Source organism: Rhinoderma darwinii, chromosome 7 (assembly GCF_050947455.1).
Source record: "Rhinoderma darwinii isolate aRhiDar2 chromosome 7, aRhiDar2.hap1, whole genome shotgun sequence".
Taxonomy (NCBI): Eukaryota; Metazoa; Chordata; class Amphibia; order Anura; family Rhinodermatidae; genus Rhinoderma; species Rhinoderma darwinii.
Window position 1 is genome coordinate 237,992 of NC_134693.1, and position 144,179 is coordinate 382,170.

The 144,179-nt window shown below is 42.9% G+C and overlaps 1 protein-coding gene across 1 annotated transcript; it reads left to right on the forward strand.

The window, feature by feature from the left end:
* The first annotated feature begins 49,662 nt into the window (after window positions 1-49,662).
* Window positions 49,663-113,395, forward strand: MOB3C (MOB kinase activator 3C). Its single transcript, XM_075832049.1, has 5 exons — window positions 49,663-49,771; window positions 68,184-68,654; window positions 85,612-85,814; window positions 112,015-112,077; window positions 112,163-113,395. The coding sequence occupies exons 2-4, from the start codon at window positions 68,237-68,239 to the stop codon at window positions 112,042-112,044; spliced, it is 651 nt and encodes a 216-aa protein (XP_075688164.1). The 5' UTR covers window positions 49,663-49,771; window positions 68,184-68,236; the 3' UTR covers window positions 112,045-112,077; window positions 112,163-113,395.
* The last annotated feature ends 30,784 nt before the right edge of the window (window positions 113,396-144,179 follow it).

The following is a 144,179-nucleotide window of genomic DNA, read 5'->3' on the forward strand; positions in this document are numbered from 1 at the left end:
TTAGATATTAACCCTTCATCATCATAGACCTCCAGGAGTATTAGATATTAACCCTTCATCATCATAGACCTTCAGGAATATTAGATATTAACCCTTCATCACCATAGACCTCGAGGAGTATTAGGTATTAATCCTTCATCATAGACCTCCAGGAGTATTAGATATTAAGCCTTCATCATCATAGACCTCCAGGAGTATTAGATATTAAGCCTTCATCATCATAGACCTCCAGGAGTATTAGATATTAGCCCTTCATCATCATAGACCTCCAGGAGTATTAGATATTAACCCTTCATCACCATAGACCTCCAGGAGTATTAGATATTAACCCTTCATCATCATAGGTCTTCATGAGTATGAGATATTAACCCTTCATCATCATAGACCTCCAGGAGTATTAGACATTAACCCTTCATCATCATAGACCTCCAGGAGTATTAGGTATTAACCCTTCATCACCATAGACCTTCAGGAGTATAAGATATTATCCCTTCATCATCATAGACCTCCAGGAGTATTAGATATTAACCCTTCATCATCATAGACCTCCAGGAGTATTAGGTATTAACCCTTCATCATCATAGACCTCCAGGAGTACGAGACATTAACCCTTCATCATCATAGACCTCCAGGAGTATTAGAAATTAACCCTTCATCATCATAGACCTGGAGGAGTATTAGATATTAACCCTTCATCATCATAGACCTCCAGGAGTATTAGACATTAACCCTTCATCACCATAGACCTTCAGGAGTATTAGACATTAACCCTTCATCATCATAGACCTCCATGAGTATTAGATATTAACCCTTCATCATCATAGACCTCCAGGAGTATTAGATATTAACCCTTCATCATCATAGACCTCCAGGAGTATTAGATATTAACCCTTCATCACCATAGACATCCAGGAGCTTTAGGTATTAACCCTTCATCATCATAGACCTCCAGGAGTATTAGATATTAACCCTTCATCATCATAGAACTCCAGGAGTATTAGACATTAACGCTTCATCACCATAGACCTTCAGGAGTATTAGACATTAACCCTTCATCATCATAGACCTCCAGGAGTATAAGATATTAACCCTTCATCATCATAGACCTCCAGGAGTATTAGATATTAACCCTTCATCATCATAGACCTCCAGGACTATTAGATATTAACCCTTCATCACCATAGACATCCAGGAGTTTTAGGTACTAACCCTTCATTATCATAGACCTCCAGGAGTATTAGATATTAACCCTTCATCATCATAGACCTCCAGGAGTATTAGATATTAACCCTTCATCATCATAGACCTCCAGGAGTATTAGGTATTAACCCTTCATCATCATAGACCTCCAGGAGTATTAGGTATTAACCCTTCATCATCATAGACCTCCAGGAGTATTAGATATTAACCCTTCATTATCATAGACCTCTAGGAGTATTAGGTATTAACCCTTCATCATCATAGACCTCCAGGAGTATTAGATATTAACCCTTCATCACCATAGACCTCCAGGAGTATTATGTATTAACCCTTCATCACCATAGACCTCCAGGAGTATTAGATATTAACCCTTCATCACCATAGACCTCCAGGAGTATTAGGTATTAATCCTTCATCATCATAGACCTCCAGGAGTATTAGATATTAACCCTTCATCATCATAGACCTTCAGGAGTATTAGATATTAACCCTTCATCATCATAGTCCTCCAGGAGTATTAGATATTAAGCCTTCATCATCATAGACCTCCAGGAGTATTAGATATTAGCCCTTCATCATCATAGACCTCCAGGAGTATTAGATATTAACCCTTCATCATCATAGACCTCCAGGAGTATTAGACATTAACCCTTCATCATCATAGACCTCCAGGAGTATTAGATATTAACCCTTCATCACCATAGACCTTCAGGAGTATTAGATATTAACCCTTCATCACGATAGACCTTCAGGAGTATTAGATATTAACCCTTCATCACCATAGACCTACAGGAGTATTAGATATTAACCCTTCATCATCATAGACCTGCAGGAGTAATAGATATTAACCCTTCATCATCATAGACCTCCAGGAGTATTAGATATTAACCCTTCATCACCATAGACCTCGAGGAGTATTAGGTATTAATCCTTCATCATAGACCTCCAGGAGTATTAGATATTAACCCTTCATCATCATAGACCTTCAGGAGTATTAGATATTAACCCTTCATCATCATAGACCTCCAGGAGTATTAGATATTAACCCTTCATCATCATAGACCTTCAGGAGTATTAGATATTAACCCTTCATCATCATAGACCTCCAGGAGTATTAGGTATTAACCCTTCATCATCATAGACCTCCAGGAGTATTAGGTATTAACCCTTCATCATCATAGACCTCCAGGAGTATTAGATATTAACCCTTCATTATCATAGACCTCTAGGAGTATTAGGTATTAACCCTTCATCATCATAGACCTCCAGGAGTATTAGATATTAACCCTTCATCACCATAGACCTCCAGGAGTATTATGTATTAACCCTTCATCACCATAGACCTCCAGGAGTATTAGGTATTAACCCTTCATCACCATAGACCTCCAGGAGTATTAGATATTAACCCTTCATCATCATAGACCTCCAGGAGTATTAGATATTAACCCTTCATCACCATAGATATTCATGAGTATTAGATATTAACCCTTCATCATCAGAGACCTCCAGGAGTATTAGATATTAACCCTTCATCACCATAGACCTTCAGGAGTATTAGATATTAACCCGTCATCACCATAGACCTCCAGGAGTAATAGATATTAACCCTTCATCATCATAGACCTCCAGGGGTATTAGATATTAACCCTTCATCACCATAGATCTTCATGAGTATTAGATATTAACCCTTCATCACCATAGACCTCCAGGAGTATTAGACATTAACCCTTCATCGTCATAGACCTTCAGAAGTATTAGATATTAACCCGTCATCACCATAGACCTCCAGGAGTAATAGATATTAACCCTTCATCATCATAGACCTCCAGGGGTATTAGATATTAACCCTTCATCACCATAGACCTTCAGGAGTATTAGATATTAACCCTTCATCACCATAGACCTTCAGGAGTATTAGATATTAACCCTTCATCACCATAGACCTCCAGGAGTATTAGATATTAACCCTTCATCATCATAGACCTCCAGGAGTATTAGGTATTAATCCTTCATCATCATAGACCTCCAGGAGTATTAGATATTAACCCTTCATCATCATAGACCTTCAGGAGTATTAGATATTAACCCTTCATCATCATAGTCCTCCAGGAGTATTAGATATTAAGCCTTCATCATCATAGACCTCCAGGAGTATTAGATATTAGCCCTTCATCATCATAGACCTCCAGGAGTATTAGATATTAACCCTTCATCACCATAGACCTTCAGGAGTATTAGATATTAACCCTTCATCACCATAGACCTTCAGGAGTATTCGATATTAACCCTTCATCACCATAGACCTCCAGGAGTATTAGATATTAACCCTTCATCACCATAGACCTCCAGGAGTATTAGGTATTAATCCTTCATCATCATAGACCTCCAGGAGTATTAGATATTAACCCTTCATCATCATAGACCTTCAGGAGTATTAGATATAAACCCTTCATCATCATAGTCCTCCAGGAGTATTAGATATTAAGCCTTCATCATCATAGACCTCCAGGAGTATTAGATATTAGCCCTTCATCATCATAGACCTCCAGGAGTATTAGATATTAACCCTTCATCATCATAGACCTCCAGGAGTATTAGACATTAACCCTTCATCATCATAGACCTCCAGGAGTATTAGATATTAACCCTTCATCACCATAGACCTTCAGGAGTATTAGATATTAACCCTTCATCACGATAGACCTTCAGGAGTATTAGATATTAACCCTTCATCACCATAGACCTACAGGAGAATTAGATATTAACCCTTCATCATCATAGACCTGCAGGAGTAATAGATATTAACCCTTCATCATCATAGACCTCCAGGAGTATTAGATATTAACCCTTCATCACCATAGACCTCGAGGAGTATTAGGTATTAACCCTTCATCATCATAGACCTCCAGGAGTATTAGATATTAACCCTTCATTATCATAGACCTCTAGGAGTATTAGGTATTAACCCTTCATCATCATAGACCTCCAGGAGTATTAGATATTAACCCTTCATCACCATAGACCTCCAGGAGTATTATGTATTAACCCTTCATCACCATAGACCTCCAGGAGTATTAGGTATTAACCCTTCATCACCATAGACCTCCAGGAGTATTAGATATTAACCCTTCATCATCATAGACCTCCAGGAGTATTAGATATTAACCCTTCATCACCATAGATCTTCATGAGTATTAGATATTAACCCTTCATCATCAGAGACCTCCAGGAGTATTAGATATTAACCCTTCATCACCATAGACCTCCAGGAGTATTAGATATTAACCCTTCATCACCATAGACCTTCAGGAGAATTAGATATTAACCCTTCATCATCATAGACCTCCAGGAGTATTAGACATTAACCCTTCATCATCACAGACCTCCAGGAGTATTAGATATTAACCCTTCATCACCATAGACCTCCAGTAGTATTAGGTATTAACCCTTCATCATCATAGACCTCCAGGATTATTAGGTATTAACCCTTCATCATCATAGACCTCCAGGAGTATTAGATATTAACCCTTCATCATCATAGACCTCCAGGAGTATTAGATATTAACCCTTCATCATCATAGACCTCCAGGAGTATTAGATATTAACCCTTCATCATCATAGACCTCCAGGAGTATTAGATATTAACCCTACATCATCATAGACCTCCAGGAGTATTAGAAATTAACCCTTCATCATTATAGACCTTCAGGAAAATTAGATATTAACCTTTCATCATCATAGACCTCCAGGAGTATTAGATATTAACCCTTCATCATCATAGACCTCCAGGAGTATTAGGTATTAACCCTTCATCATCATATACCTCCAAGAGTATTAGATATTAACCCTTCATCATCATAGACCTCCAGGAGTATTAGATATTAACCCTCCATCATAATAGACCTTCTGGAGTATTAGATATTAACCCTTCATCATCATAGACCTCCAGGAGTATTAGATATTAACCCTTCATCACCATAGACCTCGAGGAGTATTAGGTATTAATCCTTCATCATAGACCTCCAGGAGTATTAGATATTAACCCTTCATCATCATAGACCTCCAGGAGTATTAGATATTAACCCTTCATCATCATAGACCTTCAGGAGTATTAGATATTAACCCTTCATCACCATAGACCTCGAGGAGTATTAGGTATTAATCCTTCATCATAGACCTCCAGGAGTATTAGATATTAACCCTTCATCATCATAGACCTCCAGGAGTATTAGATATTAACCCTTCATCATCATAGACCTTCAGGAGTATTAGATATTAACCCTTCATCACCATAGACCTCGAGGAGTATTAGGTATTAATCCTTCATCATAGACCTCCAGGAGTATTAGATATTAACCCTTCATCATCATAGACCTCCAGGAGTATTAGATATTAAGCCTTCATCATCATAGACCTCCAGGAGTATTAGATATTAGCCCTTCATCATCATAGACCTCCAGGAGTATTAGATATTAACCCTTCATCACCATAGACCTCCAGGAGTATTAGATATTAACCCTTCATCATCATAGGTCTTCATGAGTATGAGATATTAACCCTTCATCATCATAGACCTCCAGGAGTATTAGACATTAACCCTTCATCATCATAGACCTCCAGGAGTATTAGGTATTAACCCTTCATCACCATAGACCTTCAGGAGTATAAGATATTATCCCTTCATCATCATAGACCTCCAGGAGTATTAGATATTAACCCTTCATCATCATAGACCTCCAGGAGTATTAGGTATTAACCCTTCATCATCATAGACCTCCAGGAGTACGAGACATTAACCCTTCATCATCATAGACCTCCAGGAGTATTAGAAATTAACCCTTCATCATCATAGACCTGGAGGAGTATTAGATATTAACCCTTCATCATCATAGACCTCCAGGAGTATTAGACATTAACCCTTCATCACCATAGACCTTCAGGAGTATTAGACATTAACCCTTCATCATCATAGACCTCCATGAGTATTAGATATTAACCCTTCATCATCATAGACCTCCAGGAGTATTAGATATTAACCCTTCATCATCATAGACCTCCAGGAGTATTAGATATTAACCCTTCATCACCATAGACATCCAGGAGTTTTAGGTATTAACCCTTCATCATCATAGACCTCCAGGAGTATTAGGTATTAACCCTTCATCATCATAGACCTCCAGGAGTATTAGATATTAACCCTTCATCATCATAGAACTCCAGGAGTATTAGACATTAACGCTTCATCACCATAGACCTTCAGGAGTATTAGACATTAACCCTTCATCATCATAGACCTCCAGGAGTATAAGATATTAACCCTTCATCATCATAGACCTCCAGGAGTATTAGATATTAACCCTTCATCATCATAGACCTCCAGGACTATTAGATATTAACCCTTCATCACCATAGACATCCAGGAGTTTTAGGTACTAACCCTTCATTATCATAGACCTCCAGGAGTATTAGATATTAACCCTTCATCATCATAGACCTCCAGGAGTATTAGATATTAACCCTTCATCATCATAGACCTCCAGGAGTATTAGGTATTAACCCTTCATCACCATAGACCTCCAGGAGTATTAGGTATTAACCCTTCATCACCATAGACCTCCAGGAGTATTAGATATTAACCCTTCATCATCATAGACCTCCAGGAGTATTAGATATTAACCCTTCATCACCATAGATCTTCATGAGTATTAGATATTAACCCTTCATCATCAGAGACCTCCAGGAGTATTAGATATTAACCCTTCATCACCATAGACCTCCAGGAGTATTAGATATTAACCCTTCATCACCATAGACCTTCAGGAGAATTAGATATTAACCCTTCATCATCATAGACCTCCAGGAGTATTAGACATTAACCCTTCATCATCACAGACCTCCAGGAGTATTAGATATTAACCCTTCATCACCATAGACCTCCAGTAGTATTAGGTATTAACCCTTCATCATCATAGACCTCCAGGATTATTAGGTATTAACCCTTCATCATCATAGACCTCCAGGAGTATTAGATATTAACCCTTCATCATCATAGACCTCCAGGAGTATTAGATATTAACCCTTCATCATCATAGACCTCCAGGAGTATTAGATATTAACCCTTCATCATCATAGACCTCCAGGAGTATTAGATATTAACCCTACATCATCATAGACCTCCAGGAGTATTAGAAATTAACCCTTCATCATTATAGACCTTCAGGAAAATTAGATATTAACCTTTCATCATCATAGACCTCCAGGAGTATTAGATATTAACCCTTCATCATCATAGACCTCCAGGAGTATTAGGTATTAACCCTTCATCATCATAGACCTCCAAGAGTATTAGATATTAACCCTTCATCATCATAGACCTCCAGGAGTATTAGATATTAACCCTCCATCATAATAGACCTTCTGGAGTATTAGATATTAACCCTTCATCATCATAGACCTCCAGGAGTATTAGATATTAACCCTTCATCACCATAGACCTCCAGGAGTATTAGATATTAACCCTTCATCATCATAGACCTTCAGGAATATTAGGTATTAACCCTTCATCACCATAGACCTCCAGGAGTACGAGACATTAACCCTTCATCACCATAGACCTCCAGGAGTATTAGATATTAACCTTTCATCACCATAGACCTTCAGGAGTATTAGATATTAACCCTTCATAATCATAGACCTCCAGGATTATTAGGTATTAACCATTCATCACAATAAACCTCCAGGAGAATTAGATATTAACCCTTCATCATCATAGATCTTCATGAGTATTAGATATTAACCCTTCATCCCCATAGACCTCCAGGAGTATTAGATATTAACCCTTCATCATCATAGACCTCCAGGAGTATTAGATATTAACCCTTCATCATCATAGACCTCCAGGAGTACGAGACATTAACCCTTCATCATCATAGACCTGGAGGAGTATTAGAAATTAACCCTTCATCATCATAGACCTGGAGGAGTATTAGATATTAACCCTTCATCATCATAGACCTCCAGGAGTATTAGACATTAACCCTTCATCACCATAGACCTTCAGGAGTATTAGACATTAACCCTTCATCATCATAGACCTCCATGAGTATTAGATATTAACCCTTCATCATCATAGACCTCCAGGAGTATTAGATATTAACCCTTCATCATCATAGACCTCCAGGAGTATTAGATATTAACCCTTCATCACCATAGACATCCAGGAGTTTTAGGTATTAACCCTTCATCATCATAGACCTCCAGGAGTATTAGGTATTAACCCTTCATCATCATAGACCTCCAGGAGTATTAGATATTAACCCTTCATCATCATAGAACTCCAGGAGTATTAGACATTAAAGCTTCATCACCATAGACCTTCAGGAGTATTAGACATTAACCCTTCATCATCATAGACCTCCAGGAGTATTAGATATTAACCCTTCATCATCATAGACCTCCAGGAGTATTAGATATTAACCTTTCATCATCATAGACCTCCAGGACTATTAGATATTAACCCTTCATCACCATAGACATCCAGGAGTTTTAGGTACTAACCCTTCATTATCATAGACCTCCAGGAGTATTAGATATTAACCCTTCATCATCATAGACCTCCAGGAGTATTAGATATTAACCCTTCATCATCATAGACCTCCAGGAGTATTAGATATTAACCCTTCATCACCATAGACCTCCAGGAGTATTAGATATTAACCCTTCATCACCATAGACCTCCAGGAGTATTAGGTATTAACCATTCATCACAATAAACCTCCAGGAGAATTAGATATTAACCCTTCATCATCATAGATCTTCATGAGTATTAGATATTAACCCTTCATCATCATAGACCTCCAGGAGTATTAGACATTAACCCTTCATCATCATAGACCTCCGGGAGTATTAGGTATTAACCCTTCATCACCATAGACCTCCAGGAGTATTAGATATTAACCCTTCATCATCATAGACCTACAGGAGTATTAGATATTAACCCTTCATCATCATAGATCTTCATGAGTATTAGATATTAACCCATCATCATAGACCTCCAGGAGTATTAGGTATTAACCCTTCATCACCATAGACATCCAGGAGTATTAGATATTAACCCTACATCATCATAGACCTCCAGAAATATTAGATATTAACCCTTCATCATCATAGACCTCCAGGAGTATTAGAGATTAACCCTTCATCCCCATATACCTCCAGGAGTATTAGATATTAACCCTTCATCATATACCTCCAGGAGTATTAGGTATTAACCATTCATCACCATAAACCTCCAGGAGAATTAGATATTAACCCTTCATCATCATAGATCTTCATGAGTATTAGATATTAACCCTTCATCCCCATAGACCTCCAGGAGTATTAGATATTAACCCTTCATCATCATAGACCTTCAGGAGTATTAGGTATTAACACTTCATAACCATAGACCTCCAGGAGTATTAGATATTAACCCTTCATCATCATAGACCTACAGGAGTATTAGATATTTACCCTTCATCATCATAGATCTTCATGAGTATTAGATATTAACCCATCATCATAGACCTTCAGGAGTATTAGATATTAACCCTTCATCATCATAGACCTCCAGGAGTATTAGATATTAACCCTTCATCATCATAGACCTCCAGGAGTATTAGATATTAACCCTTCATCACCATAGACCTTAAGGAGTATTAGATATTAACTCTACATCATCATAGACCTCCAGGAGTATTAGATATTAACCCTTCATCATCATAGACCTCCAGGAGTATTAGATATTAACCTTTCATCATCATAGACCTCCAGGAGTATTAGATATTAACCCTTCATCATCATAGACCTTCAGGAGTATTAGATATTAACCTTTCATCATCATAGACCTCCAGGAGTATTAGATATTAACCCTTCATCATCATAGACCTCCAGGAGTATTAGGCATTAACCCTTCATCATCATAGACCTCCAGGAGTATTAGATATTAACCCTTCATCATCATAGACCTCCAGGAGTATTAGATATTAACCCTTCATCATCATAGACCTTCTGGAGTATTAGATATTAACCCTTCATCATCATAGACCTCCAGGAGTATTAGATATTAACCCTTCATCACCTTAGACCTCCAGGAGTATTAGATATTCATCCTTCATCATCATAGACCTTCAGGAGTATTAGGTATTAACCCTTCATCACCATAGACCTCCAGGAGTACGAGACATTAACCCTTCATCATCATAGACCTCCAGCAGTATTAGATATTAACCCTTCATCGCCATAGACCTCCAGGAGTATTAGATATTAACCCTTCATCACCATAGACCTTCAGGAGTATTAGATATTAACCCTTCATCATCATAGACCTCCAGGAGTATTAGGTATTAACCCTTCATCATTATAGACCTCCAGGAGAATTAGATATTAACCCTTCATCATCATAGATCTTCATGAGTATTAGATATTAACCCTTCATCATCATAGACCTCCAGGAGTATTAGACATTAACCCTTCATCATCATAGACCTCCGGGAGTATTAGGTATTAACCCTTCATCACCATAGACCTCCAGGAGTATTAGATATTAACCCTTCATCATCATAGACCTACAGGAGTATTAGATATTAACCCTTCATCATCATAGATCTTCATGAGTATTAGATATTAACCCATCATCATAGACCTCCAGGAGTATTAGGTATTAACCCTTCATCACCATAGACATCCAGGAGTATTAGATATTAACCCTACATCATCATAGACCTCCAGAAATATTAGATATTAACCCTTCATCATCATAGACCTCCAGGAGTATTAGAGATTAACCCTTCATCCCCATATACCTCCAGGAGTATTAGATATTAACCCTTCATCATCATAGACCTCCAGGAGTATTAGGTATTAACCCTTCATCCCCATAGACCTCCAGGAGTATTAGATATTAACCCTTCATCATCATAGACCTTCAGGAGTATTAGGTATTAACACTTCATCACCATAGACCTCCAGGAGTATTAGATATTAACCCTTCATCATCATAGACCTACAGGAGTATTAGATATTTACCCTTCATCATCATAGATCTTCATGAGTATTAGATATTAACCCATCATCATAGACCTTCAGGAGTATTAGATATTAACCCTTCATCATCATAGACCTCCAGGAGTATTAGATATTAACCCTTCATCATCATAGACCTCCAGGAGTATTAGATATTAACCCTTCATCACCATAGACCTTAAGGAGTATTAGATATTAACTCTACATCATCATAGACCTCCAGGAGTATTAGATATTAACCCTTCATCATCATAGACCTCCAGGAGTATTAGATATTAACCTTTCATCATCATAGACCTCCAGGAGTATTAGATATTAACCCTTCATCATCATAGACCTTCAGGAGTATTAGATATTAACCTTTCATCATCATAGACCTCCAGGAGTATTAGATATTAACCCTTCATCACCATAGACCTTAAGGAGTATTAGATATTAACTCTACATCATCATAGACCTCCAGGAGTATTAGATATTAACCCTTCATCATCATAGACCTCCAGGAGTATTAGATATTAACCTTTCATCATCATAGACCTCCAGGAGTATTAGATATTAACCCTTCATCATCATAGACCTCCAGGAGTATTAGGCATTAACCCTTCATCATCATAGACCTCCAGGAGTATTAGATATTAACCCTTCATCATCATAGACCTCCAGGAGTATTAGATATTAACCCTTCATCATCATAGACCTCCAGGAGTATTAGATATTAACCCTTCATCACCTTAGACCTCCAGGAGTATTAGATATTCATCCTTCATCATCATAGACCTTCAGGAGTATTAGGTATTAACCCTTCATCACCATAGACCTCCAGGAGTACGAGACATTAACCCTTCATCATCATAGACCTCCAGCAGTATTAGATATTAACCCTTCATCGCCATAGACCTCCAGGAGTATTAGATATTAACCCTTCATCACCATAGACCTTCAGGAGTATTAGATATTAACCCTTCATCATCATAGACCTCCAGGAGTATTAGGTATTAACCCTTCATCACCATAGACCTTCAGGAGAATTAGATATTAACCCTTCATCATCATAGACCTCCAGGAGTATTAGATATTAACCCTTCATCATCACAGACCTCCAGGAGTATTAGATATTAACCCTTCATCACCATAGACCTCCAGTAGTATTAGGTATTAACCCTTCATCATCATAGACCTCCAGGATTATTAGGTATTAACCCTTCATCATCATAGACCTCCAGGAGTATTAGATATTAACCCTTCATCATCATAGACCTCCAGGAGTATTAGATATTAACCCTTCATCATCATAGACCTCCAGGAGTATTAGATATTAACCCTTCATCATCATAGACCTCCAGGAGTTTTAGATATTAACCCTTCATCACCATAGACCTTCAGGAGTATTAGATATTAACCCTACATCATCATAGACCTCCAGGAGTATTAGAAATTAACCCTTCATCATTATAGACCTTCAGGAAAATTAGATATTAACCTTTCATCATCATAGACCTCCAGGAGTATTAGATATTAACCCTTCATCATCATAGACCTCCAGGAGTATTAGGTATTAACCCTTCATCATCATAGACCTCCAAGAGTATTAGATATTAACCCTTCATCATCATAGACCTCCAGGAGTATTAGATATTAACCCTCCATCATAATAGACCTTCTGGAGTATTAGATATTAACCCTTCATCATCATAGAACTCCAGGAGTATTAGATATTAACCCTTCATCACCATAGACCTTCAGGAGTATTAGATATTAACCCTTCATCATCATAGACCTCCAGGAGTATTAGGTATTAACCCTTCATCATCATAGACCTCCAGAATTAGATATTAACCCTTCATCATCATAGATCTTCATGAGTATTAGATATTAACCCTTCATCATCATAGACCTCCAGGAGTATTAGACATTAACCCTTCATCATCATAGACCTCCGGGAGTATTAGGTATTAACCCTTCATCACAATAGACCTCCAGGAGTATTAGATATTAACCCTTCATCATCATAGACCTACAGGAGTATTAGATATTAACCCTTCATCATCATAGATCTTCATGAGTATTAGATATTAACCCATCATCATAGACCTCCAGGAGTATTAGGTATTAACCCTTCATCACCATAGACATCCAGGAGTATTAGATATTAACCCTACATCATCATAGACCTCCAGAAATATTAGATATTAACCCTTCATCATCATAGACCTCCAGGAGTATTAGAGATTAACCCTTCATCCCCATATACCTCCAGGAGTATTAGATATTAACCCTTCATCATCATAGACCTCCAGGAGTATTAGGTATTAACCATTCATCACCATAAACCTCCAGGAGAATTAGATATTAACCCTTCATCATCAAAGATCTTCATGAGTATTAGATATTAACCCTTCATCCCCATAGACCTCCAGGAGTATTAGATATTAACCCTTCATCATCATAGACCTTCAGGAGTATTAGGTATTAACACTTCATCACCATAGACCTCCAGGAGTATTAGATATTAACCCTTCATCATCATAGACCTACAGGAGTATTAGATATTTACCCTTCATTATCATAGATCTTCATGAGTATTAGATATTAACCCATCATCATAGACCTTCAGGAGTATTAGATATTAACCCTTCATCATCATAGACCTCCAGGAGTATTAGATATTAACCCTTCATCATCATAGACCTCCAGGAGTATTAGATATTAACCCTTCATCACCATAGACCTTAAGGAGTATTAGATATTAACTCTACATCATCATAGACCTCCAGGAGTATTAGATATTAACCCTTCATCATCATAGACCTCCAGGAGTATTAGATATTAACCTTTCATCATCATAGACCTCCAGGAGTATTAGATATTAACCCTTCATCATCATAGACCTTCAGGAGTATTAGATATTAACCTTTCATCATCATAGACCTCCAGGAGTATTAGATATTAACCCTTCATCACCATAGACCTTAAGGAGTATTAGATATTAACTCTACATCATCATAGACCTCCAGGAGTATTAGATATTAACCCTTCATCATCATAGACCTCCAGGAGTATTAGATATTAACCTTTCATCATCATAGACCTCCAGGAGTATTAGATATTAACACTTCATCATCATAGACCTCCAGGAGTATTAGGCATTAACCCTTCATCATCATAGACCTCCAGGAGTATTAGATATTAACCCTTCATCATCATAGACCTCCAGGAGTATTAGATATTAACCCTTCATCATCATAGACCTTCTGGAGTATTAGATATTAACCCTTCATCATCATAGACCTCCAGGAGTATTAGATATTAACCCTTCATCACCTTAGACCTCCAGGAGAATTAGATATTAACCCTTCATCATCATAGATCTTCATGAGTATTAGATATTAACCCTTCATCCCAATAGACCTCCAGGAGTATTAGATATTAACCCTTCATCATCATAGACCTTCAGGAGTATTAGGTATTAACACTTCATCACCATAGACCTCCAGGAGTATTAGATATTAACCCTTCATCATCATAGACCTACAGGAGTATTAGATATTTACCCTTCATCATCATAGATCTTCATGAGTATTAGATATTACCCCATCATCATAGACCTTCAGGAGTATTAGATATTAACCCTTCATCATCATAGACCTCCAGGAGTATTAGGTATTAACCATTCATCACCATAAACCTCCAGGAGTTTTAGATATTAACCCTTCATCATCATAGATCTTCATGAGTATTAGAGATTAACCCTTCATCACCATAGACCTCCAGGAGTATTAGATATTAACCCTTCATCATCATAGACCTCCAGGAGTATTAGGTATTAACCCTTCATCATCATAGACCTCCAGGAGTATTAGGTATTAACCCTTCATCATCATAGACCTCCAGGAGTATTAGATATTAACCCTTCATTATCATAGACCTCTAGGAGTATTAGGTATTAACCCTTCATCATCATAGACCTCCAGGAGTATTATGTATTAACCCTTCATCACCATAGACCTCCAGGAGTATTAGATATTAACCCTTCATCATCATAGACCTCCAGGAGTATTAGATATTAACCCTTCATCACCATAGACCTCCAGGAGTATTAGATATTAACCCTTCATCACCATAGACCTTCAGGAGTATTAGATATTAACCCTTCATCATCATAGACCTCCAGGAGTATTAGGTATTAACCCTTCATCATCATAGACCTCCAGGAGAATTAGATATTAACCCTTCATCATCATAGATCTTCATGAGTATTAGATATTAACCCTTCATCCCAATAGACCTCCAGGAGTATTAGATATTAACCCTTCATCATCATAGACCTTCAGGAGTATTAGGTATTAACACTTCATCACCATAGACCTCCAGGAGTATTAGATATTAACCCTTCATCATCATAGACCTACAGGAGTATTAGATATTTACCCTTCATCATCATAGATCTTCATGAGTATTAGATATTACCCCATCATCATAGACCTTTAGGAGTATTAGGTATTAACCCATCATCACCATAGACCTGCAGGAGTATTAGATATTAACCCTTCATCATCATAGACCTACAGGAGTATTAGGTATTAACCCGTCATCATCATAGACCTTCAGGAGTATTAGATATTAACTCTACATCATCATAGACCTCCAGGAGTATTAGATATTAACCCTTCATCATCATAGACCTCCAGGAGTATTAGATATTAACCTTTCATCATCACAGACCTCCAGGAGTATTAGATATTAACCCTTCATCATCATAGACCTCCAGGAGTATTAGGCATTAACCCTTCATCATCATAGACCTCCAGGAGTATTAGATATTAACCCTTCATCATCATAGACCTCCAGGAGTATTAGATATTAACCCTTCATCATCATAGACCTTCTGGAGTATTAGATATTAACCTGTCATCATCATAGACCTCCAGGAGTATTAGATATTAACCCTTCATCACCATAGACCTCCAGGAGTATTAGATATTCACCCTTCATCATCATAGACCTTCAGGAGTATTAGGTATTAACCCTTTATCACCATAGACCTCCAGGAGTACGAGACATTAACCCTTCATCATCATAGACCTCCAGGAGTATTAGATATTAACCCTTCATCGCCATAGACCTCCAGGAGTATTAGATATTAACCCTTCAACACCATAGACCTTCAGGAGTATTAGATATTAACCCTTCATCATCATAGACCTCCAGGAGTATTAGGTATTAACCATTCATCACCATAAACCTCCAGGAGAATTAGATATTAACCCTTCATCATCATAGATCTTCATGAGTATTAGATATTAACCCATCATCATAGACCTTCAGGAGTATTAGATATTAACCCTTCATCATCATAAACCTCCAAGAGTATTAGATATTAACCCTTCATCATCATAGATCTTCATGAGTATTAGAGATTAATCCGTCATCACCATAGACCTCCATGAGTATTAGATATTAACCCTTTATCATCATAGACCTCCAGGAGTATTAGGTATTAACCCGTCATCATCATAGACCTTCAGGAGTATTAGATATTAACCCTTCATCACCATAGACCTTCAGGAGTATTAGATATGAACCTTTCAATATCATAGACCTCCAGGAGTATTAGATATTAACCCTTCATCATCATAGACCTCCAGGAGTATTAGGTGTTAACCCTTCATCATCATAGACCTCCAGCAGTATTAGATATTAACCCTTCATCATCATAGACAACCAGGAGTATTAGATATTAACCCTTCATCATCATAGACCTCCAGGAGTATTAGGTATTAACCCTTCATCATCATAGACCTCCAGGAGTATTAGATATTAACCCTTCATCCCCATTGACTTCCAGGAATATTAGATATTAACCCTTCATCATCATAGATCTTCATGAGTATTAGATATTAACCCTTCATCATCATAGACCTCCAGGAGTATTAGGTATTAACCCTTCATCATCATAGACCTCCAGGAGTATTAGATATTAACCCTTCATCCCCATTGAGTTCCAGGAATATTAGATATTAACCCTTCATCATCATAGATCTTCATGAGTATTAGATATTAACCCTTCATCATCATAGACCTCCAGGAGTATTAGACATTAACCCTTCATCATCATAGACCTCCAGGAGTATTAGGTATTAACCCTTCATCCCCATTGACTTCCAGGAATATTAGATATTAACCCTTCATCATCATAGATCTTCATGAGTATTAGATATTAACCCTTCATCATCATAGACCTCCAGGAGTATTAGGTATTAACCCTTCATCACCATAGACATCCAGGGGTATTAGATATTAACCCTTCAACATCATAGACCTCCAAGAGTATTAGATATTAACCCTTCATCATCATAGAACTCCAGGAGTATTAGAGATTAACCCTTCATCATCATAGACCTTCAGGAGTATTAGGTATTAACCCTTCATCATCATAGATCTTCAGGAGTATTAGATATTAACCTTCATCATCATAGACCTCCAGGAGTATTAGAAATTAACCCTTCATCATTATAGACCTTCAGGAAAATTAGATATTAACCTTTCATCATCATAGACCTCCAGGAGTATTTGATATTAACCCTTCATCATCATAGACCTCCAGGAGTATTAGGTATTAACCCTTCATCATCATAGAACTCCAGGAGTATTAGATATTAACCCTTCATCATCATAGACCTCCAGGAGTATTAGATATTAACCCTCCATCATAATAGACCTTCTGGAGTATTAGATATTAACCCTTCATCATCATAGACCTCCAGGAGTATTAGATATTAAACCTTCATCACCATAGACCTACAGGAGTATTAGATATTAACCCTTCATCATCATAGACCTTCAGGAGTATTAGGTATTAACCATTCATCACCATAAACCTCCAGGAGAATTAGATATTAACCCTTCATCATCATAGATCTTCATGAGTATTAGATATTAACCCATCATCATAGACCTTCAGGAGTATTAGATATTAACCCTTCATCATCATAAACCTCCAAGAGTATTAGATATTAACCCTTCATCATCATAGATCTTCATGAGTATTAGAGATTAATCCGTCATCACCATAGACCTCCATGAGTATTAGATATTAACCCTTTATCATCATAGACCTCCAGGAGTATTAGGTATTAACCCGTCATCATCATAGACCTTCAGGAGTATTAGATATTAACCCTTCATCACCATAGACCTTCAGGAGTATTAGATATGAACCTTTCAATATCATAGACCTCCAGGAGTATTAGATATTAACCCTTCATCATCATAGACCTCCAGGAGTATTAGGTGTTAACCCTTCATCATCATAGACCTCCAGCAGTATTAGATATTAACCCTTCATCATCATAGACAACCAGGAGTATTAGATATTAACCCTTCATCATCATAGACCTCCAGGAGTATTAGGTATTAACCCTTCATCATCATAGACCTCCAGGAGTATTAGATATTAACCCTTCATCCCCATTGACTTCCAGGAATATTAGATATTAACCCTTCATCATCATAGATCTTCATGAGTATTAGGTATTAACCCTTCATCATCATAGACCTCCAGGAGTATTAGATATTAACCCTTCATCCCCATTGAGTTCCAGGAATATTAGATATTAACCCTTCATCATCATAGATCTTCATGAGTATTAGATATTAACCCTTCATCATCATAGACCTCCAGGAGTATTAGACATTAACCCTTCATCATCATAGACCTCCAGGAGTATTAGGTATTAACCCTTCATCCCCATTGACTTCCAGGAATATTAGATATTAACCCTTCATCATCATAGATCTTCATGAGTATTAGATATTAACCCTTCATCATCATAGACCTCCAGGAGTATTAGGTATTAACCCTTCATCACCATAGACATCCAGGGGTATTAGATATTAACCCTTCAACATCATAGACCTCCAAGAGTATTAGATATTAACCCTTCATCATCATAGAACTCCAGGAGTATTAGAGATTAACCCTTCATCATCATAGACCTTCAGGAGTATTAGGTATTAACCCTTCATCATCATAGATCTTCAGGAGTATTAGATATTAACCTTCATCATCATAGACCTCCAGGAGTATTAGAAATTAACCCTTCATCATTATAGACCTTCAGGAAAATTAGATATTAACCTTTCATCATCATAGACCTCCAGGAGTATTTGATATTAACCCTTCATCATCATAGACCTCCAGGAGTATTAGGTATTAACCCTTCATCATCATAGAACTCCAGGAGTATTAGATATTAACCCTTCATCATCATAGACCTCCAGGAGTATTAGATATTAACCCTCCATCATAATAGACCTTCTGGAGTATTAGATATTAACCCTTCATCATCATAGACCTCCAGGAGTATTAGATATTAAACCTTCATCACCATAGACCTACAGGAGTATTAGATATTAACCCTTCATCATCATAGACCTTCAGGAGTATTAGGTATTAACCCTTCATCACCATAGACCTCCAGGAGTACGAGACATTAACCCTTCATCATCATAGACCTCCAGGAGTATTAGATATTAACCCTTCATCACCATAGACCTCCAGGAGTATTAGATATTAACCCTTCATCACCATAGACCTTCAGGAGTATTAGATATTAACCCTACATCATCATAGACCTCCAGGAGTATTAGAAATTAACCCTTCATCATTATAGACCTTCAGGAAAATTAGATATTAACCTTTCATCATCATAGACCTCCAGGAGTATTAGATATTAACCCTTCATCATCATAGACCTCCAGGAGTATTAGGTATTAACCCTTCATCATCATAGACCTCCAGGAGTATTAGATATTAACCCTTCATCATCATAGACCTCCAGGAGTATTAGATATTAACCCTCCATCATAATAGACCTTCTGGAGTATTAGATATTAACCCTTCATCATCATAGACCTCCAGGAGTATTAGATATTAACCCTTCATCACCATAGACCTCCAGGAGTATTAGATATTAACCCTACATCATCATAGACCTTCAGAAGTATTAGGTATTAACCCTTCATAACCATAGACCTTCAGGAGTACGAGACATTAACCCTTCATCATCATAGACCTCCAGGAGTATTAGATATTAACCCTTCATCACCATAGACCTCCAGGAGTATTAGATATTAACCTTTCATCACCATAGACCTTCAGGAGTATTAGATATTAACCCTTCATAATCATAGACCTCCAGGAGTATTAGGTATTAACCATTCATCACAATAAACCTCCAGGAGAATTAGATATTAACCCTTCATCATCATAGATCTTCATGAGTATTAGATATTAACCCTTCATCCCCATAGACCTCCAGGAGTATTAGATATTAACCCTTCATCATCATAGACCTCCAGGAGTATTAGATATTAACCCTTCATCACCATAGACCTTCAGGAGTATTAGATATTAACTCTACATCATCATAGACCTCCAGGAGTATAAGATATTAACCCTTCATCATCATAGACCTCCAGGAGTATTAGATATTAACCTTTCATCATCATAGTACTCCAGGAGTATTAGATATTAACCCTTCATCATCATAGACCTCCAGGAGTATTAGGCATTAACCCTTCATCATCATAGACCTCCAGGAGTATTAGATATTAACCCTTCATCATCATAGACCTCCAGGAGTATTAGATATTAACCCTTTATCATCATAGACCTCCAGGAGTATTAGATATTAACCCTTTATCATCATAGACCTTCTGGAGTATTAGATATTAACCTGTCATCATCATAGACCTCCAGGAGTATTAGATATTAACCCTTCATCATCATAGACCTTCAGGAGTATTAGGTATTAACCCTTCATCACCATAGACCTCCAGGAGTACGAGACATTAACCCTTCATCATCATAGACCTCCAGGAGTATCAGATATTAACCCTTCATCGCCATAGACCTCCAGGAGTATTAGATATTAACCCTTCATCACCATAGACCTTCAGGAGTATTAGATATTAACCCTTCATCATCATAGACCTCCAGGAGTATTAGGTATTAACCATTCATCACCATAAACCTCCAGGAGAATTAGATATTAACCCTTCATCATCATATATCTTCATGAGTATTAGATATTAACCCTTCATCCCCATAGACCTCCAGGAGTATTAGATATTAACCCTTCATCATCATAGACCTTCAGGAGTATTAGGTATTAACCCTTCATCACCATAGACCTCCAGGAGTACGAGACATTAACCCTTCATCGCCATAGACCTCCAGGTGTATTAGATATTAACCCTTCATCACCATAGACCTTCAGGAGTATTAGATATTAACCCTTCATCATCATAGACCTCCAGGAGTATTAGGTATTAACCATTCATCACCATAAACCTCCAGGAGAATTAGATATTAACCCTTCATCACCATAGACCTTCAGGAGTATTAGATATTAACTCTACATCATCATAGACCTCCAGGAGTATAAGATATTAACCCTTCATCATCATAGACCTCCAGGAGTATTAGATATTAACCTTTCATCATCATAGTACTCCAGGAGTATTAGATATTAACCCTTCATCATCATAGACCTCCAGGAGTATTAGGCATTAACCCTTCATCATCATAGACCTCCAGGAGTATTAGATATTAACCCTTCATCATCATAGACCTCCAGGAGTATTAGATATTAACCCTTTATCATCATAGACCTCCAGGAGTATTAGATATTAACCCTTTATCATCATAGACCTCCAGGAGTATTAGATATTAACCCTTTATCATCATAGACCTTCTGGAGTATTAGATATTAACCTGTCATCATCATAGACCTCCAGGAGTATTAGATATTAACCCTTCATCATCATAGACCTTCAGGAGTATTAGGTATTAACCCTTCATCACCATAGACCTCCAGGAGTACGAGACATTAACCCTTCATCATCATAGACCTCCAGGAGTATTAGATATTAACCCTTCATCGCCATAGACCTCCAGGAGTATTAGATATTAACCCTTCATCACCATAGACCTTCAGGAGTATTAGATATTAACCCTTCATCATCATAGACCTCCAGGAGTATTAGGTATTAACCATTCATCACCATAAACCTCCAGGAGAATTAGATATTAACCCTTCATCATCATATATCTTCATGAGTATTAGATATTAACCCTTCATCCCCATAGACCTCCAGGAGTATTAGATATTAACCCTTCATCATCATAGACCTTCAGGAGTATTAGGTATTAACCCTTCATCACCATAGACCTCCAGGAGTACGAGACATTAACCCTTCATCGCCATAGACCTCCAGGTGTATTAGATATTAACCCTTCATCACCATAGACCTTCAGGAGTATTAGATATTAACCCTTCATCATCATAGACCTCCAGGAGTATTAGGTATTAACCATTCATCACCATAAACCTCCAGGAGAATTAGATATTAACCCTTCATCATCATATATCTTCATGAGTATTAGATATTAACCCTTCATCCCCATAGACCTCCAGGAGTATTAGATATTAACCCTTCATCATCATAGACCTTTAGGAGTATTAGGTATTAACCCATCATCACCATAGACCTCCAGGAGTATTAGATGTTAACCCTTCATCATCATAGACCTACAGGAGTATTAGATATTAACCCTTCATCATCATAGATCTTCATGAGTATTAGATATTAACCCATCATCATAGACCTTCAGGAGTATTAGATATTAACCCTTCATCATCATAAACCTCCAAGAGTATTAGATATTAACCCTTCATCATCATAGATCTTCATGAGTATTAGAGATTAATCCGTCATCACCATAGACCTCCATGAGTATTAGATATTAACCCTTTATCATCATAGACCTCCAGGAGTATTAGGTATTAACCCGTCATCATCATAGACCTCCAGGAGTATTAGATATTAACCCTTCATCATCATAGACCTCCAGGAGTATTAGGTATTAACCCTTCATCATCATAGACCTCCAGGAGTATTAGGTATTAACCCTTCATCCCCATTGACTTCCAGGAATATTAGATATTAACCCTTCATCATCATAGATCTTCATGAGTATTAGATATTAACCCTTCATCATCATAGACCTCCAGGAGTATTAGGTATTAACCCTTCATCACCATAGACATCCAGGGGTATTAGATATTAACCCTTCAACATCATAGACCTCCAGGAGTATTAGATATTAACCCTTCATCATCATAGACCTCTAGGAGTATTAGAGATTAACCCTTCATCATCATAGACCTTCAGGAGTATTAGGTATTAACCCTTCATCATCATAGATCTTCAGGAGTATTAGATATTAACCTTCATCATCATAGACCTCCAGGAGTATTAGAAATTAACCCTTCATCATTATAGACCTTCAGGAAAATTAGATATTAACCTTTCATCATCATAGACCTCCAGGAGTATTAGATATTAACCCTTCATCATCATAGACCTCCAGGAGTATTAGGTATTAACCCTTCATCATCATAGACCTCCAGGAGTATTAGATATTAACCCTTCATCATCATAGACCTCCAGGAGTATTAGATATTAACCCTCCATCATAATAGACCTTCTGGAGTATTAGATATTAACCCTTCATCATCATAGACCTCCAGGAGTATTAGATATTAACCCTTCATCACCATAGACCTCCAGGAGTATTAGATATTAACCCTTCATCATCATAGACCTTCAGGAGTATTAGGTATTAACCCTTCATCACCATAGACCTCCAGGAGTACGAGACATTAACCCTTCATCATCATAGACCTCCAGGAGTATTAGATATTAACCCTTCATCACCATAGACCTCCAGGAGTATTAGATATTAACCTTTCATCACCATAGACCTTCAGGAGTATTAGATATTAACCCTTCATAATCATAGACCTCCAGGAGTATTAGGTATTAACCATTCATCACAATAAACCTCCAGGAGAATTAGATATTAACCCTTCATCATCATAGATCTTCATGAGTATTAGATATTAACCCTTCATCCCCATAGACCTCCAGGAGTATTAGATATTAACCCTTCATCATCATAGACCTCCAGGAGTATTAGATATTAACCCTTCATCACCATAGACCTTCAGGAGTATTAGATATTAACTCTACATCATCATAGACCTCCAGGAGTATTAGATATTAACCCTTCATCATCATAGACCTCCAGGAGTATTAGATATTAACCTTTAATCATCATAGACCTCCAGGAGTATTAGATATTAACCCTTCATCACCATAGACCTTCAGGAGTATTAGATATTAACTCTACATCATCATAGACCTCCAGGAGTATTAGATATTAACCCTTCATCATCATAGACCTCCAGGAGTATTAGATATTAACCCTTCATCATCATAGACCTCCAGGAGTATTAGATATTAACCCTTCATCATCATAGACCTCCAGGAGTATTAGATATTAACCCTTTATCATCATAGACCTTCTGGAGTATTAGATATTAACCTGTCATCATCATAGACCTCCAGGAGTACGAGACATTAACCCTTCATCATCATAGACCTCCAGGAGTATTAGATATTAACCCTTCATCGCCATAGACCTCCAGGAGTATTAGATATTAACCCTTCATCACCATAGACCTTCAGGAGTATTAGATATTAACCCTTCATCATCATAGACCTCCAGGAGTATTAGGTATTAACCATTCATCACCATAAACCTCCAGGAGAATTAGATATTAACCATTCATCATCATATATCTTCATGAGTATTAGATATTAACCCTTCATCCCCATAGACCTCCAGGAGTATTAGATATTAACCCTTCATCATCATAGACCTTTAGGAGTATTAGGTATTAACCCATCATCACCATAGACCTGCAGGAGTATTAGATATTAACCCTTCATCATCATAGACCTACAGGAGTATTAGATATTAACCCTTCATCATCATAGATCTTCATGAGTATTAGATATTAACCCATCATCATAGACCTTCAGGAGTATTAGATATTAACCCTTCATCATCATAAACCTCCAAGAGTATTAGATATTAACCCTTCATCATCATAGATCTTCATGAGTATTAGAGATTAATCCGTCATCACCATAGACCTCCATGAGTATTAGATATTAACCCTTTATCATCATAGACCTCCAGGAGTATTAGGTATTAACCCGTCATCATCATAGACCTTCAGGAGTATTAGATATTAACTCTACATCATCATAGACCTCCAGGAGTATTACATATTAACCCTTCATCATCATAGACCTCCAGGAGTATTAGATATTAACCTTTCATCATCATAGACCTCGAGGAGTATTAGATATTAACCCTTCATCATCATAGACCTCCAGGAGTATTAGGCATTAACCCTTCATCATCATAGACCTCCAGGAGTATTAGATATTAACCCTTCATCATCATAGACCTCCAGGAGTATTAGATATTAACCCTTCATCACCATAGACCTCCAGGAGTATTAGATATTCACCCTTCATCATCATAGACCTTCAGGAGTATTAGGTATTAACCCTTCATCACCATAGACCTCCAGGAGTACGAGACATTAACCCTTCATCATCATAGACCTCCAGGAGTATTAGATATTAACCCTTCATCGCCATAGACCTCCAGGAGTATTAGATATTAACCCTTCATCACCATAGACCTTCAGGAGTATTAGATATTAACCCTTCATCATCATAGACCACCAGGAGTATTAGGTATTAACCATTCATCACCATAAACCTCCAGGAGAATTAGATATTAACCCTTCATCATCATATATCTTCATGAGTATTAGATATTAACCCTTCATCCCCATAGACCTCCAGGAGTATTAGATATTAACCCTTCATCATCATAGACCTACAGGAGTATTAGATATTAACCCTTCATCATCATAGATCTTCATGAGTATTAGATATTAACCCATCATCATAGACCTTCAGGAGTATTAGATATTAACCCTTCATCATCATAAACCTCCAAGAGTATTAGATATTAACCCTTCATCATCATAGATCTTCATGAGTATTAGAGATTAATCCGTCATCACCATAGACCTCCATGAGTATTAGATATTAACCCTTTATCATCATAGACCTCCAGGAGTATTAGGTATTAACCCGTCATCATCATAGACCTTCAGGAGTATTAGATATTAACTCTACATCATCATAGACCTCCAGGAGTATTAGATATTAACCCTTCATCATCATAGACCTCCAGGAGTATTAGATATTAACCTTTCATCATCATAGACCTCCAGGAGTATTAGATATTAACCCTTCATCATCATAGACCTCCAGGAGTATTAGGCATTAACCCTTCATCATCATAGACCTCCAGGAGTATTAGATATTAACCCTTCATCATCATAGACCTCCAGGAGTATTAGATATTAACCCTTCATCATCATAGACCTTCTGGAGTATTAGATATTAACCTGTCATCATCATAGACCTCCAGGAGTATTAGATATTAACCCTTCATCACCATAGACCTCCAGGAGTATTAGATATTCACCCTTCATCATCATAGACCTTCAGGAGTATTAGGTATTAACCCTTCATCACCATAGACCTCCAGGAGTACGAGACATTAACCTTTCATCATCATAGACCTCCAGGAGTATTAGATATTAACCCTTCATCGCCATAGACCTCCAGGAGTATTAGATATTAACCCTTCATCACCATAGACCTTCAGGAGTATTAGATATTAACCCTTCATCATCATAGACCTCCAGGAGTATTAGGTATTAACCCTTCATCATCATAGACCTCCAGGAGTATTAGATATTAACCCTTCATCATCATAAACCTCCAAGAGTATTAGATATTAACCCTTCATCATCATAAACCTCCAAGAGTATTAGATATTAACCCTTAATCATCATAAACCTCCAAGAGTATTAGGTATTAACCTTTCAATATCATAGACCTCCAGGAGTATTAGATATTAACCCTTCATCATCATAGACCTCCAGGAGTATTAGGTGTTAACCCTTCATCATCATAGATCTTCATGAGTATTAGAGATTAATCCGTCATCACCATAGACCTCCATGAGTATTAGATATTAACCCTTTATCATCATAGACCTCCAGGAGTATTAGGTATTAACCCTTTATCATCATAGACCTCCAGGAGTATTAGGTATTAACCTTTCAATATCATAGACCTCCAGGAGTATTAGATATTAACCCTTCATCATCATAGACCTCCAGGAGTATTAGGTGTTAACTCTTCATCATCATAGACCTCCAGGAGTATTAGATATTAACCCTTCATCATCATAGACCTCCAGGAGTATTAGATATTAACCCTTCATCATCATAGACCGCCAGGAGTATTAGGTATTAACCCTTCATCATCATAGACCTCCAGGAGTATTAGATATTAACCCTTCATCATCATAAACCTCCAAGAGTATTAGATATTAACCCTTCATCATCATAAACCTCCAAGAGTATTAGATATTAACCCTTAATCATCATAAACCTCCAAGAGTATTAGGTATTAACCCTTCATCATCATAGACCTCCAGGAGTATTAGATATTAACCCTTCATCATCATAAACCTCCAAGAGTATTAGATATTAACCCTTCATCATCATAAACCTCCAAGAGTATTAGATATTAACCCTTCATCATCATAGACCTTCAGGAGTATTAGATATTAACTCTACATCATCATAGACCTCCAGGAGTATTAGATATTAACCCTTCATCATCATAGACCTCCAGGAGTATTAGATATTAACCTTTCATCATCATAGACCTCCAGGAGTATTAGATATTAACCCTTCATCATCATAGACCTCCAGGAGTATTAGGCATTAACCCTTCATCATCATAGACCTCCAGGAGTATTAGATATTAACCCTTCATCATCATAAACCTCCAGGAGTATTAGATATTAACCCTTCATCATCATAGACCTTCTGGAGTATTAGATATTAACCTGTCATCATCATAGACCTCCAGGAGTATTAGATATTAACCCTTCATCACCATAGACCTCCAGGAGTATTAGATATTCACCCTTCATCATCATAGACCTTCAGGAGTATTAGGTATTAACCCTTCATCACCATAGACCTCCAGGAGTACGAGACATTAACCATTCATCATCATAGACCTCCAGGAGTATTAGATATTAACCCTTCATCGCCATAGACCTCCAGGAGTATTAGATATTAACCCTTCATCACCATAGACCTTCAGGAGTATTAGATATTAACCCTTCATCATCATATATCTTCATGAGTATTAGATATTAACCCTTCATCCCCATAGACCTCCAGGAGTATTAGATATTAACCCTTCATCATCATAGACCTTTAGGAGTATTAGGTATTAACCCATCATCATAGACCGTCAGGAGTATTAGATATTAACCCTTCATCATCATAAACCTCCAAGAGTATTAGATATTAACCCTTCATCATCATAGATCTTCATGAGTATTAGAAATTAATCCGTCATCACCATAGACCTCCATGAGTATTAGATATTAACCCTTTATCATCATAGACCTCCAGGAGTATTAGGTATTAACCCGTCATCATCATAGACCTTCAAGAGTATTAGATATTAACCTTTCAATATCATAGACCTCCAGGAGTATTAGATATTAACCCTTCATCATCATAGACCTCCAGGAGTATTAGGTGTTAACCCTTCATCATCATAGACCTCCAGGAGTATTAGATATTAACCCTTCATCATCATAGACCTCCAGGAGTATTAGATATTAACCCTTCATCATCATAGACCTCCAGGAGTATTAGGTATTAACCCTTCATCATCATAGACTTCCAGGAGTATTAGATATTAACCCTTCATCATCATAGATCTTCATGAGTATTAGATATTAACCCTTCATCATCATAGACCTCCAGGAGTATTAGACATTAACCCTTTATCATCATAGACCTCCAGGAGTATTAGGTATTAACCCTTCATCCCCATTGACTTCCAGGAATATTAGATATTAACCCTTCATCATCATAGATCTTCATGAGTATTAGATATTAACCCTTCATCATCATAGACCTCCAGGAGTATTAGGTATTAACCCTTCATCACCATAGACATCCAGGGGTATTAGATATTAACCCTTCAACATCATAGACCTCCAGGAGTATTAGATATTAACCCTTCATCATCATAGACCTCCAGGAGTATTAGAGATTAACCCTTCATCATCATAGACCTTCAGGAGTATTAGGTATTAACCCTTCATCATCATAGATCTTCAGGAGTATTAGATATTAACCTTCATCATCATAGACCTCCAGGAGTATTAGGTATTAACCCTTCATCATTATAGACCTTCAGGAGTATTAGGTATTAACCCTTCATCATCATAGACCTTCAGGAGTATTAGATATTAACCCTTCATCATCATAGATCTTCATGAGAATTAGATTATTAACCCTTCATCATCATAGACCTTCAGGAGTATTAGATATTAACCCTTCATCATCATAGATCTTCATGAGTATTAGATTATTAAATCATCATCAGACCTTCAGGAGTATTAGATATTAACCCTTCATCATCATAGACCTCCAGGAGTATTAGATATTACCCCTTCATCCTCATAGACCTCCAGGAGTACGAGACATTAACCCTTCATCCCCATTGACTTCCAGGAATAATAGATATTAACCCTTCATCATCATAGATCTTCATGAGTATTAGATATTAACCCTTCATCACCATAGACATCCAGGGGTATTAGATATTAACCCTTCAACATAATAGACCTCCAGGAGTATTAGATATTAACCCTTCATCATCATAGACCTCCAGGAGTATTAGATATTAACCCTTCATCATCATAGACCTTCAGGAGTATTAGGTATTAACCCTTCATCATCATAGATCTTCAGGAGTATTAGATATTAACCTTCATCATCATAGACCTCCAGGAGTATTAGGTATTAACCCATCATCATCATAGACCTTCAGGAGTATTAGGTATTAACCCTTCATCATCATAGACCTTCAGGAGTATTAGATATTAACCCTTCATCATCATAGATCTTCATGAGAATTAGATTATTAACCCTTCATCATCATAGACCTTCAGGAGTATTAGATATTAACCCTTCATCATCATAGATCTTCATGAGTATTAGATTATTAAATCATCATCATAGACCTTCAGGAGTATTAGATATTAACCCTTCATCATCATAGACCTCCAGGAGTATTAGATAATACCCCTTCATCCTCATAGACCTCCAGGAGTACGAGACATTAACCCTTCATCCTCATAGACCTCCAGGAGTATTAGATATTAACCCTTCATCATCATAGACCTCCAGGAGTATTAGAGATTAACCATTCATCACCATAGACCTCCAGTAGTATTAGATATTAACCCTTCATCATCATAGACCTCCAGGAGTATTAGGTATTTACCCTTCATTATCATAGACCTTCAGGAGTATTAGATATTAACCCTTCATCATCATAGACCTCCAGGAGTATTACATATTAACCCTTCATCATCATAGATCTTCATGAGTATTAGATATTAACCCTTCATCATCATAGACCTCCAGGACTATTAGGTATTAACCTTTCATCATCATAGACCTCCAGGAGTATTAGGTATTAACCCTTCATCACCATAGACATCCAGGGGTATTAGATATTAACCCTTCAACATCATAGACCTCCAGGAGTATTATATATTAACCCTTCATCATCATAGACCTCCAGGAGTATTAGAGATTAACCCTTCATCACCATAGACCTCCAGGAGTATTAGATATTAACCTTTCATCATCATAGACCTCCAGGAGTATTAGGTATTTACCCTTCATCATCATAGACCTTCAGGAGTATTAGATATTAACCCTTCATCATCATAGACCTTCAGGAGTATTAGATATTAACCTGTCATCACCATAGACCTCCAGGAGTACGAGACATTAACCCTTCATCATCATAGACCTCCAGGAGTATTAGATGTTAACCCTTCATCATCATAGGCCTTCAGGAGTACGAGACATTAACCCTTCATCACCATAGACCTCCAGGAGTATGAGACATTAACCCTTCATCATCATAGACCTCCAGGAGTATTAGATATTAACCCTTCATCATCATAGACCTCCAGGAGTATTAGATATTAACCCTTCATCATCATAGACCTCCAGGAGTATTAGATATTAACCCTTCATCATCATAGACCTCCAGGAGTATTAGATATTTACCCTTCATCATCATAGACCTCCAGGAGTATTAGACATTAACCCTTCATCATCATAGACCTCCAGGAGTATTAGATATTAACCCTTCATCACCATAGACCTTCAGGAGTATTAGATATTAACCCTTCATCACCATAGACCTCCAGGAGTATTAGATATTAACCCTTCATCATCAGAGACCTTCAGGAGTATTAGATATTAACCCTTCATCATCATAGACCTTCAGGAGTACAAGACATTAACCCTTCATCACCATAGACCGCCAGGAGTATGAGACATTAACCTTCATCATCATAGACCTCCAGAAGTATTAGATATTAACCCTTCTTCATCATAGACCTTCAGGAGTACGAGACATTAACCCTTCATCACCATAGACCTCCAGGAGTACGAGACATTAACCCTTCATCATCATAGACCTCCAGGAGTATTAGATGTTAACCCTTCATCATCATAGGCCTTCAGGAGTACGAGACATTAACCCTTCATCACCATAGACCTCCAGGAGTATGAGACATTAACCCTTCATCATCATAGACCTCCAGGAGTATTAGGTATTAACCCTTCATCATCATAGATCTTCAGGAGTATTAGATATTAACCTTCATCATCATAGACCTCCAGGAGTATTAGACATTAACCCTTCATCATCATAGACCTCCAGGAGTATTAGATATTAACCCTTTATCATCATAGATCTTCATGAGTATTAGATTATTAAATCATCATCATAGACCTTCAGGAGTATTAGATATTAACCCTTCATCCTCATAGACCTCCAGGAGTACGAGACATTAACCCTTCATCCTCATAGACCTCCAGGAGTGTTAGGTATTAACCCTTCATCACCATAGACCTCCAGGAGTATTAGATATTAACCCTTCATCACCATAGACCTCCAGGAGTATTAGATATTAACCCTTCATCATCATAGACCTTCAGGAGTATTAGATATTACCCTTCATCATCATAGACCTCCAGGAGTATTAGGTATTAACCCTTCATCATCATAGACCTTCAGGAGTATTAGATATTACCCTTCATCATCATAGACCTCCAGGAGTATAAGATATTAACCCTTCATCATCATAGAACTTCAGGAGTATTAGATATTAACCCTTCATCACCATAGACCTCCAGGAGTATTAGATATTAACCCTTCATCATCATAGACCTTCAGGAGTATTAGATATTAACCCTTCATCATCATAGACCTCCAGGAGTATAAGATATTAACCCTTCATCATCATAGAACTTCAGGAGTATTAGATATTAACCCTTCATCACCATAGACCTCCAGGAGTATTAGATATTAACCCTTCATCATCATAGACCTTCAGGAGTATTAGGTATTTTACCCTTCATCATCATAGACCTCCAGGAGTATTAGGTATTAACCCTTCATCATCATAGACCTTCAGGAGTATTAGGTATTAACCCTTCATCATCATAGACCTTCAGAATTATTAGATATTAACCCTTCATCATCACAGATCTTCATGAGTATTAGATTATTATCCCTTCATCATCATAGACCTTCAGGAGTATTAGATTATTAAATCATCATCATAGACCTTCAGGAGTATTAGATATTAACCCTTCATCATCATAGATCTTCAGGAGTTTTAGATATTAACCCTTCATCATCATAGACCTTCAGGAGTATTAGATATTAACCCTTCATCATCATAGACCTCCCGGAGTATTAGATATTAACCCTTCATCACCATAGACCTCCAGGAGTATTAAATATTAACCCTTTATCACCATAGATCTTCATGAGTATTAGATATTAACCCTTCATCGTCATAGACCTCCAGGAGTATTAGGTATTAACCCTTCATCATCATAGACCTCCAGGAGTATTAGATATTAACCCTTCATCACCATAGACCTCCAGGAGTATTATGTATTAACTCTTCATCCTCATAGACCTCCAGGAGTACGAGACATTAACCCTTCATCCTCATAGACCTCCAGGAGTGTTAGGTATTAACCCTTCATCACCATAAACCTCCAGGAGTATTAGATAATAAACCTTCATCATCATAGACCTCCAGGAGTATTAGGTATTAACCCTTCATCATCATAGACCTTCAGGAGTATTAGATAATAACCCTTCATCATCATAGACCTCCAGGAGTATAAGATATTAACCCTTCATCATCATAGAACTTCAGGAGTATTAGATATTAACCCTTCATCACCATAGACCTCCAGGAGTATTAGATATTAACCCTTCATCATCATAGACCTTCAGGAGTATTAGATATTAACCCTTCATCATCATAGACCTCCAGGAGTATAAGATATTAACCCTTCATCATCATAGAACTTCAGGAGTATTAGATATTAACCCTTCATCACCATAGACCTCCAGGAGTATTAGATATTAACCCTTCATCATCATAGACCTTCAGGAGTATTAGGTATTTACCCTTCATCATCATAGACCTCCAGGAGTATTAGGTATTAACCCTTCATCATCATAGACCTTCAGGAGTATTAGGTATTAACCCTTCATCACCATAGACCTCCAGGAGTACGAGACATTAACCCTTCATCATCATAGACCTCCAGGAGTATTAGATATTAACCCTTCATCGCCATAGACCTCCAGGAGTATTAGATATTAACCCTTCATCACCATAGACCTTCAGGAGTATTAGATATTAACCCTTCATCATCATAGACCACCAGGAGTATTAGGTATTAACCATTCATCACCATAAACCTCCAGGAGAATTAGATATTAACCCTTCATCATCATATATCTTCATGAGTATTAGATATTAACCCTTCATCCCCATAGACCTCCAGGAGTATTAGATATTAACCCTTCATCATCATAGACCTACAGGAGTATTAGATATTAACCCTTCATCATCATAGATCTTCATGAGTATTAGATATTAACCCATCATCATAGACCTTCAGGAGTATTAGATATTAACCCTTCATCATCATAAACCTCCAAGAGTATTAGATATTAACCCTTCATCATCATAGATCTTCATGAGTATTAGAGATTAATCCGTCATCACCATAGACCTCCATGAGTATTAGATATTAACCCTTTATCATCATAGACCTCCAGGAGTATTAGGTATTAACCCGTCATCATCATAGACCTTCAGGAGTATTAGATATTAACTCTACATCATCATAGACCTCCAGGAGTATTAGATATTAACCCTTCATCATCATAGACCTCCAGGAGTATTAGATATTAACCTTTCATCATCATAGACCTCCAGGAGTATTAGATATTAACCTGTCATCATCATAGACCTCCAGGAGTATTAGATATTAACCCTTCATCACCATAGACCTCCAGGAGTATTAGATATTCACCCTTCATCATCATAGACCTTCAGGAGTATTAGGTATTAACCCTTCATCACCATAGACCTCCAGGAGTACGAGACATTAACCTTTCATCATCATAGACCTCCAGGAGTATTAGATATTAACCCTTCATCGCCATAGACCTCCAGGAGTATTAGATATTAACCCTTCATCACCATAGACCTTCAGGAGTATTAGATATTAACCCTTCATCATCATAGACCTCCAGGAGTATTAGGTATTAACCCTTCATCATCATAGACCTCCAGGAGTATTAGATATTAACCCTTCATCATCATAAACCTCCAAGAGTATTAGATATTAACCCTTCATCATCATAAACCTCCAAGAGTATTAGATATTAACCCTTAATCATCATAAACCTCCAAGAGTATTAGGTATTAACCTTTCAATATCATAGACCTCCAGGAGTATTAGATATTAACCCTTCATCATCATAGACCTCCAGGAGTATTAGGTGTTAACCCTTCATCATCATAGATCTTCATGAGTATTAGAGATTAATCCGTCATCATCATAGACCTCCAGGAGTATTAGGTGTTAACCCTTCATCATCATAGACCTCCAGGAGTATTAGATATTAACCCTTCATCATCATAGACCTCCAGGAGTATTAGATATTAACCCTTCATCATCATAGACCTCCAGGAGTATTAGGTATTAACCCTTCATCATCATAGACCTCCAGGAGTATTAGATATTAACCCTTCATCATCATAAACCTCCAAGAGTATTAGACATTAACCCTTCATCATCATAAACCTCCAAGAGTATTAGATATTAACCCTTAATCATCATAAACCTCCAAGAGTATTAGGTATTAACCCTTCATCATCATAGACCTCCAGGAGTATTAGATATTAACCCTTCATCATCATAAACCTCCAAGAGTATTAGATATTAACCCTTCATCATCATAAACCTCCAAGAGTATTAGATATTAACCCTTCATCATCATAGACCTTCAGGTGTATTAGATATTAACTCTACATCATCATAGACCTCCAGGAGTATTAGATATTAACCCTTCATCATCATAGACCTCCAGGAGTATTAGATATTAACCTTTCATCATCATAGACCTCCAGGAGTATTAGATATTAACCCTTCATCATCATAGACCTCCAGGAGTATTAGGCATTAACCCTTCATCATCATAGACCTCCAGGAGTATTAGATATTAACCCTTCATCATCATAAACCTCCAGGAGTATTAGATATTAACCCTTCATCATCATAGACCTTCTGGAGTATTAGATATTAACCTGTCATCATCATAGACCTCCAGGAGTATTAGATATTAACCCTTCATCACCATAGACCTCCAGGAGCATTAGATATTCACCCTTCATCATCATAGACCTTCAGGAGTATTAGGTATTAACCCTTCATCACCATAGACCTCCAGGAGTACGAGACATTAACCCTTCATCATCATAGACCTCCAGGAGTATTAGATATTAACCCTTCATCGCCATAGACCTCCAGGAGTATTAGATATTAACCCTTCATCACCATAGACCTTCAGGAGTATTAGATATTAACCCTTCATCATCATATATCTTCATGAGTATTAGATATTAACCCTTCATCCCCATAGACCTCCAGGAGTATTAGATATTAACCCTTCATCATCATAGACCTTTAGGAGTATTAGGTATTAACCCATCATCATAGACCTTCAGGAGTATTAGATATTAACCCTTCATCATCATAAACCTCCAAGAGTATTAGATATTAACCCTTCATCATCATAGATCTTCATGAGTATTAGAAATTAATCCGTCATCACCATAGACCTCCATGAGTATTAGATATTAACCCTTTATCATCATAGACCTCCAGGAGTATTAGGTATTAACCCGTCATCATCATAGACCTTCAGGAGTATTAGATATTAACCTTTCAATATCATAGACCTCCAGGAGTATTAGATATTAACCCTTCATCATCATAGACCTCCAGGAGTATTAGGTGTTAACCCTTCATCATCATAGACCTCCAGGAGTATTAGATATTAACCCTTCATCATCATAGACCTCCAGGAGTATTAGATATTAACCCTTCATCATCATAGACCTCCAGGAGTATTAGGTATTAACCCTTCATCATCATAGACTTCCAGGAGTATTAAATATTAACCCTTCATCATCATAGATCTTCATGAGTATTAGATATTAACCCTTCATCATCATAGACCTCCAGGAGTATTAGACATTAACCCTTTATCATCATAGACCTCCAGGAGTATTAGGTATTAACCCTTCATCCCCATTGACTTCCAGGAATATTAGATATTAACCCTTCATCATCATAGATCTTCATGAGTATTAGATATTAACCCTTCATCATCATAGACCTCCAGGAGTATTAGGTATTAACCCTTCATCACCATAGACATCCAGGGGTATTAGATATTAACCCTTCAACATCATAGACCTCCAGGAGTATTAGATATTAACCCTTCATCATCATAGACCTCCAGGAGTATTAGAGATTAACCCTTCATCATCATAGACCTTCAGGAGTATTAGGTATTAACCCTTCATCATCATAGATCTTCAGGAGTATTAGATATTAACCTTCATCATCATAGACCTCCAGGAGTATTAGGTATTAACCCTTCATCATCATAGACCTTCAGGAGTATTAGGTATTAACCCTTCATCATCATAGACCTTCAGGAGTATTAGATATTAACCCTTCATCATCATAGATCTTCATGAGAATTAGATTATTAACCCTTCATCATCATAGACCTTCAGGAGTATTAGATATTAACCCTTCATCATCATAGATCTTCATGAGTATTAGATTATTAAATCATCATCATAGACCTTAAGGAGTATTAGATATTAACCCTTCATCATCATAGACCTCCAGGAGTATTAGATAATACCCCTTCATCCTCATAGACCTCCAGGAGTACGAGACATTAACCCTTCATCCTCATAGACCTCCAGGAGTATTAGATATTAACCCTTCATCATCATAGACCTCCAGGAGTATTAGAGATTAACCATTCATCACCATAGACCTCCAGTAGTATTAGATATTAACCCTTCATCATCATAGACCTCCAGGAGTATTAGGTATTTACCCTTCATTATCATAGACCTTCAGGAGTATTAGATATTAACCCTTCATCATCATAGACCTCCAGGAGTATTACATATTAACCCTTCATCATCATAGATCTTCATGAGTATTAGATATTAACCCTTCATCATCATAGACCTCCAGGACTATTAGGTATTAACCTTTCATCATCATAGACCTCCAGGAGTATTAGGTATTAACCCTTCATCACCATAGACATCCAGGGGTATTAGATATTAACCCTTCAACATCATAGACCTCCAGGAGTATTATATATTAACCCTTCATCATCATAGACCTCCAGGAGTATTAGAGATTAACCCTTCATCACCATAGACCTCCAGGAGTATTAGATATTAACCCTTCATCATCATAGACCTCCAGGAGTATTAGGTATTTACCCTTCATCATCATAGACCTTCAGGAGTATTAGATATTAACCCTTCATCATCATAGACCTTCAGGAGTATTAGATATTAACCTGTCATCACCATAGACCTCCAGGAGTACGAGACATTAACCCTTCATCATCATAGACCTCCAGGAGTATTAGATGTTAACCCTTCATCATCATAGGCCTTCAGGAGTACGAGACATTAACCCTTCATCACCATAGACCTCCAGGAGTATGAGACATTAACCCTTCATCATCATAGACCTCCAGGAGTATTAGATATTAATCCTTCATCATCATAGACCTCCAGGAGTATTAGATATTAACCCTTCATCATCATAGACCTCCAGGAGTATTAGATATTAACCCTTCATCATCATAGACCTCCAGGAGTATTAGATATTTACCCTTCATCATCATAGACCTCCAGGAGTATTAGACATTAACCCTTCATCATCATAGACCTCCAGGAGTATTAGATATTAACCCTTCATCACCATAGACCTTCAGGAGTATTAGATATTAACCCTTCATCACCATAGACCTCCAGGAGTATTAGATATTAACCCTTCATCATCAGAGACCTTCAGGAGTATTAGATATTAACCCTTCATCATCATAGACCTTCAGGAGTACAAGACATTAACCCTTCATCACCATAGACCGCCAGGAGTATGAGACATTAACCTTCATCATCATAGACCTCCAGAAGTATTAGATATTAACCCTTCTTCATCATAGACCTTCAGGAGTACGAGACATTAACCCTTCATCACCATAGACCTCCAGGAGTACGAGACATTAACCCTTCATCATCATAGACCTCCAGGAGTATTAGATGTTAACCCTTCATCATCATAGGCCTTCAGGAGTACGAGACATTAACCCTTCATCACCATAGACCTCCAGGAGTATGAGACATTAACCCTTCATCATCATAGACCTCCAGGAGTATTAGGTATTAACCCTTCATCATCATAGATCTTCAGGAGTATTAGATATTAACCTTCATCATCATAGACCTCCAGGAGTATTAGACATTAACCCTTCATCATCATAGACCTCCAGGAGTATTAGATATTAACCCTTTATCATCATAGATCTTCATGAGTATTAGATTATTAAATCATCATCATAGACCTTCAGGAGTATTAGATATTAACCCTTCATCCTCATAGACCTCCAGGAGTACGAGACATTAACCCTTCATCCTCATAGACCTCCAGAAGTGTTAGGTATTAACCCTTCATCATCATAGACCTTCAGGTGTATTAGATATTAACTCTACATCATCATAGACCTCCAGGAGTATTAGATATTAACCCTTCATCATCATAGACCTCCAGGAGTATTAGATATTAACCTTTCATCATCATAGACCTCCAGGAGTATTAGATATTAACCCTTCATCATCATAGACCTCCAGGAGTATTAGGCATTAACCCTTCATCATCATAGACCTCCAGGAGTATTTGATATTAACCCTTCATCATCATAAACCTCCAGGAGTATTAGATATTAACCCTTCATCATCATAGACCTTCTGGAGTATTAGATATTAACCTGTCATCATCATAGACCTCCAGGAGTATTAGATATTAACCCTTCATCACCATAGACCTCCAGGAGTATTAGATATTCACCCTTCATCATCATAGACCTTCAGGAGTATTAGGTATTAACCCTTCATCACCATAGACCTCCAGGAGTACGAGACATTAACCCTTCATCATCATAGACCTCCAGGAGTATTAGATATTAACCCTTCATCGCCATAGACCTCCAGGAGTATTAGATATTAACCCTTCATCACCATAGACCTTCAGGAGTATTAGATATTAACCCTTCATCATCATATATCTTCATGAGTATTAGATATTAACCCTTCATCCCCATAGACCTCCAGGAGTATTAGATATTAACCCTTCATCATCATAGACCTTTAGGAGTATTAGGTATTAACCCATCATCATAGACCTTCAGGAGTATTAGATATTAACCCTTCATCATCATAAACCTCCAAGAGTATTAGATATTAACCCTTCATCATCATAGATCTTCATGAGTATTAGAAATTAATCCGTCATCACCATAGACCTCCATGAGTATTAGATATTAACCCTTTATCATCATAGACCTCCAGGAGTATTAGGTATTAACCCGTCATCATCATAGACCTTCAGGAGTATTAGATATTAACCTTTCAATATCATAGACCTCCAGGAGTATTAGATATTAACCCTTCATCATCATAGACCTCCAGGAGTATTAGGTGTTAACCCTTCATCATCATAGACCTCCAGGAGTATTAGATATTAACCCTTCATCATCATAGACCTCCAGGAGTATTAGATATTAACCCTTCATCATCATAGACCTCCAGGAGTATTAGGTATTAACCCTTCATCATCATAGACTTCGAGGAGTATTAGATATTAACCCTTCATCATCATAGATCTTCATGAGTATTAGATATTAACCCTTCATCATCATAGACCTCCAGGAGTATTAGACATTAACCCTTTATCATCATAGACCTCCAGGAGTATTAGGTATTAACCCTTCATCCCCATTGACTTCCAGGAATATTAGATATTAACCCTTCATCATCATAGATCTTCATGAGTATTAGATATTAACCCTTCATCATCATAGACCTCCAGGAGTATTAGGTATTAACCCTTCATCACCATAGACATCCAGGGGTATTAGATATTAACCCTTCAACATCATAGACCTCCAGGAGTATTAGATATTAACCCTTCATCATCATAGACCTCCAGGAGTATTAGAGATTAACCCTTCATCATCATAGACCTTCAGGAGTATTAGGTATTAACCCTTCATCATCATAGATCTTCAGGAGTATTAGATATTAACCTTCATCATCATAGACCTCCAGGAGTATTAGGTATTAACCCTTCATCATTATAGACCTTCAGGAGTATTAGGTATTAACCCTTCATCATCATAGACCTTCAGGAGTATTAGATATTAACCCTTCATCATCATAGATCTTCATGAGAATTAGATTATTAACCCTTCATCATCATAGACCTTCAGGAGTATTAGATATTAACCCTTCATCATCATAGATCTTCATGAGTATTAGATTATTAAATCATCATCATAGACCTTCAGGAGTATTAGATATTAACCCTTCATCATCATAGACCTCCAGGAGTATTAGATATTACCCCTTCATCCTCATAGACCTCCAGGAGTACGAGACATTAACCCTTCATCCCCATTGACTTCCAGGAATATTAGATATTAACCCTTCATCATCATAGATCTTCATGAGTATTAGATATTAACCCTTCATCATCATAGACCTCCAGGAGTATTAGGTATTAACCCTTCATCACCATAGACATCCAGGGGTATTAGATATTAACCCTTCAACATAATAGACCTCCAGGAGTATTAGATATTAACCCTTCATCATCATAGACCTCCAGGAGTATTAGATATTAACCCTTCATCATCATAGACCTTCAGGAGTATTAGGTATTAACCCTTCATCATCATAGATCTTCAGGAGTATTAGATATTAACCTTCATCATCATAGACCTCCAGGAGTATTAGGTATTAACCCTTCATCATCATAGACCTTCAGGAGTATTAGGTATTAACCCTTCATCATCATAGACCTTCAGGAGTATTAGATATTAACCCTTCATCATCATAGATCTTCATGAGAATTAGATTATTAACCCTTCATCATCATAGACCTTCAGGAGTATTAGATATTAACCCTTCATCATCATAGATCTTCATGAGTATTAGATTATTAAATCATCATCATAGACCTTCAGGAGTATTAGATATTAACCCTTCATCATCATAGACCTCCAGGAGTATTAGATAATACCCCTTCATCCTCATAGACCTCCAGGAGTACGAGACATTAACCCTTCATCCTCATAGACCTCCAGGAGTATTAGATATTAACCCTTCATCATCATAGACCTCCAGGAGTATTAGAGATTAACCATTCATCACCATAGACCTCCAGTAGTATTAGATATTAACCCTTCATCATCATAGACCTCCAGGAGTATTAGGTATTTACCCTTCATTATCATAGACCTTCAGGAGTATTAGATATTAACCCTTCATCATCATAGACCTCCAGGAGTATTACATATTAACCCTTCATCATCATAGATCTTCATGAGTATTAGATATTAACCCTTCATCATCATAGACCTCCAGGACTATTAGGTATTAACCTTTCATCATCATAGACCTCCAGGAGTATTAGGTATTAACCCTTCATCACCATAGACATCCAGGGGTATTAGATATTAACCCTTCAACATCATAGACCTCCAGGAGTATTATATATTAACCCTTCATCATCATAGACCTCCAGGAGTATTAGAGATTAACCCTTCATCACCATAGACCTCCAGGAGTATTAGATATTAACCCTTCATCATCATAGACCTCCAGGAGTATTAGGTATTTACCCTTCATCATCATAGACCTTCAGGAGTATTAGATATTAACCCTTCATCATCATAGACCTTCAGGAGTATTAGATATTAACCTGTCATCACCATAGACCTCCAGGAGTACGAGACATTAACCCTTCATCATCATAGACCTCCAGGAGTATTAGATATTAACCCTTCATCATTATAGACCTTCAGGAGTATTAGGTATTAACCCTTCATCATCATAGACCTTCAGGAGTATTAGATATTAACCCTTCATCATCATAGATCTTCATGAGAATTAGATTATTAACCCTTCATCATCATAGACCTTCAGGAGTATTAGATATTAACCCTTCATCATCATAGATCTTCATGAGTATTAGATTATTAAATCATCATCATAGACCTTCAGGAGTATTAGATATTAACCCTTCATCATCATAGACCTCCAGGAGTATTAGATATTACCCCTTCATCCTCATAGACCTCCAGGAGTACGAGACATTAACCCTTCATCCCCATTGACTTCCAGGAATATTAGATATTAACCCTTCATCATCATAGATCTTCATGAGTATTAGATATTAACCCTTCATCATCATAGACCTCCAGGAGTATTAGGTATTAACCCTTCATCACCATAGACATCCAGGGGTATTAGATATTAACCCTTCAACATAATAGACCTCCAGGAGTATTAGATATTAACCCTTCATCATCATAGACCTCCAGGAGTATTAGATATTAACCCTTCATCATCATAGACCTTCAGGAGTATTAGGTATTAACCCTTCATCATCATAGATCTTCAGGAGTATTAGATATTAACCTTCATCATCATAGACCTCCAGGAGTATTAGGTATTAACCCTTCATCATCATAGACCTTCAGGAGTATTAGGTATTAACCCTTCATCATCATAGACCTTCAGGAGTATTAGATATTAACCCTTCATCATCATAGATCTTCATGAGAATTAGATTATTAACCCTTCATCATCATAGACCTTCAGGAGTATTAGATATTAACCCTTCATCATCATAGATCTTCATGAGTATTAGATTATTAAATCATCATCATAGACCTTCAGGAGTATTAGATATTAACCCTTCATCATCATAGACCTCCAGGAGTATTAGATAATACCCCTTCATCCTCATAGACCTCCAGGAGTACGAGACATTAACCCTTCATCCTCATAGACCTCCAGGAGTATTAGATATTAACCCTTCATCATCATAGACCTCCAGGAGTATTAGAGATTAACCATTCATCACCATAGACCTCCAGTAGTATTAGATATTAACCCTTCATCATCATAGACCTCCAGGAGTATTAGGTATTTACCCTTCATTATCATAGACCTTCAGGAGTATTAGATATTAACCCTTCATCATCATAGACCTCCAGGAGTATTACATATTAACCCTTCATCATCATAGATCTTCATGAGTATTAGATATTAACCCTTCATCATCATAGACCTCCAGGACTATTAGGTATTAACCTTTCATCATCATAGACCTCCAGGAGTATTAGGTATTAACCCTTCATCACCATAGACATCCAGGGGTATTAGATATTAACCCTTCAACATCATAGACCTCCAGGAGTATTATATATTAACCCTTCATCATCATAGACCTCCAGGAGTATTAGAGATTAACCCTTCATCACCATAGACCTCCAGGAGTATTAGATATTAACCCTTCATCATCATAGACCTCCAGGAGTATTAGGTATTTACCCTTCATCATCATAGACCTTCAGGAGTATTAGATATTAACCCTTCATCATCATAGACCTTCAGGAGTATTAGATATTAACCTGTCATCACCATAGACCTCCAGGAGTACGAGACATTAACCCTTCATCATCATAGACCTCCAGGAGTATTAGATGTTAACCCTTCATCATCATAGGCCTTCAGGAGTACGAGACATTAACCCTTCATCACCATAGACCTCCAGGAGTATGAGACATTAACCCTTCATCATCATAGACCTCCAGGAGTATTAGATATTAACCCTTCATCATCATAGACCTCCAGGAGTATTAGATATTAACCCTTCATCATCATAGACCTCCAGGAGTATTAGATATTAACCCTTCATCATCATAGACCTCCAGGAGTATTAGATATTTACCCTTCATCATCATAGACCTCCAGGAGTATTAGACATTAACCCTTCATCATCATAGACCTCCAGGAGTATTAGATATTAACCCTTCATCACCATAGACCTTCAGGAGTATTAGATATTAACCCTTCATCACCATAGACCTCCAGGAGTATTAGATATTAACCCTTCATCATCAGAGACCTTCAGGAGTATTAGATATTAACCCTTCATCATCATAGACCTTCAGGAGTACAAGACATTAACCCTTCATCACCATAGACCGCCAGGAGTATGAGACATTAACCTTCATCATCATAGACCTCCAGAAGTATTAGATATTAACCCTTCTTCATCATAGACCTTCAGGAGTACGAGACATTAACCCTTCATCACCATAGACCTCCAGGAGTACGAGACATTAACCCTTCATCATCATAGACCTCCAGGAGTATTAGATGTTAACCCTTCATCATCATAGGCCTTCAGGAGTACGAGACATTAACCCTTCATCACCATAGACCTCCAGGAGTATGAGACATTAACCCTTCATCATCATAGACCTCCAGGAGTATTAGGTATTAACCCTTCATCATCATAGATCTTCAGGAGTATTAGATATTAACCTTCATCATCATAGACCTCCAGGAGTATTAGACATTAACCCTTCATCATCATAGACCTCCAGGAGTATTAGATATTAACCCTTTATCATCATAGATCTTCATGAGTATTAGATTATTAAATCATCATCATAGACCTTCAGGAGTATTAGATATTAACCCTTCATCCTCATAGACCTCCAGGAGTACGAGACATTAACCCTTCATCCTCATAGACCTCCAGGAGTGTTAGGTATTAACCCTTCATCACCATAGACCTCCAGGAGTATTAGATATTAACCCTTCATCACCATAGACCTCCAGGAGTATTAGATATTAACCCTTCATCATCATAGACCTTCAGGAGTATTAGATATTACCCTTCATCATCATAGACCTCCAGGAGTATTAGGTATTAACCCTTCATCATCATAGACCTTCAGGAGTATTAGATATTACCCTTCATCATCATAGACCTCCAGGAGTATAAGATATTAACCCTTCATCATCATAGAACTTCAGGAGTATTAGATATTAACCCTTCATCACCATAGACCTCCAGGAGTATTAGATATTAACCCTTCATCATCATAGACCTTCAGGAGTATTAGATATTAACCCTTCATCATCATAGACCTCCAGGAGTATAAGATATTAACCCTTCATCATCATAGAACTTCAGGAGTATTAGATATTAACCCTTCATCACCATAGACCTCCAGGAGTATTAGATATTAACCCTTCATCATCATAGACCTTCAGGAGTATTAGGTATTTTACCCTTCATCATCATAGACCTCCAGGAGTATTAGGTATTAACCCTTCATCATCATAGACCTTCAGGAGTATTAGGTATTAACCCTTCATCATCATAGACCTTCAGAATTATTAGATATTAACCCTTCATCATCACAGATCTTCATGAGTATTAGATTATTATCCCTTCATCATCATAGACCTTCAGGAGTATTAGATTATTAAATCATCATCATAGACCTTCAGGAGTATTAGATATTAACCCTTCATCATCATAGATCTTCAGGAGTTTTAGATATTAACCCTTCATCATCATAGACCTTCAGGAGTATTAGATATTAACCCTTCATCATCATAGACCTCCCGGAGTATTAGATATTAACCCTTCATCACCATAGACCTCCAGGAGTATTAAATATTAACCCTTTATCACCATAGATCTTCATAAGTATTAGATATTAACCCTTCATCGTCATAGACCTCCAGGAGTATTAGGTATTAACCCTTCATCATCATAGACCTCCAGGAGTATTAGATATTAACCCTTCATCACCATAGACCTCCAGGAGTATTATGTATTAACTCTTCATCCTCATAGACCTCCAGGAGTACGAGACATTAACCCTTCATCCTCATAGACCTCCAGGAGTGTTAGGTATTAACCCTTCATCACCATAGACCTCCAGGAGTATTAGATAATAAACCTTCATCATCATAGACCTCCAGGAGTATTAGGTATTAACCCTTCATCATCATAGACCTTCAGGAGTATTAGATATTAACCCTTCATCATCATAGACCTCCAGGAGTATAAGATATTAACCCTTCATCATCATAGAACTTCAGGAGTATTAGATATTAACCCTTCATCACCATAGACCTCCAGGAGTATTAGATATTAACCCTTCATCATCATAGACCTTCAGGAGTATTAGATATTAACCCTTCATCATCATAGACCTCCAGGAGTATAAGATATTAAACCTTCATCATCATAGAACTTCAGGAGTATTAGATATTAACCCTTCATCACCATAGACCTCCAGGAGTATTAGATATTAACCCTTCATCATCATAGACCTTCAGGAGTATTAGGTATTTACCCTTCATCATCATAGACCTCCAGGAGTATTAGGTATTAACCCTTCATCATCATAGACCTTCAGGAGTATTAGGTATTAACCCTTCATCATCATAGACCTTCAGGATTATTAGATATTAACCCTTCTTCATCACAGATCTTCATGAGTATTAGATTATTATCCCTTCATCATCATAGACCTTCAGGAGTATTAGATTATTAAATCATCATCATAGACCTTCAGGAGTATTAGATTATTAAATCATCATCATAGACCTTCAGGAGTTTTAGATATTAACCCTTCATCATCATAGACCTTCAGGAGTATTAGATATTAACCCTTCATCATCATAGACCTCCAGGAGTATTAGGTATTAACCCTTCATCATCAGAGGCCTCCAGGAGTATTAGATATTAACCCTTCATCACCATAGACCTCCAGGAGTATTAGCTATTAACCCTTTATCATCATAGACCTCCAGGAGTATTAGATATTAACCCTTTATCATCAGAGACCTCCAGGAGTATTAGGTATTAACCCTTCATCATCATAGACCTCCAGGAGTATTAAATATTAACCCTTCATCATAATAGACCTCCAGGAGTATTAGATATTAACCCTTCATCTTCATAGACCTCCAGGAGTATTAGATATTAACCCTTCATCATCATAGAACTTCAGGAGTATTAGATATTAAATCTTCATCACCATAGACCTTCAGGAGTATTAGATATTAACCCTTCATCATCATAGACCTTCAGGAGTATTAGGTATTAACCCTTCATCATCATAGATCTTCAGGAGTATTAGATATTAACCTTCATCATCATAGACCTCCAGGAGTATTAGATATTAACCCTTCATCATCATAGACCTCCAGGAGTATTAGGTATTAACCCTTCATCATCATAGACCTTCAGGAGTATTAGGTATTAACCCTTCATCACCATAGACCTCCAGGAGTATTAGATATTAACCCTTCATCACCATAGACCTCCAGGAGTATGAGACATTAACCCTTCATCATCATAGACCTCCAGGAGTATTAGATATTAACCCTTCATCACCATAGACCTTCATTAGTATTAGATATTAACCCTTCATCATCATAGCCCTCCAGGAGTATTAGATATTAACCCTTCATCATCATAGACCTCCAGGAGTATGAGACATTAACCCTTCATCATCATAGACCTCCAGGAGTATTAGGTATTAACCCTTCATCATCATAGACCTCCAGGAGTATTAGATATTAACCCTTCATCACCATAGACCTTCAGTAGTATTAGGTATTAACCCTTCATCATCATAGACCTCCAGGAGTATTAGATATTAACCCTTCATCATCATAGACCTCCAGGAGTATTAGATATTAACCCTTCATCACCATAGACCTCCAGGAGTATTAGATATTAACCCTTCATCATCATAGACCTCCAGGAGTATTAGGTATTAACCCTTCATCATCATAGACCTCCAGGAGTATTAGATATTAACCCTTCATCATCATAGACCTCCAGGAGTACGAGAGATTAACCCTTCATCACCATAAACCTCCAGGAGTATTAGATATTAACCCTTCATCACCATAGACCTCCAGGAGTATTAGGTATTAACTGTTCATCATCATAGACCTCCAGGAGTATTATGTATTAACCCTTCACCATCATAGACCTCCAGGAGTACGAGACATTAACCCTTCATCATCATAGACCTTTAGGAGTATTAGATACAGTGTGTTGTAAGTAGATTGTGTATGTGTGAAGCGTTTGTTGTAGGTATATTGTGTTTGTGTGATGTAGATATATTGTGTTTGTGTGCAGTGTGTGTTGTAGGTATGTTGTGTGTGTCATGTAGATATATTGTGTGTGTGTTGTAGGTATATTGGGTGCAGTGTGTGTTGTAGGTATATATTGTGTGTGCGTGTTGTTGTATGTATATTGTGTGTGTGTGTGTGTGTTGTAGGTATATTGTGTGTGTTGTAGGTATATTGTGTGTGTGTGTGTGTGTGTGTTGTAGGTATATTGTGTGTGTGTGTGTGTGTGTGTGTGTGTGTGTGTGTGTGTTGTAGGTATATTGTGTGTGTGTGTGTGTGTGTGTGTGTGTGTTTTGTAGGTATATTTTGTGTGTGTGTGTGTGTGTGTGTGTGTGTGTGTGTGTGTGTGTGTGTGTGTGTGTGTTGTAGTGCAGGATGTGTCTGACTCATGCACACAAGTCACTACAGGAACAGTTTTGCACTTGGAGACAAAGTCAGGATGTGACATCATTGGAGGAGCTGAGCCGTGTGTGTGTGTATGTGTGTGTGTGTGTGTGTGTGTGTGTGTGTGTGTACGTACGTACGTACGTACGTACGTACAAACTTCTTGGAGCTTCTCATTGCCTGCATTGTGGATCCTCAGAAGCCGCCACATTATTGACACGGGAGGAGCCCACTGTTTTGCACCAGGTGATGGGGGCGGGGGGGGACATGGGTGACAGATCGTTGCAGCATCATATAGGACCCCTCCGTCCTCTCAGGGAGCCGCTGTTTGCACCAGGTGATGGGGGGGACAGACATGGGTGACAGATCGTTGCAGCATCATATAGGACCCCTCCGTCCTCTCAGGGAGCCGCTGTGTAATGTTCAGGGGTGAAAGTGACACAAGAGGGTAACACATTAACATTTCAGTGTGAGACCCCTCTGCAGGTCAGGGAAACATCCTGCGCCCCCCACTCACACACAAACCCCTGAGGAAATAGGCTCCCCTTTATGACTTCTCACTGTGTTCTCCAAAAGGCTCACCCTCCCCCCACAGAACTTTCTTTTACAATGAGTTTTGATGAAAAGAAAGCAGAAGTCAGGAAGTTTCTTGGCTTTTGTTGAGCTCTCACATTGCTCATGGCGTATTGTGGTGTGTGGAGGGAGCAGGAGGGACCCGGCGTCCCACAATAGACTGTCCAGTGTTTCACGACTCTCCCATACACATCAGATAGTCAGCCGATCCTGCAGGAATCAGGGGGCTCGGCGGACTGTCATCTGATGTGTGCGGCACCTTGCGGCCTTATCACTGGCTCCTCTGTCTAAACCCGTCGTCTTTCCGTAAATCTAAACAAGCGCATCTTTTATCGACCGCAATCTTCCCATGTAAACGAGAAGTGCCGCCGACAATATGAGTACTGTATGAGGACTGTATGAGGACTTTATCAGGACTGTATGAGGACTATATGAGGACTGTTTGAGAACTGTATGAGGACTATATGAGAACTGTATGAGGTCTATATGAGGACTGTATGAGGACTGTATGAGGATTGTATGAGGACTGTATGAGGACTGTATGAGGATTGTATGAGGACTTTATGAGGACTGTATGAGGACTATATGAGAACTGTATGAGGATTATATGAGGACTGTATGAGAAATATATTAGGACTGTATGAGGACTATATGAGGACTGTATGAGGACTATATGAGGACTGTATGAGGACTGTATGAGGTCTATATGAGGTCTATATAAGGACTGTATGAGGACTATATGAGGACTGTATGAGAACTGTACGAGGTCTATATGAGGACTGTATGAGGACTGTATGAGGACTGTATGAGGACTATTTGAGGACTGTATGAGAACTGTACGAGGTCTATATGAGGTCTATATGAGGACTGTATGAGGACTGTATGACGACTGTATGAGAACTGTATGAGGACTATATGAGAACTATATGAGAACTATATGAGAACTGTATGAGGACTGTATGAGGACTATATGAGGACTGTATAAGAACTGTATGAGGTCTATATGAGGACTGTATGAGAACTGTATGAGGACTATAAGAGGACTGTTTGAGAACTGTATGAGGACTATATGAGGACTGTATGAGAACTGTATAAGGTCTATATGAGGACTATATGAGAACTGTATGAGGACTATATGAGAACTGTATGAGGACTATATGAGGACTGTATGAGAACTATATGTGGACTGTATGAGGACTATATGAGGACTGAATAAGGTCTATATGAGGACTATATGAGAAATGTATGAGGACTATATGAGAACTGTATGAGGACTATATGAGGACTGTATGAGAACTGTATGAGGTCTTTATGAGGTCTATATGAGGACTGTATGAGGAATGTATGAGAACTGTATGAGGACTATATGAGGACTATATGAGGACTGTTTGAGAACTGTATAAGGACTATATGAGGACTGTATGAGAACTATATGAGGATGTATGAGGACTATATGAGGACTATATGAGGACTGTATAAGGTCTATATGAGGACTATATGAGAACTGTATGAGGACTATATGAGAACTATATGAGGACTGTATGAGGACTATATGAGGACTGTATGAGAACTGTATGAGGACTATATGAGAACTGTATGAGGACTATATGAGGACTATATGAGAACTGTATGAGAACTATATGAGGACTGTATGAGGACTGTATGAGGACTGTATGAGGACTATATGAGAACTGTATGAGGACTATATGAGGACTATATGAGAACTGTATGAGGACTATATGAGGACTTTATGAGGACTATATGAGAACTGTATGAGGACTGTATGAGAACTGTATGAGGACTATATGAGGATTGTATGAGAACTGTATGAGGACTATATGAGGACTGTATGAGGACTATATGAGGACTGTATGAGGACTGTATGAGGTCTATATGAGGACTATATGCGGACTGTATGAGGACTGTATAAGAACTGTATGAGGTCTATATGAGGTCTGTATGAGGACTATGAGAACTGTATGAGGACTATATGAGAACTATATGAGAACTGTATGAGGACTATATGAGGACTATATGAGTAGTATATGAGAACTGTATGAGGACTATATGAGAACTGTATGATGACTATATGAGGACTGTATGAGAACTATATGTGGACTGTATGAGGACTATATGAGGACTGAATAAGGTCTATATGAGGACTATATGAGAACTGTATGAGGACTATATGAGAACTGTATGAGGACTATATGAGGACTGTATGAGAACTATATGAGGATTGTATGAGGACTATATGAGAACTGTATGAGGACTATATGAGAACTGTATGAGGACTATATGAGAACTATATGTGGACTGTATGAGGACTATATGAGGACTGAATAAGGTCTATATGAGGACTATATGAGAACTGTATGAGGACTATATGAGAACTGTATGAGGACTATATGAGGACTGTATGAGGACTATATGAGGACTATATGAGAACTGTATGAGGACTATATGAGAACTGTATGAGGACTATATGAGAACTGTATGAGGACTATATGGGGAGTGTATGAGAACTATATGTGGACTGTATGAGGACTATATGAGGACTGAATGAGGTCTATATGAGGACTATATGAGAACTGTATGAGGACTATATGAGAACTGTATGAGGACTATATGAGGACTGTATGAGAACTATATGAGGATTGTATGAGGACTATATGAGGATTGAATGAGAACTGTATGAGGACTATATGAAGACTGTATGAGAACTGCATGAGGACTGTATGAGGACTATATGAGGACTGTATGAGGACAATAGGAGGATTGTAGAGGATTGTATGAGAACTGTATGAGGACTATATGAGGACTGTATGAGGACTGTATGAGGACTATATGAGGACTGTATGAGAACTGTATGAGGACTGCATGAGGACTGTATGAGGACTATATGAGGACTGTATGAGTACTGTATGAGAACTATATGAGGACTGTATGAGAACTATTTGAGGACTGTATGAGGACAGTATGAGGACTATATGAGGACTGTATGAGGACTGTAAGAGGAATATATGAGGACTGTATGAGAACTATATAAGGACTGAATGAGGACTATATGAGGACTGTATGAGGACTATATGAGGACTGTATGAGGACTATATGAGGACTGTATGAGGACTATACGAGGACTGTATAAGGACTATATGAGGACTGTATGAGAACTGTATGAGGACTATATGAGGACTGTATGAGGACTGTATGAGGACTATATGAGGACTGTATGAGAACTGTATGAGGACTATAGGAGGACTGTATGAGGACTATATGAGGACTGTATGAGAACTGTATGAGGACTATAGGAGGACTGTATGAGAACTATATGAGGACTGTATGAGGACTATATGAGGACTGTATGAGGACTGTATGAGAATTATATGAGGACTGTATGAGGACTATATGAGAACTGTATGAGGAATGTATGAGGACTGTATGAGGACTATATGAGGACTATATGAGAACTGTATGAGGACTATATAAGGACTGTATGAGGACTACATGAGGACTGTATGAGGACTATATGAGGACTGTATGAGGACTATATGAGGACTGTATGAGGACTATTTGAGGACTGTATGAGGACTGTATGAGGACTATATGAGGACTGTATGAGGACTGTAAGAGGAATATATGAGGACTGTATGAGAACTATATAAGGACTGTATGATGACTATATGAGGACTGTATGAGGACTATATGAGGACTGTATGAGGACTATATGAGGACTGTATGAGGACTATACGAGGACTGTATAAGGACTATATGAGGACTGTATGAGAACTGTATGAGGACTATATGAGGACTGTATGAGGACTGTATGAGGACTATATGAGGACTGTATGAGAACTGTATGAGGACTATATGAGAACTGTATGAGGACTATATGAGGACTGTATGAGGACTATATGAGGACTATATGAGAACTGTATGAGGACTATATGAGAACTGTATGAGGACTATATGAGAACTGTATGAGGACTATATGGGGACTGTATGAGAACTATATGTGGACTGTATGAGGACTATATGAGGACTGAATGAGGTCTATATGAGGACTATATGAAAACTGTATGAGGACTATATGAGAACTGTATGAGGACTATATGAGGACTGTATGAGAACTATATGAGGATTGTATGAGGACTATATGAGGATTGTATGAGAACTGTATGAGGACTATATGAAGACTGTATGAGAACTGTATGAGGACTGTATGAGGACTATATGAGGACTGTATGAGGACAATGGGAGGATTGTATGAGAACTGTATGAGGACTATATGAGGACTGTATGAGGACTGTATGAGGACTATATGAGGACTGTATGAGAACTGTATGAGGACTGTATGAGGACTGTATGAGGACTGTATGAGGACTATATGAGGATTGTATGAGTACTGTATGAGAACTATATGAGGACTGTATGAGAACTATTTGAGGACTGTATGAGGACTGTATGAGGACTATATGAGGACTGTATGAGGACTGTAAGAGGAATATATGAGGACTGTATGAGAACTATATAAAGACTGTATGAGGACTATATGAGGACTGTAAGAGGAATATATGAGGACTGTATGAGAACTATATAAAGACTGTATGAGGACTATATGAGGACTGTATGAGGACTATATGAGGACTGTATGAGGACTATATGAGGACTGTATGAGGACTGTATGAGAATTATATGAGGACTGTATGAGGACTATATGAGAACTGTATGAGGACTATATGAGGACTGTATGAGGACTATACGAGGACTGTATAAGGACTATATGAGGACTGTATGAGAACTGTATGAGGACTATATGAGGACTGTATGAGGACTGTATGAGGACTATATGAGGACTGTATGAGAACTGTATGAGGACTATATGAGAACTGTATGAGGACTATATGAGGACTGTATGAGGACTATATGAGGACTATATGAGAACTGTATGAGGACTATATGAGAACTGTATGAGGACTATATGAGAACTGTATGAGGACTATATGGGGACTGTATGAGAACTATATGTGGACTGTATGAGGACTATATGAGGACTGAATGAGGTCTATATGAGGACTATATGAGAACTGTATGAGGACTATATGAGAACTGTATGAGGACTATATGAGGACTGTATGAGAACTATATGAGGATTGTATGAGGACTATATGAGGATTGTATGAGAACTGTATGAGGACTATATGAAGACTGTATGAGAACTGTATGAGGAGTATATGAGGACTGTATGAGGACAATAGGAGGATTGTATGAGAACTGTATGAGGACTATATGAGGACTGTATGAGGACTGTATGAGGACTATATGAGGACTGTATGAGAACTGTATGAGGACTGTATGAGGACTGTATGAGGACTATATGAGGACTGTATGAGTACTGTATGAGAACTATATGAGGACTGTATGAGAACTATTTGAGGACTGTATGAGGACTGTATGAGGACTATATGAGGACTGTATGAGGACTGTAAGAGGAATATATGAGGACTGTATGAGAACTATATAAAGACTGTATGAGGACTATATGAGGACTGTAAGAGGAATATATGAGGACTGTATGAGAACTATATAAAGACTGTATGAGGACTATATGAGGACTGTATGAGGACTATATGAGGACTGTATGAGGACTATATGAGGACTGTATGAGGACTATACGAGGACTGTATAAGGACTATATGAGGACTGTATGAGAACTGTATGAGGACTATATGAGGACTGTATGAGGACTGTATGAGGACTATATGAGGACTGTATGAGAACTGTATGAGGACTATAGGAGGACTGTATGAGGACTATATGAGGACTGTATGAGAACTGTATGAGGACTATAGGAGGACTGTATGAGAACTATATGAGGACTGTATGAGGACTATATGAGGACTGTATGAGGACTGTATGAGAATTATATGAGGACTGTATGAGGACTATATGAGAACTGTATGAGGACTATATGAGGACTGTATGAGGACTATATGAGGACTGTTTGAGAAGTGTATGAGGACTATATGAGGACTGTATGAGAACTATATGAGGACTGTATGAGGACTATATGAGGACTATATGAGGACTGTATAAGGTCTATGAGGACTATATGAGAACTGTATGAGGACTATATGAGAACTGTATGAGGACTATATGAGGACTGTATGAGAACTATATGTGGACTGTATGAGGACTATATGAGGACTGAATAAGGTCTATATGAGGACTATATGAGAACTGTATGAGGACTATATGAGAATTGTATGAGGACTATATGCGGACTGTATGAGAACTATATGAGGACTGTATGAGGACTGTATGAGAACTGTATGAGGACTATATGAGGACTGTATGAGGATTGTATGAGAACTGTATGAGGATTGTATGAGGACTGTATGAGGACTGTATGAGAACTGTATGAGGACTTTATGAGGACTATATGAGGACTGTATGAGAACTATATGAGAACTATATGAGGACTATATGAGGACTGTATGAGGACTGTATGAGAACTATATGAGGACTATATGAGAACTGTATGATGACTATATGAGAACTGTATGAGGACTGTATGCAGACTGTATGAGAACTATATGAGGACTGTATGAGGACTGTATGAGGACTATATGAGGACTGTATGAGAACTGTATGAGTACTATATGAGTAGTATATGAGAACTGTATGAGGACTATATGAGAACTGTATGAGGACTGTATGAGAACTATATGTGGACTGTATGAGGACTGAATAAGGTCTATATGAGGACTATATGAGAACTGTATGAGGACTATATGAGAATTGTATGAGGACTATATGCGGACTGTATGAGAACTATATGAGGACTATATGAGGACTGTATGAGAACTGTATGAGGACTATATGAGGACTGTATTAGAACTGTATGAGGACTATATGAGGACTGTATGAGGACTGTAAGAGGAATATATGAGGACTGTATGAGAACTATATAAGGACTGAATGAGGACTATATGAGGACTGTATGAGGACTATATGAGGACTGTATGAGGACTATTTGAGGACTGTATGAGGACTATACGAGGACTGTATAAGGACTATATGAGGACTGTATGAGGACTGTATGAGGACTATATGAGGACTGTATGAGAACTGTATGAGGACTATAGGAGGACTGTATGAGGACTATATGAGGACTGTATGAGAACTATATGAGGACTGTATGAGGACTATATGAGGACTGTATGAGGACTGTATGAGAATTATATGAGGACTGTATGAGGACTATATGAGAACTGTATGAGGAATGTATGAGGACTGTATGAGGACTATATGAGGACTATATGAGAACTGTATGAGGACTATATAAGGACTGTATGAGGACTATATGAGGACTGTATGAGGACTATATAGACTGTATGGAGTGACTATATGAGGACTGTATGAGGACTATTTGAGGACTGTATGAGGACTGTATGAGGACTATATGAGGACTGTAAGAGGAATATATGAGGACTGTATGAGAACTATATAAGGACTGTATGATGACTATATGAGGACTGTATGAGGACTATATGAGGACTGTATGAGGACTATATGAGGACTGTATGAGGACTATACGAGGACTGTATAAGGACTATATGAGGACTGTATGAGAACTATATGAGGACTGTATGAGGACTGTATGAGGACTATATGAGGACTGTATGAGAACTGTATGAGGACTATATGAGAACTGTATGAGGACTATATGAGGACTGTATGAGGACTATATGAGGACTATATGAGAACTGTATGAGGACTATATGAGAACTGTATGAGGACTATATGAGAACTGTATGAGGACTATATGGGGACTGTATGAGAACTATATGTGGACTGTATGAGGACTATATGAGGACTGAATGAGGTCTATATGAGGACTATATGAGAACTGTATGAGGACTATATGAGAACTGTATGAGGACTATATGAGGACTGTATGAGAACTATATGAGGATTGTATGAGGACTATATGAGGATTGTATGAGAACTGTATGAGGACTATATGAAGACTGTATGAGAACTGTATGAGGACTGTATGAGGACTATATGAGGACTGTATGAGGACAATAGGAGGATTGTATGAGAACTGTATGAGGACTATATGAGGACTGTATGAGGACTGTATGAGGACTATATGAGGACTGTATGAGAACTGTATGAGGACTGTATGAGGACTGTATGAGGACTATATGAGGACTGTATGAGGACTGTATGAGTACTGTATGAGAACTATATGAGGACTGTATGAGAACTATTTGAGGACTGTATGAGGACTGTATGAGGACTATATGAGGACTGTATGAGGACTGTAAGAGGAATATATGAGGACTGTATGAGAACTATATAAAGACTGTATGAGGACTATATGAGGACTGTAAGAGGAATATATGAGGACTGTATGAGAACTATATAAAGACTGTATGAGGACTATATGAGGACTGTATGAGGACTGTATGAGGACTATATGAGGACTATGAGGACTATACGAGGACTGTATAAGGACTATATGAGGACTGTATGAGAACTGTATGAGGACTATATGAGGACTGTATGAGGACTGTATGAGGACTATATGAGGACTGTATGAGAACTGTATGAGGACTATAGGAGGACTGTATGAGGACTATATGAGGACTGTATGAGAACTGTATGAGGACTATAGGAGGACTGTATGAGAACTATATGAGGACTGTATGAGGACTATATGAGGACTGTATGAGGACTGTATGAGAATTATATGAGGACTGTATGAGGACTATATGAGAACTGTATGAGGACTATATGAGGACTGTATGAGGACTATACGAGGACTGTATAAGGACTATATGAGGACTGTATGAGAACTGTATGAGGACTATATGAGGACTGTATGAGGACTGTATGAGGACTATATGAGGACTGTATGAGAACTGTATGAGGACTATATGGGGACTGTATGAGGACTATATGAGGACTATATGAGAACTGTATGAGGACTATATGAGAACTGTATGAGGACTATATGAGAACTGTATGAGGACTATATGGGGACTGTATGAGAACTATATGTGGACTGTATGAGGACTATATGAGGACTGAATGAGGTCTATATGAGGACTATATGAGAACTGTATGAGGACTATATGAGAACTGTATGAGGACTATATGAGGACTGTATGAGAACTATATGAGGATTGTATGAGGACTATATGAGGATTGTATGAGAACTGTATGAGGACTATATGAAGACTGTATGAGAACTGTATGAGGACTGTATGAGGACTATATGAGGACTGTATGAGGACAATAGGAGGATTGTATGAGAACTGTATGAGGACTATATGAGGACTGTATGAGGACTGTATGAGGACTATATGAGGACTGTATGAGAACTGTATGAGGACTGTATGAGGACTGTATGAGGACTATATGAGGACTGTATGAGTACTGTATGAGAACTATATGAGGACTGTATGAGAACTATTTGAGGACTGTATGAGGTCTGTATGAGGACTATATGAGGACTGTATGAGGACTGTAAGAGGAATATATGAGGACTGTATGAGAACTATATAAAGACTGTATGAGGACTATATGAGGACTGTAAGAGGAATATATGAGGACTGTATGAGAACTATATAAAGACTGTATGAGGACTATATGAGGACTGTATGAGGACTATATGAGGACTGTATGAGGACTATATGAGGACTGTATGAGGACTATACGAGGACTGTATAAGGACTATATGAGGACTGTATGAGAACTGTATGAGGACTATATGAGGACTGTATGAGGACTGTATGAGGACTATATGAGGACTGTATGAGAACTGTATGAGGACTATAGGAGGACTGTATGAGGACTATATGAGGACTGTATGAGAACTGTATGAGGACTATAGGAGGACTGTATGAGAACTATATGAGGACTGTATGAGGACTATATGAGGACTGTATGAGGACTGTATGAGAATTATATGAGGACTGTATGAGGACTATATGAGAACTGTATGAGGAATGTATGAGGACTATATGAGGACTGTATGAGGACTATATGAGGACTGTTTGAGAAGTGTATGAGGACTATATGAGGACTGTATGAGAACTATATGAGGACTGAATGAGGACTATATGAGGACTATATGAGGACTGTATAAGGTCTATGAGGACTATATGAGAACTGTATGAGGACTATATGAGAACTGTATGAGGACTATATGAGGACTGTATGAGAACTATATGTGGACTGTATGAGGACTATATGAGGACTGAATAAGGTCTATATGAGGACTATATGAGAACTGTATGAGGACTATATGAGAATTGTATGAGGACTATATGCGGACTGTATGAGAACTATATGAGGACTGTATGAGGACTGTATGAGAACTGTATGAGGACTATATGAGGACTGTATGAGGATTGTATGAGGACTGTATGAGGATTGTATGAGGACTGTATGAGGACTGTATGAGAACTGTATGAGGACTTCATGAGGACTATATGAGGACTGTATGAGAACTATATGAGAACTATATGAGGACTATATGAGGACTGTATGAGGACTGTATGAGAACTATATGAGGACTATATGAGAACTGTATGATGACTATATGAGAACTGTATGAGGACTGTATGCAGACTGTATGAGAACTATATGAGGACTGTATGAGGACTGTATGAGGACTATATGAGGACTGTATGAGAACTGTATGAGTACTATATAAGTAGTATATGAGAACTGTATGAGGACTATATGAGAACTGTATGAGGACTGTATGAGAACTATATGTGGACTGTATGAGGACTGAATAAGGTCTATATGAGGACTATATGAGAACTGTATGAGGACTATATGAGAATTGTATGAGGACTATATGCGGACTGTATGAGAACTATATGAGGACTATATGAGGACTGTATGAGAACTGTATGAGGACTATATGAGGACTGTATTAGAACTGTATGAGGACTATATGAGGACTGTATGAGGACTGTAAGAGGAATATATGAGGACTGTATGAGAACTATATAAGGACTGAATGAGGACTATATGAGGACTGTATGAGGACTATATGAGGACTGTATGAGGACTATACGAGGACTGTATAAGGACTATATGAGGACTGTATGAGAACTGTATGAGGACTATATGAGGACTGTATGAGGACTGTATGAGGACTATATGAGGACTGTATGAGAACTGTATGAGGACTATAGGAGGACTGTATGAGGACTATATGAGGACTGTATGAGAACTATATGAGGACTGTATGAGGACTATATGAGGACTGTATGAGGACTGTATGAGAATTATATGAGGACTGTATGAGGACTATATGAGAACTGTATGAGGACTATATAAGGACTGTATGAGAACTATATAAGGACTGTATGATGACTATATGAGGACTGTATGAGGACTATATGAGGACTGTATGAGGACTATATGAGGACTGTATGAGGACTATACGAGGACTGTATAAGGACTGTATGAGGACTGTATGAGAACTGTATGAGGACTATATGAGGACTGTATGAGGACTGTATGAGGACTATATGAGGACTGTATGAGAACTGTATGAGGACTATATGAGAACTGTATGAGGACTATATGAGGACTGTATGAGGACTATATGAGGACTATATGAGAACTGTATGAGGACTATATGAGAACTGTATGAGGACTATATGAGAACTGTATGAGGACTATATGGGGACTGTATGAGAACTATATGTGGACTGTATGAGGACTATATGAGGACTGAATGAGGTCTATATGAGGACTATATGAGAACTGTATGAGGACTATATGAGAACTGTATGAGGACTATATGAGGACTGTATGAGAACTATATGAGGATTGTATGAGGACTATATGAGGATTGTATGAGAACTGTATGAGGACTATATGAAGACTGTATGAGAACTGTATGAGGACTGTATGAGGACTATATGAGGACTGTATGAGGACAATAGGAGGATTGTATGAGAACTGTATGAGGACTATATGAGGACTGTATGAGGACTGTATGAGGACTATATGAGGACTGTATGAGAACTGTATGAGGACTGTATGAGGACTGTATGAGGACTATATGAGGACTGTATGAGTACTGTATGAGAACTATATGAGGACTGTATGAGAACTATTTGAGGACTGTATGAGGACTGTATGAGGACTATATGAGGACTGTATGAGGACTGTAAGAGGACTATATGAGAACTGTATGAGAACTATATAAAGACTGTATGAGGACTATATGAGGACTGTAAGAGGAATATATGAGGACTGTATGAGAACTATATAAAGACTGTATGAGGACTATATGAGGACTGTATGAGGACTATATGAGGACTGTATGAGGACTATATGAGGACTGTATGAGGACTATACGAGGACTGTATAAGGACTATATGAGGACTGTATGAGAACTGTATGAGGACTATATGAGGACTGTATGAGGACTGTATGAGGACTATATGAGGACTGTATGAGAACTGTATGAGGACTATAGGAGGACTGTATGAGGACTATATGAGGACTGTATGAGAACTGTATGAGGACTATAGGAGGACTGTATGAGAACTATATGAGGACTGTATGAGGACTATATGAGGACTGTATGAGGACTGTATGAGAATTATATGAGGACTGTATGAGGACTATATGAGAACTGTATGAGGACTATATGAGGACTGTATGAGGACTATACGAGGACTGTATAAGGACTATATGAGGACTGTATGAGAACTGTATGAGGACTATATGAGGACTGTATGAGGACTATATGAGGACTGTATGAGAACTGTATGAGGACTATATGAGGACTGTATGAGGACTATATGAGGACTATATGAGAACTGTATGAGGACTATATGAGAACTGTATGAGGACTATATGAGAACTGTATGAGGACTATATGGGGACTGTATGAGAACTATATGTGGACTGTATGAGGACTATATGAGGACTGAATGAGGTCTATATGAGGACTATATGAGAACTGTATGAGGACTATATGAGAACTGTATGAGGACTATATGAGGACTGTATGAGAACTATATGAGGATTGTATGAGGACTATATGAGGATTGTATGAGAACTGTATGAGGACTATATGAAGACTGTATGAGAACTGTATGAGGACTGTATGAGGACTATATGAGGACTGTATGAGGACAATAGGAGGATTGTATGAGAACTGTATGAGGACTATATGAGGACTGTATGAGGACTGTATGAGGACTATATGAGGACTGTATGAGAACTGTATGAGGACTGTATGAGGACTGTATGAGGACTATATGAGGACTGTATGAGTACTGTATGAGAACTATATGAGGACTGTATGAGAACTATTTGAGGACTGTATGAGGACTGTATGAGGACTATATGAGGACTGTATGAGGACTATATGAGGACTGTATGAGGACTGTAAGAGGAATATATGAGGACTGTATGAGAACTATATAAAGACTGTATGAGGACTATATGAGGACTGTAAGAGGAATATATGAGGACTGTATGAGAACTATATAAAGACTGTATGAGGACTATATGAGGACTGTATGAGGACTATATGAGGACTGTATGAGGACTATATGAGGACTGTATGAGGACTATACGAGGACTGTATAAGGACTATATGAGGACTGTATGAGAACTGTATGAGGACTATATGAGGACTGTATGAGGACTGTATGAGGACTATATGAGGACTGTATGAGAACTGTATGAGGACTATAGGAGGACTGTATGAGGACTATATGAGGACTGTATGAGAACTGTATGAGGACTATAGGAGGACTGTATGAGAACTATATGAGGACTGTATGAGGACTATATGAGGACTGTATGAGGACTGTATGAGAATTATATGAGGACTGTATGAGGACTATATGAGAACTGTATGAGGAATGTATGAGGACTATATGAGGACTGTATGAGGACTATATGAGGACTGTTTGAGAAGTGTATGAGGACTATATGAGGACTGTATGAGAACTATATGAGGACTGTATGAGGACTATATGAGGACTATATGAGGACTGTATAAGGTCTATGAGGACTATATGAGAACTGTATGAGGACTATATGAGAACTGTATGAGGACTATATGAGGACTGTATGAGAACTATATGTGGACTGTATGAGGACTATATGAGGACTGAATAAGGTCTATATGAGGACTATATGAGAACTGTATGAGGACTATATGAGAATTGTATGAGGACTATATGCGGACTGTATGAGAACTATATGAGGACTGTATGAGGACTGTATGAGAACTGTATGAGGACTATATGAGGACTGTATGAGGATTGTATGAGGACTGTATGAGGATTGTATGAGGATTGTATGAGGACTGTATGAGGACTGTATGAGAACTGTATGAGGACTTTATGAGGACTATATGAGGACTGTATGAGAACTATATGAGAACTATATGAGGACTATATGAGGACTGTATGAGGACTGTATGAGAACTATATGAGGACTATATGAGAACTGTATGATGACTATATGAGAACTGTATGAGGACTGTATGCAGACTGTATGAGAACTATATGAGGACTGTATGAGGACTGTATGAGGACTATATGAGGACTGTATGAGAACTGTATGAGTACTATATGAGTAGTATATGAGAACTGTATGAGGACTATATGAGAACTGTATGAGGACTGTATGAGAACTATATGTGGACTGTATGAGGACTGAATAAGGTCTATATGAGGACTATATGAGAACTGTATGAGGACTATATGAGAATTGTATGAGGACTATATGCGGACTGTATGAGAACTATATGAGGACTATATGAGGACTGTATGAGAACTGTATGAGGACTATATGAGGACTGTATTAGAACTGTATGAGGACTATATGAGGACTATATGAGGACTGTATGAGGACTATATGAGGACTGTATGAGAACTATATGAGAACTGTATGAGGACTTTATGAGGACTGTATGAGGACTATATGCGGACTGTATGAGAACTATATGAGGACTGTATGAAGACTGTATGAGGACTATATGAGAACTGTATGAGAACTGTATGAGGACTATATGAGGACTGTATGAGGACTGTATGAAGACTATATGAGGACTGTATGAGAACTGTATGAGGACTGTATGAGGACTATATGAGGACTGTATGAGGACTGTATGAGGACTATATGAGGATTGTATGAGAACTGTATGAGGACTATATGAGGACTGTATGAGGACTGTATGAGGACTATATGAGGACTATATGAGGACTGTATGAGAACTATATGAGGACTGTATGAGGACTATATGAGGACTGTATGAGGACTGTATGAGGACTATATGAGGACTGTATGAGAACTATATGAGGACTGTATGAGGACTATATGAGTACTGTATAAGGTCTATATGAGGACTATATGAGAACTGTATGAGGACTATATGAGAACTGTATGAGGACTGTATGAGAACAATATGTGGACTATATGAGGACTGTATGAGGACTGTATGAGGACTATATGAGGACTGTATGAGAACTGTATGAGGACTGTATGAGGACTGTATGAGGACTATATGAGGACTGTATGAGTACTGTATGAGAACTATATGAGGACTGTATGAGAACTATTTGAGGACTGTATGAGGACTGTATGAGGACTATATGAGGACTGTATGAGGACTATATGAGGACTGTATGAGGACTGTAAGAGGAATATATGAGGACTGTATGAGAACTATATAAAGACTGTATGAGGACTATATGAGGACTGTAAGAGGAATATATGAGGACTGTATGAGAACTATATAAAGACTGTATGAGGACTATATGAGGACTGTATGAGGACTATATGAGGACTGTATGAGGACTATATGAGGACTGTATGAGGACTATACGAGGACTGTATAAGGACTATATGAGGACTGTATGAGAACTGTATGAGGACTATATGAGGACTGTATGAGGACTGTATGAGGACTATATGAGGACTGTATGAGAACTGTATGAGGACTATAGGAGGACTGTATGAGGACTATATGAGGACTGTATGAGAACTGTATGAGGACTATAGGAGGACTGTATGAGAACTATATGAGGACTGTATGAGGACTATATGAGGACTGTATGAGGACTGTATGAGAATTATATGAGGACTGTATGAGGACTATATGAGAACTGTATGAGGAATGTATGAGGACTATATGAGGACTGTATGAGGACTATATGAGGACTGTTTGAGAAGTGTATGAGGACTATATGAGGACTGTATGAGAACTATATGAGGACTGTATGAGGACTATATGAGGACTATATGAGGACTGTATAAGGTCTATGAGGACTATATGAGAACTGTATGAGGACTATATGAGAACTGTATGAGGACTATATGAGGACTGTATGAGAACTATATGTGGACTGTATGAGGACTATATGAGGACTGAATAAGGTCTATATGAGGACTATATGAGAACTGTATGAGGACTATATGAGAATTGTATGAGGACTATATGCGGACTGTATGAGAACTATATGAGGACTGTATGAGGACTGTATGAGAACTGTATGAGGACTATATGAGGACTGTATGAGGATTGTATGAGGACTGTATGAGGATTGTATGAGGATTGTATGAGGACTGTATGAGGACTGTATGAGAACTGTATGAGGACTTTATGAGGACTATATGAGGACTGTATGAGAACTATATGAGAACTATATGAGGACTATATGAGGACTGTATGAGGACTGTATGAGAACTATATGAGGACTATATGAGAACTGTATGATGACTATATGAGAACTGTATGAGGACTGTATGCAGACTGTATGAGAACTATATGAGGACTGTATGAGGACTGTATGAGGACTATATGAGGACTGTATGAGAACTGTATGAGTACTATATGAGTAGTATATGAGAACTGTATGAGGACTGTATGAGAACTATATGTGGACTGTATGAGGACTGAATAAGGTCTATATGAGGACTATATGAGAACTGTATGAGGACTATATGAGAATTGTATGAGGACTATATGCGGACTGTATGAGAACTATATGAGGACTATATGAGGACTGTATGAGAACTGTATGAGGACTATATGAGGACTGTATTAGAACTGTATGAGGACTATATGAGGACTATATGAGGACTGTATGAGGACTATATGAGGACTGTATGAGAACTATATGAGAACTGTATGAGGACTTTATGAGGACTGTATGAGGACTATATGCGGACTGTATGAGAACTATATGAGGACTGTATGAAGACTGTATGAGGACTATATGAGAACTGTATGAGAACTGTATGAGGACTATATGAGGACTGTATGAGGACTGTATGAAGACTATATGAGGACTGTATGAGAACTGTATGAGGACTGTATGAGGACTATATGAGGACTGTATGAGGACTGTATGAGGACTATATGAGAACTGTATGAGGACTATATGAGAACTGTATGAGGACTATATGCGGACTGTATGAGAACTATATGAGGACTGTATGAGAACTGTATGAGAACTATATGAGAACTGTATGAGAAGTGTATGAGGACTGTATGAGGACTACATGAGGACTGTATGAGGACAGTATGAGGACTGTATGAGAACTGTATGAGGACTTTATGAGGACTATATGAGGACTGTATGAGAACTATATGAGGACTGTATGAGGATTGTATGCGGACTATGAGGACTGTATGAGGACTATATGAGGACTGTATGAGGACTATATGAGGACTGTATGAGAACTATATGAGGACTGTATGAGTACTATATGAGGACTGTATGAGGACTATATGAGGACTGTATGAGGTCTATATGAGGACTATATGAACAATCATTCGGCCCCATGCAGTTTGCACAGACCTTTGTAAAGGGGCCCTTAAACGAGTACCTATTTACTTGTTATACTGTCAATCGCCGCCCGTTATGGGCAGAAATGTGGGGGGGGGGGGGGACACTGATCTACTAGCGCTGATGTCACGTGATGTGTTACAATGGAACAGTCTTTATCCCTTGTGAGGGGCTCTAAGGTCGGGGACGGCATATAACATTGTTCTTTATTACTCTTCTAGACTCTCCATTGACCTTCAGCCTGGGACCTGCATAGCAGTGTGAACGGAACGTCATGGCGCTGTGCCTCACCCAAGTCTTTAACAAAGACAGAACTTTCCGTCCAAGGAAGAGATTTGAGCCTGGAACCCAACGTTTTCAGCTCTTTAAAAAGGCTCAGGCCTCCCTGAAATCCGGCCTGGACCTGAGGAGTGTCGTGCAGCTTCCCCCGGGGGAGAACATCAACGACTGGATAGCTGTTCATGTCGTGGACTTTTTCAATAGGATCAATCTGATTTATGGGACAATGTCTGAGTTCTGTACGGAGAGGAGTTGTCCCGTCATGTCCGGCGGCCTCCGCTATGAATACAGGTGGCAGGATGAGCTCAAGTACAGGAGGCCGACCAAGGTGTCCGCTCCTGTCTATATGAACCTGCTGATGGACTGTATAGAAACACTAATCAACAATGAAGCCATATTCCCAACCAGAACAGGTGAGTTGCAGCAAGCACACGGTATAAGAGGTCTCCACCGCCAGGGAGGGGACGGTGGGCATGGGCACACAGTATAAGGGGTCTCCGCCGCCAGGGAGTGGACGGTGGGCATGGGCCCACGGTATAAGAGGTCTCCACCGCCAGGGAGGGGACGGTGGGCATGGGCACACGGTATAAGGGGTCTCCGCCGCCAGGGAGGGGACGGTGGGCATGGGCACACGGTATAAGGGGTCTCCGCCGCCAGGGAGGGGACGGTGGGTATGGGCACACGGTATAAGGGGTCTCCGCCGCCAGGGAGGGGACGGTGGGCATGGGCACACGGTATAAGGGGTCTCCGCCGCCAGGGAGGGGACGGTGGGCATGGGCACACGGTATAAGGGGTCTCCACCGCCAGGGAGGGGACGGTGGGCATGGGCACACGGTATAAGAGGTCTCCACCGCCAGGGAGGGGACGGTGGGCATGGGCACACGGTATAAGGGGTCTCCGCCGCCAGGGAGGGGACGGTGGGCATGGGCACACGGTATAAGGGGTCTCCGCCGCCAGGGAGGGGACGGTGGGTATGGGCACACGGTATAAGGGGTCTCCGCCGCCAGGGAGGGGACGGTGGGCATGGGCACACGGTATAAGGGGTCTCCGCCGCCAGGGAGGGGACGGTGGGCATGGGCACACGGTATAAGGGGTCTCCGCCGCCAGGGAGGGGACGGTGGGCATGGGCACACGGTATAAGGGGTCTCCGCCGCCAGGGAGGGGACGGTGGGCATGGGCACACGGTATAAGGGGTCTCGGCCGCCAGGGAGGGGACGGTGGGCATGGGCACACGGTATAAGGGGTCTCCGCCGCCAGGGAGGGGACGGTGGGCATGGGCACACGGTATAAGGGGTCTCCGCCGCCAGGGAGGGGACGGTGGGCATGGGCACACGGTATAAGGGGTCTCCACCGCCAGGGAGGGGACGGTGGGCATGGGCACACGGTATAAGGGGTCTCCACCGCCAGGGAGGGGACGGTGGGCATGGGCACACAGTATAAGGGGTCTCCGCCGCCAGGGAGTGGACGGTGGGCATGGGCACACGGTATAAGAGGTCTCCACCGCCAGGGAGGGGACGGTGGGCATGGGCACACGGTATAAGGGGTCTCCGCCGCCAGGGAGGGGACGGTGGGCATGGGCACACGGTATAAGGGGTCTCCGCCGCCAGGGAGGGGACGGTGGGTATGGGCACACGGTATAAGGGGTCTCCGCCGCCAGGGAGGGGACGGTGGGCATGGGCACACGGTATAAGGGGTCTCCGCCGCCAGGGAGGGGACGGTGGGCATGGGCACACGGTATAAGGGGTCTCCACTGCCAGGGAGGGGACGGTGGGCATGGGCACACGGTATAAGAGGTCTCCACCGCCAGGGAGGGGACGGTGGGCATGGGCACACGGTATAAGGGGTCTCCGCCGCCAGGGAGGGGACGGTGGGCATGGGCACACGGTATAAGGGGTCTCCGCCGCCAGGGAGGGGACGGTGGGTATGGGCACACGGTATAAGGGGTCTCCGCCGCCAGGGAGGGGACGGTGGGCATGGGCACACGGTATAAGGGGTCTCCGCCGCCAGGGAGGGGACGGTGGGCATGGGCACACGGTATAAGGGGTCTCCGCCGCCAGGGAGGGGACGGTGGGCATGGGCACACGGTATAAGGGGTCTCCGCCGCCAGGGAGGGGACGGTGGGCATGGGCACACGGTATAAGGGGTCTCGGCCGCCAGGGAGGGGACGGTGGGCATGGGCACACGGTATAAGGGGTCTCCACCGCCAGGGAGGGGACGGTGGGCATGGGCACACGGTATAAGGGGTCTCCGCCGCCAGGGAGGGGACGGTGGGCATGGGCACACGGTATAAGGGGTCTCCCCCGCCAGGGAGGGGACGGTGGGCATGGGCACACGGTATAAGGGGTCTCCACCGCCAGGGAGGGGACGGTGGGCATGGGCACACGGTATAAGGGGTCTCCGCCGCCAGGGAGTGGACGGTGGGCATGGGCACACGGTATAAGAGGTCTCCACCGCCAGGGAGGGGACGGTGGGCATGGGCACACGGTATAAGGGGTCTCCGCCGCCAGGGAGGGGACGGTGGGCATGGGCACACGGTATAAGGGGTCTCCGCCGCCAGGGAGGGGACGGTGGGTATGGGCACACGGTATAAGGGGTCTCCGCCGCCAGGGAGGGGACGGTGGGCATGGGCACACGGTATAAGGGGTCTCCGCCGCCAGGGAGGGGACGGTGGGCATGGGCACACGGTATAAGGGGTCTCCACCGCCAGGGAGGGGACGGTGGGCATGGGCACACGGTATAAGAGGTCTCCACCGCCAGGGAGGGGACGGTGGGCATGGGCACACGGTATAAGGGGTCTCCGCCGCCAGGGAGGGGACGGTGGGCATGGGCACACGGTATAAGGGGTCTCCGCCGCCAGGGAGGGGACGGTGGGTATGGGCACACGGTATAAGGGGTCTCCGCCGCCAGGGAGGGGACGGTGGGCATGGGCACACGGTATAAGGGGTCTCCGCCGCCAGGGAGGGGACGGTGGGCATGGGCACACGGTATAAGGGGTCTCCGCCGCCAGGGAGGGGACGGTGGGCATGGGCACACGGTATAAGGGGTCTCCGCCGCCAGGGAGGGGACGGTGGGCATGGGCACACGGTATAAGGGGTCTCGGCCGCCAGGGAGGGGACGGTGGGCATGGGCACACGGTATAAGGGGTCTCCACCACCAGGGAGGGGACGGTGGGCATGGGCACACGGTATAAGGGGTCTCGGCCGCCAGGGAGGGGACGGTGGGCATGGGCACACGGTATAAGGGGTCTCCGCCGCCAGGGAGGGGACGGTGGGCATGGGCACACGGTATAAGGGGTCTCGGCCGCCAGGGAGGGGACGGTGGGCATGGGCACACGGTATAAGGGGTCTCCGCCGCCAGGGAGGGGACGGTGGGCATGGGCACACGGTATAAGGGGTCTCCGCCGCCAGGGAGGGGACGGTGGGCATTGGCATACGGTATAAGGGGTCTCCGCCGCCAGGGAGGGGACGGTGGGCATGGGCACACGGTATAAGGGGTCTCCGCCGCCAGGGAGGGGACGGTGGGCATGGGCACACGGTATAAGGGGTCTCGGCCGCCAGGGAGGGGACGGTGGGCATGGGCACACGGTATAAGGGGTCTCGGCCGCCAGGGAGCGGACGGTGGGCATGGGCACACGGTATAAGGGGTCTCCGCCGCCAGGGAGGGGACGGTGGGCATGGGCACACGGTATAAGGGGTCTCGGCCGCCAGGGAGGGGACGGTGGGCATGGGCACACGGTATAAGGGGTCTCCGCCGCCAGGGAGGGGACGGTGGGCATGGGCACACGGTATAAGGGGTCTCGGCCGCCAGGGAGGGGACGGTGGGCATGGGCACACGGTATAAGGGGTCTCCGCCGCCAGGGAGGGGACGGTGGGCATGGGCACACGGTATAAGGGGTCTCGGCCGCCAGGGAGGGGACGGTGGGCATGGGCACACGGTATAAGGGGTCTCGGCCGCCAGGGAGGGGACGGTGCCACAGTGCCCCCATCTAGTGCCACAGTGCTCCCATCTAGTGCCACAGTGCTCCCATCTAGTGCCACATTGCCCCATCTAGTGCCACAGTGCTCCCATCTAGTGCCACAGTGTCCCCATCTAGTGCCACAGTGCTCCCATCTAGTGACACACTGCCCCCATCTAGTGCCACAGTTCTCCCATCTAGTGCCACAGTGCCCCCATCTAGTGCCACAGTGCTCCCATCTAGTGACACACTGCCCCCATCTAGTGACACACTGCCCCCATCTAGTGCCACAGTGCTCCCATCTAGTGACACACTGCCCCCATCTAGTGACACACTGCCCCCATCTAGTGCCACAGTGCTCCCATCTAGTGCCACAGTGCTCCCATCTAGTGCCACAGTGCTCCCATCTAGGGCCACAGTGCCCCCATCTAGTGCCACAGTGCTCCCATCTAGTGCCACAGTTCCCCCATCTAGTGCCACAGTGCTCCCATCTAGTGACACACTGCCCCCATCTAGTGCCACAGTGCTCCCATCTAGTGACACACTGCCCCCATCTAGTGCTATAGTGCTCCCATCTAGTGCCACAGTGCTCCCATCTAGTGCCACAGTGCTCCCATCTAGTGCCACAGTGCCCCATCTAGTGCCGTAGTGCTCCCATCTAGTGCCACAGTGCTCCCATCTAGTGCCACAGGGCTCCCATCTAGTGCCACAGTGCCCCATCTAGTGCCGCAGTGCTCCCATCTAGTGCCACAGTGCCCCATCTAGTGCCGCAGTGCTCCCATCTAGTGCCACAGTGCTCGCATCTAGTGCCACAGTGGCCCCATCTAGCACCACAGTGCCCCCATCTAGTGCCACAGTGCCCCCATCTAGTGCCACAGTGCCCCCATCTAGTGCCACACTTATCCCATCTAGTGACACAGTGCCCCCATATAGTGCCACAGTGCTCCCATCTAGTGCTACAATGCCCCCATCCAGTGCCAAGTGCCCCCATCTAATGCCACAGTGCCCCCATCTAGTGCCACAGTGCCCCCATCTAGTACCACAGTACCCCCATCTATTGCCACAGTGCTTCCATATAGTGCCACAGTGCTCCCATCTAGTGCCACAGTGATCCCATCTAGTGCCACAGTGCCCAATCTAGTGCCAAAGTGCCCCCATCTAGTGCCACAGTGCCCCCATCTAGTGCCACAGTGCCCCCATCTAGTGCCACAGTGCCCCATCTAGTGCTACAGTGCCCCGATCTAGTGCCACAGTGCCCCCATCTAGTGCCACAGTGCCCCATCTAGTGCCAAAGTGCCCCCATATAGTGCCACGGGGTCCCCATATAGTGCCACAGTGCTCCCATCTAGTGCCACAGTGCCCCATCTAGTGCCACAGTGCCCCATCTAGTGCCGCAGTGCTCCATATAGTGCCACAGTGCCCCCATATAGTGCCACAGTGCTCAGATATATAATACATATGTATATATATAGTTTCATACTTTGAAAAAAGACACAGGTCCATAAGGTTCAACCTATCTCAATGAACTATCTCAATCAATATTCTGAATGCTGCTTCTGAGCCCCTGGCTGTCAATGTTCTGAACGCTTCTTCTGAGCCCTCGGCTGTCAATGTTCTGAACGCTTCTTCTGAGCCCTCGGCTGTCAATGTTCTGAACGCTCCTTCTGAGCCCTCGGCCGTCAATGTTCTGAACGCTTCTTCTGAGCCCTCGGTCGTCAATCTTCTGAACGCTTCTTCTGAGCCCTCGGCCGTCAATGTTCTGAACGCTTCTTCTGAGCCCTCGGCCGTCAATGTTCTGAATGCCTTTTCTGAGCCCTCGGCCGCCAATGTTCTGAACGCTTCTTCTGAGCCCTCGGCCGTCAATGTTCTGAATGCTTCTTCTGAGCCCTCGGCCGTCAATGTTCTGAATGCTTCTTCTGAGCCCTCGGCCATCAATGTTCCGAACGCGTCTTCTGAGCCCTCGGCCATCAATGTTCTGAACGCTCCTTCTGAGCCCTCGGCCGTCAATGTTCTGAACGCTTCTTCTGAGCCCTCGGCCGTCAATGTTCTGAACGTTTCTTCTGAGCCCTCGGCCGTCAATGTTCTGATCGCTGCTTCTGAGCCCCCGGCTGTCAATGTTCTGAACGCTTCTTCTGAGCCCTCGGCCGTCAATGTTCTGAACGCTTCTTCTGAGCCCTCGGCCGTCAATGTTCTGAACGTTTCTTCTGAGCCCTCGGCCGTCAATGTTCTGAAGGTTTCTTCTGAGCCCTCGGCCGTCAATGTTCTGAATGCTTCTTCTGAGCCCTCGGCCGTCAATGTTATGAACGCTTCTTCTGAGCCCTCGGCCGTCAATGTTATGAAAGTTTCTTCTGAGCCCTCGGCCGTCAATGTTCTGAACGTTTCTTCTGAGCCCTCGGCCGTCAATGTTCTGATCGCTGCTTCTGAGCCCCCGGCTGTCAATGTTCTGAACGCTTCTTCTGAGCCCTCGGCCGTCAATGTTCTGAACGCTTCTTCTGAGCCCTCGGCCGTCAATGTTCTGAACGCTTCTTCTGAGCCCTCGGCCGTCAATGTTCTGAACGTTTCTTCTGAGCCCTCGGCCGTCAATGTTCTGAAGGTTTCTTCTGAGCCCTCGGCCGTCAATGTTCTGAATGCTTCTTCTGAGCCCTCGGCCGTCAATGTTATGAACGCTTCTTCTGAGCCCTCGGCCGTCAATGTTATGAAAGTTTCTTCTGAGCCCTCGGCCGTCAATGTTCTGAACGTTTCTTCTGAGCCCTCGGCCGTCTATGTTATGAACGCTTCTTCTGAGCCCTCGGCCGTCAAATTTATGAACGATTCTTCTGAGCCCTCGGCAATCAATGTTCTGAACGCTTCTTCTGAGCCCTCGGCTGTCAATGTTCTGAAGGTTTCTTCTGAGCCCTCGGCCATCAATGTTCTGAACGCTTCTTCTGAGCCCTCGGCCGTCAATGTTCTGAACGCTTCTTCTGAGCCCTCGGCCGTCAATGTTCTGAACGCTTCTTCTGAGCCCTCGGCCGTCAATGTTCTGAACGCTTCTTCTGAGCCCTCGGCCGTCAATGTTCTGAACGCTTCTTCTGAGCCCTCGGCCGTCAATGTTATGAACGCTTCTTCTGAGCCCTCGGCCGTCAATGTTATGAACGCTTCTTCTGAGCCCTCGGCCGTCAATGTTCTGAATGCTTCTTCTGAGCCCTCGGCCGTCAATGTTCTGAACGTTTCTTCTGAGCCGTCGGCCGTCAATGTTCTGAACGCTTCTTCTGAGCCCTCGGCCGTCAATGTTATGAAAGCTTTATCTGAGCCCTCGGCCGTCAATGTTCTGAAAGCTTCATCTGAGCCCTCGGCCGTCAATGTTCCGAACGCTTCTTCTGAGCCCTCGACCGTCAATGTTCTCAATGTTTCTTCTGAGCCCTCGGCCGTCAATTTTCTGAACGCTTCTTCTGAGCCCTCGGCTGTCAATATTCTGAATGCTGCTTCTGAGCCCTCGGCTGTCAATGTTCTGAACGCTCCTTCTGAGCCCTCGGCCGTCAATGTTCTGAATGCTTCTTCTGAGCCCTCGGCCTTCAATGTTCTGAACGCTTCTTCTGAGCCCTCGGCCGTCAATGTTCTGAACGTTTCTTCTGAGCCCTCGGCCGTCAATGTTCTGATCGCTTCTTCTGAGCCCTCGGCTGTCAATATTCTGAATGCTGCTTCTGAGCCCTCTGCCGTCAATGTTCTGAATGCTTCTTCTGAGCCCTCGGCTGTCAATATTCTGAATGCTGCTTCTGAGCCCCTGGCCGTCAATGTTATGAACGCTTCTTCTGATCCCTCGGCCGTCAATGTTCTGAACGCTTCTTCTGAGCCCTCGGCCGTCAATGTTCTGAACGTTTCCTCTGAGCCGTCGGCCGTCAATGCTCTGAACGCTTCTTCTGAGCCCTCGGCCGTCAATGTTCTGAACGCTTCTTCTGAGCCCTCGGCCGTCAAGGTTCTGAACGTTTCTTCTGAGCCGTCGGCCGTCAATGTTATGAACGCTTCTTCTGAGCCCTCGGCCGTCAATGCTCTGAACGCTTCTTCTGAGCCCTCGGCCGTCAATGTTCTGAACGCTTCTTCTGAGCCCTCGGCCGTCAAGGTTCTGAACGTTTCTTCTGAGCCGTCGGCCGTCAATGTTATGAACGCTTCTTCTGAGCCCTCGGCCGGCTTTTATCACATCCAGCGGCCTCTATGTCCCAATTAATGTAAGGACAGTTACCATCCCCCATTATAAGGACCCCATTATTATTTGCTGCCTGTTGTATTTGTTGCAGCATTTAATCCTCAGTCTGTTCCGTGGCCCGGTGGCTTATAACAAACTCCAATTAGCAGTTTACCGTTATTAACCGTTCCATGAATATTTACCCATACAGACTCCACACTGTCACACCTCCCCCAGTTTCCTCATTCAGGACTGATCTTAGGCTGGATTTTACAAACAGATAAACCCCTCCACCTTTTTTATCTTTTCTAGAATCCTTTGTACCCCCCACATTTGTTACCAGCGCCGCTTTCATCAGGCCAGGTCTCCGTTGTGTCCACTACATCATAATCCATGTCGGTCATTAGAATCTCCAACTCCTCTATTTTACTTGCAATTCTCCAGCTTACATTTCATTTTACCGACACCTTTAATATTCTTAGGTCCGTGTTTATTCCTAGACAACTCCCTATTCGGCTTTCTAACTCCAGCCCCCACTAAATCCCCATTATCCCCTTCTGTATCCCACTCCCTATGTGCTCTATCTAACCCCGCTTGCGTATCCCCAGCCTCCATCCCCCCCAGATCCTGGTTTATAAGCTTCTCCAGCCGTGTGACTATTCTTTCCCCCAGCACCGCTGCCCCCTCCCTATTTAGATGCAGCCCGTCCCTACCATAGAGCCTGTAGCCGACAGAGAAGTCACCCTTCCTTCCCGCACCAATTTCTAAGCCACTTGTTTAACTACCTAATCTCCCATGGTCTTTGTAGTCTTGCTCTGAAAACTCCACCCCCGAGGTCCTGGACTTCAGCTTCTCTCCTTCCCTAATATCATTTTTAAGGACCTTCCATCTCTCACTGACTTTGTCATTGCTATTGATAATGTACCATGACCCCGGGTCTTCCCCACCCACCAATCTGTCTATTGGATCCGCAATATGCCGAACCCGAGCACCCGGTAGGCAACACACTGTTCTGCACTCACTGTCACCGCGACAGATGACCCTATCTGTCCGCCTAATAATAGAATCCCCCACCACCACCAGCATCTGTCTGACCTTTGCTGCACTACAACTCCCAACCTCCCTACAGCAGTCCTTGTCCTGGTTGCTAGGAGCAGCTGCCGTGACTGGACTTGCATCCCTAATATCAGCCAAACAGGCATATTTACTGGGTTGTGCCAGCTCAGGACTAGCCTCCCTGGCACTTTTTCCCCTAACCCTTCCTCTGTTAGCCAGCTACTAATCTCTGGATATTTCTGGATATAGTCACACAGTGCCCCCATATAGTGACACAGTGCCCCCATATAGTGACACAGTGCCCCCATATAGTGACACAGGGCCCTCCATATAGTGACACAGGGCCCCCATATAGTAACAGTGCCAGCCCCCATATAGTGCCACACACCCTTGCAGATAGCACCCCCACTCTCCCTTGTAGATCACTCCCCCACATGTAGATCACGCTCCCACCCCCCTTTTAGATCGCACCCTCACATGTAGATCACACACCCACTCCCCCTTGTAGATCACAGCACCCCCGCTGTAGCTGCCACTAGGGGCTGAATCTCCGGCCAGAGGTTGCCGACACTTTGACCAGGGATACAGCTCCTAGTGGGAGCTACAGTGGCGCTATCTACAAGAGGGGGTGCTGTGATCTACAAGAGGGGGTGCTGTGATCTACAAGAGGGGGGTGCTGTGATCTATAAGAGGGGGTGCTGTGATCTATAAGAGGGGGGTGCTGTGATCTACAAGAGGGGGTGCTGTGATCTACAAGAGGGGGGTGCTGTGATCTACAAGAGGGGGTGCTGTGATCTACAAGGGGGGGGTGCTATCTGCAGGGTGGTGTGGCTGTGTACTAGGAGTCTCTGCTTCCCCACGGAGCTGCTATTCCGTGCTGTATCATTTTGTTCACTACAGAACAGCAGCTCCGTGGGGAAGCAGAGACAGAATGTGGCGGTTCAGGCAGTGACGAGGCGGCGGGGCAGAGCTTCCTCCTGCAGCACGGCGCCACAGAAAAAATCTATTTAACGATTCTGTTAAAAAACAGAATCGTCAGAGGCCTTGAGGACGAATTAATCACCCAGCCCTAACAAGAAGTTAAGATATATTTTTGCATCTTTGGCGAGTATAAGGAGGGTATATAACGTTTTTAACCACTCGAACGGCATCGGGAAACACAGTCCAACCTGTCGTCTTCTAGACGTTTCTGCTCAGTCCACAAGTAATAGACAATCCACAGTCCAGAGGTGTCGGGTGCAGTTGTTCTGGTCCTTGTAGTTCCACAAAGCTCTGCAGTGTCTCCCGATGTTCGAGCTCCAGGCAGGATAAATCCTATGACTCGCCCGGGCGAGTTTGTTTGACGACGTGCTGCTATTGATTTTATTTGGATCACCCATGCTTTTATTCTTCTATTTTCTGTAAGTAAGGAATAAATATTGCGTATAGCAAAAAAAACTAGAGGGTGTTGCACTATTTCTCCTTTTCTTTTTGGGGTCATAGGGTTTATCCTGCCTGGAGGTCGAACATCGGGAGACGGTGCAGAGCTCCGTGGAACTACAAGGACCAGAACAACTGCACACAACTGAGCAGAAACGTCTATAAGACGACAGGTTGGACTGTGTTTCTCGGTGCCGTTCGAGCGGTGAAAAACTTTATATACTTTTTGTTTTATTTCAAGATGTTTGGATTTCACCAGGTTTTTGCCTGCTCCGGCCTGAAGGATATTCATTTGTGTCACTAGAGCCAGGATTTACTGATCTAGTTCACGAGTATAAGGAGGGGGCTGTTATCCTGGAGAGGACAACAATATTACAATCTCTAAACACATCACTCTATGACTAAATATATATATATATATACACACACATGTAGACAGTTCTGTGCTATAGTTATAGGCAGTTGTGGAAAAATCCTGCAAAGTAAGAATGCTTTTAAAAATAGAAATGCTAATAGCTTTTTTTAATTAATTAACAAAATGCAAAGTGAATGAACAGAAGAGAAATCTAAATCCAGTCAATATTTTGTGTGACCACCTTTTGCCATCAAAACAGCATAAATTCTTCTAGGTACTTACACAAAGTCAAGGATTTTGTTGGATTATATTATAGTCTGGTGTGTGTGATTAACCAATGCTACCAAACAGGTGATAATGATCATCATCTTCATATGTCGGTGGAAACACAGGCATTAACTGTAATAGAAACAGCTGTGTAGGAGGCTTAAAACTGGGTGAGGAACAGCCAAACTCTGCTACAAGGTGAGGTTGTGGAAGACAGTTTCATGTCACAGGTCCAACATGGCAACACTGGTCACAGCAACAAGACACAAGGTACTTATACTGAATCACAAAAGTCTCTCACAGGCAAAGATTTTGAAGCAGACTGGGGTTTCAAGATGTGCTGTTAAAGCTATTTTGAAGTAGAACAAAGATGCAGTGGTCGGCCAAGGAAACTTAGTTCAGCAGATCAAAGACACATCATGTTACTTCCCTTTGAAATTGGAAGACGTCCAGCAGTGCAATCAGCTCAAAACTGGCAGAAGCCAGTGGGACCCAGGTACACCCATCTACTGTTTCGGGAAGTCTGGCCAGATGTGGTCTTCATGGAAGAATTGCGGCCAAAAAGCAATACCTTCGACGTGGAAACAAGTCCAAGCAACTCAACTATGCACGAAAACATAAGAACTGGGTGCAGAAAAATGGCAGCAGGTTCTCTGGACTGAGGAGTCATAATGTGAAATGCTGGCACTGGACAGCTGGGAGCAGGCTGGTGCTGGACAGATGGGAGCAGGCTGGGGCTGGACAGCTGGGAGCAGTCTGGCGCTGGATAGCTGGGAGCAGGCTGGTCTACTGCAGGCAGGCTGGAGCTGGGTGCAGGCTGGCGCTGGACAGCTGGGAGCAGGCTGGCGATGGACAGCTTAGAGCAGGCTGGTGCTGGACAGCTGGTAGCAGGCTGGCGCTGGACAGCTGAGAGCAAGCTGGCGCTGGACAGCTGGGAGCAGGCTGGCGCTGGACAGCTTGGAGCAGGCTGGCGCTGGACAGCTGGGAGCAGGCTGGCGCTGGAAAGCTGGGAGCAGGCTGGCGCTGGACAGCTGAGAGCAGGCTGGTGCTGGACAGCTGGGAGCAGGCTGGTGCTGGACAGCTGGGAGCAGGCTGGTATACTGTAGGCAGGCTGGTGCTGGACAGCTGGGTGCAGGCTGGCGCTGGACAACTGGGAGCAGGCTGGCGCTGGACAGCTGGGAGCAGGCTGGTGCTGGACAGCTGGGAGCAGGCTGGCGCTGGACAGCTGGGAGCAGGCTGGTTCTGGACAGATGGGAGCAGGCTGGTGCTGGACATCTGGGAGCAGGCTGGCGCTGGATAGCTGGGAGCAGGCTGGTCTACTGTAGGCAGGCTGGTGCTGGACAGCTGGGTGCAGGCTGGCGCTGGACAGCTGGGAGCAGGCTGGCGCTGGACAGCTGGGAGCAGGCTGGCGCTGGACAGCTGGGAGCAGGCTGGTGCTGGACAGCTGGGAGCAGGCTGGTGCTGGACAGCTGAGAGCAGGCTGGCGCTGGACAGCTGGGAGCAGGCTGGCGCTGGACAGCTTAGAGCAGACTGGTGCTGGACAGCTTGGAGCAGGCTGGTGCTGGACAGCTTGGAGCAGGCTGGTGCTGGACAGCTGGGAGCTTGCTGGTGCTGGACAGCTGGGAGCTTGCTGGTGCTGGACACCTGGGAGCAGGCTGGTCTACTGTAGGCAGGCTGGTGCTGGACAGCTGGGTGCAGGCTGGCGCTGGACAGCTGGGAGCAGGCTGGCGCTGGACAGCTGGGAGCAGGCTGGTGCTGGACAGCTGGGAGCAGGCTGGCACTGGACAGCTGGGAGCAGGCTGGTGCTGGACAGATGGGAGCAGGCTGGTGCTGGACAGTTGGGAGCAGGCTGGTGCTTGACAGCTGGGAGCAGGCTGGTATACTGTAGGCAGGCTGGTGCTGGACAGCTGGGTGCAGGCTGGCGCTGGACAGCTGGGAGCAGGCTGGCGCTGGACAGCTGGGAGCAGGCTGGTGCTGGACAGCTGGGAGCAGGCTGGCGCTGGACAGCTGGGTGCAGGCTGGTTCTGGACAGATGGGAGCAGGCTGGTGCTGGACAGCTGGGAGCAGGCTGGCGCTGGATAGCTGGGAGCAGGCTGGTCTACTGTAGGCAGGCTGGTGCTGGACAGCTGGGTGCAGGCTGGCGCTGGACAGCTGGGAGCAGGCTGGCGCTGGACAGCTGGGAGCAGGCTGGCGCTGGACAGCTGGGAGCAGGCTGGCACTGGACAGCTGGGAGCAGGCTGGTGCTGGACAGATGGGAGCAGGCTGGTGCTGGACAGCTGGGAGCAGGCTGGTGCTTGACAGCTGGGAGCAGGCTGGTATACTGTAGGCAGGCTGGTGCTGGACAGCTGGGTGCAGGCTGGCGCTGGACAGCTGGGAGCAGGCTGGCGCTGGACAGCTGGGAGCAGGCTGGTGCTGGACAGCTGGGAGCAGGCTGGCGCTGGACAGCTGGGTGCAGGCTGGTTCTGGACAGATGGGAGCAGGCTGGCGCTGGATAGCTGGGAGCAGGCTGGTCTACTGTAGGCAGGCTGGTGCTGGACAGCTGGGTGCAGGCTGGCGCTGGACAGCTGGGAGCAGGCTGGCGCTGGACAGCTGGGAGCAGGCTGGTGCTGGACAGCTGGGGGCAGGCTGGTGCTGGACAGCTGAGAGCAGGCTGGCGCTGGACAGCTGAGAGCAGGCTGGCGCTGGACAGCTTAGAGCAGGCTGGTGCTGGACAGCTGGGAGCAGGCTGGTGCTGGACAGCTGGGAGCAGGCTGGTGTTGGACAGCTGAGAGCAGGCTGGCGCTGGACAGCTGGGAGCAGGCTGGCGCTGGACAGCTTAGAGCAGACTGGTGCTGGACAGCTTGGAGCAGGCTGGTGCTGGACAGCTTGGAGCAGGCTGGTGCTGGACAGCTGGGAGCTTGCTGGTGCTGGACACCTGGGAGCAGGCTGGTCTACTGTAGGCAGGCTGGTGCTGGACAGCTGGGTGCAGGCTGGCGCTGGACAGCTGGGAGCAGGCTGAGCTGGACAGCTGGGAGCAGGCTGGTGCTGGACAGCTGGGAGCAGGCTGGCACTGGACAGATGGGAGCAGGCTGGTGCTGGACAGCTGGGAGCAGGCTGGTGCTGGACAGCTGGGAGCAGGCTGGTGCTTGACAGCTGGGAGCAGGCTGGTATACTGTAGGCAGGCTGGTGCTGGACAGCTGGGTGCAGGCTGGCACCGGACAGCTTGGAGCAGGCTGGCGCCGGACAGCTGGGAGCAGGCTGGTGCTGGACAGCTGGGAGCAAGCTGGCGCTGGACAGCTGGGTGCAGGCTGGTTCTGGACAGATGGGAGCAGGCTGGTGCTGGACAGCTGGGAGCAGGCTGGCGCTGGATAGCTGGGAGCAGGCTGGTCTACTGTAGGCAGGCTGGTGCTGGACAGCTGGGTGCAGGCTGGCACTGGACAGCTGGGAGCAGGCTGGCGCTGGACAGCTGGGAGCAGGCTGGAGCTGGACAGCTGGGAGCAGGCTGGCGCTGGACAGCTGAGAGCAGGCTGGTGTTGGACAGCTGAGAGCAGGCTGGCGCTGGACAGCTGGGAGCAGGCTGGCGCTGGACAGCTTAGAGCAGACTGGTGCTGGACAGCTTGGAGCAGGCTGGTGCTGGACAGCTTGGAGCAGGCTGGTGCTGGACAGCTGGGAGCTTGCTGGTGCTGGACACCTGGGAGCAGGCTGGTCTACTGTAGGCAGGCTGGTGCTGGACAGCTGGGTGCAGGCTGGCGCTGGACAGCTGGGAGCAGGCTGGCGCTGGACAGCTGGGAGCAGGCTGGCGCTGGACAGCTGGGAGCAGGCTGGCACTGGACAGCTGGGAGCAGGCTGGTGCTGGACAGATGGGAGCAGGCTGGTGCTGGACAGCTGGGAGCAGGCTGGTGCTTGACAGCTGGGAGCAGGCTGGTATACTGTAGGCAGGCTGGTGCTGGACAGCTGGGAGCAGGCTGGCGCTGGACAGCTGGGAGCAGGCTGGCGCTGGACAGCTGGGAGCAGGCTGGTGCTGGACAGCTGGGAGCAGGCTGGCGCTGGACAGCTGAGAGCAGGCTGGCGCTGGACAGCTGAGAGCAGGCTGGCGCTGGACAGCTTAGAGCAGGCTGGTGCTGGACAGCTGGGAGGAGGCTGGCGCTGGACAGCTGAGAGCAGGCTGGCGCTGGACAGCTTAGAGCAGGCTGGTGCTGGACAGCTGAGAGCAGGTTGGTGCTGGACAGCTGGGAGCATGCTGGTCTACTGTAGGCAGGCTGGTGCCGGATACCTGGGACAAGGACTGGTCACAGGTATATTATGAAAGACCCAGTAGCTGGCAGGTCAAAAACTTCAATAGAAAGGACTAGGGTGCCTGAGGCACAAGAAAACCCATTTTCCCAGCTACCAACAAAATTGTAGTAATATTTATCTTTTATTGTTATATTTCTAAAAAGTCCAGGAGGGACACGGAGCACACACAGTTAAAATTAGCTAGAGACCAACGGCAAAGCACTCTGTGAGATAACTGCCGTACAAGGCAGAATTCGGTGGATAAATCCTGTCTTAGACAGGAACGCTAAGTCAGCAGCTGCAGACTGCCTGACAGTGCACGTAGCACAGTATAGCAATGTATTAGAGATGGAAGCCGGTGGATCATAGCGGTTAAAATTATAAGTATAGCCCCCCCGACATGTTTCGTTGTCAACACACCGTCCTCAGGGGATAACAACGGGGCTACAGTCTGCAGCTGCTGACTTAGGTTCCTGTCTAAGGATTTATCCACCGAATTCTGCCTTGTACGGCAGTTATCTCACAGAGTGCTTTGCCGTTGGTCTCTAGCTAATTTTAACTGTGTGTGCTCCGTGTCCCTCCTGGACTTTTTAGAAATATAACAATAAAAGATAAATATTACTACAATTTTGTTGGTAGCTGGGAAAATGGGTTTTCTTGTGCCTCAGGCACCCTAGTCCTTTCTATTGAAGGACTGGTCACAGACACTGGACTCAGGATACAGGAGTGGTCAAGTACACAGGTTTCAGGGTACAGAATACGGAACCTTCACAGACTAATGCCTGTTGCACACGACCGATGTGTCTTCACGGACCCATTCTCTTTAGCTGGTGAATTGGGTCCGTGATAACTTACCCGATTCTCCCATCCGCGGAAAGATAGGACATTTCCTATCTTTTCACGGAACACTGACGCAACTCGGCCGACGCACACTGTTATGTGCATGAGGCATAACTTTGGGTTACAAATAACCTTGCTCAGGCACTGAGGAAGTGGGCAGAGTTCCTTAAATAGTCCAGGGTGTGCTGGGATAGGCTGGGGGAGGAGGAGAGAGCAGAGCTCACCAGCGTCCCTGGGCAGGGAGACGCCGGTGATGAAGATAAGAAAGCTGGCATCCGCTGGGGTTAGTGAGAGCCGCGGCCGCTGGCGCTTCAGTGCGATAAACTGTACAGAATAATATCTATAGTAGTTTCATTTTACACTTTACAAAGAGGGGCCATTTCTAGACTGAATCGCTGCATATAAATACAGAAATCATGGAGGAAGAGCATGGGTCCAAATATAAAGCGTTCTTCCAGGGCTACAAGTAGACAACAGGTTCATTATATGATACTAAAGCAATAAACTGTACAGGAATAGAGAAGCCGCTTCATTCCATTACATATAAGAAAATTCTTATTTAGCCGCCATCACATAACAGCCCAGAAGGGGCGCACACATCCGGCTTGCGGCCACCTCCTTGGCCATTGGAATTTGCTCAGTAATTCTTGCTTCTGTTGTAACCTATTATTGGCTCCTTTTCTTTCCCTCTTTTGGGTTTTCTTACTTGAACCAGAGAGTTCTCCTCTTATCATCGTGTGGACGCTTGTCGTCTTCATCCTCCCTCTTTCCACCCTATGGTGACTTGTAGCATCCAGTGGTCACTCATGTGAACTGACCATCTCATTCTTCTCTCCTCATCCTCTCGACTACACAGATAAGCGCTCTAGGACGTTGTGCTCCTAGTAATCGCAATTACAACCACTCAAAAAAACCTACCCCTTGGATGATGTACGCCATGTGTCTTTTTTCTCTTTCCTAAATGTCGTCATCCTCTGGACACTTGTCTCGACTATATTATTAACCCCTCTAAGTTTTGTACTGTCTTGGTTCTGTTTCTCTTACCATTTTGTGTTCATATTGCAGGCATACCATTCCCAAAAAACTTCCAGCAAGTCTGCACCAAGATCCTGACACGGTTATTCCGGGTCTTTGTCCATGTGTACATCCATCATTTTGATGGGATCCTCAGTGTGGGAGCAGAGGCTCATGTCAATACCTGCTACAAGCATTTCTACTACTTCATTACAGAGTTCAGCCTGGTGGATCATCGAGAACTTGAGCCGTTGGTAAGAGACAGTGTGTGAGTCTGAGATATTGGGGTGCACTGAATTCCCTGGGGAGACTTTCATTAGAATAACCGTAAATATACCAGGATATATCCCATGCATGGGACTAACCTACACCTTCACTTATATTACAACCTCGACTGAAATATTGCCTTGTATTCCATACTCTGGGGACACATGCATCTCTTGCTGTGTTATACATCTCCAGTTACATTAGATTAATGGCTGAATACTGGGGTGTATACCAAACACCAGAGACAAATATTAGGACACTTCTCACCTGAACACACCTGTAGATATTTGAGATTTATTGTCCCAATTATTAGGTCAATAAATAAAAGTCCCGATGATGTATGTGATAGTGGAGAGTGGAGGAGAACATTTGAGAAGTATGAAAATCTGAACTATCAATAGGGCTGGGACTAAAACTGGATTGTGCCACGCAGGCAACAAGTTGTACCACCACATGTAAACTTTTTCAGTGGTCAGAATAGTTGTAGCGCCCATGGCCTGGACGCCGCAGCCATGGATCCGTGAGCGCTGGTCCCCATCTCTTTCCTAGGAGACGCCAGCGCTCACTTCCGCTCTGGGCTGCTGTGTCCCGTAGGGTACACACGCACTCTCGTGCCCGCTCTTAAAGGGCCAGTGTGCGCGCCTGTAAAACAATCATCATTATCAACCACATGATTTCCTGGTCTATAAGAAGGCCCCAGCCCTTCTGATCCTTGCCTGAGCGTTGTTAGTAATTCCCAAGTCTGTCTTGCAAATGGTCCCTTAGTGTTTCCCATTCCAGTTGTTACCCGTGCCTTGTTACCCGTTCCTGTATCCCGTGCTGTGTTCTTGTTCCTGTGCCTACTAGTTGGAGTCGTGTCTACGGCATCTGTGTCATCCGCCACGTCCTGTGTCATCTGCCGCGTCCAGAGGGATTCACCACTTCTGGCGCAACCTGCGGCATCTGTGTCATCTGCCACGTCCTGAGGGATTCACCACGTTTGGCACAACCTGCGGCACCTGCTGTCATCCGCCACGTCTGGCATTACCTGCTGCACCCACCTTCATCCGTGCCAGAGCTGCGGCCACTGTCTGGACTATCCAGGTACCATTGTGCTGGACTTTGTATTTCTGGGGTTCCTGTTGTTTGTCCAGCTGCCTCCCTGCTACGGCGATGCGGCCTAGTGGGTCCACATAAACACAAACCGTTACAGTACGCTCAGGCCATGGACCCCGCTGGTCAACCTGAGACCTTGATGACACAAGCCATGCTGGCCGAGATGAAGGATCTTCAGTCACGGCAAGACCAACTCCTCCTGTCGGTGAACGCCATTGATCATCGGCTGCTTGCTCCAACCATAGTCGTCACCGCACCCATTCCTGCTGTTCCTCCTGCTACAATTCCTGTCTGTACTAGTGCCGACCCCCTGTGCTTCCTGTCGCTACCTCCACGCTAAGACAGAGACACGAGTTGCTGCAGGGGATTTTTGAATCAGTGCCTGATCCACTTCAGACTTCATGCCAGGTCCTTCTTACAGACCTTCCGCTCGATTTTTGAGGAACCTGGGAGAGTTTCTTCGGCTGCTGCATCTCTACTGATCCTACACCAGGGAGACCTCTCCGTGGGCGAGTATGCCATTCAGTTCCATATCCTGGCTGCTGAGTTAACCTGGAACAACGAGGCTTTAGTGGCCACATTCTGGCAGGGACTGTCTTCGGGGATAAAGGACGTGCTGGCTGCTCGTGATCTGCCATCTACCCTGGACGATCTTATCCTACTCGCCTCCCGGGTTGACCTGAGGATCCGGGAGCGTTCCCAAGAGGTTCTCCGGGAGAGAGAACTTCCTAGGCTGGATTCTACTTTCCAGCAATCCTCCTCAGTCGTCCTACCAGAGGATCCTATGCAGAGTAACCATGTCAAATTGTCTATCCAGGAGAGACAAAGCAGACGCACTTCTGGACTTTGTCTGTATTGCGGCCTCGGAGGCCATATTGTGCGTCTGTGTCCCCAGAGGCCAGAGAGACTCCATTGCCTAGGATTGGTTGGAGAGACAAACCCTAGATGGAACGATACCTAATAGAGCATTCTGTTCCAAGCTGACTATTCCTGTGACCCTAGTATCCGGCGACAGGACGTATCGGGTTTCTGCCTATCTTGACTCTGGTTCTGCTGCCAACTTCATCCATAAAGAGCTTGTGGATCATCTTCAGCTGCCCACAGTCCCCCTGGAGACATCTTTGGCTGTTGCTTCAGTTAATGGACTGCCTCTGCCTGATCCCATCGTTTCTAAAACCAAGCCGTTGAAGCTCCAGGTTGGGGTCCTTCATTCTGAACTGATTTCTTTCCTTGTGTTGCCCAAGGCCATCAATCCTGTTCTGCTGGGCCTGCCTTGGCTTCGGCTGGAAGTCTGGAGAGATTCTCCAATGAGCCTTGGTCGTTGTCTGTTGCAGATCCATCCTGTCAAGCCTCCTCTGCCTCAGTCATTGGCGGGACTGGTCCCCCAGTTTGCAGATGTTTTAAGCAAAAGGGAGGCTGAGATGCTGCCTCCACATCGGACTTATGACTGCTCCATTGAACTGGTTCCTAAAGCCTCTCTCCCCCGTGGCCGAGTATATCCTCTCTCCTTGCCTGAGTCTCTATCCATGTCGGCCTATATTAAGGAGAATCTGGAGAGGGGTTTCATACTAAAGTCGTCCTCCCCGGCCGGGGCTGGATTCTTCTTCGTTAAAAAGCAGGACGGATCCCTTCGACCCTGCATTGACTACCGTGGTCTCAACCAGATCACGGTCAAGAACAAATATCCGTTGCTACTTATTTCTGAGCTGTTTGATCGCATAAGAGGAGCTAAAAAAAAATTCTAAGCTAGACCCGCGGGGGGCTTATAAGCTAGTCCGTATTCGCCGGGGTGACGAATGGAAGACGGCATTTAACAGCCGGGACGGGCACTACGAATACCTAGTGATGCCCTTCGGACTGTGTAACGCTCCCGCAGTGTTTCAGGAGTTTGTTAGTGATATCTTCCAAGACCTACTCTATGTCTGTGTTGTTGTTTATCTCGATGATATTTTGATTTTCTCCCCAGATCCGACGACTCATCGGAGGCATGTCCGTCAGGTTCTACTACGATTAAGAAAGAATAATTTATACGCCAAGCTGGAGAAGTGCGTCTTTGAGAAGAGTTCTCTGCCCTTCCTGGGCTACATCATCTCGGATCAAGGTCTCAAGATGGATCCTGAGAAAGTGAGAGCTGTCCTGGAGTGGCCACGTCCTCAAGGCTTAAGGGCCATACTGCGATTCCTGGGATTCGCCAATTTCTACCGACAGTTTATTCCAAACGTCTCATCTCTGACGGCTCCCATCTCTACCCTTACCAAGAAGGGTGTGAACGCCAAGGTGTGGACTCCAGAGGCAGAATCTGCATTTATTAGCCTCAAGAAAGCCTTCACTTCAGCCTCGATCCTCCATCTTCCTGACGTGTCTTGGCAGTTCTCATTGGAGGTGGAAGCTTCCTCTATTGGTGCAAGTGTACTTCTGTCCCAGAGGAGCTCCAAAGGGAAGGCAGTAGTATGTGGCTACTACTCAAGACTTTTTTCTTCTGCTGAGCCCAATTACTCCATTGGAGATCGGGAGCTACTGGCCATCAAGTTGGCTCTGGAGGAGTGGAGACATCTGCTGGAGGGCGCATCTCACCCCATCCTGTTCTACACCGACCACAAGAACCTCACCTACCTTCAGTCTGCTCAACGACTAAATCCCCGTCAAGCCAGGTGGTCACTGTTCTTCACCCGTTTCCAATTTGTGCTCCAATACCATCCCATTGACAAGAATGTGAGTGCCGATGCCCTGTCCAGATCGTTTGAGACGGAAGACTTGGTGGAGTCCCTTCAGACTATCATAGACGCGTCCTGCATTGTCACCGCCAATCCTCTGCAGCTTAGAAATATCCCTCCGGGGAGCACTTTTGTTCGGTTGACAGACAGGAGAAGAATTTTCTGCTGGGGACACAGTTCTAAACTGGCTGGGCACATTGGTGTCCGAAAACCCGAGACCTAATTGCTCGTCACTTTTGGTGGCCCACGCTACCTAAGGATGTTCTGGACTTTGTCTCTGCTTGCACGGTGTGTGCTTCTAACAAAGTTTCTCACTCCAAGCCTGCCGCCTGCTTCAACCCCTGCCTGTACCCAGTGCCCCCTGGCAGCACATTGCGATGGACTTTGTCACAGACCTTCCCCCCTCAGCAGGATGCAACACTGTCTGGGTGGTGGTGGACCGGTTCTCTAAGATGGCACATTTTATCCCGCTGACCGGCCTACCTTCTGCTCCCCGACTGGCGAATCTCTTCGTTCTACACATCTTTCGCTTGCATGGCTTGCCTCTTCACATTGTGTCCGACCGGGGGGTTCAATTTACCTCAAAGTTCTGGAAAGCCCTCTGTAAACTCCTGGATGTGAGATTGGACTTTTCCTCTGCCTATCGCCCCCAGTCCAATGGGAAAGTGGAGAGGATCAACCAGATCATGGATAATTATCTCCGCCACTTCATCTCTTCACAGCATGATAACTGGGTACAGCTTCTTCCATGGGCCGAGTTTTCATACAACAACCACACAAGTGAGTCCACCACCTCCACTCCGTTTCACATTGTGTACAGTCAACATCCTAGAGTCCCTCTCCCAGTATCGACCACATCTCAGGTACCCGCTGCTGACTCTGCATATGGGGACTTTCTGCAAATCTGGCAACAGACCCGGTCCTCTATTTTGCAGGCGGTAGATCGCATGAAGTGAAAAGCGGATACAAAGAGAAGAGAGCCGCCTCAGTATCTTCCGGGGACTAAAGTCTGGCTGTCCTCTCGAAACGTTCGCTTGAGGGTGCCTTCATACAAGTTTGCTCCCAGGTTCTCGGTCCTTTCGAGATTCTGCAACAAATAAACCCTGTGTCCTATAAGCTGCGGCTGCCTCCTACCCTCAGAATCCCTAACTCCTTTCATGTGTCCCTCCTGAAACCAATGGTCCTGAACCGCTACAGCAAGACTTCTAGTTCCACAGTTGCTCCCAGCGGTTCTTCTGATATATTCGAGGTGAGGGAAATCCTGGACTGCAAGCGGGTAGGAGGAAGGACTTTCTATTTGGTGGACTGGAGAGGGTTTGGCCCCAAGGAGAGGTCCTGGGAGCCGGAGGAGAACCTCAGTGCTCCTGCTCTCCTTAAGAAATTCCTCTCTCACTCTGGCCCCAAGAAGAGGGGGCATAAGAGGGGGGATACTGTAGCGTCCATGGCCACGGGCCGTCGGGTTTACTTACCTCCCGACGCCCGCAGCCATGTATACGTGAGTGCTGGTCCCCATCTCCTTCCTAGGAGACGCCAGTGCTCACTCCCGCTCCATTCTGCTGTGTCCCGTAGGGTGCGCACGCACGCTCGTGCCCGCTCTTAAAGTGCCAGCGCGCGCACCTGTAAAACAATCATCATTATCAACCACATGATTTCCTGGTCTATAAGAAGGCCCCAGCCCCTCTGATCCTTGCCTGAGCGTTGTTAGTTATTCCCAAGTCTGTCTTGCAAATGGTCCCTAGTGTTTCCCATTTCAGTTGTTACCCGTGCCCTGTTACCCGTTAGTGTATCCCGTGCCTACTAGTTGGAGTCCTGTCTACTTCACCTGCTGTTGCTTTGCCACGTACAGAGGGATTTGCCACGTCTAGTGCAACCTACGGCACCTGTATCATCTGCCACATCCTGAGGGATTCACCACGTCTGGCGCAACCTGCGGCACCTGCTATCATCCACCACATCTGGCGTTACCTGCTGCACCCACCTCCATCCGTGCCAGAGCTGCGGCCACTGTCTGGACTATCCAGGTACCCTTGTGCGGAACTTTGTATTTCTGGGGTTCCTGTTGTTTTGCCAGCTGCCTCCCCGCTATGGAGGTACGGTCTAGTGGGTCCGCATAGCCACACACCGTGACAATAGTTAAGGGGGAGTCCATCAGATTGTGGTCAATTATAAATGTGTCTTTTTGGAAGTGCTGCCTCCCTGTCTATTTTTCGATTGCCAAGTATTGAGGACCGTGGACCTGGTCCTATTGAGGTGTGCACCCACTTGTGGTCCGGTACTGTGGAATTTTTCTTGTTTGTACAATTATAAAGAAAAACGCTCTGTGTCGAAACCCTCTTTTCACAATCACAATAATTAGATCTTTGCGAAATTGCCTTCAAAACAACCTGAACCTGTCAATGAGGTCTCTCCCCAAAATGGCTGGGGACTGTCCTATGACCACGGCACTCTCCCTGTAGTTATACAGTTAGGTGCAGAATTATTTGGGCAGTGACACAATCTCCATGGTTCGGGTTTTGCTGCCTCCACATTGGATTTGATGTAAAACATCTGAGATACAATTGAAGTTTAGATTTTCAGGTTTAATTCTTGGGGTTGAAGAGAAATCTCCTGTGAAACGTTTAGGAATTGCCGCCATTTTTCTACACCGACCGCCTCAATCCAGGGGCTCAAAAGTAATTGGAGAAATGGACATTCCCAGAAATAAAATGTTTTTTTAATACTTTGTGTAGAATCCTGTGCAGCAATGACGGCCGGAAGTCTGGACCCCGGGACATCACCACACGCCGGTTTCCTCCTTTGCCGTTACTGCAGCGTCTTCACTTGTCGCTTGTTTGTGGCTTTTTCTGCCTTAAGTTTTGTCTTCAGCAGGTGAATTGCTGGATCGGGGTGTAATGCTGGATCGGGGTGAAATGCTGGATCAGGGTGAAATGCTGGCTCGGGGTGAGATGCTGGATCGGGGTAAGATGCTGGATCGGGGTGAGATGCTGGATCGGGGTGAGATCTGGTGTCTCGGCCATTGCAGAATATTCCACCTCTTTCCTTATAAACTCCTGGGCGACTTTCGCAGGATGTTTTGGCTCATGGTCCATCTGTCCTGTGAAGCAACGTCCAATCACCTGCTGCATGTGCTGGAATCTGAGCAGAAAGTAAATCCCAGAACACTTCAGAATTCACCCGGCTGCTTCTGTCTCCAGTCACATCATCAATAAACACTAGCACGGTTTTACTAAGGACAGAAGTTGTCAAACTAACCTAATCTGTTTTTGTGAAGAGGTGAGCAGAAGCCTAGACAGAGGGGCCGCTGTGGATATAGTGTTTATATGAGAGGTGAGCAGAAGTCTAGACAGAGGGGCCGCTGTGGATTTAGTGTTTTTGGACTTTGCAAAGGCATTTGACACTGTCCCCCATAGACGTCTAATGGGTAAATTAAGGACTATAGGTTTAGAAAGTAGAGTTTGTAATTGGATTGAGAATTGGCTCAAGGACCGTATCCAGAGAGTTGTGGTCAATGATTCCTTCTCTGAATGGTCACCGGTTATAAGTGGTGTACCCCAGGGTTCAGTGCTGGGACCCCTATTATTCAACTTATTTATTAATGATATAGAGGATGGGATTAATAGCACGATTTCTATTTTTGCAGATGACACCAAGCTATGTAATATAGTTCAGACTATGGAAGATGTTTGTGATTTAAACAAACTAAGTGTTTGGGCGTCCACTTGGCAGATGAAGTTTAATGTAGATAAATGTAAAGTTATGCATCTGGGTACCAACAACCTGCATGCATCATATGTCCTAGGGGGAGCTACACTGGGGGTAATAATCTGCAGCATCATATGTCCTAGGGGGCGCTACACTGGCAGATTCACTTGTTGAGAAGGATCTGGGTGTACTTGTAAATCATAAACTCAATAACAGCATGCAGTGTCAATCAGCTGCTTCAAAGGCCAGCAGGATATTGTCGTGTATTAGAGAGGCCTGGACTCGCGGGACAGGGATGTAATATTGCCACTTTACAAAGCATTAGTGAGGCCCCATCTAGAATATGCAGTCCAGTTCTGGGCTCCAGTTCATAGAAAGGATGCCCTGGAGTTGGAAAAAATACAAAGAAGAGCAACGAAGCTAATTAGGGGCATGGAGAATTTAAGTTATGAGGAAAGATTGAAAGAATTAAACCTATTTAGCCTTGAAAAAAGACGACTAAGGGGGGACATGATTAACTTATATAAATATATTAATGGCACATACAAAAAATATGGTGAAATCCTGTTCCATGTAAAACCCCCTCAAAAAACAAGGGGGCGCTCCCTCCGTCTGGAGAAAAAAAGGTTCAAGCTGCAGAGGCGACAAGGCTTCTTTACCGTGAGAACTGTGAATCTATGGAATAGCCACCGCAGGAGCCGTCACAGCAGGGACAGTAGTCACCGCAAGAGCCGTCACAGCAGGGACAGGAGACACCGCAGGAGCCGTCACAGCAGGGACAGGAGACACCGCAGGAGCCGTCACAGCAGGGACAGGAGACACCGCAGGAGCCGTCACAGCAGGGACAGGAGACACCGCAGGAGCCGTCACAGCAGGGACAGGAGACACCGCAGGAGCCGTCACAGCAGGGACAGGAGATGCTGCAAAAAAAGGGTTAGATAATTTCCTAGAACAAAAAAGTATCAGCTCCTGTGTGTAGAAATTTCTCCTTCCCTTTTCCCGTCCCTTAGTTGAACTTGATGGACATGTGTCTTTTTTCAGCCGTACTAACTATGTAACTATGTAGTGACCCAGCGCCAGGCAGACATGCATGCCCATACCATCACACCACCCCCACCATGCCATCACACTGCCCCCCACCACACCATCACACCGCCTCCACCATGCCATCACACCGCCCCCACCATGCCATCACACTGCCCCCACCATGCCATCACACTTCCTCCACCATGCCATCACACTGCCTTCACCATGCCATCACACTGACCCCACCATGCCATCACACTGCCTCCACCATGCCATTACACTGCCCCCACCATGCCTTCACACTAACCCACCATGTCATCACACTGCCTCCACCATGTCATCACACTGCCCCCACCGTGCCATCACACAGCCTCTACCATGCCATCATACTGCCTCCACCGTGTCATCACACTGCCCCCACCGTGCCATCACACAGCCTCTACCATGCCATCATACTGCCTCCACCATGTCATCACACTGCCTCCACTATGCCATCACACCGCCACCACCATGCCATCACACCGCCTCCACCGTGCCATCACTCCGCCCCCACCGTGCCATCACACCGCCTCCACTGTGCCATCACACTGCCCCCACCGTGCCATCACACCGCCTCCATTGTGCCATCACACTGCCCCCACCGTGCCATCACACTGCCTCCACCATGCCATCACACCGCCTCCACCATGCCATCACACCACCCCCACCATGCCATCACACCGCCACCACCATGCCATCACACTGCCTCCATCATGCCATCACACCGCCCCCAGCATGCCATCACACTGCCCCCACCATGCCATCACACTGCCCCCACCATGTCATCACACTGCCCCACCATGCAATCACACCGCCCACACCATGCCATCACACCGCCTCCACCGTGCCATCACACCGCCTTCACCGTGCCATCACACTGCCCCCACCATGTCATCACACTGTCTCTACCATGCCATCACACTGCCTCTACCATGCCTCCACCATGCCATCACACTGCCTCCACCATGCCATCACACCGCCCCCAGCATGCCATCACACTGCCCCCACCATGTCATCACACTGCCTCTACCATGCCATCACACTGCCTCTACCATGCCTCCACCATGCCATCACACTGCCTCCACCATGCCATCACACTGAACCCACCATGCCATCACACTGCCTCCACCATGCCATCACACTGCCCCACCATGCCATCACACTGCCCCACCATGCCATCACACTGCCCCACCATGCCATCACACTGCCCCACCATGCCATCACACTGCCCCACCATGCCATCACACTGACCCCACCATGCCATCACAATGCCTCCACCATGCCATCACACTGCCCCACCATGCCATCACACTGCCTCCACCATGCCATCACACTGCCCCACCATGTCATCACACTGCCTCCACCATGCCATCACACTGCCCCCACCATGCCTTCACACTAACCCACCATGCCATCACACCACCTCCACCATGCCATCACACCACCCCCACCATGCCATCACACCGCCACCACCATGCCATCACACTGCCTCCATCATGCCATCACACCGCCCCCAGCATGCCATCACACTGCCCCCACCATGCCATCACACTGCCCCCACCATGTCATCACACTGCCCCACCATGCAATCACACCGCCCACACCATGCCATCACACTGCCTCCACCATGCCATCACACCGCCACCACCATGCCATCACACCGCCTCCATCATGCCATCACACCGCCCCCAGCATGCCATCACACTGCCCCCACCATGCCATCACACTGCCCCCACCATGCCATCACACTGCCCCCACCATGCAATCACACCGCCCACACCATGCCATCACACCACCTCCACCATGCCATCACACCACCCCCACCATGACATCACACTGCCACCACCATGCCATCACACTGACCCCACCATGCCATCACACTGCCTCCACCATGCCATCACACTGCCCCACCATGCCATCACACTGCCTCCACCATGCCATCACACTGCCCCCACCATGTCATCACACCACCTCCACCATGCCATCACACCACCCCCACCATGCCATCACACCGCCACCACCATGCCGTCACACTGCCTCCATCATGCCATCACACCGCCCCCAGCATGCCATCACACTGCCCCCACCATGCCATCACACTGCCCCCACCATGTCATCACACTGCCCCACCATGCAATCACACCGCCCACACCATGCCATCACACCGCCTTCACCATGCCATCACACTGCCTCCACCATGTCATCACACTGCCCCCACCGTGCCATCACACAGCCTCTACCATGCCATCACACTGCCTCCACCATGTCATCACACTGCCTCCACTATGCCATCACACCGCCACCACCATGCCATCACACCGCCTTCACCATGCCATCACACTGCCCCCACCATGCCATCATACCGCCTCCACCGTGCCATCACACCGCCTCCATTGTGCCATCACACTGCCCCCACCGTGCCATCACACTGCCCCCACCATGCCATCACACTGCCCCCACCGTGCCATCACACTGCCCCCACCATGCCATCACACCGCCCCCACCGTGCCATCACACCGCCTCCACCTTGCCATCACACCGCCTCCACCATGCCATCACACTGCCTCCACCATGCCATCACACCGCCACCACCATGCCATCACACCGCCTCCATCATGCCATCACACCGCCCCCAGCATGCCATCACACTGCCCCCACCATGCCATCACACTGCCCCCACCATGCAATCACACTGCCCCCACCATGCAATCACACCGCCCACACCATGCCATCACACCACCTCCACCATGCCATCACACCACCCCCACCATGCCATCACACTGCCACCACCATGCCATCACACTGCCTCCACCATGCCATCACACCGCCCCCAGCATGTCATCACACTGCCCCACCATGCAATCACACTGCCCCCACCATGCCATCACACCACCTCCACGATGCCATCACACTGCCCCCACCATGTGTTACAGAGGATGTGGTGGCTTCGGGTCATGAGCCGTTCCCAGCTTTCTCCCAACTTTCTTCTCCCATCATTCTGGTCCAGGTTGATCTTAGTTTCGCTTCTTTACATGTTTAGTAAAGTCTGATCCGGTCTTTCTATTTTTGTGGCTGATTATTTGTTGGCACCTTGTGGTGAACCCTCTGTATTTGCTCTCATGAAGTCTTCTCTTTATTGGAGACTTAGATACTGAACCACCTACTTCCAGGAGAGTGTTCGTCACTTGGGTAGATGTTGTGAAGGGTTCTTCTTCACCATGGAAAGGATTCTGCGATCATCCACCACTGTTGTCTTCCGTGGACGTCCAGGCCTTTTGGAGGTCACGAGATCACCAGTGCGCTCTTTTTTTTTTCATGAATGTACCAGACTGTTGATTTGGCCACTCCTGACATTTGTGCTTCTCTCTGATGGATTTCTTCATGTTTTTCAGCCTGACGATGGTCGGTGTCACTTGCATTGAGAGCTCCTCTGACTTCATGTTGTGGGTTCACAGCAACAGCTTCCAAATGCAAATGCCGCACCTGGAATCAGACCTTTTACTTGCTGAATAGATGATGGATTAACGAGGGAATAGCCCATGCAGCCCATTCATAGCTTGTGAGATAATTGGCCAATCACCTTTGGTCCCTTGGAAAAGAGGCAGCAATTCCTAAACCCCTCCTCAAATTAGGATGTGAAGACCCTCAAATTAGAGCTCAGAGTCTGCACTTTAAGCCGAGATTATATAACTGGATATTTAATATGTTCTGGTAAACGGCTAAAATGCCAAAACTTGTGTCACTGTCCAAATAATTCTGGACCTACCTGTATGTAGCCACATTGTACAATGCCAGATCACTGCGATATAAAAGCTGCACACGCCTGGAGGGAGCTGGGTGAGTCTATAGCCGCCTTAGTTGTGCTGACATCTCCTGCTTGTATGAGGGAGACATCGCTTCTTACTCAGTGTTTAGACACAGAACAGTCACCTGGAGAAAACGAAACTCTGGGACACGCTAGTGAAAAAAACCTCCTGACAACGGCACGGGGGCCGGGAGGAGATCCCATTTCATTACATGCAGGTGAAAAGGTGAATCTTTTTTTATCTATTTTCTAGGGCAGCGTTTTTGTGTTCACAACCCACTTAATCTGGACCCATGACTAGAAAGTAAACAGGACAATGACACGTGAGCAGCCGCATACACCACACGTGTGTCCAGTCACCTGCCAGCCGCATACACCACACGTGTGTCCAGTCATCTGCCAGCCGCATACACCACACCTGTGTCCAGTCATCTGCCAGCCGAATACACCACACGTGTGTCCAGTGATCTGCCAGCCGCATACACCACACGTGTGTCCAGTCATCTGCCAGCCGCATACACCACACGTGTGTCCAGTCACCTGCCAGCCGCATACACCACACGTGTGTCCAGTCATCTGCCAGCCGAATACACCACACGTGTGTCCAGTGATCTGCCAGCCGCATACACCACACGTGTGTCCAGTCATCTGCCAGCCACATACACCACACGTGTGTCCAGTCATCTGCCAGCCGCATACACCACACGTGTGTCCAGTCATCTGCCAGCCGCATACACCACACGTGTGTCCAGTCATCTGCCAGCCGCATACACCACACGTGTGTCCAGTCATCTGCCAGCCGCATACACCACACGTGTGTCCAGTCATCTGCCAGCCGCATACACCACACGTGTGTCCAGTCATCTGCCAGCCGCATACACCACACGTGTGTCCAGTCATCTGCCAGCCGCATACATCACACGTGTGTCCAGTCATCTGCCAGCCGCATACACCACACGTGTGTCCAGTCATCTGCCAGCCGCATACACCACACGTGTGTCCAGTCATCTGCCAGCCGCATACACCACACGTGTGTCCAGTCACCTGCCAGCCGCATACACCACACGTGTGTCCAGTGATCTGCCAGCCGAATACACCACACGTGTGTCCAGTGATCTGCCAGCCGAATACACCACACGTGTGTCCAGTGATCTGCCAGCCGCATACACCACACGTGTGTCCAGTCACCTGCCAGCCGCATACACCACACGTGTGTCCAGTCATCTGCCAGCCGCATACACCACACCTGTGTCCAGTCATCTGCCAGCCGAATACACCACACGTGTGTCCAGTGATCTGCCAGCCGCATACACCACACGTGTGTCCAGTCATCTGCCAGCCGCATACACCACACGTGTGTCCAGTCACCTGCCAGCCGCATACACCACACGTGTGTCCAGTCATCTGCCAGCCGAATACACCACACGTGTGTCCAGTGATCTGCCAGCCGCATACACCACACGTGTGTCCAGTCATCTGCCAGCCACATACACCACACGTGTGTCCAGTCATCTGCCAGCCGCATACACCACACGTGTGTCCAGTCATCTGCCAGCCGCATACACCACACGTGTGTCCAGTCATCTGCCAGCCGCATACACCACACGTGTGTCCAGTCATCTGCCAGCCGCATACACCACACGTGTGTCCAGTCATCTGCCAGCCGCATACACCACACGTGTGTCCAGTCATCTGCCAGCCGCATACACCACACGTGTGTCCAGTCATCTGCCAGCCGCATACATCACACGTGTGTCCAGTCATCTGCCAGCCGCATACACCACACGTGTGTCCAGTCATCTGCCAGCCGCATACACCACACGTGTGTCCAGTCATCTGCCAGCCGCATACACCACACGTGTGTCCAGTCACCTGCCAGCCGCATACACCACACGTGTGTCCAGTGATCTGCCAGCCGAATACACCACACGTGTGTCCAGTGATCTGCCAGCCGAATACACCACACGTGTGTCCAGTGATCTGCCAGCCGCATACACCACACGTGTGTCCAGTCATCTGCCAGCCGCATACACCACACGTGTGTCCAGTCATCTGCCAGCCGCATACACCACACGTGTGTCCAGTCATCTGCCAGCCGAATACACCACACGTGTGTCCAGTGATCTGCCAGCCGCATACACCACACGTGTGTCCAGTCATCTGCCAGCCACATACACCACACGTGTGTCCAGTCATCTGCCAGCCGCATACACCACACGTGTGTCCAGTCATCTGCCAGCCGCATACACCACACGTGTGTCCAGTCACCTGCCAGCCGCATACACCACACGTGTGTCCAGTCATCTGCCAGCCGAATACACCACACGTGTGTCCAGTGATCTGCCAGCCGCATACACCACACGTGTGTCCAGTCATCTGCCAGCCACATACACCACACGTGTGTCCAGTCATCTGCCAGCCGCATACACCACACGTGTGTCCAGTCATCTGCCAGCCGCATACACCACACGTGTGTCCAGTCATCTGCCAGCCGCATACACCACACGTGTGTCCAGTCATCTGCCAGCCGCATACACCACACGTGTGTCCAGTCATCTGCCAGCCGCATACACCACACGTGTGTCCAGTCACCTGCTCTATCTGTCACACTGTGACTCTCTATCTGTCGGATTGTCTGTTACCCCACAAAACCCTCCATCTCTACACATCCTGTTTTTTCTATTTGCCTTTTACTTTGCATCCTTCCAACTTTATCCCTGAACCGGTAACCATCTTCCATAGCTGGTCTAATTGCATGGGCGAAGCCCAGAGGGTCTTCAAGAGGCGCCAAAGATTCTCTAAAGAGTAAAGGAAAGGATGATCCAGCGCTGATAGTAGTTTAAAAGGGAAAGACGATTCCCATGTTTATTGGAGAAATCATTAAAATTGGAAAGGAGACGCAGCCTCAAGGCAAAAGAAGTACTTATTTTGCCATGATTAAGAACGCAGTCTGCGTTCGAAACGCGTAGGCTTGGGTACATACCCTGATTGCTCCTGCCTTGAGACTGCGTCTCCTTTCCAATTTTAATGATTTCTCCAATAAACATGGGAATCGTCTTTCCCTTTTAAACTACTATCAGCGCTGGATCATCCTTTCCTTTTTTCTTGCAACATACACCGCGGGCCGTCGCGGGGATCCGAGCGATACTTCTGGAGGCGCAGAACCGGTGAGCTGGAGGTTTCCTCCCTTCCTCTATATTCTCTAAAGAGTGGTAGTTCCTTCTCCCCACAGATCGATGTCGTCTCACCAATGTCGTGATGTCTCTATGATGTCAAACAACAAGATTTACTACGTAAAGACGCACAGTCTATTTTGAAGCCAAATTTTAAGATTGGATACAATGCCGTGATCGACAATATTAGATATGTCACAAAGCGGCACGTTCTTCTATACACAGGTCAAAAGAAAAAAGTGGCTCTCACAATTGGGAACTAAAACTTGACTCAATGTCTCGTACTATTTTATGTGGGACAGGAAAAAAATACAAACTGTCTCAGGTGTGGATGCAGCTATCACACGTCTCCCCTGTCGCACGTCCCCCCTGTCGCACGTCTCCCCTGTCGCACGTCCCCCCTGTCGCACGTCCCCCCTGTCGCACGTCTACCCTGTCGCACGTCTCCCCTGTCGCACGTCTACCCTGTCGCACGTCCCCACTGTCGCACGTCCCCCCTGTCGCACGTCCCCCTTGTCGCACGTCCCCACTGTCGCACGTCTCTCCTGTCGCACGTCCCCCCTATCGCACGTCCCCCCTGTCGCACGTCCACCATGTCGCACGTCTCCCCTGTCGCACGTCCCCCATGTCGCACGTCCCCCCTGTCGCACGTCCCACCTGTCGCACGTCCACCATGTCGCACGTCTCCCATGTCGCACGTCCCCCCTGTCGTACGTTCCCCCTGTCGCAAGTCCCACCTGTCGCACGTCCACCATGTCGCACGTCCCCCCTGTCGCACGTCTCCCCTGTCGCACGTCCCCCCTGTCGCACGTCCCCCCTGTCGCACGTCCACCATGGCGCACGTCCCCCCTGTCGCACGTCCCCCCTGTCGCAGGTCCCCCCTGTCGCACGTCCACCATGTCGCACGTCCCCCCTGTCGCACATCCACCATGTCGCACGTCCCCCCTGTCGCACGTCCCCCCTGTCGCACGTCCACCATGTCGCACGTCCCCCCTATCGCACGTCCCCCCTGTCAGACGTCCCCCTTGTCGCACGTCCCCACTGTCGCACGTCTCTCCTGTCGCACGTCCCCCCTATCGCACGTCCCCCCTGTCGCACGTCCACCATGTCGCACGTCTCCCCTGTCGCACGTCCCCCATGTCGCACGTCCCCCCTGTCGCACGTCCCACCTGTCACACGTCCACCATGTCGCACGTCTCCCCTGTCGCACGTCCCCCCTGTCGTACGTTCCCCCTGTCGCATGTCCCACCTGTCGCACGTCCACCATGTCGCACGTCCCCCCTGTCGCACGTCTCCCCTGTCGCACGTCCCCCCTGTCGCACGTCCCCCCTGTCGCACGTCCACCATGTCGCACGTCCCCCCTGTCGCACGTCCCCCCTGTCGCACGTCCCCCCTGTCGCACGTCCACCATGTCGCACGTCCCCCCTGTCGCACATCCACCATGTCGCACGTCCCCCCTGTCGCACGTCCCCCCTGTCGCACGTCCACCATGTCGCACGTCCCCCCTATCGCACGTCCCCCCTGTCGCACGTCCCCCGTCGCACGTCCCCCCTGTCGCACGTCTCCCCTGTCACACATCCACCATGTCGCACGTCCCCCCTGTCGCACGTCCCCCTGTCGCACGTCCACCATGTCGCACGTCCCCTTTATCGCACGTCCCTCCTGTCGCACGTCCCCCCTGTCGCACGTCCCCCCTGTCGCACGTCCCCCCTGTCGCACGTCTACCCTGTCGCACGTCTCCCCTGTCGCACGTCTACCCTGTCGCACGTCCCCACTGTCGCACGTCCCCCCTGTCGCACGTCCCCCTTGTCGCACGTCCCCACTGTCGCACGTCTCTCCTGTCGCACGTCCCCCCTGTCGCACGTCCCCCCTGTCGCACGTCCCCCCATGTCGCACGTCTCCCCTGTCGCACGTCCCCCATGTCGCACGTCCCCCCTGTCGCACGTCCCACCTGTCGCACGTCCACCATGTCGCACGTCTCCCATGTCGCACGTCCCCCCTGTCGTACGTTCCCCCTGTCGCATGTCCCACCTGTCGCACGTCCACCATGTCGCACGTCCCCCCTGTCGCACGTCTCCCCTGTCGCACGTCCCCCCTGTCGCACGTCCCCCCTGTCGCACGTCCACCATGGCGCACGTCCCCCCTGTCGCACGTCCCCCCTGTCGCACGTCCCCCCTGTCGCACGTCCACCATGTCGCACGTCCCCCCTGTCGCACATCCACCATGTCGCACGTCCCCCCTGTCGCACGTCCCCCCTGTCGCACGTCCACCATGTCGCACGTCCCCCCTATCGCACGTCCCCCCTGTCAGACGTCCCCCTTGTCGCACGTCCCCACTGTCGCACGTCTCTCCTGTCGCACGTCCCCCCTATCGCACGTCCCCCCTGTCGCACGTCCACCATGTCGCACGTCTCCCCTGTCGCACGTCCCCCATGTCGCACGTCCCCCCTGTCGCACGTCCCACCTGTCACACGTCCACCATGTCGCACGTCTCCCCTGTCGCACGTCCCCCCTGTCGTACGTTCCCCCTGTCGCATGTCCCACCTGTCGCACGTCCACCATGTCGCACGTCCCCCCTGTCGCACGTCTCCCCTGTCGCACGTCCCCCCTGTCGCACGTCCCCCCTGTCGCACGTCCACCATGTCGCACGTCCCCCCTGTCGCACGTCCCCCCTGTCGCACGTCCCCCCTGTCGCACGTCCACCATGTCGCACGTCCCCCCTGTCGCACATCCACCATGTCGCACGTCCCCCCTGTCGCACGTCCCCCCTGTCGCACGTCCACCATGTCGCACGTCCCCCCTATCGCACGTCCCCCCTGTCGCACGTCCCCCGTCGCACGTCCCCCCTGTCGCACGTCTCCCCTGTCACACATCCACCATGTCGCACGTCCCCCCTGTCGCACGTCCCCCTGTCGCACGTCCACCATGTCGCACGTCCCCTTTATCGCACGTCCCTCCTGTCGCACGTCCCCCCTGTCGCACGTCCCCCCTGTCGCACGTCCCCCCTGTCGCACGTCCCCCCTATCGCACGTCCACCATGTCGCACGTCCCCCCTATCGCACGTCCCCCCTGTCGCACGTCCCCCCTGTCGCACGTCTCCCCTGTCGCACGTCTACCCTGTCACACGTCCCCCCTGTCGCACGTCCCCCCTGTCGCATGTCTACCCTGTCACACGTCCCCCCTGTCGCACGTCCCCCCTGTCGCACGTCCCCCCTGTCGCACGTCCCCCCTGTCGCACGTCCCCCCTGTCGCATGTCTACCCTGTCACACGTCCCCCCTGTCGCACGTCCCCCCTGTCGCACGTCCCCCCTGTCGCACGTCTCCCCTGTCACACGTCCCCCCTGTCGCACATCCCCCCTGTCGCACGTCCCCCCTGTCGCACGTCCACCGTCGCACGTCCCCCCTGTCACACGTCTACCCTGTCGCACGTCCCCCCTGTCGCACGTCTACCCTGTCACACGTCCCCCCTGTCGCACGTCCCCCCTGTCGCACGTCCCCCCTGTCGCACGTCCCCCCTGTCGCACGTCCCCCCTGTCGCACGTCCCACCTGTCGCACGTCTCCCCTGTCACACGTGCCCCCTGTCGCACGTCCCCCCTGTCGCACGTCTACCCTGTCGCACGTCCCCCCTGTCGCACGTCCCCCCTGTCGCACGTCCCCCCTGTCGCACGTCCCCCCTGTCGCACGTCTCCCCTGTCGCACGTCCCCCCTGTCACACGTCCCCCCTGTCGCACGTCCCCCCTGTCGCACGTCCCCCCTGTCGCACGTCCCCCGACGCACGTCCCCCCTGTCGCACGTCTCCCCTGTCGCACGTCCCCCCTGTCGCACGTCCCCCCTGTCGCACGTCCCCCCTGTCACACGTCTACCCTGTCGCACGTCCCCCCTGTCGCACGTCCCCCCTGTCGCACGTCCCCCCTGTCGCACGTCCCCCCTGTCACACGTCTACCCTGTCACACATCCCCCCTGTCGCACGTCTACCCTGTCACACGTCCCCCCTGTCGCACGTCCCCCCTGTCGCACGTCCTCCCTGTCGCACGTCCCCCGACGCACGTCCCCCCTGTCGCACGTCTCCCCTGTCGCACGTCCCCCCTGTCGCACGTCCCCCCTGTCGCACGTCCCCCCTGTCGCACGTCCACCATGTCGCACGTCTCCCCTGTCGCACGTCCCCCCTGTCGCACGTCCCCCCTGTCGCACGTCCCACCTGTCGCACGTCCACCATGTCGCACGTCCCCCCTGTCACACGTCTCCCCTGTCGCACGTCCCCCCTGTCGCACGTCCCCCCTGTCGCACGTCCACCATGTCGCACGTCCCCCGTTGCACGTCCCCCCTGTCGCACGTCCCCCCTGTCGCACGTCCACCATGTCGCACGTCCCCCCCTGTCGCACGTCCACCATGTCGCACGTCCCCCCTGTCGCACGTCCCCCTGTCGCACGTCCACCATGACGCACGTCCCCCCTATCGCACGTCCCCCCTGTCGCACGTCCCCCCTGTCGCACGTCCCCCCTGACGCACGTCCCCCCTATCGCACGTCCCCCCTGTCGCACGTCCCCCCTGTCGCACGTCCCCCCTGTCGCACGTCTCCCCTGTCGCACGTCCACCATGTCGCACGTTCCCCCTGTCGCACGTCCCCCCTGTCGCACGTCCACCATGTCGCACGTCCCCCCTATCGCACGTCCCCCCTGTCGCACCTCCCCCCTGTCGCACGTCTCCCCTGTCGCACGTCCCCCCTGGCGCACGTCCCCCCTGACGCACGTCCCCCCTGTCGCACGTCCACCATGTCGCACGTCCCCCCTGTCGCACGTCCACCATGTCGCACGTTCCCCCTGTCGCACGTCCACCATGTCGCACGTCCCCCCTGACGCACATCCCTCCTGTCGCAGATTTCTCCTGTCGCACGTCCCCCCTGTCGCACGTCTCCCCTATCCCTTACAGGCTCCCCTGTAAACAGTGTTATACACACCCCGTAGACAATGTTATACACCCCTTTATTGTAATCATGATTCTGCACTGCTGTATACTTGGTATTGTGTTCTCTTCTGTAGTCATGATTCTGCTGTTTATTTGGTATTGTGTTCTCTTCTGTAGTCATGATTCTGCACTGGTGTATACTTGGTATTGTGTTCTCTTCTGTAGTCATGATTCTGCTGTATACTTGGTATTGTGTTATCTTCTGTAGTCATGATTCTGCACTGCTGTATACTTGGTATTGTGTTCTCTTCTGTAGTCATGATTCTGCTGTATACTTGGTATTGTGTTATCTTCTGTAGTCATGATTCTGCACTGCTGTATACTTGGTATTGTGTTCTCTTCTTCTGTAGTCATGATTCTGCACTGCTGTATACTTGGTATTGTGTTTTCTTCTTCTATAGTCATGATTCTGCACTGCTGTATACTTGGTATTGTTTTCTTCTGTAGTCATGATTCTGCTGTATACTTGGTATTGTGTTCTCTTCTATAGTCATGATTCTGCACTGCTGTATATTTGGTATTGTGTTCTCTTCTGTAGTCATGATTCTGCTGTATACTTGGTATTGTGTTATCTTCTGTAGTCATGATTCTGCACTGCTGTATACTTGGTATTGTGTTCTCTTCTGTAGTCATGATTCTGCTGTATACTTGGTATTGTGTTCTCTTCTATAGTCATGATTCTGCACTGCTGTATACTTGGTATTGTGTTCTCTTCTGTAGTCATGATTCTGCACTGCTGTATACTTGGTATTGTGTTTTCTTCTGTAGTCATGATTCTGCACTGCTGTATACTTGGTATTGTGTTCTCTTCTGTAGTCATGATTCTGCACTGCTGTATACTTGGTATTGTGTTCTCTTCTTACTCTATAGTCATGATTCTGCACTGCTGTGTATGTGGTATTGTGTTCTCTTCTTACTCTATAGTCATGATTCTGCACTGCTGTATACTTGGTATTGAGTTCTCTTCTGTAGTCATGATTCTGCACCGCTGTATATCTGGTATTGTGTTCTCTTCTTCTATAGTCATGATTCTGCACTGCTGTGTATGTGGTATTGTGTTTTCTTCTTCTGTAGTCATGATTCTGCACTGCTGTATATCTGGTATTGTGTTCTCTTCTGTAGTCATGATTCTGCATTGCTGTATACTTGGTATTGTGTTCTCTTCTATAGTCATGATTCTGCACTGCTGTATACTTGGTATTGTGTTCTCTTCTGTAGTCATGATTCTGCACTGCTGTATACTTGGTATTGTGTTCTCTTCTGTAGTCATGATTCTGCACTGCTGTATACTTGGTATTGTGTTCTCTTCTTCTGTAGTCATGATTCTGCACTGCTGTATACTTGGTATTGTGTTTTCTTCTTCTGTAGTCATGATTCTGCACTGCTGTATACTTGGTATTGTGTTTTCTTCTGTAGTCATGATTCTGCACTGCTGTATATATGGTATTGTGTTCTCTTCTGTAGTCATGATTCTGCACTGCTGTATACTTGGTATTGTGTTTTCTTCTGTAGTCATGATTCTGCACTGCTGTATACTTGGTATTGTGTTCTCTTCTATAGTCATGATTCTGCACTGCTGTATACTTGGTATTGTGTTCTCTTCTGTAGTCATGATTCTGCTGTATACTTGGTATTGTGTTCTCTTCTGTAGTCATAATTCTGCTGTATACTTGGTATTGTGTTCTCTTCTGTAGTCATGATTCTGCACTGCTGTATTCTTGGTATTGTGTTTTCTTCTGTAGTCATGATTCTGCACTGCTGTGTATGTGGTATTGTGTTCTCTTCTGTAGTCATGATTCTGCGCTGCTGTATACTTGGTATTGTGTTTTCTTCTTCTGTAGTCATGATTCTGCACTGCTGTATACTTGGTATTGTGTTCTCTTCTGTAGTCATGATTCTGCACTGCTGTATATTTGGTATTATGTTTTATTCTATAGTCATGATTCTGCACTGCTGTGTATGTGGTATTGTGTTTTCTTCTGTAGTCATGATTCTGCACCGCTGTATATCTGGTATTGTGTTTTCTTCTTCTGTAGTCATGATTCTGCACTGCTGTGTATGTGGTATTGTGTTTTCTTCTGTAGTCATGATTCTGCACTGCTGTAAACTTGGTATTGTGTTTTCTTCTTCTGTAGTCATGATTCTGCACTGCTGTATACTTGGTATTGTGTTCTCTTCTGTAGTCATGATTCTGCACTGCTGTATACTTGGTATTGTGTTCTCTTCTGTAGTCATGATTCTGCACTACTGTATATTTGGTATTATGTTTTCTTCTATAGTCATGATTCTGCACTGCTGTATACTTGGTATTGTGTTCTCTTCTGTAGTCATGATTCTGCACTGCTGTATATTTGGTATTATGTTTTCTTCTGTAGTCATGATTCTGCACCGCTGTATATCTGGTATTGTGTTCTCTTCTTCTGTAGTCATGATTCTGCACCGCTGTATATCTGGTATTGTGTTCTCTTCTTCTGTAGTCATGATTCTGCACTGCTGTGTATGTGGTATTGTGTTTTCTTCTGTAGTCATGATTCTGCACTGCTGTATACTTGGTATTGTGTTCTCTTCTGTAGTCATGATTCTGCTGTATATTTGGTATTGTGTTCTCTTCTGTAGTCATGATTCTGCTGTATACTTGGTATTGTGTTCTCTTCTGTAGTCATGATTCTGCACTGCTGTATACTTGGTATTGTGTTCTCTTCTGTAGTCATGATTCTGCTGTATACTTGGTATTGTGTTCTCTTCTGTAGTCATGATTCTGCACCGCTGTATATATGGTATTGTGTTCTCTTCTGTAGTCATGATTCTGCACTGCTGTATACTTGGTATTGTGTTCTCTTCTGTAGTCATGATTCTGCTGTATACTTGGTATTGTGTTCTCTTCTGTAGTCATGATTCTGCACCGCTGTATATCTGGTATTGTGTTCTCTTCTGTAGTCATGATTCTGCACTGCTGTATACTTGGTATTGTGTTCTCTTCTGTAGTCATGATTCTGCTGTATACTTGGTATTGTGTTCTCTTCTGTAGTCATGATTCTGCACCGCTGTATACTTGGTATTGTGTTCTCTTCTTCTGTAGTCATGATTCTGCACCGCTGTATATCTGGTATTGTGTTCTCTTCTTCTGTAGTCATGATTCTGCACTGCTGTGTATGTGGTATTGTGTTTTCTTCTGTAGTCATGATTCTGCACTGCTGTATACTTGGTATTGTGTTCTCTTCTGTAGTCATGATTCTGCACTGCTGTATATATGGTATTGTGTTCTCTTCTGTAGTCATGATTCTGCTGTATACTTGGTATTGTGTTCTCTTCTGTAGTCATGATTCTGCTGTGTATGTGGTATTCTGTTCTCTTCTGTAGTCATGATTCTGCTGTATACTTGGTATTGTGTTCTCTTCTGTAGTCATGATTCTGCACTGCTGTATACTTGGTATTGTGTTCTCTTCTGTAGTCATGATTCTGCACTGGTGTATACTTGGTATTGTGTTCTCTTCTGTAGTCATGATTCTGCACTGCTGTATATATGGTATTGTGTTCTCTTCTGTAGTCATGATTCTGCTGTATACTTGGTATTGTGTTCTCTTCTGTAGTCATGATTCTGCACTGCTGTATACTTGGTATTGTGTTCTCTTCTGTAGTCATGATTCTGCTGTATACTTGGTATTGTTTTCTTCTGTAGTCATGATTCTGCACTGCTGTATACTTGGTATTGTGTTCTCTTCTGTAGTCATGATTCTGCACTGGTGTATACTTGGTATTGTGTTCTCTTCTGTAGTCATGATTCTGCACTGCTGTATATATGGTATTGTGTTCTCTTCTGTAGTCATGATTCTGCTGTATACTTGGTATTGTGTTCTCTTCTGTAGTCATGATTCTGCACTGCTGTATACTTGGTATTGTGTTCTCTTCTGTAGTCATGATTCTGCTGTATACTTGGTATTGTGTTCTCTTCTGTAGTCATGATTCTGCTGTATATTTGGTATTGTGTTCTCTTCTGTAGTCATGATTCTGCACTGCTGTATACTTGGTATTGTGTTCTCTTCTTCTGTAGTCATGATTCTGCTGTATACTTGGTATTGTGTTTTCTTCTTCTGTAGTCATGATTCTGCACTGCTGTATACTTGGTATTGTGTTCTCTTCTGTAGTCATGATTCTGCTGTATACTTGGTATTGTGTTCTCTTCTGTAGTCATGATTCTGCTGTATACTTGGTATTGTGTTCTCTTCTGTAGTCATGATTCTGCTGTTTATTTGGTATTGTGTTCTCTTCTGTAGTCATGATTCTGCTGTATACTTGGTATTGTGTTCTCTTCTGTAGTCATGATTCTGCTGTTTATTTGGTATTGTGTTCTCTTCTGTAGTCATGATTCTGCTGTATACTTGGTATTGTGTTCTCTTCTGTAGTCATGATTCTGCACTGCTGTATACTTGGTATTGTGTTCTCTTCTGTAGTCATGATTCTGCTGTTTATTTGGTATTGTGTTCTCTTCTGTAGTCATGATTCTGCTGTTTATTTGGTATTGTGTTCTCTTCTGTAGTCATGATTCTGCTGTATACTTGGTATTGTGTTCTCTTCTGTAGTCATGATTCTGCTGTTTATTTGGTATTGTGTTCTCTTCTGTAGTCATGATTCTGCTGTATACTTGGTATTGTGTTCTCTTCTGTAGTCATGATTCTGCACTGCTGTATACTTGGTATTGTGTTCTCTTCTGTAGTCATGATTCTGCTGTATACTTGGTATTGTGTTCTCTTCTTCTGTAGTCATGATTCTGCACTGCTGTATACTTGGTATTCTGTTCTCTTCTGTAGTCATGATTCTGCTGTATACTTGGTATTGTGTTCTCTTCTGTAGTCATGATTCTGCTGTATACTTGGTATTGTGTTCTCTTCTATAGTCATGATTCTGCTGTATACTTGGTATTGTGTTCTCTTCTGTAGTCATGATTCTGCACTGCTGTATACTTGGTATTGTGTTCTCTTCTGTAGTCATGATTCTGCTGTATACTTGGTATTGTGTTCTCTTCTGTAGTCATGATTCTGCTGTATACTTGGTATTGTGTTCTCTTCTATAGTCATGATTCTGCTGTATACTTGGTATTGTGTTCTCTTCTGTAGTCATGATTCTGCTGTATACTTGGTATTGTGTTCTCTTCTGTAGTCATGATTCTGCTGTATACTTGGTATTGTGTTCTCTTCTGTAGTCATGATTCTGCTGTTTATTTGGTATTGTGTTCTCTTCTGTAGTCATGATTCTGCTGTATACTTGGTATTGTGTTCTCTTCTGTAGTCATGATTCTGCTGTATACTTGGTATTGTGTTCTCTTCTGTAGTCATGATTCTGCACTGCTGTATACTTGGTATTGTGTTCTCTTCTGTAGTCATGATTCTGCACTGCTGTATACTTGGTATTGTGTTCTCTTCTGTAGTCATGATTCTGCTGTATACTTGGTATTGTGTTCTCTTCTGTAGTCATGATTCTGCACTGCTGTATACTTGGTATTGTGTTCTCTTCTGTAGTCATGATTCTGCTGTATACTTGGTATTGTGTTCTCTTCTGTAGTCATGATTCTGCACCGTGGTTTATGTGGTTATTGTGTTCTTTGATATGTATTGTGTGATCCTTTAAACTGAGTAATTCTTTACGAAGGTCTTTTCTCCTGTTTTCATAGAGAGAAATGACGGAGAGAATCTGCCACTGACTTTGGACAAACCCCAGAACCTGCCCGATCCTGGTGCGGATAAAACCATAATGAATCATTTCAATGTTTTCCACAATGGCGCCAATCATCATCATCATCTCTCTTTTCTTTATTTTAGGCTTCATATCATGGAAGTCATTCACTGCAGGAAAGACGAAATGACTGTAAAATTTAGGAGCCATTTTGGTTTTCCTGGAGTCCGAGCAGTAAGACCTCCCGTACATTGACAAAAAAGGGAACAGTTTGGCACTAGCTGCAAATTTCCAGGTCCATTGTCTGCCTGGCTCCAGGATTTATCCCAGACTTTGAGGAGTAATAATTGTGTCTGGCCTCCTATATGACATGGATTATAGCAAGTCTTCTGCGGAGGCCGAGCACCAAAGAAAAAGCAGTAATTCAAATGTAGAACTTCCTAGTGTGGAGAGTGAGTGACCCCCGAGCACAGGTAACAGGTGAAGGCACCAGAAAGGACCAGCCCAGGCCCGGGACGTGGAGAGAAGACCTCCAGCTTCCCACCCGCTATCATTGCCTGGATTCTGTGGAGGTCTCGGAGCACCAAAGTCGATTGTTGTCATTTCACTTCAATGTCAGGAAACCATTTCATTTTTTTGGCTCTTTATAAAGACGTAATCTATAGATTTCTTAGGCAAATTACGTGAAGATCTGACCCTTCCTGGATCCATTCAGATAATAATTGCTCCTGATATTCCAGGAACTCCTCATTGTAGTAAACCGGCCTGAACGTGCCCCATACTGTAAACAAGAGCCGTCCATGGAGGGGCGATCAGAGCAGCACGTGCTGGATAGCGCCCCGTGGACTGGATATGCTGGGTCAATGTACACGTTGGCATTGCCTGCTGGTGGAGAAGGGTTTCTTCCCGTGGTGTCAATCCTTCCAGAATACGGTAATTGCGCTGGTATCCAGGGGGCTGTCGGTACGTCAGTCTAATTGCACGCGGTGGCAGCAGGACATTCGGCTTCTTTGACACGTGAATATATTTCTGGTTCCAGTCCGTTCTGCTGGACCCACTAATGTGCTGCCCATTGTCCACCCGGCTCCTGCACCGAGTAGCAGAGTGTTGTTCCTCCTCACAAGCACGACGACATCTAGAGCCATAAAGCCTCGGTCTTCTGAATCAAATGATTTGCGCTTGTTTCTGGCTTCTATGTACAGCGCTCAGGAGGTACATTAGGGAGAAACCGCGAAGTCGTCTACAAAACCACGTCAGCCGATACCGCAGCCCAGTCACCTCTGGAACCTGCAGGAATTGTGTGGTTGTGTCTGGACTATAAAACAGGGAGTAGCAGCAGAATTATGACTGTAGAAGGGAGGGCAAGACCAAAAATAAAATCTAGATGTTTTTCAACCGTATGGACAATTTTAGATTTGTACAATATATACGGTGTGGTGGTGGTAGTATTCAGTATATATCATGTGGTGCTCGTATACAATGTATGGTATATATGGTGTGGTGATAGTATACATTGTACAGTATATATGGTGTGGTGATAGTATACAATGTACAGTATATATCATGTGGTGCTAGTATACAATGTACAGTATATATGGTGTGGTGATAGTATACATTGTACAGTATATATGGTGCTAGTATACAATGTACAGTATATATGGTGCTAGTATACAATGTACAGTATATATGGTGTGGTGCTAGTATACAATGTACAGTATATATGGTGTGGTGCTAGTATACAATGTACAGTATATATGGTGTGGTGCTAGTATACAATGTACAGTATATATGGTGTGGTGCTAGTATACAATGTACAGTATATATGGTGTGGTGCTAGTATACAATGTACAGTATATATGGTGTGGTGCTAGTATACAATGTACAGTATATATGGTGATAGTATACAATGTACAGTATATATGGTGTGGTGCTAGTATACAATGTACATTATATATGGTGTGGTGATAGTATACAATGTACAGTATATATGGTGTGGTGATAGTATACAATGTATGGTATATATGGTGTGGTGCTAGTATACAATGTACAGTATATATGGTGCTAGTATACAATGTATGGTATATATGGTGTGGTGATCATATACAATGTACAGTATATATGGTGATAGTATACAATGTACAGTATATATGGTGCTAGTATACAATGTACAGTATGTATGGTGTGGTGCTAGTATACAATGTATGGTATATATGGTGTGGTGCTAGTATACAATGTACAGTATATATGGTGTGGTGCTAGTATACAATGTATGGTATATATGGTATGGTGCTAGTATACAATGTACAGTATATATGGTGTGGTGCTAGTATACAATGTACAGTATATATGGTGCTAGTATACAATGTACAGTATATATGGTGCTAGTATACAATGTACAGTATATATGGTGCTAGTATACAATGTACAGTATATATGGTGTGGTGATAGTATACAATGTACAGTATATATGGTGTGGTGATAGTATACAATGTACAGTATATATCATGTGGTGCTCGTATACAATGTATACGGTGTGGTGCTAGTATACAATGTACAGTATATATGGTGTGGTGCTAGTATACAATGTACAGTATATATGGTGCTAGTATACAATGTACAGTATATATGGTGCTAGTATACAATGTACAGTATATATGGTGCTAGTATACAATATACAGTATATATCATGTGGTGCTCGTATACAATGTACAATATATACGGTGTGGTGATAGTATACAATGTACAGTATATATGGTGCTAGTATACAATGTACAGTATATATGGTGTGGTGCTAGTATACAATGTACAGTATGTATGGTGTGGTGCTAGTATACAATGTATGGTATATATGGTATGGTGCTAGTATACAATGTACAGTATATATCATGTGGTGCTCGTATACAATGTATAGTATATATGGTGCTAGTATACAATGTACAGTATGTATGGTGCTAGTATACAATGTACAGTATATATGGTGATAGTATACAATGTACAGTATATATGGTGCTAGTATACAATGTACAGTATATATGGTGCTAGTATACAATGTACAGTATATATGGTGCTAGTATACAATGTACAGTATATATGGTGCTAGTATACAATGTACAGTATATATGGTGATAGTATACAATGTACAGTATATATGGTGTGGTGCTAGTATACAATGTACAGTATATATGGGGCTAGTATACAATGTACAGTATATATGTGTGGTGCTAGTATACAATGTACAGTATATATGGTGCTAGTATACAATGTACAGTATATATGGTGTGGTGCTAGTATACAATGTACATTATATATGGTGTGGTGCTAGTATACAATGTACGGTATATATGGTGTGGTGATCGTATACAATGTACAGTATATATGGTGTGGTGATAGTATACAATGTATGGTATATATGGTGTGGTGCTAGTATACAATGTATGGTATATATGGTATGGTGCTAGTATACAATGTACAGTATATATGGTGTGGTGCTAGTATACAATGTACATTATATATGGTGTGGTGCTAGTATACAATGTATGGTATATATGGTGTGGTGCTAGTATACAATGTACAGTATATATGGTGTGGTGATAGTATACAATGTACAGTATATATGGTGCTAGTATACAATGTACAGTATGTATGGTGCTAGTATACAATCAAAAATAGTGTGTAGGAAAGGCAGATCCAGCACTCAAATGATAAAAAATTCAATTTTATTAGGTCATGTTAAAAGGGATAAAACAACAATCCCGGGACCACGCTTACGCGTTTCAGACCGCTAGGGTCCTTAATCATAGCTTGCTCTAAGCAGATAAAATTCACAAATATATAGTCAAGAAAATCTACCATGTGATTAGTTTGGGCTGGGTTTGAACATTTTAACCCTGTCCAGTCAGTACCAAAACTTATGTCGTAGTTTTCTCTTGGTGTTTGAAATCACAGAATTATACTATGGGAGTAGTGTAAATTCTCACAAATAGCGCATAAATAAATGACTGTCACAAAAGAAGGAAAAAATACATACATTAAGCGAGTGTATATACATCTCTTAGTTACATTTCCTTGACAAAAGCCTGGTATATTAGTGGACTAATTAATTAGGTATCAGGTGTGCATTGACGTCAAACATGATTGTAGGGTGTTTTACTTGTAAACGGTTACAAAAATGTAGATATATGTTCGTAAATGACAAACTATTGCCATAATGTTTTGCTGTTAAAAATAAAAAAACATCAAACATCAAGAACAATTAACAATCATTATTAGTATGGAGTTAACTTAATAAAAAATGTTATTCTGAAATGAATAAACCTCCTAGTTTTTCAAAAGCAAAGAAACAAAATTAACGCACCTCCATTATGTCTCGATCATTATTTACAGTAATAGGTGCATGATATCTGCTGAGTAAATGAGTATAATACAAATAGAAGAAATGTTAGTATGAAAATGGAATAACTACCGCAAACAGTGGAATTAACCAAGGTGTCGTATATGTGTGTATATGTCTTATTTGTGCGAACTCCGTGGTGCTGAATGAACAGCTCCAATTATTCTATTTAAATGTATTTATAAAAGTACTGTTTTTGAAATGAAAGATAAGAGATGGATTTTATTTTAATGAATATGTATAGACATCCTCTTATATGATTTGCTTAAAATGTGATGTAATTAAGAAATGTAGAAATGGCTTTTCTAAATAATAAACAATCATTTTAACTGTGTCGAGGGTGCATTATTACGGTTACAACAGAAGTATGTCATGCAACAGTAACAATTTACAGATATTAGTGATCAATATAATGCAATTTACAGCCATTAGTGATCAATATAATATAAATTAGTGTACCAAGGAACAGAGATTTTTCTCATATTTCGATCAATGGAAATGCATATATAACAATTATTTAGTATTGTTGAACAGAACACTAATCAGATGTATTCTAAATGCTGAGACATGTTTATGATCTGAAATTAAATTGATTTAAACATATTAATTTATTATTTTTAGAGCAATTAGTTCGAGTATTATACATGTCTTTGAATTGCCTGTCACTGCTGTCTCCGTGGTGCTGAAAGGACAGCTCCCCTGTGAGCTTATTAACAGAGGTGCTGACAATAGACGAAAAAACAGCGTGTAATCTAAAAAAGTTTATAGAAAGAGTACACTGTCCAAAAAGAGGGGGAAATTGGAGAAAACTTTTGCTCAATAGAGAAGCGCTATGGATTTTGAAACTAGACACTCGTTTTCCCGAGGGCATGAATTATAGGAATGATTTAATGTATATCTACTAAAATAACTCGGAACATATCTTTCTTAAAATATATCTTTAAATTCACCAAAGTTCCAAATTAATAATTAAATTATAAACAGTGTCTTTATCAACTTATTATCTAGATCAATATTATATCCAAGTCGAACTAAAATATACTAGGAAAAACCAACGTACAAAAAATGCATTTATAACAAACTGTTTCAGTTTTCCCTTTTTTTTTAGTTTCAAAAGAATTATTAAGTGAAACTCTCCTTTTAACATCATGGACTCAATACTTCATTCTAGTTAAACTATATTATGTTGAAAAATATCTATAAACTTTTTTAGATTACACACTGTTTTTTCGTCTATTGTCAGCACCTCTGTTAATAAGCTCACAGGGGAGCTGTCCTTTCAGCACCACGGAGACAGCAGTGACAGGCAATTCAAAGACATGTATAATACTCGAACTAATTGCTCTAAAAATAATAAATTAATATGTTTAAATCAATTTAATTTCAGATCATAAACATGTCTCAGCATTTAGAATACATCTGATTAGTGTTCTGTTCAACAATACTAAATAATTGTTATATATGCATTTCCATTGATCGAAATATGAGAAAAATCTCTGTTCCTTGGTACACTAATTTATATTATATTGATCACTAATAGCTGTAAATTGCATTATATTGATCACTAATATCTGTAAATTGTTACTGTTGCATGACATACTTCTGTTGTAACCGTAATAATGCACCCTCGACACAGTTAAAATGATTGTTTATTATTTAGAAAAGCCATTTCTACATTTCTTAATTACATCACATTTTAAGCAAATCATATAAGAGGATGTCTATACATATTCATTAAAATAAAATCCATCTCTTATCTTTCATTTCAAAAACAGTACTTTTATAAATACATTTAAATAGAATAATTGGAGCTGTTCATTCAGCACCACGGAGTTCGCACAAATAAGACATATACACACATATACGACACCTTGGTTAATTCCACTGTTTGCGGTAGTTATTCCATTTTCATACTAACATTTCTTCTATTTGTATTATACTCATTTACTCAGCAGATATCATGCACCTATTACTGTAAATAATGATCGAGACATAATGGAGGTGCGTTAATTTTGTTTCTTTGCTTTTGAAAAACTAGGAGGTTTATTCATTTCAGAATAACATTTTTTATTAAGTTAACTCCATACTAATAATGATTGTTAATTGTTCTTGATGTTTGATGTTTTTTTATTTTTAACAGCAAAACATTATGGCAATAGTTTGTCATTTACGAACATATATCTACATTTTTGTAACCGTTTACAAGTAAAACACCCTACAATCATGTTTGACGTCAATGCACACCTGATACCTAATTAATTAGTCCACTAATATACCAGGCTTTTGTCAAGGAAATGTAACTAAGAGATGTATATACACTCGCTTAATGTATGTATTTTTTCCTTCTTTTGTGACAGTCATTTATTTATGCGCTATTTGTGAGAATTTACACTACTCCCATAGTATAATTCTGTGATTTCAAACACCAAGAGAAAACTACGACATAAGTTTTGGTACTGACTGGACAGGGTTAAAATGTTCAAACCCAGCCCAAACTAATCACATGGTAGATTTTCTTGACTATATATTTGTGAATTTTATCTGCTTAGAGCAAGCTATGATTAAGGACCCTAGCGGTCTGAAACGCGTAAGCGTGGTCCCGGGATTGTTGTTTTATCCCTTTTAACATGACCTAATAAAATTGAATTTTTTATCATTTGAGTGCTGGATCTGCCTTTCCTACACACTATTTTTGTTACTACAACCTGCTGTCGACACAGGACTAAGCTCAGGAGGATCTACGAGCACCCACAGCTTCTTGGATTTTTATGCCTATTTAGGTATCAATCAAGCTTTACACAAAACGCATTGGAAAAACGCATTGGAAAAACGCAACTTGGTTATGAGGTGAGCAAAACTTATGCTAGTATACAATGTACAGTATATATGGTGTGGTGCTAGTATACAATGTATAGTATATATGGTGCTAGTATACAATGTACAGTATATATGGTGCTAGTATACAATGTACAGTATATATGGTGTGGTGCTAGTATACAATGTACAGTATATATGGTGCTAGTATACAATGTACAGTATATATGGTGTGGTGCTAGTATACAATGTACATTATATATGGGGCTAGTATACAATGTACAGTATATATGGTGATAGTATACAATGTACAGTATATATGGTGCTAGTATACAATGTACAGTATATATGGTGTGGTGCTAGTATACATTGTACAGTATATATGGTGCTAGTATACAATGTACATTATATATGGTGTGGTGCTCGTATACAATGTACAATATATACGGTGTGGTGATAGTATACAATGTACAGTATATATGGTGCTAGTATACAATGTACAGTATATATGGTGTGGTGCTAGTATACAATGTACAGTATATATGGTGCTAGTATACAATATACAGTATATATCATGTGGTGCTCGTATACAATGTACAATATATACGGTGTGGTGATAGTATACAATGTACAGTATATATGGTGTGGTGCTAGTATACAATGTACAGTATATATGGTGCTAGTATACAATGTACAGTATATATGGTGCTAGTATACAATGTACAGTATATATGGTGCTAGTATACAATGTACAGTATATATGGTGCTAGTATACAATGTACAGTATATATGGTGTGGTGCTAGTATACAATGTACAGTATGTATGGTGTGGTGCTAGTATACAATGTATGGTATATATGGTATGGTGCTAGTATACAATGTACAGTATATATCATGTGGTGCTCGTATACAATGTATAGTATATATGGTGCTAGTATACAATGTACAGTATATATGGTGCTAGTATACAATGTACAGTATGTATGGTGCTAGTATACAATGTACAGTATATATGGTGATAGTATACAATGAACAGTATATATGGGGCGGTGCTAGTATACAATGTACAGTATATATGGTGTGGTGCTAGTATACAATGTACAGTATATATGGTGTGGTGCTAGTATACAATGTACAGTATATATGGTGTGGTGCTAGTATACAATGTACAGTATATATGGTGTGGTGCTAGTATACAATGTACAATATATACGGTGTGGTGATAGTATACAATGTACAGTATATATGGTGCTAGTATACAATGTACAGTATATATGGTGTGGTGATAGTATACAATGAACAGTATATATGGGGCGGTGCTAGTATACAATGTACAGTATATATGGTGTGGTGCTAGTATACAATGAACAGTATATACGGGGCGGTGCTAGCATACAATGTACAGTATATATGGTGTGGTGCTAGTATACAATGTACAGTATATATGGTGCTAGTATACAATGTACAGTATATATGGTGTGGTGATAGTATACAATGTACAGTATATATGGTGTGGTGATAGTTTACAATGTGCATTATATATGGTACTAGTATACAATGTACAGTATATATGGGGCTAGTATACAATGTACAGTATATATGGTGCTAGTATACAATGAACAGTATATATGGGGCGGTGCTAGTATACAATGTACAGTATATATGGTGTGGTGCTAGTATACAATGTACAGTATATATGGTGCTAGTATACAATGTACAGTATATATGGTGTGGTGATAGTTTACAATGTACATTATATATGGTACTAGTATACAATGTACAGTATATATGGTGTGGTGCTAGTATACAATGTACAGTATATATGGTGTGGTGCTAGTATACAATGAACAGTATATATGGGGCAGTGCTAGTATACAATGCACAGTATATTTGGTGCTAGTATACAATGTACAGTATATATGGGGCTAGTATACAATGTACAGTATATATGGTGTGGTGCTAGTATACAATGTACAGTATATATGGTGCTAGTATACAATGTACAGTATATATGGTGCTAGCATACAATGTACAGTATATATGGGGCTAGTATACAATGTACAGTATATATGGTGCTAGTATACAATGTACAGTATATATGGTGTGGTGCTAGTATACAATGTACAGTATATATAGTGCTAGTATACAATGTACAGTATATATGGGGCTAGTATACAATGTACAGTATATATGGTGTGGTGATAGTATACAATGTACAGTATATATGGGGCTAGTATACAATGTACAGTATATATGGGGCTAGTATACAATGTACAGTATATATGGTGTGGTGCTAGTATACAATGTACAGTATATATAGTGCTAGTATACAATGTACAGTATATATGGGGCTAGTATACAATGTACAGTATATATGGTGTGGTGCTAGTATACAATGTACAGTATATATGGGGCTAGTATACAATGTACAATATATATGGTGCTAGTTTACAATGTACAGTATATATGGTGTGGTGCTAGTATACAATGTACAGTATATATGGTGCTAGAATACAATGTACAGTATATATGGTGCTAGTATACAATGTACAGTATATATGGTGCTAGTATACAATGTACAGTATATATGGTGCTAGTATACAATGTACAATATATATGGTGCTAGTTTACAATGTACAGTATATATGGTGTGGTGCTAGTATACAATGTACAGTATATATGGTGCTAGTATGCAATGTACAGTATATATGGTGCTAGTATACATTGTACAGTATATATGGTGTGGTGCTAGTATACAATGTATGGTATATATGGTGTGGTGCTAGTATACAATGTACAGTATATATGGTGTGGTGCTAGTATACAATGTACAGTATATATGGTGCTAGTATACAATATACAGTATATATGGGGCTGGTATACATTGTACAGTATATATGGTCCTAGTATACAATGTACAGTATATATGGGGCGGTGCTAGTATACAATGTACAGTATATATGGTGCTAGTATACAATGTACAGTATATATGGTGCTAGTATACAATGTACAGTATATATGGTGTGGTGCTAGTACACAATTTACAGTATATATGGTGCTAGTATACAATGTACAGTATGTATGGTGTGGTGCTAGTATACAATGTACAGTATGTATGGTGTGGTGCTAGTATACAATGTACAGTATATATGGTGCTAGTATACAATGTACAGTATATAGTGTGTTGCTAGTATACAATGTACAGTATATAGTGTGTTGCTAGTATACAATGTACAGTATATATGGTGCTAGTATACAATGTACAGTATATATGGTGTGGTGCTAGTATACAATGTACAGTATATATGGTGTGGTGCTAGTATACAATGTATAGTATATATGGTGTGGTGCTAGTATACAATGTACAGTATATATGGTGTGGTGCTAGTATACAATGTACAGTATATATGGTGCTAGCATACAATGTACAGTATATATGGTGCTAGCATACAATGTACAGTATATATGGTGCTAGTATGCAATGTACAGTATATATGGTACTAGTATACAATGTAAAGTATATATGGGGCTAGTATACAATGTACAGTATATATGGGGCTAGTATACAATGTACAGTATATATGGGGCTAGTATACAATGTACAGTATGTATGGTGTGGTGCTAGTATACAATGTACAGTATATATGGGGCTAGTATACAATGTACAGTATGTATGGTGTGGTGCTAGTATGCAATGTACAGTATATATGGGGCTATTATACAATGTACAGTATATATGGTACTAGTATACAATGTAAAGTATATATGGGGCTATTATACAATGTACAGTATATATGGGGCTAGTATACAATGTACAGTATATATGTGTGGTGCTAGTATACAATGTACAGTATATATGGTGCTAGTATACATTGTACAGTATATATGGTGTGGTGCTAGTATACAATGTACAGTATATATGGTGCTCGTATACAATGTACAGTATGTATGGTGTGGTGCTAGTATACAATGTACAGTATATATGGTGCTAGTATACAATGTACAGTATATATGGTACTAGTATACAATGTACAGTATATATGGTGTGGTGCTAGTATACAATGTACAGTATATATGGTGCTAGTATACAATGTACAGTATATATGGTACTAGTATACATTGTACAGTATATATGGTGTGGTGCTAGTATACAATGTACAGTATATATGTGTGGTGCTAGTATACAATGTACAGTATATATGGTGTTCGTATACAATGTACAGTATGTATGGTGTGGTGCTAGTATACAATGTACAGTATATATGGTGCTAGTATACAATGTACAGTATATATGGTGCTAGTATACAATGTACAGTATATACGGGGCTAGTATACAATGTACAGTATATATGGTGTGGTGCTAGTATACAATGTACAGTATATATGGGGCTAGTATACAATGTACAGTATATATGGTGCTAGTATACAATGTACAGTATATATGGTGCTAGTATACAATGTACAGTATATATGGTGCTAGTATACAATGTACAGTATATATGGTGCTAGTATGCAATGTACAGTATATATGGTGTGGTGCTAGTATACAATGTACAGTATATATGATGTGGTGCTAGTATACAATGTATAGTATATATGGTGCTAGTATACAATGTACAGTATATATGGTGCTAGTATACAATGTACAGTATATATGGTGTGGTGCTAGTATACAATGTACAGTATATATGGTGCTAGTATACAATGTACAGTATATATGGTGTGGTGCTAGTATACAATGTACAGTATATATGATGTGGTGCTAGTATACAATGTATAGTATATATGGTGCTAGCATACAATGTACAGTATATATGGTGCTAGTATACAATGTACAGTATATATGGTGTGGTGCTAGTATACAATGTACAGTATATATGATGTGGTGCTAGTATACAATGTATAGTATATATGGTGCTAGTATACAATGTACAGTATATATGGTGCTAGTATACAATGTACAGTATATATGATGTGGTGCTAGTATACAATGTATAGTATATATGGTGCTAGTATACAATGTACAGTATATATGGTGCTAGTATACAATGTACAGTATATATGGTGCTAGTATACAATGTACAGTATATACGGGGCTAGTATACAATGTACAGTATATATGGTGTGGTGCTAGTATACAATGTACAGTATATATGGGGCTAGTATACAATGTACAGTATATATGGTGTGGTGATCGTATACAATGTACAGTATATATGGTGCTAGTATACAATGTACAGTATATATGGTGCTAGTATGCAATGTACAGTATATATGGTGTGGTGCTAGTATACAATGTACAGTATATATGATGTGGTGCTAGTATACAATGTATAGTATATATGGTGCTAGTATACAATGTACAGTATATATGGTGCTAGTATACAATGTACAGTATATATGGTGTGGTGCTAGTATACAATGTACAGTATATATGGTGCTAGTATACAATGTACAGTATATATGGTGTGGTGCTAGTATACAATGTACAGTATATATGATGTGGTGCTAGTATACAATGTATAGTATATATGATGTGGTGCTAGTATACAATGTACAGTATATATGGTGTGGTGCTAGTATACAATGTACAGTATATATGGTGCTAGTATACAATGTACAGTATATATGGTGCTAGTATACAATGTACAGTATATATGGGGCAGTGCTTGTATACATTGTACGGTATATATGGTGCTAGTATACAATGTATAGTATATATGGTGCTAGCATACAATGTACAGTATATATGGTGCTAGTATACAATGTACAGTATATATGGTGTGGTGCTAGTATACAATGTACAGTATATATGATGTGGTGCTAGTATACAATGTATAGTATATATGGTGCTAGTATACAATGTACAGTATATATGGTGCTAGTATACAATGTACAGTATATATGGTGTGGTGCTAGTATACAATGTACAGTATATATGGTGCTAGTATACAATGTACAGTATATATGGTGTGGTGCTAGTATACAATGTACAGTATATATGGTGTGGTGATCGTATACAATGTACAGTATATATGGTGTGGTGCAAGTATACAATGTACAGTATATATGGTGCTAGTATACAATGTACAGTATATATGGTGCTAGTATGCAATGTACGGTATATATGGTGCTAGTATACAATGTACAGTATATATGTGTGGTGCTAGTATACAATGTACAGTATATATGGTGCTAGTATACAATGTACAGTATATATGGTGCTAGTATACAATGTACAGTATATATGGTGATAGTATACAATGAACAGTATATATGGGGCGGTGCTAGTATACATTGTACAGTATATATGGTGCTAGTATACAATGTACAGTATATATGGTGTGGTGCTAGTATACAATGTACAGTATATATATGGTGCTAGTATACAATGTACAGTATATATGGTGTGGTGCTAGTATACAATGTACAGTATATATGGGGCTAGTATACAATGTACAGTATATATGGTGCTAGTATACAATGAACAGTATATATGGGGCGGTGCTAGTATACAATGTACAGTATATATGGTGTGGTGCTAGTATACAATGTACATTATATATGGTACTAGTATACAATGTACAGTATATATGGTGTGGTGCTAGTATACAATGTACAGTATATATGGTGTGGTGCTAGTATACAATGAACAGTATATATGGGGCAGTGCTAGTATACAATGCACAGTATATTTGGTGCTAGTATACAATGTACAGTATATATGGTTCTAGTATACAATGTACAGTATATATGGTGCTAGTATACAATGTACAGTATATATGGTGTGGTGATAGTTTACAATGTACATTATATATGGTACTAGTATACAATGTACAGTATATATGGTGTGGTGCTAGTATACAATGTACAGTATATATGGTGTGGTGCTAGTATACAATGAACAGTATATATGGGGCAGTGCTAGTATACAATGCACAGTATATTTGGTGCTAGTATACAATGTACAGTATATATGGGGCTAGTATACAATGTACAGTATATATGGTGTGGTGCTAGTATACAATGTACATTATATATGGTACTAGTATACAATGTACAGTATATATGGGGCTAGTATACAATGTACAGTATATATGGTGCTAGTATACAATGTACAGTATATATGGTGTGGTGCTAGTATACAATGTACAGTATATATAGTGCTAGTATACAATGTACAGTATATATGGGGCTAGTATACAGTGTACAGTATATATGGTGTGGTGATAGTATACAATGTACAGTATATATGGAGCTAGTATACAATGTACAGTATATATGGGGCTAGTATACAATGTACAGTATATATGGTGTGGTGCTAGTATACAATGTACAGTATATATAGTGCTAGTATACAATGTACAGTATATATGGGGCTAGTATACAATGTACAGTATATATGGTGTGGTGCTAGTATACAATGTACAGTATATATGGGGCTAGTATACAATGTACAATATATATGGTGCTAGTTTACAATGTACAGTATATATGGTGTGGTGCTAGTTTACAATGTACAGTATGTATGGTGTGGTGCTAGTATACAATGTATGGTATATATGGTGCTAGTATACAATATACAGTATATATGGGGCTGGTATACAATGTACAGTATATATGGTCCTAGTATACAATGTACAGTATATATGGGGCGGTGCTAGTATACAATGTACAGTATATATGGTGCTAGTATACAATATACAGTATATATGGGGCTGGTATACAATGTACAGTATATATGGTCCTAGTATACAATGTACAGTATATATGGGGCGGTGCTAGTATACAATGTACAGTATATATGGTGCTAGTATACAATGTACAGTATATATGGTGCTAGTATACAATGTACAGTATATATGGTGCTAGTGTACAATGTACAGTATATATGGTGTGGTACTAGTATACAATGTACAGTATATATGGTGCTAGTATACAATGTACAGTATATATGGTGCTAGTATACAATGTACAGTATATATGGTGCTAGTGTACAATGTACAGTATATATGGTTCTAGTATACAATGTACAGTATATATGGTGCTAGTATACAATGTACAGTATATATGGTTCTAGTATACAATGTACAGTATATATGGTGTGGTGCTAGTACACAATTTACAGTATATATGGTGCTAGTATACAATGTACAGTATATAGTGTGTTGCTAGTATACAATGTACAGTATATAGTGTGTTGCTAGTATACAATGTACAGTATATATGGTGCTAGTATACAATGTACAGTATATATGGTGATAGTATACAATGAACAGTATATATGGTGTGGTGCTAGTATACAATGTACAGTATATATGGTGTGGTGCTAGTATACAATGTATAGTATATATGGTGTGGTGCTAGTATACAATGTACAGTATATATGGTGTGGTGCTAGTATACAATGTACAGTATATATGGTGCTAGCATACAATGTACAGTATATATGGTGCTAGCATACAATGTACAGTATATATGGTGCTAGTATGCAATGTACAGTATATATGGTGCTAGTATGCAATGTAAAGTATATATGGGGCTAGTATACAATGTACAGTATATATGGGGCTAGTATACAATGTACAGTATATATGGGGCTAGTATACAATGTACAGTATGTATGGTGTGGTGCTAGTATACAATGTACAGTATATATGGGGCTAGTATACAATGTACAGTATGTATGGTGTGGTGCTAGTATGCAATGTACAGTATATATGGTGTGGTGCTAGTATACAATGTACAGTATATATGGTACTAGTATACAATGTAAAGTATATATGGGGCTATTATACAATGTACAGTATATATGGTGCTAGTATACAATGTACAGTATATATGGTGTGGTGCTAGTATACATTGTACAGTATATATGGTGTGGTGCTAGTATACAATGTACAGTATATATGGTGTGGTGCTAGTATACAATGTACAGTATATATGGTGCTAGTATACAATGTACAGTATATATGGTGTGGTGCTAGTATACAATGTACAGTATATATGGTGTGGTGCTAGTATACAATGTACAGTATATATGGTGTGGTGCTAGTATACAATGTACAGTATATATGGTGCTAGTATACAATGTACAGTATATATGGTGTGGTGCTAGTATACATTGTACAGTATATATGGTGCTAGTATACAATGTACAGTATATATGGTGTGGTGCTAGTATACAATGTACAGTATATATGGTGTGGTGCTAGTATACAATGTACAGTATATATGGTGCTAGTATACAATGTACAGTATATATGGTGTGGTGCTAGTATACAATGTACTGTATATATGGGGCTAGTATACAATGTACAGTATATATGTGTGGTGCTAGTATACAATGTACAGTATATATGGTGTGGTACTAGTATACAATGTACAGTATATATGGTGCTAGTATACATTGTACAGTATATATGGTGTGGTGCTAGTATACAATGTACAGTATATATGTGTGGTGCTAGTATACAATGTACAGTATATATGGTGCTTGTATACAATGTACAGTATATATGGTGTGGTGCTAGTATACAATGTAAATTATATATGGGGCTAGTATACAATGTACAGTATGTATGGTGCTAGTATACAATGTACAGTATATATGGTGCTAGTATACAATGTACAGTATATATGGTGCTAGTATACAATGTACAGTATATATCATGTGGTGCTCGTATACAATGTACTGTATATATGGTGCTAGTATACAATGTACAGTATATATGGTGCTAGTATACAATGTACAGTATATATGGTGTGGTGCTAGTATACAATGTACAGTATATATGGTGCTAGTATACAATGTACAGTATATATGGTGCTAGTATACAATGTACAGTATATACGGGGCTAGTATACAATGTACAGTATATATGGTGTGGTGCTAGTATACAATGTACAGTATATATGGTGTGGTGATCGTATACAATGTACAGTATATATGGTGCTAGTATACAATGTACAGTATATATGGTGCTAGTATACAATGTACAGTATATATGGTGCTAGTATGCAATGTAGAGTATGGTGCAAGCATACAATGTACAGTATATATGATGTGGTGCTAGTATACAATGTACAGTATATATGGTGCTAGTATACAAAGTATAGTATATATGGTGCTAGTATACAATGTACAGTATATATGGTGCTAGTATACAATGTACAGTATATATGGTGCTAGTGTACAATGTACAGTATATATGGTGTGGTGCTAGTATACAATGTACAGTATATATGGTGTGGTGATCGTATACAATGTACAGTATATATGGTGCTAGTATACAATGTACAGTATATATGGTGCTAGTATACAATGTACAGTATATATGGTGCTAGTATACAATGTACAGTATATATGATGTGGTGCTAGTATACAATGTATAGTATATATGGTACTAGTATACAATGTACAGTATATATGGTGCTAGTATACAATGTACAGTATATATGGTGTGGTGCTAGTATACAATGTACAGTATATATGGTGCTAGTATACAATGTACAGTATATATGGTGCTAGTATACAATGTACAGTATATATGGTGCTTGTATACAATGTACAATATATATGGTGCTAGTATACAATGTACAGTATATATGGTGTGGTGCTAGTATACAATGTACAATATATATGGTGCTAGTATACAATGTACAGTATATATGGTGTGGTGCTAGTATACAATGTACAATATATATGGTGCTAGTATGCAATGTACAGTATATATGGTGCTAGTATACAATGTACAGTATATATCATGTGGTGCTAGTATACAATGTACAGTATATATGGTGTGGTGCTAGTATACAATGTACAGTATATATGGTGCTAGTATACAATGTACAGTATATATGGTGTGGTGCTAGTATACAATGTACAGTATATATGGTGTGGTGATCGTATACAATGTACAGTATATATGGTGTGGTGCAAGTATACAATGTACAGTATATATGGTGCTAGTATACAATGTACAGTATATATGGTGCTAGTATGCAATGTACGGTATATATGGTGCTAGTATACAATGTACAGTATATATGTGTGGTGCTAGTATACAATGTACAGTATATATGGTGCTAGTATACAATGTACAGTATATATGGTGCTAGTATACAATGTACAGTATATATGGTGCTAGTATACAATGTACAGTATATATGGTGCTAGTATAAAATGTACAGTATATATAGTACTAGCATACAATGTACAGTATATATGGTGCTAGTATACAATGTACAGTATATATGGTGTGGTGCTAGTATACAATGTACAGTATATATGGTGCTAGTATACAATGTACAGTATATATGGTGTGGTGCTAGTATACAATGTACAGTATATATCATGTGGTGCTAGTATACAATGTACAGTATATATGGTGTGGTGCTGGTATACAATGTACAGTATATATGGTGTGGTGCTAGTATACAATGTACAGTATATATGGTGCTAGTATACAATGTACAGTATATATGGTGTGGTGCTAGTATACAATGTACAGTATATATCATGTGGTGCTAGTATACAATGTACAGTATATATGGTGTGGTGCTGGTATACAATGTACAGTATATATGGTGCTAGTATACAATGTACAGTATATATGGTGTGGTGCTAGTATACAATGTACAGTATATATGGTGTGGTGCTAGTATACAATGTACAGTATATATGGTGTGGTGCTAGTATACAATGTACAGTATATATGGTGTGGTGCTAGTATACAATCTACAGTATATATGGTGCTAGTATACAATGTACAGTATATATGGTGTGGTGCTAGTATACAATGTACAGTATATATGGTGCTAGTATACAATGTACAGTATATATGGTGTGGTGCTAGTATACAATGTACAGTATATATGGTGTGGTGCTAGTATACAATGTACAGTATATATGGTGCTAGTATACAATGTACAGTATATATGGTGTGGTGCTAGTATACAATGTACAGTATATATAGTGTGGTGCTAGTATACAATGTACAGTATATATGGTGCTAGTATACAATGTACAGTATATATGGTGTGGTGCTAGTATACAATGTACAGTATATATGGTGTGGTGCTAGTATACAATGTACAGTATATATAGTGTGGTGCTAGTATACAATGTACAGTATATATGGTGTGGTGCTAGTATACAATGTACAGTATATATGGTGCTAGTATACAATGTACAATATATATGGTGCTAGTATGCAATGTACAGTATATATCATGTGGTGCTAGTATACAATGTACAGTATATATGGTGTGGTGCTAGTATACAATGTACAGTATATATGGTGCTAGTATACAATGTACAGTATATATGGTGTGGTGATAGTATACAATGTACAGTATATATGGTGTGGTGCTAGTATACAATGTACAGTATATATGGTGTGGTGTTAGTATACAATGTACAGTATATATGGTGTGGTGCAAGTATACAATGTACAGTATATATGGTGCTAGTATACAATGTATAGTATATATGGTGTGGTGATCGTATACAATGTACAGTATATATGGTGTGGTGCTAGTATACAATGTACAGTATATATGGTGTGGTGCTAGTATACAATGTACAGTATATATGGTGTGGTGCAAGTATACAATGTACAGTATATATGGTGCTAGTATACAATGTACAGTATATATGGTGTGGTGATCGTATACAATGTACAGTATATATGGTGTGGTGCTAGTATACAATGTACAGTATATATGGTGCTAGTATACAATGTACAGTATATATGGTGCTAGTATACAATGTACAGTATATATGGTGCTAGTATACAATGTACAGTATATATGGTGCTAGTATACAATGTACAGTATATATGGTGTGGTGCTAGTATACAATGTACAATATATATGGTGCTAGTATACAATGTACAGTATATATCATGTGGTGCTAGTATACAATGTACAGTATGTATGGTGCTAGTATACAATGTACAGTATATATGGTGCTAGTATGCAATGTACGGTATATATGGTGCTAGTATACAATGTACAGTATATATGGTGTGGTGCTAGTATACAATGTACAGTATATATGGTGTGGTGCTAGTATACAATGTACAGTATATATGGTGCTAGTATACAATGTACAGTATATATGGTGCTAGTATACAATGTACAGTATATATGGTGTGGTGCTAGTATACAATGTACAGTATATATGTGTGGTACTAGTATACAATGTACAGTATATATGGTGTGGTGCTAGTATACAATGTACAGTATATATGGTGCTAGTATACAATGTACAATATATATGGTGCTAGTATACAATGTACAGTATATATGGTGTGGTGCTAGTATACAATGTACAGTATATATGGTGCTAGTATACAATGTACAGTATATATGGTGCTAGTATACAATGTACAGTATATATCATGTGGTGCTAGTATACAATGTACAGTATATATGGTGCTAGTATACAATGTACAGTATATATGGTGCTAGTATACAATGTACAGTATATATGGTGCTAGTATACAATGTACAGTATATATGGTGTGGTGCTAGTATACAATGTACAGTATATATGGTGTGGTGCTAGTATACAATGTACAATATATATCGTGTGGTGCAAGTATACAATGTACAGTATATATGGTGCTAGTATACAATGTATAGTATATATGGTGTGGTGATCGTATACAATGTACAGTATATATGGTGCTAGTATACATTGTACAGTATATATGGTGTGGTGCTAGTATACAATGTACAGTATATATGGTGTGGTGCTAGTATACAATGTACAGTATATATGGTGTGGTGCTAGTATACAATGTACAGTATATATGGTGCTAGTATACATTGTACAGTATATATGGTGTGGTGCTAGTATACAATGTACAGTATATATGGTGTGGTGCTAGTATACAATGTACAGTATATATGGTGTGGTGCTAGTATACAATGTACAGTATATATGGTGTGGTGCAAGTATACAATGTACAGTATATATGGTGCTAGTATACAATGTACAGTATATATGGTGCTAGTATGCAATGTACGGTATATATGGTGCTAGTATACAATGTACAGTATATATGGTGTGGTGCTAGTATACAATGTACAGTATATATGGTGCTAGTATACAATGTATGGTATATATGGTGCTAGTATACAATGTACAGTATATATGGTGTGGTGCTAGTATACAATGTACAGTATATATGGTGTGGTGATAGTATACAATGTACAGTATATATGGTGCTAGTATACAATGTACAGTATATATGGTGCTAGTATACAATGTACAGTATATATGGTGCTAGTATACAATGTACAGTATATATGTGCTAGTATACAATGTACAGTATATATGGTGCTAGTATACAATGTACAGTATATATGGTGCTAGTATACAATGTACAGTATATATAGTACTAGCATACAATGTACAGTATATATGGTGCTAGTATACAATGTACAGTATATATGGTGTGGTGCTAGTATACAATGTACAGTATATATGGTGTGGTGCTAGTATACAATGTACAGTATATATGGTGTGGTGCTAGTATACAATGTACAGTATATATCATGTGTTGCTAGTATACAATGTACAGTATATATGGTGCTAGTATACAATGTACAGTATATATGGTGTGGTGCTAGTATACAATGTACAGTATATATGGTGCTAGTATACAATGTACAGTATATATGGTGTGGTGCTAGTATACAATGTACAGTATATATGGTGTGGTGCTAGTATACAATGTACAGTATATATGGTGTGGTGCTAGTATACAATGTACAGTATATATGGTGCTAGTATACAATGTACAGTATATATGGTGTGGTGCTAGTATACAATGTACAGTATATATGGTGTGGTGCTAGTATACAATGTACAGTATATATGGTGTGGTGATCGTATACAATGTACAGTATATATGGTGTGGTGCAAGTATACAATGTACAGTATATATGGGGCAGTGCTTGTATACATTGTACGGTATATATGGTGCTAGTATACAATGTACAGTATATATGGTGCTAGTATACAATGTACAGTATATATGGTGCTAGTGTACAATGTACAGTATATATGGTGTGGTGATAGTATACAATGTACAGTATATATGGGGCAGTGCTTGTATACAATGTACAGTATTGTCATGGAAGTCAATGGCTCAAAATATATTAGACTGAAATTTAGACGATTCCAACAGACACTTTATCCAGCATCCTAATCAGGAGATTTCATACAGATATATATCGAGAGATGAGAAGAAAACACAGACGCTGCTGATATGCTCAAAATATTCCTCAGGAGGTTTATTGCCAAACTCAATTACAATAATATCATGCAGAAGGGGTGTAGGCTTGAGGTTAACCAATCAGAGACAATGTGACAATATTTGTTATTCAGCCAATAGCAGACCATAAGAATATTTCAAATACATAATTATAATTCTTCATTAAAATGCTGACAGGAAATAACACCTGGAGACAAGCGCACAATGGGGGGGAGGGGGTGGGGGGGTGATAACTGTTCTTGCCCATGAGGGAATTTCTTGCGATAACCACTTATGTCTGGGCGTTCAGCCAAACCGCTAGCATGGATCTATGAAGGCCACACGATGAGCACATGGAGATAAGACATTTCTTTGAGACTCGAGCAGAACTATGTAGAGGAAAGGTCATTAAAATAATGGAGAATAAATCGCTTATAATCCGACCTCCTGCTTGATAATTCATACAGAAAATATAAGCGAATAAACCGTCCTTCACAAATCCTCCTTTTTCTCATATTAATTTACAGAAATTATTATTATGATTATAAACCTCAAATAATATATCAATAGGGCCACAACTAATAATATGATGCCATCAGCAATCTCAGGTTTGGGTATAGGGTCCCACCAGTGCATTGACAAGTCCTGTACATCATCATCATCTTCCTCTTCTATCTTCTGCTCTTCACTGACTGTCGCCCTCAGCGTAACCCACACAATTATGAGTCAGACTGCACAGTGGTGTCCAGTGGGGGGTTTATTATTTCCTCCTCCTGGTCACTCACTTATTAAAACACTTGGATGCTGCTAACGGGTTCACTTCGTTTTTCTTTTTTGGTCTTTTGCTTTACTTTGATCTTTGCTCATGTCATCAGGACTTGGTTTGGTCCTTTTCATCTGTCAGACACCGTCTCTCTTAGTATACGTCCCCGGGCTGTACATAGCACCTCATGCTGTGAACCTGGGGTGAGATCCCACGTAGACGGATTAGTGGAGTTTTATTGTGACTACCACAAACCCTCGGCATCTGTCCTCTTCCTCGGGTAAGTTACTTGTCTGGGCGGCTGCTTAGAATTGTGACACTGCCGTCAGTTCATGACAAACGCGTTGTTCTGGCTCCGGCTGCGCCTGCCGCATCTCAGTGATGGAGTTCATCATATTAAAAGTCTTCTAGTTCATGTTTACTGGCACTTGCCGGGGACCCCCAACCCTCGTCAATTGTTAAAATAAATGCTAATCTGGTGATAACATCATCTACGTAATATAAAAATTGTTCTAAGTACATACAATAACAATGTCAGGCCTTTAACCCCTACCCGCACGAGTAAGTAACTATTCGTTGTCACGGGAGGTTACTTCCCGCACGAGGACGTACAGTTACTGAGTTGTTTCCTTTGCATACTGTCGGTGACAAGGTGTGCATCGAGAACCGGGAGGTTAGCTGTCCCCGACAGCTGACACTCCAGTGTTGCCGATCAGCGGCTCACCGCCGCTGATTTCGGCAATTAACCCGTTAAATGTGGTGCTCGATTGCGATCGCCACATTTAGAGGGTTTGTAGCCCATCAGCAGCCCCCATGCAATTGTGGGGGCTGCTGATGCTTGTGATGGCAACCGGAGGCCAGGCAACGGCCTCCGGGTCTGCCATGTATGGAAGCCTATGAGGATCAGCCTCTGCTATCCTCGTAGACCAACTGTCAGAGTGGCTGTGACGTCACACTGACAGTTGGAATACATTATACTACCTAGGTAATGTATTCTAGCAGCGATCGGAGCTGCAGGTCAAAAAAATAAAGTGTAAAAAGTAAAAAAAAAGTTAATAAAAAAGTGTTTTATAAAAGTGTAAAAATAAAAGATTTTGTTTTCTTATAATAAGTCATTTATTACAGGAAAAAAATTAAATTGTTAAAAAATAGTTCCCATATTTGGTATCACCGCGTTCGTAACGACCCAAAAACTATGAAACTATCATTTTTATTTTTCCGCACGGTGAACGCCGCAAACAAAATAAACTGAAAACTATGTCAGCATCGCTATTTTTTGGTCACCACCCCTCCCTAAATATAAAATAAAAAGTGATCAAAAGGTCGCATTTACCCAAATAGTACCAATAAAAACTACAACCCGGCCCGAAAAAAACAAGACCTCCCGCAGCTTTTTTGACTAAAAAATAATAAAGTTACGGCTCAGAAAATAAATTATTTTATAGAAACGTCATTTTATTGTGCAAACGCTGCAAAACATTTAAAAAAAAAAAACTATACACATCTGGTATCACCGTAATCGTATTGAGACGCAGAATAAAACTAAAGTTGTCGTTTTTTACCGCACAGTGAGTGACTTAAAAACAGAACCCAAAAACAGAGGAATCCGTTTTTTCCAATTTCAACCCGCAAATTATTTTTTTTTCAGTTTCCCAGTACATTTTATGGTACTTTAAATGGGGTTAATAGAAACTACAACTCATGCCGAAAAAAATAAGCCCTCACATCGCTCTACTGACGGAAAAAAGAAAAAAAATTATGGCTCTTGGAAGGCGGGGAGTGAAAAACGAAAATGAAAAAAAAAAAAAAAAAGAAGGATCAGACCTGAAAGGGTTAAAGTGCAGCTAAACGACAAACTTCTGACATTCCATAGTGAGATATAATATTGACATGTCAGGAGTTTGTATCGGTGGGGGTCCGAGCACGGAGACCCCCACCAATCGCTAGAACGAAGCAGCTGAAGGTCTCGTGTGAGCGCTCGGCTGCTTCGTGTCTGTTCAGCTATTTCAGGAAATCAATGAATCGGTGTACGGAGTCAATACAAAGTCTATGCTCCCGCACTCCGATACATCGGCTTTCCGGAAAAAGCCGAACAGAAACGAAGCAGCCGAGCGCTCGCACGAGACCTTCAGCTGCTTCGTTCTAGCGATTGGTGGGGGTCTCCGTGCTCGGACCCCCACCAATCCAAACTTCTAACATGTCACTATGACATGTCAGAAGTTTGTCGAACGTTTAGCTGCACTTTAATTATTTTCTAATAAAAAAACATTTATGACCACATGTGGGGTACGGCTGTAATCGGGAGAGATTGCGGTACAAATGTTGGGGTGCTTTTCCTCTTTCATCCCTTGTCAAAATTAAAAAATTCAACATTTTAGTGGACAAAAATGTTGATATACATTTTCACGGCCTAATTCCACTAAATTCTACAAGAAACCTTTAGGGTCAAAATGCTCACTATACCCCTAGAAAAATTCCTTGAGGGGTGTAGTTTCCAAAATAGGGTCACTTTTGGGGGGTTTCCACTGTTTTGGACCCTCCAGGGTGTTGCAAACCCGACATGGCACTGAAAACCAATCCAGCAAAATCTGCGCTCCAAAATCCAGAAGGCGCTCCTTCCCTCCTGAGCCCTGCCGTGTCTCCAAACAGCAGTTTATGACCACATGTGGGGTATTGCCGTAATCGGGAGAAATGGCTTTACAAATGTTGGGGTGCTTTTTCTCCTTTATTCCGTGTAAAAATTCTATGTATCCACATAAAAAAAAAGGTGATTTTCAAATTCTGCAAAAAAACTGTGGGGTCAAAATGCTAACTATACCCCTAGAAAAATGCCTTGAGGGGTGTAGTTTCCAAAATGAAGTCACTTTTGGGGGGTTTCGACTGTTTAGGTATCACAAGACCTCTTCAAACCTGACATGGTGCCTAAAATATATTCCTAAAAAAAGGAGGCCCCAAAATCCCCTAGCTGCTCCTTTGCTTCGGAGGCCGGTGCTTCAGTCCAGTCGCACATGTGGGATATTTCTAAAAACTGAAGAATCTGGGCAATAAATATTGAGTTGCGTTTCTCTGGTAAAACTTTGTGTTACAGATTATTTTTTTTATTATAAATGAATTTCGGCAAAAAAAATTGACATTTGTAAATTTCACCTCTACTTTGCATTAATTCCTGTGAAACGCCTAAAGGGTTAAAACACTTTCTGAATGTGGTTTTGAATACTTTGAGGGGTTCAGTTTTCAAAATGGGGTGATTTATGGGGACTTTCTAATATATAAGGCCCTCAAAGTCACTTCAGAACTGAACTGGTCCCTGAAAAAAATTGCCTATTGAAATTTTATAAAAAATATGAGAAATTGCTGCTAAAGTTCTGAGCCTTGTGACGTCCTAGAAAAATAAAAGGACGTGAAAAAAAACGATGCCAACATAAAGTAGACATATGGGAAATGTGAACTAGTGAATATTTTGTGTGGTATTACTATCTGTTTTACAAGCAAACACATTTAAATTGATAAAAATGCAAATTGTTGCTAAAATTTGAGGTTTTTCACAAATAAATATTGAATTTATCTACCAAATTTTTTCACTAACATAAAGTACAATATGTCACGAGAAAACAAGCTCAGAATCGCTTGGATAGGTAAAAGCGTTCCGGAGTTATTACCACATAAATTGACACGTCAGATCTGAAAAAATCATCTGTGTCCACAAGGCCAAAACAGGCTCAGTCCTAAAGGGGTTAAACTAAATTAGACAAACACCAAATATAAGAAACTTCCCCGACCCACTGGACAGGGCCCCTAGAAGATGTGTAATTACTGGGCACATTGTATTTGCACTTGGTGTTTACACTTTCCAGCAGGATTTGTACCTTGATCTCAGCTGATTACCTGGAACATCTCCTATTCACAGATTCCACATGTTTATCTGACAAGTGTCTCAAACCAATTTTTCCCCCCCTACTCTGGTTTGTTCTACCAGGGAGGGCCTCTCAAGGTCTGTTCTCTTCGTGGGAGGCGGGTATGATAAGGTTGGCACCGGTCTGCCAGGACTGTTCTCCTCGTGGGAGGCGGGTATGATAAGGTTGGCACCGGTCTGCCAGGACTGTTCTCCTCGTGGGAGTCGGGTATGATAAGGTTGGCACCGTCTACCAGGACTGTTCTGCAGGAAAATCAAACAGCTCTAACAGAATTTAGCAGCATCAGCTGTAAAGCCTGGGACATACCATTTAGATCTTACCACATCGATCCTTGCAGTCCTGGGGCATATGTGAGGTCACACCATCAATGCAAGTGCCATCAAAAGTGCCTTGGGTGCTACTGGTTTACCTTCCTTTATCCGTCCACATTCTGTTAGAATCTGGTTCTCACGCCTTCCGCTCCCAATTGGACACTTCCTGTGGAGAACAAAACTTTTCATCGCATAATCATTAATTGATCTTAATCAGATAATTCAGTTGCAGAAAAACATGAACAAATAACATCTTTACATTAAACATTCACATTGAGCAATAATTAGAAGTGATATGTATAAACTGATTCTTCTTCTTTATATATATACACACACACACACACACACACACATACAGCGTTCCAAATTATTCTGCACATTGGATTTAAGTGTCACAAACATTTATTAGTTTTTCAATTAAACTCATGGATGGTCTTGTGTCTTAGGGCTCTTTGGATCATTGTAATCAATCTCAGACACCTGTGATAATTAGTTTGCCAGGTGTGCCCAATCAAAGGAAAACTACTTAAGAAGGACGTTCCACATTATTAAGCAGCCACAGGTTTCAAGCAATATGGGAAAGAAAAAGAATCTTTCTGCTGCCGAAAAGCGTGAAATAGTGCAATACCCTGGACAAGGCATGAAAACATTGGATATTTCAAGAAAACTTAAGCGTGATCATCGTACTGTGAAAAGATTTGTGGCTGATTCAGAGCACAGATGGGTTCATTCAGATAAAGGCATAATAAGGAAGGTTTCTGCCAGACAAATTAATAGGATTAGGAGAGCAGCTGCTAAAATGCCATTGCAAAGCAGCAAACAGGTATTTGAAGCCGCTGGTGCCTCTGGAGTCCCGCGATCCTCAAGGTGTAGGATCCTCAAGAGGTTTGCAAGTGTGCATAAAGCTATTATTCGGCCACCCCTAAACAATGCTCACAAGCAGAAACGGTTGCAGTGGGCTCAGAAATACATGAAGACTAATTTTCAAACCGTGTTGTTTACTGATGAGTGCCGTGCAACCCTGGATAGTCCAGATGGATGGAGTGGTGGATGGTTGGTGAATGGCCACTATGTCCCAACAAGGCTGCGATGTCAGCAAGGAGGTGGCGGAGTCATGTTTTGGGCTGGAATCATGGGGAGAGAGCTGGTAGGCCCCTTTAGGGTCCCTGACGGTGTAAAAATGACCTCTGCAAAGTACGTAGAGTTTATGACTGACCACTTTCTTCCGTGGTACAAAAAAAAGAACCGTGCCTTCCGTAGCAAAATTATCTTCATGCATGACAATGCACCATCTCATGCTGCAAAGAATACCTCTGTGTCATTGGCTGCTAAGGGCATAAAAGGATAGAAACTCATAGTGTGGCCCCCATGTTCCCCTGACCTCAACCCTATTGAGAACCTTGGGAGCATCCTCAAGCAAAATATGAGGGTGGGAGGCCGTTCACATCAAAACAGAAGCTCTGGGAGGCGATTCTGACATCCTGACGAACTAGAATCTACTCCCGACGTCGCATACGGACTCCTGAACTACTCCTGGCACGCATACGGACTCCCAACATCGTATACGGACTCCCGAGCTACTCCCGGTGTCGCATACGGACTCCCGGCGTCGCATACGGACTCCCGAGCTACTCCCGGCGTCGCATACGGACTCCCGAGCTACTCCCGGAATCGCATACGGACTCCCGAGCTACTCCCGGCGTCGCATACGGACTCTCGAGCTACTCCTGGCGTTGCATACGGACTCCCGAGCTACTCCCGCATACAATACATTGCAGCTGGTTCACTACTGGAGGTGCCGGGACGGACTAGTTTCCGGTTGGGCTCCTGCAGACGACACTTTCTGTACATTGAAGCTCATTATTTACTAGACTCTGTGAGTCCCTTAAAAGTTTTGATGGTAACAGATACTTGAAGTCAGTTGTCCCAGCAGTCCCTATATTTCATGTTTGGTATTTCTCATCATTTTGAGGACCTAATGTATTGGAAATAACTATCCTGCAGGTCAGTGTGAACACGGTCATATCAAGTCTCTGTAGTTTTATGGTTTTCTACATCCACACAAGGAGCCCCCCTTTGGGTCTCTCCGTATTCTGAGACAGAAGTTTATTTTCACGTCGTGTACGTTTTGTGTTTTGCAGGAGTTGTTGGCATTTTTTGGCACCAGTCCAGGGCACCCGTCGTACAGCTTCTTATTGGGCTAAATGAACAAAAAACAGAAATAATTCCTGGTTTTGGTCTACAAATACGGAAGCAGAGTACGGACATGGGCACGATGCCTTAGACTATATTCACACGCGTAACAAAAAACGGCTGAAATTACGGAGCGGTTTTCAAGGGGAAGCCTCTGATTTTCAGCCGTTTTTTTGATTCGTTATTTACGGACGTTTTTCTATTGAGAAAGAAAAACTGCTCCAAAAACGGCTCAAGAAGTGACCTGCGCGCCTTTTTTACGGGCTATTTATACGCAAGGTTTTTACAAACGGTCACGTAAAAAAATGCCCTGTGGGAATGAAACGCAGTTTTTCTCATTAAAATCAATAGTCAGATGTTTGGAGGCGTTCAGTCCCCGTATTTTCAGGCGTTTGCGGCCGTGTGAACAGACGCTTAGCACTGGTTTCTGGCGGTTTCTCGGCTATTTCTGACTTGCCACCGCGTCCTCACAACCATTGAACCGCGGCCGCAACTTCAGACGAACTCTCTGCAGTTCTGACACAAACCACAGATGTGGAACGGAGAACCGAGGAGGGCGACGGGGTCCCGGGAGGGAGCGGGGAGATAGCAGGAGAAGGGAGGGGAGACAGAAGTCAGAGGAAGGGGCTCGTTGTGGGGTCAGAATGTGCCCGGGGCTCTATGAGGGTGAGGTACAGGGAAGGTGGCAGGGGGGGAGGTCTCATGGGGTTCAGGGGACACAGAAGAGGATTATCAGCTTTATTTGAGGGGGGGGGCAGAGATAGTGGCAGAGGCTCTGCGGGAGGAGGGGCATAGGAGGAGGCAGAGGCTCTGCGGGAGGTGGGGCATAGGAGGAGGCAGCGGCTCTGCGGGAGGAGGGGCATAGGAGGAGGCAGCGGCTCTGCGGGAGGAGGGGCATAGAAGGAGGCAGCGGCTCTGCGGGAGGAGGGGCATAGAAGCAGGCAGCGGCTCTGCGGGAGAAGGGGCATAGAAGGAGGCAGCGGCTCTGCGGGAGGAGGGGCATAGAAGGAGGCAGCGGCTCTGCGGGAGGAGGGGCATAGAAGGAGGCAGCGGCTCTGCGGGAGGAGGGGCATAGAAGGAGGCAGAGGCTCTGCGGGAGGAGGGGCATAGGAGGCAGAGGCTCTGCGGAAGGAGGGGCATAGGAGGCAGAGGCTCTGCGGGAGGAGGGGCATAGAAGGAGGCAGAGGCTCTGCGGGAGGAGGGGCATAGAAGGCAGAGGCTCTGCGGGAGGAGGGGCATAGAAAGAGGAAGAGGCTCTGCGGGAGGAGGGGCATAGAAGGAGGCAGAGGCTCTGCGGGAGGAGGGGCATAGAAGGAGGCAGTGGCTCTGCGGGAGGAGGGGCATAGAAGGAGGCAGCGGCTCTGCGGGAAGAGGGGCATAGAAGGAGGCAACGGCTCTGCGGGAGGAGGGGCATAGAAGGAGGCAGCGGCTCTGCGGGAGGAGGGGCATAGAAGGAGGCAGCGGCTCTGCGGGAGGAGGGACATAGGAGGCAGCGGCTCTGCGGGAGGAGGGGCATAGGAGGAGGCAGCGGCTCGAGGGGCATAGAAGGAGGCAGAGGCATAGAAGGAGGCAGAGGCTCTGCGGGAGGAGGGGCATAGAAGGAGGCAGAGGCTCTGCGGGAGGAGGGGCATAGGAGGCAGAGGCTCTGTGGGAGGAGGGGCATAGGAGGCAGCGGCTCTGCGGGAGGAGGGGCATAGGAGGCAAAGGCTCTGCGGGAGGAGGGGCATAGGAGGCAAAGGCTCTGCGGGAAGAGGGGCATAGGAGTAGGCAGAGGCTCTGCGGGAGGAGGGGCATAGAAGGAGGCAGAGGCTCTGCGGGAGGAGGGGCATAGGAGGCAGAGGCTCTGCGGAAGGAGGGGCATAGGAGGCAGAGGCTCTGCGGGAGGAGGGGCATAGAAGGAGGCAGAGGCTCTGCGGGAGGAGGGGCATAGAAGGCAGAGGCTCTGCGGGAGGAGGGGCATAGAAAGAGGAAGAGGCTCTGCGGGAGGAGGGGCATAGAAGGAGGCAGAGGCTCTGCGGGAGGAGGGGCATAGAAGGAGGCAGCGGCTCTGCGGGAGGAGGGGCATAGAAGGAGGCAGCGGCTCTGCGGGAGGAGGGGCATAGAAGGAGGCAGCGGCTCTGCGGGAGGAGGGGAATAGGAGGCAGCGACTCTGCGGGAGGAGGGGCATAGAAGGAGGCAGCGGCTCTGCGGGAGGAGGGGCATAGAAGGAGGCAGCGGCTCGAGGGGCATAGAAGGAGGCAGCGGCTTGAGGGGCATAGAAGGAGGCAGCGGCTCAAGGGGCATAGAAGGAGGCAGAGGCTCTGCGGGAGGAGGGGCATAGAAGGAGGAAGAGGCTCTGCGGGAGGAGGGGCATAGGAGGCAGCGGCTCTGCGGGAGGAGGGGCATAGGAGGCAGCGGCTCTGCGGGAGGAGGGGCATAGGAGGAGGCAGAGGCTCGGCGGGAGGAGGGGCATAGAAGGAGGCAGAGGCTCTGCGGGAGGGGCATAGAAGGAGGCAGAGGCTCTGCGGGA

What these genes read in the sequence shown, in the direction of transcription:
- MOB3C (XM_075832049.1), top strand. Translation starts at nt 68,237, where the DNA reads ATGGCGCTGTGCCTCACCCAAGTCTTTAACAAAGACAGAACTTTCCGT. An exon ending in CATATTCCCAACCAGAACAG is followed by an intron (nt 68,655 to 85,611) that starts GTGAGTTGCAGC and finishes TTCATATTGCAG; the next exon opens with GCATACCATTCCCAAAAAAC. An exon ending in ATCGAGAACTTGAGCCGTTG is followed by an intron (nt 85,815 to 112,014) that starts GTAAGAGACAGT and finishes CTGTTTTCATAG; the next exon opens with AGAGAAATGACGGAGAGAAT.